This window comes from Lagenorhynchus albirostris, chromosome 2 (assembly GCF_949774975.1).
Source record: "Lagenorhynchus albirostris chromosome 2, mLagAlb1.1, whole genome shotgun sequence".
In the NCBI taxonomy this organism is placed as follows: domain Eukaryota; kingdom Metazoa; phylum Chordata; class Mammalia; order Artiodactyla; family Delphinidae; genus Lagenorhynchus; species Lagenorhynchus albirostris.
The window spans coordinates 168,869,906-169,014,084 of NC_083096.1; the positions used below are offsets into that span (position 1 = coordinate 168,869,906).

Genomic DNA, 144,179 nt, shown 5'->3' on the forward strand with positions numbered 1-144,179 from the left:
ACCCGCGGACACCACCGACCGCCGCCCGTGCGCACGCTCGCCCTCGCCCGCCCGTACCTTCGGGGGCGGCGCGCGCCCCACGTCTGCACGTGGACTCAGCCACCGCGCACCCAGCCACAGTTCGGACGCCACGCGACACCGGGACCCACGGACCCACCCGGGGAGGCCCCGCGTGGACACACGCGGGCACACTCTCTCTTACACACGTGACCCTCGGGCACACGAGCCCCCAGAAAGTGCCTCGTGGGGTGATGCATACACACTAGTTCACGGACAGAGGCTCAGAGGCAAACTCAGAAGCACTTTTACTTAAACGTTCTCTCCCCTCCCCCACCCCACTGACTGGGCACCCCGGGAGGCCTTAGAGTGCAGTGATCATGAGCTCAGGCTCAGGGACCAGACAGATGTTTCAATGCTGGCCTTGGGCAAGTTTCTTAACCTCCCTGAGTCTCAACTCTCATGTCTGTAAAACAGGGACAAGGGTGTCTATGTCCTAGGGTGGTTTTGAGAACTATTCAAGGACGCAGGTAAAGTGCCCGGCATACTGCCAGACACACAGCCAGTGGCCAGCTTGGATGATGGTGGCTACTATCCCCTGCTTTCCTCTCCCCTGACTTCATTCACTCCAATTCTGTTCCCAGGATTAGAGATCTCATCCTGGGGAGGCTGCAGGCTGTGGGGGAGGACGGTGTCGTGGGGCTCCCTCCTGAAGCCTGACCTACCAGCCTCCAGCCCGGTGAGCACCTGGTGGGCCAAGCTGTCCAGGAAGCAGATAAGAGATCTGCAGCTCCTGGGGACTGGCTGGCAAGTGTGTGCCCACTGGGGCAAGTCTCACCGCTGCTCTGCCTTTCAGCTGGTGCGGACCACTGCTCAGCCCCTCTGAATACACTTCCACTCCTGTGCTCACTGGGAAGAGTTAGACCAACGGCTGGAGGTTACATGGGATGATAATGGCCATTTGGGGAGTGTGTGCTGTGTACCAGATCCTGTTTTAGGCGCTTTATAAACTTGCGTTACTTTAAGCCTCACACAGCCCCGCAGGGGAGGTGCAGCTAAGGAGACTGAAGTGCAGAAAGGCCATCATTCGCCTTAGATCACACAGCTGGTTAAATGTTAGAGAGGTGCTCAGATCCAGATCCGCTGGACTCCAAAACCCACTTCTTTCCTGTGCGTCTTTCTTTGTTACAGAAAGGGGAAGAGAGCTCGTATTAGGAGCCCTTTTCTGACAGCTCAGACCAACTGCCTCAAAGATGTAGTAAGCCCCCTGTTAGCCGAAGCGTTCAAACCGACACTAGCTAGAGACTGTTCAGGGACGCTGTGAGGGGGGCTGGGGTTCAGGGGAGCAGATTGGATTAGACCCGGAGAGGCAAACTCAAATGCCCATGTGAGACAGGCAGGCAGGCTAATGAAACCTGCCAAGGGAAGTGTTCCCAGCTCCAGTCAACGTTGCCCTGGGGGTATGAGCCCAATTTTCTGCGTTTTCAAGGGAAGCTGTATATCTGGAATTTTTATGTGGTGTCTCTTAATATTTAAAGTTGGCAGCTAACGGAAACATTTTAATAACAAGTGTGTGCAAACCTGGAGAGAGGTGGCCACAGGCCTCTAGACCTTCCTTCTGAGCTTCTTTTAGACAGAAAAGTCCCTGGCTGGCACCTCGCTCCTGGGCCACTGGGGCAGTGGGCAAGGTAGGGCAGAAAGATGCAGACCGTGCAGTGTGCAGCACGGCACTCATGGGCATCCTGTACCCTGGCCAGGGCTCCCAGAAATATTTGCTGGTGGAGGAAGCTTTGTTGGGGGCTGGGGTTCTGCATCCCCAGGTTGAGGTGGAGCCAACCAAAACTGGGTTTTGTCCATTTTGCAGGTGAGGAATCTGGGGAATCCTCGAAGGACTTGGTGAGCATGAGGGTCTCTGTCAGGGGCCTGCTCCATGTTCTGAATCCTCTTTGACAAAATAAGAAATTCATTTCACCAAACGTTCTGCGGGCTAAGAGTGGTTTGCTTTCAGTTGTATCTCTGCCCCTATGATACTCCCAGGACACCCCAGCCCAGGTGCACCTTCTCCTGGGGTCTCTCCTCCCACCCCTTCCCCTTTGCTTGTCCGGGGTTTCCAAGTAGCAAGTTGCCAGCCTGCCAACGGGGAGGAAGAAGCCATTAGCACCCCCTGCCATCTTCACTTCACTTCACTTCACTCACTGTGCACCTCCCAGGCTGGACTCTGCATCCCTCTCTCATGGAATCCCTGCAACTTGGGGCTTTCATCCCATTTTTTTTTTTTTGCGTTATGTGGGCCTCTCACTGTTGTGGCCTCTCCCGTTGCGGAGCACAGGCTCTGGACGTGCAGGCTCAGCGGCCATGGCTCATAGGCCCAGCCGCTCCGCGGCATGTGGGATCTTTCCGGACCGGGGCACGAACCCGTGTCCCCTGCATCAGCAGGCGGGCTCTCAACCACTGCGCCACCAGGGAAGCCCTCACCCCATTTTAAAGACAAGGAGAGTGAGGTTTGTGAGGGCTGACTGACAGAGTGGGAAACTCTGTGAGGCGCACGAGCGGGATTCGTGATGGTTGTGGAATGTGTCTCCTCTCCGGACTGGGTTCTGAAAGCCCACGGCAGGGTCCCGGCTGGGTCCTGTTGCATCCTTCTGGTGCACAGTAGGTGCTCTGGGGACGTTTGCTGAATGACCCAGCAAATCATGAGCAGACGGGCAGAAGCCCGCACCCCGTTGACCCGGTGCTTGAGGCCGTCGCTGCTGGAAGGCGTTTCTGGTTACAGAACACCTTGCTTTCTGGAGTGCTGCACAGCTGTGCTAGCCGGATCTGCTACATGAGCTTGACCTCAACTCTCCAGGGGCTGAATCTGAACAGCGCTCACGCCCTCCCATTGGCACACTGGTGCCTTGGGACCTTACTCTATGGAGCAAGGTGGAGGTGGGGCGGAAAGGGCTGGACTTGACCAAGCAGGGAGGCCACTGAGCCAGTCCTTTCCCACCTGAGGGCCCCTCCCTGACCCTTATCTTTTCCTTCTGGGAGTTGGAAGGGGGCTTGCAGGAACGTCTGACAAGCCCATTACACTCTCCGTTTCCTGGGATAAATACTCTCCCAAGAGTATTTCTTCTCACTGTACCTTTCTGAGCCTCAGTTTCTCCAGCTATGTGAGAATAACGAGAATAATGCATAATGACGATATGCCACCAACTCAGAGGGTTGCTGTGAGGCTCATATGAGTTCACAGGTGCAAATGTGCTTGGATACCTAGAAAGACAGCTAGGATCGGAAGGCATTCTGTACTTTAAAGGAGGGGGCTGGAGCCTGGCTGTCCTGCACTCTGAGGGATGAGCTATGCAGGGCGTCACTTTGGGCACAGGTAGAAGAGGTGTCTGGCAGGAGGTGGGTGTGCGTGAGTGTGTGGGGTTGGGTTCAGTGGCCAGTGGTTAAACCCCGCTCATCCTTGAGCCACCCTAGCCCCTGCCCTGGATGTCTTATTGCCTCAAACTGTCCACTCAGGGCCTAGACTCCTGCAGAGAAACACCACTCCGCTGCCCCGCCTCACCCTCCACCTGGCTCACTCTGTGAGGGGACCCGAGGGGGCGGGCATTCCTCACATTTGCATAGAAACCTCTTCTTCTCCCCCAGGCCTGGACGAGCCATTGGAGATCTTAGCCGGCTTCCTAACAGGAAACCCATGTTGCTTCCCCACTTAGGGCCTCAGTTTTCCCATCTGTGACGTGCCTGCTCTACCCATTTTCCCGAGTTGCAACGGGCATGAAGGGAGTGTGGAGCTGGCCCTCCACTGGGCTGGTGCTGGGGTTTCCAGGTCATAAGATAGTACCCTGCATGTGATGTGCTCCCAGGCTGGAGGGGAGGCAGCACCCCAGGAACTAGTGAGGAAGTAGCTTACATTACATAGGAGAGATTCACCCGGACGACGGGGAAGGTGTTTAAACTTTGTACTTCTAGAGCCAGGGCAGGAGTGCCTAAGACAGCCCTGTCAGATAGAAATATAGCGTGCGCCACATATGTAACTTAATTTTTTTCTAGTAGCTATATTAAAAAGTAAAAACAGGTGGAATTAAGTGTAATAATATATTTGTTGAGTGCAATTGCTCAGTATGTAATATTAATTTTGTTAATCAATTCAGTAATTCAACAGCTATGTACTGAGCCCCTCCTGCAGGGCTGTGTCAGATGCTGGGGATAAGATGGGGGTGCCCCCCCGCACAGAGTGTCCGTCTAACGGGAGAGCAGGTCATTAAATAGGCAATTACAAAACCCCCCTCCACATAAGGGACTATTTCAGGAACTGTAGGCACCAAAACTTAAAATAAAATTTACAATTTAAAATATTTCAAAAAAAAAGTCCTCTTGAAGCAGAAAATACCGAATGTAATTCAGCCCTTTCTCAGGGGCTCAGAGTCATTGCTGTGAACACAGAATCATTGAATCTCCATGTGGAAAAGGACCTAGAGATGAGTTAGTCAAGCCACTGCTTGCGGGACAGTAGGAGACAGAGGTGCCTTCAGGGCCACAGAGGTGGGTGGACCTATTTTCCCTTGTCCAATAAATGAGCCCGGGCTTCTCTGCTTAATGGCATTTCTGTCTCCTCCCTCACTCTCAGGGTGTCAGCTGCCTCTGCTCTCTGCCGTAGCGCTCCCACCTCTGAGAGTTGCCAACTGCCCCCTAAATTACTGCTTCGAATCTATTGTGGACTTTAAAAAAATGAATATTTATTAGCATTGCATGTAAAGTAAGAGTCAACGGGTTCTAAGTGAGGGACTTTCGCGTGAGTAAAGAATATATGAGATTGGTGTCAATGGTTGGGGCTGTTCAGAGGTCTCTTCCGCTTATTCCTGGCTGGTTTCTGGATGTTTATTCTCGGGTTGGAGGGTAAATGAGGTGTTGTTATAAATACATAAGAGGCTTATTAATGACCAGGCATGCACGGACTAATTGCTTCCTCCTGTTTGCATATAATCAATCACTTCCACAGTTTGGAACCACTGGCCAGCAGCAGAATGGAGCAGGAAGATGACAAGATTGGGACGGGCCTCAAAGGTCTGGGCTGCTCAATCCTTCATGCTCAAGTCTTTCCTGTCCTGAAAAAACAGGACCAACCCTTCCTTTATCCCTCATCCCCCTTGCCCATCCCTCTCTCCTCCCCTTCCCAGCAAACTTCTTGAAGGAATCATCTGTCCTCACGGACCTATTTTTTTCCTCTCTGTTTCTCTTTGTCCGTTATCACCTCCACGGTCCCCCAAACACCCCCTGCCCAGATCCACACTCCGTGATTCTCTGTCCCACGCCTGGTCCTTGTCCGACACCACCATCCACCCAGTTGTACGTGTCAGGAACCTGAGCTTCATCCGCCTTCCTCCTTCTCCATCAGCTGTGTACCCAGGACACCCCCGAGTCCTCTGATTTTACCACTCAAATGTATCTCGACTCCATCTGCCCCTCACTATGGCCAACAGCCAGGCCTGAACCCCATCAGCTCCAACCGCAACAACTGTGGGGGCCACATCGCTGGCCCCCGTGCACACTCTCTAAGCCCCTTCAGTCGTGCACCACACTGCAGCCAGAAAGACTGGTCTGTGCAAAATATCATGGCCGGGCCCTGCCCCGTGCCCTCCCCTCCCCTGATTAGAACCTTTCCAGAGCCTTCCACTACTCTGCTAGATAAAGACCCCAATCCTTACCATGCCTGCAAGGCCCTGTCCAGGTGGTCTGGACTCTGTCACCTCTCCAGGCACCACCGCCTCCCTGTCTGCACTTCCTCGAATGTGCGGTGGTGGCGCACCCTCCCATGCACAGCCTTTGCCTCTGCAACTCGGTCTTTATGACGCCCCCCTCGCCACCTCAAGTACCCCCTGCTCGTCCTCAGGGAAGCCATTCCTGAGCCCTGGCCCAAGTCAGCTCTCTTGCAGAACCTCCACACCCTGGCTCAGTTAGGAAACTCACCTGCAGCTTCCTGTGAGAGCAGGGACCACCTCTGCTCTTGCTGGACTCCAAATCCTCAATATCCAGTATGTGACCACCTCCGTACGGATTTTTGCCTTTGTCCTGGCACCTTTTGGGGGCCTGGCCCAGACCTGGAAGGGGGGCTGGATTCTCTTTGCCACTACCTGCCTGTGTGACTCCAGGCAAATGACGTTACCTCTCTGGGGCGCTGCTCAGCGTGGGGGAGGCCTCCAGGGCCTCTCGACATCTAGGATGATGTGGCAGAGTATTCACTATTCTTATTAATCTTAATAACAGCCCTTGAAATAGTTCTATTATTATCTACACTTTATAAATGAGGAGAATCAGGTGGGGGTGGCGGGGACATGATTTGTCCACGATGCCCCAGCTACAAAGCGGCAGACCCAGGATTCAAACCCAGATCTGTGGTTGCAGAGCCCGCGGGCTTCATCTCGAGGCAGCTGGGAGAGGGGAGAGAGGGGGTACTCAGATGAGTGGGAGGTCCAGACTCGGGGTTGGTTGGCAGCGAGGGAGAGCAGATGCCGTACTGGGCAACAATTTGTGGGTTATCCCTGGGGGCGTGCTGGCCCTTCCCTGAGCTGTGTGTCTTTGGGAGGTCACTTCACCCCTCTGAGCCTCAGGTCCTGGTCTGGAAAATGGGACACCACCGCCTGCTCTTTAAGGGGTATGGTGACTAAAAGGGTGCCTGGCACACAGGAGGCCCTCAGGCATCACAGCCCTTTACCCACTGTTCTCCGCCCGGCCCAGGACCTTCCTCAGGGAGGAGGAGGGATCGGGCTGTGGCTCATCATCAGAAAGAGGAGCATTAATATCCCCGATATTAAAAAATAACCTTATCATCATTCTGCCTGTCGGGAGGAGATGAGCCCACATCAGCGCTCTGACAGATGGGAGCAGCTCTCTGTGTTTGCGGGTGTTTGCGGGAGAGAGTCAGACAGAGAAGGAGGGAAGGAGAGAGACGCAGAGAGACACAGAGAGACACACACACACAGAGACCCTGTGTGTGTGTGTGTGTGTGTGTGTGTGTGTGTGTGTGTGTGTGTGTAGGAGAATGAGAGTGTCTGGGTGACATGACTTGCCGGGGGTGGGTGTGAGTGTGGGGCTAGGGGTGGGTGGGTAGTGACGGCCCCTCTCCAGAGCAGGGAATAGCTTTAGGAGGGGGACTTGGTAATACCCAATATTGAATGTATTGAAATGCTAAGCAGCTCTAAAGATCTGTGTCTGATTTTCATTAAGGCTGCTGAGGCAGAGGGTGTGACGGGAGGGGCAGGGGCTCCCTCACTGCCTGGGAAGGTCTGATTACAGGAGGCCGAGCCAGGGTCGTGACCAGCCCCGAGGCCACTCTCACCCGCACCACGGCTGCCACCTTCCCAGCTGCCACCACCACTGCCTTCACCACCGTCACCGCAGCACAGGGGCAGCCCTGGCCCTAGGTTGCTTGGCCACTGAGCAGCCTCATCGCTGCCCCTCCAAACTGAAGGGTGCCCCGCAGAGCTGCACCAGGCCTCCTTCCTGGGCCCACGTGCTCCTCTGTCATGCGGGCAAGGAACCTGGTGCACTTTCATCCCATTCTCTCCACCCAATTTTCTGAGGCCCAGAAGTGTTAGGATGGGGAGTGCTGTGCTGCATGCTGGAGGGGGGTGCACACCAATGGGGCTGCGGGAACTGATTGTCTGCCAGTACAGAGAGACCTAGAATAGATCCTTTCGTGGCCACGGTGGCAACACCGACAAGTTACTGAAGAGCCCAAAGGAGGGAGAGCTAAACAGGGTGGTAATGATGTGCATGTGGGGAGGAGGCGGGGAGGCGTCACAGGCCCAGAGAAGGCAAATGATTTCCCCAAGGTCACACAGCCAGCAGCAAATCTGGGACCAGAACCCAATCTCCTGGCTCTTTGTCCAGTGCTATGGCCCTCACAGGAGGCCATCTCACCACAGAGCAGCCAGGACATGGAGAGGGGACCAGGCCATGGGTTTGCTCACATGCCAGCCTCAGGGAGAGGTGGGGTGGATCTCTGTGCTGCTTCCCAGTGGCAGGGAAACGAGCAGCCAGAAGGGGTCGCCATCTACGCGGTGCCAGCTGGGGGCTGGATGCTTTGCAGTCCCCTCTCCAGTCGCCCCACACCGAGCGTGCAGGGGTATCATACCATTTACTTTAGGCTCCCTGGAGGCTCGGAGAGGGAGAGCAAGCTGTCCAAGCTCACCCAGCCAGGAAGTAGCCGAAATGAGATGTGAACCCAAGGATATCTGACGCTCAAACCAGTGTATGTCACTCTCAGCCAGATGACTCCCTGGGGCGGGGTTCTTGGGAAGGAGACAGAGTGTAACTCGGAAGCTGGAGACCCATCTGTGTCTGGGGTCACTTAGAAGGAGCTCCCAAGAGTCCAGTTTAGTTTGTAGTTGTCCCAGATGCAGATTTACTCCCTGGGATGTGACTGGAAGAGGGGGTAAGAGCCCAGGGCTGCCGGAGGCCCAGGCTGTTTGAATTCTGGCCAAGCTGTTCCCGACCCTGGCCCAAGGTCATTTGTTCCGGGAAGAAAGACAGCTTCTCAGCCCTGTGCGCCCTGCCCTCCCTGCTCTGAGCTGGGAGCTGGGGGACGCTGAAGGACAATGTTCCTGGCGAAAGCAGATTACCCAGTGAGGGGCCGGCTGGGCGGGATGGCACTGTGGTGACAGGTCCATCAGGGCCTCTCCAGGGGGATATTTCCTGGGGCTGCCGGTAACAGGCCTGGGCTGCGGAGGGAGTGCTGATGAGGGGGAGACAGCCTGGCCCCTCGCCTGGAGACAGCGATGGGCAGGGGCTCAGCCTCTCTGAGCCTCCTCCCCAGACGCCCAAGGAATCGCCCAGCCACCATCCCTGTTCTGGTTTGGGACCACCCAGTGAATCCATCCCCCTCTTTAACTCCATCACCTCCCTCTCTCCTTGCCACTCCTCCAGTCCCGCTTCCACCTGCAGGCGGGGTAATCTTTCTAAAGTGCGCCACTCCCCTGCTTACCGCTTGCAGCCATCCCACTGCCCCAGGAGAAAGCCCTGGCTCCTTGGGCTGAGCAGCGAAGCCCTTCACGGCCTGGCTTCTGCTCTTTGTGGCCACACCCTGCACTCTTCTCCTATCTGCACTGGGCCTTGCACACGCCTCTGTCTCCTAAGACCCACCCCTCGCCCTGCCACTTCCCCAGGGGCCTAATTCTTCTTCTCCAAGTAGGTCTCAGCTTGGACATCGCCTCCTTCTTGAAGCCTTCTCTGAACTGAAGCCCAGAAGTCTGCGTTAGGTGCCCCCCTCCCAGTGCCCCTGGCACTCACCCCTTAATCATCCTCGTCATCCTACCAGCTCACTGGGGTAAATTCTCAAGCTGTGCAGGGTGTGCGCTAAGTGTTGTGTCCATGTTGCCTCATTCCATCCTGGCACCCAGCAGAGTGTGGTAGATGCCTGTTTGTCTGTCTCATCCACCTTATGGTCACCCACTTTGTAAAGGAGGAAATGGGGGCTCCAGGTGGGAATGATGTGCTCAAAGGTACCAGCTGGTAAGTGGCTGCTGTGAGCCAAGAATTCAAGGATCCTGATCACCTACGTTCTATCCCACAACCTACCCTCGGTATCTGGGCTTCTGGGGGCTGGTCCCGAGCTCTAGCTGGAAGTAGCCCTGGTAAGTCAGACTGTAGCCAGGGCCACCCCTCCCAGCAGCCCTGGGCTTCTGGGCCCTGACAGATCTGAGCAGCTTCTAGCTGGCGGCAGGAAGGGGCCGCTCTTCCCAGTGTGGCGGGGAGTTCACAGCCCGCTCCTCGGACTCTCTCAGCTCCATTTCTGCAACCCCTCAGCTAACTCTGGAGTTCCTGACCTCACCCAGCTGTGACCTCCTGGCTTCCAGATCGGATCTCGTCTCCCGCTTGGCCCGGATCCCCATCTCCACACTCAGAGCTGCCTCTGGCCCAGCCCACCTCCAGCCTGCTGGCTCTGCGCCAGCAGCTGGGGGTCCCACCCAAGGCCCTGCCCCGCCACTGCTGTCAGTCTGGCTTTGAACCCCAACGTGGGAGCTCAGCGCTCTGACCCCACCTCCTCTCCCCACCACTGCCAAGGGGCTGGGGTGCTGCAGATGATGAAGTCGTCTCCGAAGGAGGAAGCTAAAGGTGTCACGAGCCCGTGAAATCCCGGATGACAGCCGTGACCACTGTGGCCGTTAAACACAGAGCTTTAACGCCCCCGAAATACACCTGGGGCACTTGTCAGCAGCTGCTGCTCGTCACACGTGCACATGCGAGCCGTGCACACGTGTGCAAATGCGTGCACGCACACAGGCTCAGCGAGCAGCCCAGAAGGGTAGGATAGGGAACCCCGGCAGATGGTTTCAGCAGTCCCCTTGCCTCAGGATGGGGAGAAAGGGGTGCAGGGTGGGTCCCAGGCATCTTTCCATAGTCTGCATCCCTCGTGGTCTCTTCCTCTTTCAGATAGCACTTTATATTTGCATAGCACTCCCTCATCCCCTGCATCCTTCTGAAACGGCTTTGATGTGGGTCAGATGCAATCTAATATCCCCCCCTCCCCCCGCTTGTCCCACAGCACAGCCTCCGAACGCGCAGCACAGTGCCCGGCACACGGCAGGCACCGGGAGATGTGTGTTGGCTGAATGCATTCAGTTGCTGCAGCCATCAGGGAGATTCCTAACCGAGACCCTATTGCGCTTGGTCTGAGGCTCATTTGGTTGAGTTGAAAGCCCTGGATGGGGAGTCTGGGCTCTGAGTTCTGGCCTTGACACTAACTCCTGTGTGACCTTGGCTTCTTGTATGACCAAGGCGCCCCCTTTTTGGTGTCAGTTTCCTTATCTGAAAAGTCCTTGTCCTGCCCTGGTCATCGGAGCATCCGTGATGGTTGTCTGAATCACGTGGTGAATACTGGCTGGCCTGTGGCCCCTGCAGCCTGGCCTCAGGGCCGAGGAGGCTCTTTGAGGGGGTTTCCTCTGTTCACAATCATCTTTGTTCACGTAGTGCTAAGTACACTGCACGTAGTAGATACTCAGGGAAGTCTGGCTAGTCTGAACTCAGCCACCAACTCCTGTAAGAGTGAATTTTTAAGAAGCGTTCAGAAATCCCTTCTTCTGTGTCAATTCCCCACACAGAGAGTTCTGTGGCCTGGCTCTTGCTTACCTCTTCAGCCGCAGGTCTCACCACTCCGCTGTCCCCACACTAAGCAATAACCACACCGAACTTCAGTTTCCGCAGTCTGCCGTGGCTCCCCTCCGCCAGTCCCTCGGCTGGCGCACTCCTCTTCCCCTGCCCTATCCCTTCGCCTGGTGAACTCAACTTCAAACTACTCAAACTTCAGGTGTCCAAAACGCCTTCCCTGGTTCCCCGCCCTGGGTGGGTACGTCCTCAGGCTGCTCAGCCTCCTGAACTTCTGCCATCACAGAACTCACCTCTGTGACATGTCCGTGCTGGGCGCCTTCTCCAGCCACCTTGAACTTGGGAGAGCTGGGGTGGTGTCCTCTCCAAGGGAAACTCAGGGTTGGGGGGGGTTCTGGCATACACCCATGTCCCCCCACTGGTTCCCACTGCATGATTTGAGTGCCCTCCTGGCTCTTCAGGCAGCCGAGGGCCTGCCACATGTGGCCATTTCTGGGGCCAAGACCCCTCCATGGGACTGCTTGCCCAGTGGGCTCCACCCCTATGCCAGAGCCACACACAGCTGGGGACTGTCCTTCTACAGTGCCAGGCACAGGGCCGGTGCCCAATTGTCAGCCATGCCCTCCTGGGTGCCTTTTCCAAACACAGCGCGTCCCTCTCACTTCCCAAGGGCCTCTGGGCTCAATCTTCCCATCTCAGTCTCATGACTTTTGCCCTTTGCAGGGATCATCTTTCAGCCATAACGGGAAGAAGAGTCCAAGGACTTTTCAAGCTCCTGAGCAGAAAACTTCCTGTCCTTGCCGGTGGTATCTTGTGACAAGACCAAACTCAAAGGATTATCTGCAGTGGGAAAGGTCAGACTGGTGGGGGGACAGCAATGGTGGAAAAGCAGGCAGGCCCGGCGGGCAGGGAGGGCGCTCCAGGCAGGCGGCGGGAATAGCGAGGGGCCCGCAGACACCTCGCGTCACAAGGGCAGGTGGAAGGCTGCCGGGGAAACTGAAGTGCAGGCCACTGGCGAAGGGCAGGCTCGGGACAGAGCTCCAGATCCTGGGATTGTGGACGCAGGAGGGCCAGCAGAGGAGGGTGTGGGAGAGCCGCTGGCGAGGAGCCTGAGCTGCTTAACAACTCTGTAAAATGGGGATAATCCCAGCAGCTTCGTCCCAGGGTTGTTCTGAGGATGGAACGAGTGGACGTAGACACAGCTCTGAGAGGCAGGCCTGGTGCGTAGGTTGGTGAAGATGCTGGTTGACTACCCACGCTTTTGCTCTTACTGTTGAAGTGATGGTGGTTATTTATTGAGCAGTGGGCTGGCCCTAGTCACGTGATGGCTCATTTCATCCTTGCCACACCGTGTGGGTAAATACTTTCACCCCGGGCCGTGGAGGAAACCCCGAGGGGTGGAGTCAGCTGCCAGGGAGCAGCAGAGGGACGGGGCCCTGGAAGAAGAATCTGTGCAGAGCCCGCATCACACCTCCTCCCAGGGCCTCAGGATCTCCGTCCAGGACTCCTTCCTCTGTTTCTTGCTGCCTCTCCACAAGTCCATGGCAGGCTGATCCCCTGGGGAGAGGTGGGGAGCCTATGGGGCAGTGGGATCTCAGCCTGGTGAGGCTGGCGGCTGACCCAGGGAGCCCCCAGGGGGGACCATGTGACAGGGCATGTCTGGGGGTGGCCTGGCAGGGAGGGGCCCCCACTCCAGGCCCGGGGATGGTGGCCCTGCCCAAACCCTCTGCCCAGCCCTCATTTCCAACAGAGACTCATTTAAGAGCAATGACCAGCTTGCTAGGGGACTTCAAAGATAGTATTTGATGTGTTTTAGCAGCTTCAGCAAAACTCTAATTTGAATTTCAGGCGCTGGTGTGTGATTTCCTTGGTGACAGCTCCGAGGGAGGCTTGGGCTGGGCTGTCATCCAGCAGCGGGGCCTCTCGCTGGCTGCCGCTGCCGCCACCCACATTCCCGGGGAGGAGAAACAGGAGGCTGAGAGGAGCCGGGGCTCCACTGAAGCTCAGGGAGGAGAAGAATAAACAAGTGACAGGGAGAGAGGGGAAGGGGGCGGTGAGAGCAGTTTCAGAGGAGCAGAGACGGGGGAGGAGAAGGGGGGAGAGGAAGAGGAGGCTGGAGAGGATGAGGCTGAGGCCAGAGACCTCGGGAGAGACAGAGCCCCAGAGATCAACCCTGAAAGGAGGGGAAAGAGAGGAAGACCCAGAGGGAACAAGGCGAGAGAAGGAGAGAGGGAGAGTCAGAAAGGGGCAGAGAGACAGGCTGAGGGAGCCAGCGAGAGAGCCTCACACTGAGCCCAAGGACGGAGGTGGAGACAGAGATGCAAGGACAGGCGAGGGCAGGAAAGAGACAGGGAGGGCAGGATGAACAGACAGATGAGAGCGCTGGGACGATGCTCGTTCACGAAGCGCCCAGGGCCAGGCCCGGGGCCCTGGGGTCCCAGCAAACACGTGGGGTGCCGGATCCCGGGTGTGGGGAGGGGTGTAGCTCAGGGCACTGGGTGGGGCAGGAGAAGAAAGTTCTCCCTCCCCCTCACACCTTAGCTGAGCTGAGGGAGCTAGTCCTGTGTCTCCCGATCCCAGAGTACTGCTGTGAACCCATCCTCCCTCCACTGCCCCGACCCCCAGCAAAAGGGCAGCTTGCAAGCAGGAATGATCATGCCTAATGCCAAGGCAGTGTGTGTGTCCCAGGGAGATTGTAGTCCCCTCTACCCCAACAAACACAAACTCGCACATACGCATGATGGCCGGGAAGGAGAGGGAACAGGAGAGGCAGAATGAGAGAGGGTTCAAGGTGCAAGGAAAAGAGTCCCTTCATCTCTCTGAGCCTCAGTTTCCTCCTGTGGGAAAAATCAGGATCGGAATATCACACATCCCCCCGGGCTCTTGGGAGGGTAAATGCGATGATTCATGTAAAGGGTTTAGCCCAGCACCTGGCTCAATTGAAGGGACACACACTCAGAAATGGAACCCGTGTCCTGAGATCTATTTTCCCCATGACATCACCCCCTCCTGGGGACGAGGAAGGCAGTGCCCTTCTCCCCTCCGTCCTCTCTTCCCATGCTGGGCAGAGAGAAGCCTTACAGGGCTGCATGTACCTTCAAGCCCTCGTAGGACTCCCCCAGCCTCAGAGGGAGCTCTTGGTGTCATAGGCCCTATAGCTGCTGTCCAGACTGGCTCTCAGCAGGTGAGGAGGGATGGGGAGAGAGAAGGCAGCCCACAGACCCAGGCGGGGGCCACAGCTCTCCTGGATGCGTGAGAGCAGAGGCTGGGGGTCAGGACAAGGTGAGAACTCCAGCCCAGCACCGTCCAATATGGCAGCCACTAGTCCCACGTGGCTACTGATCACTTGAAAAGTAGATAGTCTGAACTGAGATGATTTAGTACGAAAAAAATGTCAAATATCTCATTAGTATTTTTATATTGATTACACATTAAGATGAAAATAATTCGGATGTATTGGGTTAAATAAAATATATTGTTAAATTAATTTCACCTGTTTTTTTCTTACCCTTTTCACATGGCTGATAGAAAATTTAAAATGACAATTGTGGCTTGTATCGTATTTCTATTGGTTTCAGAACATCTGAGCTGGAAGAACCACTAGACATCCTAGAAGGGAAGGGACTTGCTCCAGGTCACACAGCCAGAAAGGAGGGTCCAGAAGATGGAACTTAGGTCTCAGGGACAGAATTGGAAAGACAAACACTAGTCTCCTCTGGTGTTACCTGGGCCACTGGACGGGACGAGAAGGCAAAGCTTCCGAGAGTTCTAACAACTGCGAGCTGGATTAGCAGCTTGAAAATGCTCCTACTACGTCCATCAGAAGACCTTGACCTGAGGCTCTCACCAAGGATGGGGACTAGAGAATTAATGACGCCACAGCCACTGAAGGGTGTGCTCATTTAAAGAGGTGGGAAAAAAAGGCAAAGCTGAACTCTGGGCAATTGTGAAGGCTGCAGTCTTTACGTGCTTAATAAAAGGCAGAGTGGAGGTACTGCAAATAGGACCTGCTCTGGGCCTCAGGCCCCCAGGGACCCAGCAGAGGGCTGTGCAGAGAACAAAGCCAGTGTCTTCAGGCAGGAGACCGGGGCCAGTTCGTTAGCCTCTCTGGTGCCAGCTTCCTCATTTCTGGCCTAGTGTCCGAGAGTGCAGTCTTTGGAATCCCATGGACCTGGACACTGGCTACCCTATCAGAGGCCCTGAGCAAATTACTACTTAACGACTCTGAGGCCCCACTTCCTCTCTGAAAAAATGTGCCTAGCTCCTAACTTCAAGGATTGCTGGGAGGATGGGTGGGTGGCAGACGTGAAGGGCTCAGGCCCTCTGGGCAGATGGGCACGGGAAGTATTCATTCGCTCAGCAAGCGCTTTCTGGGCTCCTGCCGTGTCATAGGTGCTGGGAATCCAACAGTGAGCTACACAGGCCAGGTCCCTGCCCCTATGCTGCCTACAGTGTAGGTGAGGAGACAGACCAATGAGTAGAGACATTTATAAAAATGTAGATGGAGACAAGTGCGATGAAAACGACTAAAGGAGAGTGAAAGGATGGAGAGTGATATGGGACCGTTTTAGGCAGTGTGGACAGGGGAGGCTCTCTGGGAAGGTGACACTGAGCTACAATTAATATTATTAGAATCCGAGAACCCTGGTGCTGGGAAGGTCCACAAAGGCTACGGGGCTCCCCCTGCCCCCACCAGGAAGGAGTGCTCTTCCTGCACAGCTGAGATGGCAGCTCTGGCATTGGACTTCTGGGTTACAACCCCAGTTCCACCTCCTAGTAGCTGTGTGACCTTGGCTAAGTGTCTCCATTTCTTCCCCTGTGCAATGGGGATGATAACACAGAACGAGGCTGCGCTGGCCTCCTGTGAGAGCCAGCGAGGCAGTTGGTCCACCTGCAGATCCAGACTCTGGCCCGGCCCTGTCCGGCAAGGCAGACCCAGAGATAGCGGCCCCTGGGGTTAGGGAAAGGCTAGGTTGCAACAGAGGCATGAAGGAGGGCTTCCTGAAAAAGCTGCCACCTGAGTCACAGCTCAGAATGCCTTCCAGCGGAAGCAGGAGTCAGCCAGGGAAAGGGGAAGGACAGGCACTCTGGCCTTCGGGACAGCACAAGCAGAGGCTCAGGGAGCGGGGGGCCGCTCTTCCTTCTCGCCCCAGTAGCGGGGTCAGGCACAGTGCGTGTGGGGCTACTGGCAGTTTGAAAACGTGGAGAGTGAGGTTTGAGGCGGGGAATCGTGAGTGATGAGGCTGGAGAGGCTGGCCAAGGTCAGGTTGCAGAGAGCCCTGTCTGCCCAGCTGAGTCGCCAGGACTTCATCTTGGGCTCTCTGGGGGGTCGGAGCCAGGGCACGATGTGACCCCATCCGTGTCCTAAGCAGATCCCTCTGACAGTTGCAGGTCTGTGAAGACAGCTGTATGGCCCCGTGGGCCTTCCTTTTTCCAGCCTGGGATCTCCAGGGCCACCGGCTGCCCCAAGCCCACCTCTTCAGCGTGTGCTCTGCTTGTCAACGGCGCCCAGAGAGTGAGGGATCGTGGCTCTCAGAGGGACATCCCAGGGCCGCCCTGGCTGCGGATCCAGTGCATCTGCCTCCCTAAACCCACCCCTGTCTGTGTCTTCTCACACCCCACCCATGCCTGTTTTCAGCCAGTGGGTTCAAATCTTGGCTCCCCCACTAACTACCTGCGTGGCCTTGGCAAGTGACTAGCTTCTCTGTGCCTCAGTCTCCTCACCTGTAAAATGGGGAGGAATCTCCTCATCACCGGCGGGTGTGTGTGAGTAGATGAGCTCATGTGTCTGTAGGCTGAGACTGGCGGCTCCTGTGTGTTTTCCCATATCCATCGCCCTTGTGAAGTAGGCGGGGGAAGAGATTGTACTTATCTCCCGTTTTAGAGATAGAAGATGCTGACTCAGTACATCAGGGGCACTGCTGGGACCAAGAGTCAGGTATTTTGGCACCTGGTCTGGAATTCTTTCCACCATATCTGCTTGCCATCAAGAGCAGTATTTCAAGTTGAGGGATGGAGCTCTAGTGGGAGGATTCTAGGCATCTTCCAGTGGTGATGTTATTTTTGAGCTGAGGGTCTGAAAGAAGGAAATTCTCAGCCTCCCCTCAACCCACTCTTCACCCCGTTTACCCTGCTCACTCGGCATCTGCTCACTTGGCCCCTGGACGGGGAGCTGGGATCCAGCAGGCTGCCCTTGCCCAGAGCTACCTAGTCACCTGTCCAGTTCTGCTTGGCCCTGTCTTTGGAGCCTTCCTGATGCTACAGCCCCATCCCCACTCCTACTCCCGGCCCCAGCACGGCACTTGTCATTGGGTATAATGATTGCCTAGTTTCTTGCCTGTCCTACACTAGATTGTAGCTTAAGGGCAGTGTCTCTGAGCTTGGTCACCTCTGTCCCCAGCACCAGGACTGAGCCCTGTTATTGTGTGGCCAAATGAGTGTGTGCTCCAAGCCCTGACTCTCCCTCCCTCCCTCCCTCTCTTAACCAGTGTGAGGGGTACGCTGGTCTTTTGGCTGTGCCATGTGGCCTGTGGGACCTTAGTTCCCTGACTGGGGATTGAACGCAGGCCACGGCAGTGAAAGTGCTGTGTCCTAACCACTGAGCTGCCAGGGACCTCCCCTAACTCTTTTTTTCATTATTGCTCCCCAAGGAGCCTTTTTTTTTTTTTTTTTTTTTTGTGTGTGGGCCTCTCACTGTTGTGGCCTCTCCCGTTGCGGAGCACAGGCTCTGGACGCGCAGGCTCAGCGGCCATGGCTCACGGGCCCAGCCACTCCGCGGCATGTGGGATCATCCCGGAGCGGGGCACGAACCCACGTCCCCTGCATCGGCAGGCGGACTCTCAACCACTGTGCCACCAGGGAAGCCCCCAAGGAGCCTTTTAAGACATCCTCTCCCCTAATCTCCATGCTCATGAAATTTTAATACCACAGATACACTGTATCTGTAGATTTGTGTATGTAATTTTCACATATCTGCACTTTATACATAAAAAAGAGTAAGGTTTTTTTCACTCCCCAGTTGCCAATTATCATCCCCCTTAACCTTAACCCACGTCACTCGTGAGTCCTGTGGACTGCAAACCACACTGGCTAGGTTGACTTAATTGCTTCACCACAGTTAATCACTTCTTGGTGGAAGATGAACACAGCAAAATTTAGGTTAGGGCCCATTTGCTGGTCAGATGGGTGTTATGGGAACAGGAAGCCAATGTGGACCCCAACCCCAGCTCCATCCACCCCAGCTGTGGAGCCCAGCTCAGGGGAGGCCGAGGGAAAGTTGGCCTCATGAGTTTATGGGAGGTCTGAGTTGGTTGAGCGCTTCAAGATTGTCTGGTCTGAACTCATTTTACCAAAGGAGAGATTGAGGCCAAGGGAGGCATGGGGGAGTGGGAGGCCTGGAGAATTTATAACCAGACTGTGAGCCTGATGAGGGGGGGACACGTCTTCCTAATTCCTGTATCGCCAGCACCTGCCACCATGTCTGACACAGGTTAGATGTGCAGGGCGTGGTGGATAAACAGGTGAACGGGTGGACGGATGGATGGATGGATGAACGGGTGGATGGATGGATGCACGGATGGATGGATGGACGGACAGGTGGAGAGATGCACAAAGGAAGGGCAGATTGTGACACCTGGGTCTCTGGAAAGCTCTGGTGATGCCAGGTGCCACCTGGGCCTCAGGAAACAAAATAGGAACGCTGGACAAGGTGATCGCTAACGTCCCTGACTCCAGACCCATGTTTCAACAGCCTACTCTACAACTCTCCTTGGGTGTTTAACTGAAATCTCAAACTTAACATGTCCCCAAGTGAATTCCTTATTTTTCCTCCAAAACCTGCCCCTCACTCTTCTCCCCTCCACAGCATATGGCAACTTCATGCTCCCACTTTCAGACCCCAAATCTTGGGAATCATCCTTATGCCCTCTTTTTCTTCTCAGATCCCACGTCTAATCCATCAGCAAACCCTGTCTTCTCTACTTTCAGCATCTGACCACTCCTCACCAGCACCCTGGTCCAAGCCAACATCATTTTCCTTGCTTGGCTAACAAATGAGCCACTCAGAAACTTATTTAGGTTGCAGCCTCATTTTAATTTTTTATCTTTATGAAATTCTTCTGTGATGCAATATTGCAATAACCCCTAAGTCATCTCCCAGCACCCACCCTTTCTCCCTATGTTTATTCTCTACACAGCAGCCGCAGCACTCGATCAAACCCTCCACTGACCAAACCCTCACAATGCCCTAGAAGGTCCTGTGTAATCTGGGCCTGACTACTTTTCTAACGTGATCTCCTACTCCCTGGCCCACTCTGCTCCAGCCCACTGGCCTCCTCTGTACCCCTCACACTGGCCGCGTGCACTCGCCTCAGAGCCCTTGCATGGGCTGTTCCCACTGCTGGGGATGCTCTCCCCTAGACATTCACACGGCCAGGCTCTCAAAGCCATCAGGTCTCTGCTGGAATCATTTAATAAGTGAGGCCTTTCCCAGCCCCCCTATCTAAACCTCTGCCATGCCTCCTGCCCCGCTGCCAATTTAATTTTTCTCTTGGACGCTCAGCAATGCCCGGCAGACTATACATATACTCATCTATTGTCTGTCTCTTCTACTAAAATATGAGCTCCACGAGAGCAGGGATTTTATTCTGTTCTGTCCACTGTGGTGTCTCCAGCACCTAGAACCCTGTCTCAGCCACAGTGAGTGCTTAATAGATGCCTGTCATCGAGTGACTGAATTCTAGGAGGTTAGTGATGTGAGGGGCGTGGCAGGGGACCAGGCCTGTCTCAGGAAGCCTTAGGCATCACCTTTGTTCTTTTGCTCCTTCATTTGCCGCTTTTACTCAGTCGCTCAGTAGAGGCACAGGGCTCTATGGAGGGTTAAGACATGAACACAGACAGATGCTGCATAATTCCACTTCTGTGAGAAACTTAGACTAGCCAGAGTCAGAGACAGGAAGCAGAATAGAATGGTGGCTTCCAGGAGGAGTGGGGAATGGGGGGGGACGCTAACAGGAATGGGGCTTCCTTCAGGGGTGATGAAAATGTTCAATGGGGACACAGCTTCAGTATGAAATGATGAGAAAGTTCTGGAGATGGACAGTGGTGATGGTTGCACAACAATGTGAATGTAGTTCACACTGAACTTTACACTTAAAAATGGCTAAAATGGGGCTTCCCTGGTGGCGCAGTGGTTGAGAGTCCGCCTGCTGATGCAGGGGACACGGGTTCGTGCCCCGGTCCGGGAAGATCCCACATGCCGTGGAGCGGCTGGGCCCGTGAGCCATGGCCGCTGAGCCTGTGCGTCCGGAGCCTGTGCTCCACAACGGGAGAGGCTGCAACAGTGAGAGGCCCACGTACCGCCAAAAAAAAAAGGCTAAAATGATAAGTGTTATGTATATTTTTCCACAAAAAAAAAGTTAAAAAAAAAAAAGACATGAACACAAATTACCATATGATCAATATTGTGGGTCACACAGAAAAGTCCAGGGGAAGACAATTTTGGCTGAGGTAACTGAAGGAAACTTTCTGGAGTGAGAGACATTTGGGCTGGGCCTTGAAGGATAGGGAAAAGCTGGGTGGAAAAGGCTGGCAGGGCGCAGAGGTGGGTGATGGGGACAGCGTGGGCCAAGGCCTGGAGGTAAGCTTGCCCCTGAGTGTGTATGCTTGGCTGGGGCACACAGGGCTCCATGCCGGGAATCTTGGATCGCTGTCACTTCTCCCTTCCACCTGGCAGCCTGCTCATGAGCCCCCAGGAAGGCTTGTGGGGAAGCTTCTGACCAGAAGATGGGGGCAACCTGTGGAATCCAGGGGGTCCTATCTCCTCAGGCCTCCTTAGTGGTGGGTTGAGGAACCCCCCCATAAACCTGGGGTTCTGGTCTCGATTGCCCAGCCAGCCAGCCAGGCCTCTCCCTGTTAGTGCTAAGGTCACAGCCTAACTAAGGTCAGGGGTGGAACTCCTAGCAGGACTCCCTCCTCCTGTTACCCTGTGGGCATCAGAGTCCAGACTATGAAGCACAGTCTCCTCCTGCAACAGCTGGCCTTTCTGGGGTCGGGTCCAGGGAAGCTAATAATAACCACTTATGGAGTCCCTTCTCTGCCTGGCACATAAGGGCCTTCACGGGTGTAATTTTATAATCCTAAGAGGCAGGCAAGGACTATTATCCTTCCCATTTCATAGATAAGGACAGTAAGGCTCAGAGAGGTTAAGTGCTTTGCCCAGAGCCAGAGAGCTGGGCAGTGGCAGGGCTGACATTAGACCACACGACTCCACAGCCCTGACTCTCAGCCCTTGGGCTACCCCAGGCCCTAGGCTTGCTTCAGACCAGGGCTCGCAGGGCCACTGTGCTGATGGCCCTCTAATCCTGGGGCAGCTCCTCCCCACAAGCTCCAGGAAGCTTCCCTCTCCCAGGCCTAGATGCTTTTGTCGCCTGTCCCTCCAGCTCCTCCCCACTGTGCTGGCGGTCCCTCCTACGGTGAGGAGAGGCAGGGCTGTACCAGCTGGATGGTGCCACAGGAGGCTCTCTTTGGTATAGCTCTTGGCACCTGCGCCAGCGTCTTGGCCCAAAGAGGACACGTTCCCCTTCTTCCAACTTCTCTTCCTTGAGAGCAGGGTGACGAGGTACTGCTGGGTGTTGTGCGTGCAGCCCCGAAGCCCATCAGGGCCTTCCCTGCGCACTCGCCACGTGGCAGCCCCTTGCCCAGCTCAGGCCTCACGGCGCTGTGCGGGCAGCACCAGGACAGGTGAGGAACCAGAGGTTCAGAGGTAAGTCACACAATGTGAAAGCAGTAGGGTCAGGCCCAGATCCTGATTTCTCTACTACTTGTGGGAATCATAGGACACTGGAGAAGGGCGCTTAGAGGTCACCTAATCCACTCGCTGGGGTGGGTGGGGCTGAAGAGACCTGTCCAAGGTCACGCAGCTCGTGAGTGACAAGGAACTTAGTTTTCCCATGACTCTCGTTATAAACGTGCTGGCGCGTTGCCACATATCTTATTAGCTCCAAGAGAAACAAAACTTGCATTTAAGATTGTGGTAGGCTTTTAAAAAAATGTGTTTTGAGGCCAGTGCCTTCCACTACAATAGTTGTCAGAAAGCCACAGACACACAAAGGTGAGCCTGTCCCCCCAAAGCATGCGTGGCCCCTGGCGCCCCCCTCCTGTGTGGACAGTGGCTGGTGCCCAGGCAGCGTGCTCAGTGCAATGTCTTCTCAAGGACAGGACAGGGAGAGGGCTTCCTGGCTGCCTCCGTGGCACCTTCTAACTTCAGTTTAGCTCTGGTCTAGAGCTGGAGAGAAACAGGAGTAAGAACTGGGCATTCTGTATTTATTATACCAGCGTGACTCTTCCAGCAAGAGGTTACCCAGCTTGGACAAGTTTCTCAACCCTTTTGAGCATCAACGCGCTCGTCTGTGGAATGGGGTAACAGTGACGTCACTGTGGAGGAATTAGCAGCATCAGTCACGATGGAGTAGAGCCCCTGGTACAATACACGGTGGAGACGACGACGAGGATGAAGATGGGGGGGGCACAGAACAGCGATGGCACTAACCATATGAGTGTAAAGCAAGGGACAGTCTTATTGAACGAAACTAAGTGTTCTGAGCCCCGCAGCCAATGTCTACCACTCACTCACGTGCACCTCCCTCCTGACACGGCACTGGGGAAAGGTCATGGTTTTCGGAGTCTGACAGACCTGGGTTTGAATTTAGGCTCAGCCACTTGCCGTATGACGTTCATCCCTGGCCCTCCAGCTAGTTCTATGCCATCCAGACGATCACCACTAGCCACACGCGACTATTTAAATTAAAACGTAAAATTCGGCTTCTCAGTCACACTGGCCATGTTTCAAGTGCTCAAATCCACATCTGACTAGTGGCTCCCGCATGGCACGGTGCAGGGTAGACCGCTTCCCTCATCACAGGGAGTCCTCCTGGACAGTGCTCACCTGTGCCCTGAACGTGGACGTGGCGCCTGCATGGGGAATGCTGCACACATGGCCTGGCGGGGCAGAGGGCCACAAGGGGCGCTCAGCCCGTCCCTGCTGCGAGCACTCTGGCTGAGCCCTGAGTCTCCTCCCTCACCTGGCCTCAGTTGTGCTCTTTCTTGCAGCGTGGATGTAATGCTGGGCCCAGCTGCTCTGACTGCATTTCTGCTACTGACTTACCACGTGACCAAGTGACGTCACCTCCTGGAACTTCAATTTCTTCATTTGCAAACTAATAATCCATACCCCTCCAGTCTCAGAGCAATGGTGCCGGTCAAGCAAGTAAATGATTGCAAGTGCTCTGAAGTGTGCGGACTATAGAGTCGCAGGGACAGCACAGTGAGAAGGGGAAAGCCTCCATCTGGTGTCAAAACCAGACTGCAATCCCACCTATCACTAGCTGAGGACCCTTAAGTCTTCAGAGGAGGCCGCGTCTAAACGCCTTCACTGTAAAAGGGTAACAATGAAGATACTGTAAACTTTCACATTACTGAGAGGATCAATGATGTATCTGAAAGCAGCAGAGTGCTACTCAAGAGCAAGGCATTATGGGACCACTGCTCCTGTACAAAACGAGGGAGGCCCAGCTGAGCCAAGCACCTGCCACCTCCACTCCTCTCTGTGCTCCACTTGCCGGAGAGCCCTGCTCCCACCAGGTAAAACATCTCCTGCTCCAAGCCAAGAGACCAGGTTGGGACAGAAATGGGGGCACCAAGTGGGTCAAGAGAGCCTGTTCTGCTGATGCCAGAAAAAGACACCAAGCCCGCTTGGGCCACACGGCTAGGTCACATCTAGGAAGTCCGCTTCCATCTGTGACGTGTCCCTTGGGCTGCAGGATCTCGCTCCAGGTGGCTCCGAGGTCCCAGGCCTCCAGAGCCCAGCGCTGCTCCTGGGTTTGCTGCTCAGCAGTCATAAAGCAGGTGTTCCCTGGACACCAGACAGGCGCCAGACACCAAGGAAATGGGGGATGGAGAGACGGCTAATACCGGGCCCTGCCCTCCAGGGACCTGGCTGGCTGGCCCTCTTTTTCAGCTTCCACTCCCTCACAGAAGTCCACCCTACCTGAGCTTCAGAAGCACCCAGTGGGGTCTCTACACTGGGACAGGGACCACCTGAGGCTTTGGGTCCCTTGATAACATGAGTGGTATCATTTTTTTTTTGCGGTATGTGGGCCTCTCACTGTTGTGGCCTCTCCCGTTGCAGAGCACAGGCTCTGGACGCGCAGGCTCAGCGGCCATGGCTCACGGGCCCAGCCGCCCTGCGGCATGTGGGATCTTCCCGGACCGGGGCACGAACCCGTGTCCCCTGCATCGGCAGGCAGACTCTCAACCACTGTGCCACCAGGGAAGCCCGAGTGGTATCATTTTTATTGAGCACTTCCTACATGCTATGATCTACACCAGAGTCTTACACGTGTTCCTTTTAATTTCCACAATTCTTAGAGTTTTTATTACCTCCAATTTACAGATAAGAAAAAAAAAATCAAGGAAAAGTTAATGTGCCCAAAGCACACATCTAACAAGGGACAGAGCAGGGATTTGAACTCAGATCTGAATACTCTAAAACAGGACCCTGAACCACTGCATTTTATATTGTCTTCTGATCCTGCATTCTCCAATGAAATGATTGCTCTTCTAGAAAACGTTTTTTCCTTCAGGAGCCCAGGATAAGAGGAGAGACGGGGAAGGCAGAGAGGCCAAGATGCTTCCCTGAGCTGCCTGGTGGGGAACCACCCTCACCCACTTGGGCCAGGCCCAGTGCTGGGCTCAGTGGGAGCCGAGGCAGGACCTGTAGCTGTCCTCTGACTCTAAGGAAGAGCCCCGCCCGAGCCGTCAAGGGTCGACTGAGGATGGGTGACACTGTGAGGGGCAGTGGGGCCCCCAAAAGTGACAGTTCCCAGGCCACAAACAATCTAGTCCCCAAACAAGGCAAAGAACACGACTCTTGCTGCTACTGGACACATTTCCAGCTGAGAAAAGCAGAGTTTCAGGCCTGGTGGGCTGTCTCAGGCAGGATGGATAGAGGGGAAGAGGAAGGAGAGAGGAGGCTGGGAGACGTGGTAGGTCCATGACAACAGCCCAGGTGGCACAGACCCGTGGCTGAAGGACTGGGAAGTATGGCTGCCTAGGTATTTTCTGGCTACCTGGGTATTAAGCAAGAAATGCTTGAATGTAGCTTGGTGTTTAAGAGCAAGCTCTGGAGTCAGGCAGCCTGGATCACATCCCAGCTGTGCAGCTCACTGACCACTTAACTGTCAAGTGGCTTTTCTGGTGTAGGTTTCCTTGCCTGTAACGTGGGGTAACAGTACCTACATCATGGTGTTGGTGAAATAAAAATTACATAAAGCTCTTTGCCCAGTATCCAACACGTAGTAAGCACCTAATAACAGTAATTATTAATTATGAGACTGTTTCTCAAAAATATTAATCCTCCCCCCCCCAAAAAGACAAAAATAAAAAAGAAACACAGTATTTATAGGTATTTAGGTTGTACGTTTGGACTGGCATGGTGCTGTTTTTTTAGTATTTATTTATTTGGTTGTGCCAGGTCTTAGTTGCGTTAGGCAGGCTCCTTAGTTGCGGCACACGGGCTCCTTAGTTGTGGCGTGCGAACTCTTAGTTGTGGCTTGCATGTGGGATCTAGTTCCCTGACTAAGATTGAACCTGGGCCCCCTGCATTGGGAGCGCAGAGTCTTATCCATTGCGCCACCAGGGAAGTCCCTGGAATGGTGTTTTTGGTACTTGTTTCTCATAGACAACCCTTGCCTAGCCAACCAGGTTAACAGTCCCCTAGAAGCAGACATCACACACTATTTTAGCCCGATATGGCCCCAACCTCTACAGCATTGGGCATGGGTCCACGCACATAATAGGACCTCAGAGACTCCAGAACTTCAGGACTAAAAGACACCTTCTGTGCCGGGCTAACTGCGTGTGTGTGTGTGTGCGTGTGCGTGTGTGTATGCGTGTGTGTGTGTGTGTGTGTGTGTATGTGTGTGTGTGTGTATGTGTGTGTGTGTGTGTGTGTGTTAACTAAAAGGATAACGCGCGGTTCTTGCCCTTGAAAGGGTCACAGTTTAGCGAGGAAGGATCTTAAATCATCCTGTGACAATCTAATAATCCCATGCTCCCAGCCCCACACGCACTCTTACCTGACATCTCTCTCACCCCGCCAGAGTCATGCATGCATGCACATTTCCCCTCAGTTCCCTGGGCTCACAGGCAGCTCTAGCCCTGGCCTCTCTGGAAATGCTAGCTTTGGTCTGGACCCTGCGTGAAGCACAGAGGTTTCAACCTTAAATGGAGTGAAAAGCCGTTTGGCGCTGTGCCAGCCTCATGGGTCCCCTTCCCCACCCCCTGCACATTTTTATCACACCCTCCTGATGGCAGGTCTATGAAATCTCCCCTGGAGAGGGCTGTGGGTCCCTGGACTGATGTGTTTGACCAGCTGTTTCTGGTCTGCGCTGGGGGAACCAGTGCAAGAAGAGCCGGCAGGAGTGGTGTTTGATCAGAAAAGCTGGGAAGCTCTGGGCCCAGCTAGCTGCTGTTAGCCTTCTGCTACGCTCTCCTCAGAGCACAAAGAAAGGAGGATGTTCTGATGGACCAGCCCACAGGGAACCTGGGAACCTGCTCGCTGGCCAGGGTGAGAGGTGGAAGCTGGGCTCTAAGCGCATGAGGGCTGGCGGGAGCAGCACTGCCCGCTCCTGGCTGAACGGCAGCAACACCTGCCAAGCTCCCCAGGCTCACTGTCTGGTGCCAGGTATGTCAGGGAGACAAGCGTCTAGTGGACATGGGACCTCTGCTCTGGTAGCACTGTGTGACAGAGCAGAGGACGGGACAGATGCACAAGGAAAAGCCTGGAGAACATTCACCAGGAGGTGAGCGCAGCTTCCAAGCCCATGTCCTAGATCCTCTCTTCTCAGTGAAAGCTTGAGTCCTGCAGTGTTTCCCAACAAAGGTCTAGGACGAGTCCACATTGAGCCATAAGCTATTTCTCTTTTTTCACCCAAACACGTGCCCGAGTACCAGCTCATGGAGGGGAAGATAAACAATGAATCTGAAAGCTCCAGAGGCAAGGTAGGAAGGCCGGAAATCATCACAAACATAGTGCTTCCATTTCCCTGGCTCTCACTGGATGTGCTCCCGCCTGACATCCAGTCTGTGTTTTTCCTCGGACATGACCCCTCAGCTGTGGCACCAAGGAGCTCTGAGGGTCTGGCTCCAACCCAGGAGGTCCTGTCCCCCCTCTTATCACCATCCACCCTGGCCTGGGACAGAGGCTCTGGATTATTATATATAATGCAGCCTAGAGAGCTCCATCTGACCTTGGTCTGGGGCTCCCCTAGCCTCCACCCCAGGCCCTCTATCTTAGGATACATCAGGCATCCTCCTTTCCTGCCCTTCTCTGCCCTCTTCCCTCAGGTTCTTTTAAAGTGTTAGAAACACTAACACACACCATCTACAAAGCATCTATACTGTTAGCCATTTTACAAATGTTGCCTGTCCTCCTCACTGTCATCATTAGGGATGACTATCCCAAGGTCACAGTCTGTTTAGAGGGGGGGCTGGGAAGCTCCCCAGCCCGTGCACTTTGCACCACGCTGCTCTGCCTCTTGCAGCCAGCCCCCTGGCCCAGGCTTAAGGTAACTACACCACCAGGGAATCGCTCGGCCCATTTCCTACCTCTGCTCAATCACTCCTGACCCACAGCAGCACTTCACCTCTGTACACACACAGTTTCACGGCCGGAGCCCAGCTGCCTGGGACACTCAGGATTATTGCTCCAGATACGACACTCCAGCCCCTCTCCAAAGACATCACTTAGGCAGAAAGGCATACTTCCTAAAGGCCCTGTGGGCTCTGGGCAAGGGTTAGGACTGTCCCAGGAGAAGTGAGCAGAGTCACCCCCAGCCCTGCCTCAGGGCGGACCTGAGCTTAGGGGCTGCAGTATATGACGCCCCCGCCCCTGGCCTTACCTGCAGGACTCTTACTGCAGAAATTACGCACATCCTATCCGTGTGTCTGCCTCTCTTGTCTCTTTGTTGGCTGTCAGCAACATGACATTTTCAGCTGTTCACCATGAAAAGTTTCTGCTTATTTTACAGTTATCTGCTGAGCACTTTGTGCTTTGGGGGCAGTTGAGATTCAAGAGATAAACGAAAAGTGCTGTTATAAAGATCCCTAAGGATGCAGACAGAGAGAGGAAGATGAGAGACACGTAAAGGTATAGGAATGAACAAGACTCGTAAAGGTGCAGGAATGAACAATCTTCCCAGTGCTAGAAAGTGTAGGGAATGGCTGACCTGTATGTGAAGGACTTTATTAATTACAACTAAAATTTTCAACACCAAATTTCAAACACCAAACGTTAAATCTAGGCTTTTGATTAGTACTACAATTCTGTGGGGTAAATACAATAATTTCCTCCATTTGTGAACGGGAGCTGGAAGGAGGGAGCTCAGAGAGGATAAGTATCTCACCAAGGTCACACAGTCATAAAGTGGCATAGCTGGGATGTACCCAGGTTGGACACCAAAGCCTGTCTCTGAAACCCTGCACCACACTTGCTCCCTGGGAATGAGGGTTTAGAAAAATGAGGCTCCACACGACAGGAGAGTTTTTTGTCCTTCCCAGGCCATGCTAACAAGGCCCGCAGGTACACAATAGCCCCTAGGAAACCAGGCCTATCAAGCCTGGTCCCATCTGACAGCTGCCCAGAACCAAAGAGAAAACAGGTTTATAGCATCACAGTCCATTTGAAACTCAGACAGCATGATTTTTTTCAAAGTACATATTTTATTTACATAGAGTAGTGCAAGTTGAACACGAACAATGGTTTGTAATCCAATTTAAACAGCCATAGTGTGCTGGCTGACCTGGCCTGACATGTGCACCCTGTCCTGACCGTGGGTGGTAGCAGGTGTGACTGGCCTTTGTAAGGGAAATGATGCAACATTTCTATGATTTGGAAGCAATCTAAATTAGTTGATGGGATAATTTTTTTTTTTTTTTCCCCAACAATGTAATCCCCGAAGCACAGCAACTTCTCCCTTCCTTACAGGCCAAGTCACAGGTATAGCAAGTTTCTGAGTTCTGGCTGTGCTTCTGGCCCAAGTCCTACCAGCCCCAAGGTTTTCCATGGCGACAAAATACTCCCTTCAACCCCTAATTTTTCTTTCACTCCCACTTTCTCCCTACTTGCCAAGTATCCCTGCAATACACTAGGCCAAGTGGAGCAGGGCAGGGGCTGCTGAAGTCTTCCTTTGGGAGGACTGGTTAAAGCATCCCAGGATTTTCTCCACCACTGTCCAACTTCCTAGTCCCAATTTAATAGAAATATTGCTTGTTCCCTAGAACCATGCTAGGTAAGGCTTGCAGCTCCTCCAACCCTTAGTCAGTTCTTAGATCTCAGGCACATGAGAGTTAAATCCCCCGCCCCATATTATTAATAAGTAATCAGCCTATGGTGACCGCAACATCACCTGGGGTAGAGAAACTCTTTGGGTCCATCTCATCTTTCTCCTCGATTTACACCATGAGCAGAGAACAGGGCCCTTGTCTCCCCATTTACCCCTGTTTGACTGGATCTATTTCACCCTCAGTCCGCGACTCTCAGGGCTCTTCCCTGGGGGATGAAGCTGAAATACACTCCATGGCTGGTGGGAGGGGAGAGTCAGACAGCTTCCTCAGAGGACATGAATGACCAGGGAACCTGGCATTCACACAGTAGACTGCGGCACTTGCTGGACTCAGGCTTTATAAAATAAACAAGTCTCTGCCCCTTTGCTGCCCCTCAGGCTCTGCTCACACACTGCACAGTCCCATCTTCCCAGAGCGATCCTCGCTCTTGAGCCATCTATCTGCTGTCTGTCTCACTCACCAGGGACGGGCAAATGCCATTCCGTAAGTGATCCCCACGGAATCAGACTCCAGCTTGGAATCTGTCTGCCCTTTCCTCCTCACCAGGTGTTTCATAAGCTCTGGAGGCAGAGAAGAGTTGGGGTCTTACTGAATAAATATGCATTCCAAGCAGTCCACAGACTCCTCTACACCACTGCCAGTGCCCCCAGGGTTCAGCCCTGAGGCCACAAGGGCAGCACCACGGCAATAAGGCAGAGACTACCACTGCCACATGAGAGCAAGTGATGTGGACAAGGGGACCCCGGTAACATGTCCTCCGTGGCAGCAATGCAGAAGGTCTCTTGGGCAGAAGTGGGACAAAAGAATAAAGTGGCCAAGTAGGGCTAGAAAAAGTCTTCCTACGATAAAGTCCAGGCTTGGGCGTCTCTAGGCAGCAGCGCTGTGAAAGCGCCGTTGGCGCAGCAGCTTGCCGAGGCCCCTCGGAGCAGAGACGAAATTCGGGGCGGACCTTTCGCTCATGTTGACCAGAACCAGCACAGGCCTCGTGCTCCTGTTGGCTGTGCCACAGGGTGAGGGTGCAGCCGGCAGCATAGCCCACTGCTCTGTCTGCTCTTGGCAAAGTGAGTTGTGAGTCTGGTGATTCTGAAGAAAACGAGTGTCCTGCCACGATCTGGGTCTCCACCAGCAACCTGAGAAAGGGTGCCTCAGTACTTGAAAGGATCTGGAAGTTGGGTTTAAAGCTTATAGCTTTCTTTATTCAGAAGACTTTTTAAAAAGAAAAATCACTTTCCCCTACAGGTCCTCAGCAATTAATTTTTAAATTTATTTTGTTTTTTTTGGCTGGAAGAAGTTTTGATAACACTGCGATTCCCACCCACCCATGCACTCTTATCTGCCGGGCTTGGCCTCCGTGCCCTGTAAGCAGGGCTGCTCCACTCTTTCAATGGGTTTTATCTGGTGCTAAGGGGAGATTCGGTGCCATCTCATCACTTGCTGATCAAGAGCAATCCCGGTCCGACAGCTCACAGAACTGAAAACCCTTAAGACAGAGACGGCCTTGGCAGAAGCAGTGAGGGCCTCACAGGGAGGCAAAGTCTTAAAGGTTTGAGCACCATCTTCTGGTCAGTTATTGGCCTCTGAAAACTTCATTCACTTCAGAATGGGACGATCCCTGAGCCGACAAGCTCAAGTGATTTGCACATAAAATGAGCACACAACTGGAGGCGGGGTGAGCTGGCCCAGCTGCCTGCACAGAGCAGGATGGATGCCAGCAGACACACTGGCAGTGTTAAGGTCCCACCTTCTGCCCTTCCGGCAACGTGTGATGGCGACAGAAGTAGCGACCATGACCCAGATCGACCCCTCCCCTGCTGGTACCTGGTGATGTGAAATGTGCTTAGAAAGAAGGGGTGGCCTTGTCTTCTGCCACCCTGTATTTTGAGGGTGAGTGATCTACCTGGGCAGTACCTTCCACAGGGGGTCAACCACACAAGGTGGCAGGGAGCTGTGCTGGGTGTGTAAACACTGCCCTAGCAGACTTCAACCTTCTGCCATCAGGGAAAGGAAGATAAATGCTAGTCATTCCTTCCATCTAATTGCACTTCATAATGGATTCCATAAACCATTAATTATCAGATTATATTTTAGGAATTGAAGATGAAGAAGCTTTGTAAAATTCAGACTCCAAAGGATCACTGACCTGCAGTCACAGTGGCAGCTGGAAAGAGCTCAGACAACAGGCTACTCACAGGCAGGGAAGACCGTGGCAGGAGGAAGACTCAGGGGCCACTACGGGTGCTGCTCCACCTGGCGCTGGTTCACTGCTACGTTACATGTATCACGTGCTCCTCAGGGAGGGGACGAGGCCTCCAGGTTGGGTAGAAGCTTTAGGCTTTGATTAGGGAAAGGGGATTGAGGACACCACAGAAAAGCTATGGGAACCAGCCTCAGGTGCAGAATACCATGAAGAGTTTCCTGGTAAGGCAGAGACGGTTTGCAGCTAGATGGCCTCACACTGAACACTCCCAGAAGAAACACTCCAAAGGCTTTGTTTTGGGAATGGCTGACTATACTGACAAGGTGGGACTCAGCATGGAAATGAAGCCTTCCTGTGTCAGCATGCTGCTACCTGTCCTACTGCCACCATGAGAGGAGGCTGGAAGGATGACAGACGTGAGGAAGGTGCTGAGTGTGCTCAAGGCTGGGAATCCCCAGATGGTCTGATGGTGCTTTTCTTTCTCTTTTTTTTTTTTTTTTTTTTGCGGTATGTGGGCCTCTCACTGTTGTGGCCTCTCCCGTTGCGGGGCACAGGCTCCGGATGCGCAGGCTCAACGGCCATGGCTCACGGGCCCAGCCGCTCCGCGGCATGTGGGATCTTCCCAGACCGGGGCACGAACCCGTGTCCCCTGCATCGGCAGGCAGACTCTCAACCACAGGGAAGCCCCCTATTTTCTCTCATGTTTAAATGGCCAGAAGGCACTGGCAGCACCTGCAACCCCACTCTGTGGGCCACTGTCCTGCACTGAACTGCTGCTCTGCATGCTGAGGGCTGCCAGCACATCACACCGCTCTGGTTACTCTGGTCACCAGCTCCTATCCCACTGCTCTTTCAGGCTCTATTTCAGAAGCTATACTCCACTTGGGGATGGACAGTGTCAGAGAGGCCACAGCAGCAGGCCTGTGAGGAACAGGCCTGCCTGCTACGGAGGGCGGTCGCGTTGGTGTTGATGACTCAGACTTGGTTTTATGAGAACCATGATGCTTCTGTCCGTTTCCCAAGTGAGACCACTTAGGTTGGTGCTAAGCTAAGATGCTCAATACTCAGGACATCGAGGGAGGAAGGGCAAAAGGCAAGTGTGGAGCATTCTCTCTATTGCAAACGTAGGACCCTCCACGATGAGCAGCCACTCACTTGGCCTCCCCACAGATTAGGGTCACGGTACCGTCTAGCAAGTCCTCCACGGTCACTGCCACAAGCTCAGAGCTGGTCTGGGATGTCTGCGAATCTGGCAATGTCACAAACACCTGTGAACCAGCAAGCTGGGTCTCCTCCAAAGTGATCACCTGCTCCGTCTGGGCCACCGGCTCTGGGGTTTGGATCACCTGAAAGGGAAAGACCGTGAGGCTGCTCTGGGCAGTGTCCACAGTTGGCTCCCCAGAACTTACATGGTTTTCATCTCACGCTGTAATGATGATATTTATGTTTTCACCAGAGGAGAGCAGTTACATGTGCTTAATGGGAAGAGGCAAGTCTAACACACCAGTGATGCAAAAGAGAAGGCAGGCAAACAAGTTAAGTAACTCTGTGCCAAACTGCTATAATTTAGCTCCGTACGCGACCTCAGGGTGCCTGGACTCTGATTACACACCAGTGAACGCGGGCTCAGTTTCTCACACTGGGTTTTCCTGTCTTGAGGATTACACTGCAGAAGTAAGTGCCGTGTGAAAGGAATGCTACTGAATCAAAGTGGTTCGTGTCATGCTTGAACCACGGAAATGGGAGTGGTTTACCAGAAGCCTCGGGCTGCCAAAGGTGGCATGTCTGGACCTTGATCAGGCTAAGAGCCTTACTTGGAGGCTACGTGGCTACAGAGCTAATGGCTACAGGAAGAAGAACGGGTAGGCAAAATGTGGCTTCCGTCAGCTCCCTCACGCAGCTCACCAGGCTGGAGGGCACTGGCTTCTCTCCTCCACAGGCCACACACACCCCTTCCAAATCTGCAGCATCTGTTAAAGATGACTTTCCCATCTCAGGGAGAACTAGTCTGGTTAAGTACACCCAGTTCTTGCCTGAACCTCCGAGTTGATGTTTCTGAGCCATGGAGCTCGGAACAGCTGGATGTTTTCAATACAGAGCGCCCGCAGAGGGCACAGCAACCCTGGATCTTGAGAGCTGCCGAGAGCAGAAAGTGCTTTCCACTAGACCTGAGTGGGCAGAAATGGAGATGCCAAGCTCAGCCATGTCTCTGCTGTAGGAGTGAAGAGACCAATTGTGATGTTCAATAAAAAATCATCTAGGACAGCAGTTTTCAAACTGTTTTTCTTTTAGCAATGGAATATTTTTTTCGCCCCAAAGGACATCTTACCCAGAATCCTAATATATAAAAAAGATAATAGCAGCGCTGTTCTCATTGAAATGGCAGCAGGATTGGCACCCAGAGGCCTGGCCACCTGACTTGCTCTCTGCTCCCCACAGAGGCCTGTAAGAACACGGCTATAAGGGGCTGCTCTAAGGGACAGGACGGGGGGCGGCCCAGCCAGCTCACAGTTCCTCTCCCGTCCATTCACAAATTACTGTCAATCAACAGAATGGAGTTTCTTTTCCCTTCCTGCCCACCCTCTCTGGAGAAGACGGGAAGGCAGTAATAGAACTAGAGACACAAAGAGGGGCTGGAGCAAGCGTACCCTTGAAATATCAGAAGAGGGGGGGCTTTACACCCAGGTAAAGGTGAGAAGCCCAGACGTTCAAATGTGCCCTGTGCCCAGCCCAGAGGAGTTACCAAAGCATTTCAGCTGAAGGTGGTCTCAACAAAGAGCTCATCTACGCTCCTCCAAGGTTTCCTGCAACTCTCACCACATCCCATGGTGTTCTGCAGAAGGTGAGGGAGTGTGTGAATTGGGAGGAGAGGCCAATGTCATTCTGCTTTTGAAAATTCTTGTTCCAGCTTCCCTCTACTCAGGGGCCATTTCACATGTGGTCACCAGGAGGCTAGAATTTTCTGTTCTGTTTGGTAAGAGGTCCAGAGAGACTCTTCTGCAAGATCCTCTTGGTCATGAATGCATCACTCACCGGGCCCTTTGAGAGCCCCGGGGAGAAAGGCTAGGTGTCGTGATGGGACTGCCTCCAGAGAAGCCTCAGGGACCCCGTGTCAGCACCCTCATATCTGATGGCCCCAGAATCACCTGCACCATCTGTGAGGCGGCCACTTGGCTTTCAGTGCCCGTCACCTTTGGGTGTTCAGATTCCAAGTGACAGTCCAGCTGGGCCTGGGAGGTGAAGAGCTCCCCACAGAGCTCACAGGGGAAGGTGCTCTCCGACTGCTTGAAGTGCTCAGTGGTGACGTGGTGCTGCAGCGCCCCGGGAAAGCGGAAAGTGGCTGCACAGTACAGACACCGGAACGGCTGTGACCCTGGAGGAAGGGGACAGAGGGAGTGACTGAGGGAAACGAGAGGAGGGAGGGGAGAGGAAGGTGCAAGCGGGGGCGAGGAGCACAGGCAGGTCCAGAGGCAGCTCTTCAGCTCCTGTGGGGCCTGGAGCATGTACAATTTGGGGAGCCCTCTCTAGGAAGACTGATACAGAATTACACACACAGGATTAGGGGCAGATCTTTGGAAGGGTCCCATCAAGTGCAAGGCTCCAAGGCACAGCTTCATTAGCATCAGATTCAGGCTAAATCTGCCTCTGCCAAAGTCCATTATTCATTCAACTGTAATGATGCTGACAATGTTTATTTCGTCAATTCTAAGAAGCACCTTTTAACGTCTCTGAAATGGGATCAATGGCATCTTACTACTGTTACAGGCCATGGAGGTGGGTGTAATTGTCAACAAGTGCACTTGCACGGACATCTAAAGGGGCAGCATCAAGACTTGCAGAATGCATGTCCATAGCCTGAAAGAAAAGCCCTAAGACAGGAGCAGTGCATGTTTTAAACTCACAGGAAACAAACGGTTTAGAGGGAGGAGGTAAGGGTTGGATGTTCAGCTACATTCCCAAAGCAGGAATCAGAAGACTAGTTTTGCTAATGCTCGAGAGACCAAAACCACCTTACCGTGCTCTCCATCATCAATGCTCTTGACGGTGGAGGGCAACACCACGTGGAATAACACTCACGCCAACAATCTGAACTGAGAGCTACTCTGGGAAGCTGAATTCTTACGTTGATCAACTTATTTCTTACGTTTCCTTTTTTTATGTATGCATACAAGAGTGCATACAATCTACATCAAATTAAGTCCAAAGCAGCACTTAGGATAACCTGCAAACTCTAAGTGATAAGAAAGCATAGTTTAACTGGCAGCAGTTTTTCTTTCTTAATGGTTCATTAAAAATGGTGCCTCTTATAGAACTGGCATTTTAGATTTGATAAGGTATAGCAGGAACAATGATAATCATGGGTAACGCTTACGAGATGCTTACTGGTGCCAGGCCTTAAGTGTTTTCTGTGTATTAACATATTCAACTCTCACGGTTCCCCTATGACGTAGGTACTGCAACCGTCCCTGTTTTGTAGATGAAGAAACTGAGGCACAAGTTAGCTGCTACTTAGCCTGGGTCGCGCAGCTGTGGGTGGTGGAGACGAGACCCATCCCTGGGCAGTGCAGCTCAGGAGCATCTTGGAAGGGGCACTGACCTGAATGCTGGCACTTGATGTGAACCTGCAGCAAAGCTGGCGTGGGGAAGAGCTCCTTACACTGGCCACATTCATGGAACTTCATATCTGAGAAGCACACGAGGAAAGAAGTGGTGGGAGAGAACAAAAGGAAGATTCTCTGAGCCTGGGGAGTAACAGGGCTGAGGGCGGGGTGACGGCTCACACTTAGCGAGCATCTACGAAGTGCCAGGAACCTGATGCCTATGCTACATTAGTGCAATCTGTGGTAAAGAGCACCAGATCCGGATCCAAGTGCCCGGATGCAAAGAGGGTTGTTGTGAGAATTAAAGGAGAAAACACACGTGGGTGCTGAGCACAGTGCCGTGCACTCAGGAGACACTTCATAACTGCGAGCTGTTGTGATTATCCCCCAATTTATCTGTAACACAGGTGTGAATAATTGACTTTCTGAAGAAAAGGAAACAGGTTCAGAAAGAGATGTCATTTGCCAAGGTCACACAGCTAGAGTTAGGATTCCCACCCTGGCCTGTGTGCCACCCTTCCCACGTGCCACGACCAATCACCACCGAGGTGGCAGGAGTCACACTGCTCTAGGTCTCCAGTTGCAAGAACTACTGCTACTCAAGCTAGTGTTACTGATGGACTGACGTGGCACCTGCCGGTGTGCTGGGGAGGAAGAGGGTGTCACTGCAGCACACCACACTCTAGCACTAGAAGTCGGGATTTAGGGCTGGAACCCAGGATGCTACGTCACCAAGCCCCTTCCACTCCTCAGCCCCCACTCCCAGTCCAGGGCACCCCAATTCACCTGCGTGCTCTGCTTTGATGTGCTTCTTGTGTTCAATGGTGTTGGGAAAGGTTTTGTCACAGGAGCTGCACTGGAGTGACGAGAACTTGGAAGATCGATGGTTCTGAGCAGCAAACACGTCAGGGTGGTGGGTCCGATTGTGGTACCACAAACCAGACAATTGCTAAAAGGAATGTGGCAAATGTTAGGTCTTGGATGTTCCAGCAAGCTGGAGAGTTCACAAAGCCTCATGAGAGAAAAGTGCTCCCAGGGAAGCTTATGGACCTGGAGTCACACTCTTACCCACCACAGTGAGTGCTGACATGCGAGGGGACGCTGGTGCTCATGGGAACAAGGCACCTGTGTATCCACTGAGGTCACCACAGGGCAGGGCCGGGGCCTTCAGAAACCCATTCCTCACAAGCTTAGGAGGGAGGTGTTAGGCTCTTTCCAGTGACGTGGAAGCTGAGGCACAGAGGGGTGAAGTGACTTGCCCAAGGTCACATGATCAGTAAACAGGAGGACCAGGATTCACACCCTGGCCTTCTGAATGGAGAATCTGTGCTTCACCACCGAGCTGTCTTGCGGCCTGTCAGAGGGCCAGGGCGCAGCAGGGAAACCTGCTGGAGAGGGGCAGGTGCTACCCCTACTCCGTAAGCCAGTGCCCCCTTCTTCCCGGGTTCCAGAGCAGCGCTGCGACACTCTCAGTACAATTCCATGGTTTCCTAGAGACCAAGCCCAGGTTTTACCCAGCTCTGTAACCCTAACGTCACAGCACAAGGCTTGGAACAAAGTTAGCTCTCAATTTCTGTTGAGCTGAAATTAGCTGCTGGGTTTCTCTCTCTGTACCCAAATGCTATAGATGCCAGCGAGGGCCATTCTTTTCTCTGTGGTCTTAGAGTTTCTCAAAGAAGTGGTTTCTTTTCAGATCTGTATGGGGTTTCCCTTCAATTACATAGCAAATTCTAAGGTAAAAAAGCAGAGCTCTTCCCCAGGAGTTAAAAAATCCTCCAAAAAACACCAATAATTGTGCTAAACAAGATAATTCCAGGTAGTGTTACACACCCCAGTGTCATTCTCACATCCCTCAACACGTGGGATCAACAGGTCCTAAAGAATGTAAATATCCAGGGAAAATGCAGGATTCAGTTCAGGACGAGGCTGAAATCTAAGAGAAGACGTGCAGGAACTCTTGGCTCCAATTAAAGCTCCCCCACTGACCCCACTCTGACCAGGTCACCACAGAGGATCTGAATAACCTATCAGCCGCATTCTTCATGAGAACTGGCCAAATGGTCATATCCTGGAGACAAGAGGTGTTCTGCAAGCCACAAACACGGGGGCCAAGGGAGACCAAAGGGAGAGTGGATGAGGGCCCGGGAAAGGTGCCCGCAGAAGCTGAGCTCACCTGGTAGGCCTTGTTGCAGATCCCACAGCTGAAGGGCTTCCCTCCGACGTGGGTCACCATGTGCCGCTCCAGCATCGAAGGGGCGCTGAAGATCTTCCCACACGTGGGGCAGGGGTGGTACTCCTTGGAGTGCACCTCGTGGATGTGCTTTCGGTGATCCTGCAGAGTGGGGAAGCTCATCCTGCACTTCTTGCAGTCATATGGATCTTCTATGTCTGGTTCCATGAGGGGAGGGAGGGAGACACCACAGGCAACAATCAGTGACAAGTGGTTTTCTGTGTGCAGCTCCAGAAGCCAGACTGTTTAGAGGTCATGCAGGGTGACAGACTCGAAGGACCAGAAATCACTGCATCCATCACCTAACTACCTCCTACTTTCATCCTGGGAGGTGGGGTTCCTCTGAGGCTTCTGGATTAACCACCTCTGAGCATGAGTTTACCTCAATTCCTCATCTTACAAGTTAAATTCCATCTTACTACTTTCCAGGGAGTATCACCTTTGCTCTTCCCCTACCTGCAGTGGGTGTTTTGGGGTTTTCTAATTCTCTGTAGAGATTTCCCACACACTCCCCAAAGCATCACTATTTCCTTTTTTGTCAGTAGTACAATGCAGAGGATGAATGCTTCCTTGATCCCCACTTTAGATTCAACAACAAAAACATTTTCATAAGTAATGTTTATTAAGTGCTATATGACATGCGTGTTTTAAGTGCCTACATATATTAAATCACTTAAAACTTCCAATAACCCTACGTGTAGGTTCTACTACCAGTCCTATTTTATAGATTAGGAAAATCAAGGTTTAGAGAGTGCCCAATGGCACAAGTATGATATTGCTGAGCTGGGTAACAATCCCAGCTTTCACTCCCAAGGTCATGCTCTGAGCTGCATGCTGAATTGGACAAGGCAACTCCTCAGTGGGACCTCAAAAGTAAGAACTAGCACTGATGAAGAATACATTTGCCATCCCTGTGGCAGGAAAGTTCAGTCTTTTTCTGAAGGTAACAGAAAGTAAAACGTTTGAATAATAAAATCCTTTGCCCACAGAAAGGCCCAGCCCATCAGCCAATCTTATGTGTGTGCTGATCCAGGCTAATTCAGGGATTCTGACACGCAGCAGCACTCGGCATCATTAACTAGTATCCCTGTGGACGTGAGCTCTTGAGATCTCAGTTTCACACTATCTTTTAAGATACTCGGAAGGAATTCTCCGTAAGCAATGATGTGATCCTATGAAACAGGCAAGGAACAGTCAATGAGAGAGGGGCCTGGATGCTGGGCCTGCTTTGGGTGATCCGCTCCAAGTCATGGCAAAGTTTTTCGGGTCTTCTCTATTCTGAAAATTGATAATGTCTTCCCCTTTCCTGACTTCATGTGATGCTACTGGGAAAAGGAGACTAAAGCGGAATGTCGTTTAAAGAGATTGAGAGGACTTCAAAGTTGTGGCACTGGATCCAAGCCAAATCCCACTCACCTGGAAGTCTACTGCAACTGGATTTGCTGGACAACCTTGTAAACTCCTTGGGGGGAGTGGGGGGCAGCACTTTATGTTTTCCTGTATTGCCCAGTGCCCAGCCACATGCTGGGCACATACAAGCTCTGGCGAAGTGCCTTGTTGGCTGGCTGACAACAGACTTGAATGTGTTGACAGAAAGCACATGTTTGTGAGATACTGTATTTGCCAACAGTTAGAAACTGGTGTGTGGGAAACAAAGGTAGGGAGGGGAAAAGGGAAGAAGGGTATGCAAGGTGCATGGCATGAAAAAAAAGGCAGGCTCTTATGGTGACAAGTGGCCCTGGAGAAGGCTGCTCTCGTCACCAATACTCTCTAGCATTTACTGAGCATTCTCTATGTGGCAGGCATGGAGCTTCATGCTTTACGTGTGATATCTCTTTTATTCTCACAACAGCCCAATGTGGTAGTGTTACTATTTTCTCTACCTTACAGAAGGGGCATAAGAGGCTTAAAAAGGTAAAGAAATTTGTCTAAGGCCTAAAAGAAGTAAATGGCAGAGTAGTCAAGATTCAAGCCCAGGCCCGTGTGATTTCAGAGCCCAAGCTCTTAACCACCCTGCTGGGCTGTGCTGATCACATGACTACTACAACAAGAGCAGCTGAAGATGATGTGACGTGACCAGCGGATGCCTCCTTGGCGATTTCCTGATGATGTGATAAGGAATCACAAAATCTCCTCTTCGTCCCCTGTGTGTGTTGAAGGGAAGTGTGTTTTTGTCTGTATCAGTTCTAGTAGAAGGGGACAAAGATGGGGGCAGACCCTACTAACTGGGTAAATACAAGGCATTTGGAAGAGAATGCTGGGCAGAAGGCTTTTAAGGGAACATGACTAGGGACCACTCACAGTGGTACACATTAACTCAGAAAGCGTCCAGGCTGCTCCTATGGGGAAAGGCATGTTATGACCATAAGATGAGAGTGGGAGTAGGAAAACGAAGCTCAGCGGACAAATGGAAATATTCTGGTGCTCTGCGAGCCTGTCTGTTATAGAGATCCTTTCCTTCAAACATAATGGGCCTCTGTCAGCCAAAAAGAGCCAGGTGGGCTAAAACGGAAGACAAGGAAACAGCCTGGACAGAGAATCACACAATGACACGTTAAAATGGGATTCTTCTTGAAATAGGAATGAGGGACTCTGGCTTTTGCAGGAGAATAGGAGAGGGGAAGGCACTGAACGGGGCCCAGCTCTGGTGGAGTGATGACTTCTGTTATGACTGCTGCGTGCCTTCCCAGCGCCAGGCCTGGTGCTGAGTGCCTAATATCCACAATCGCAGTACATACTGTGAAAGGTGTGCAGGTGGATGGAGAGGCCATTGGCTTGCCGGAAGCCCTTGCCACAATCTCTGCAGACATATGGCTTGTCCCCGGTGTGGGTCCTCACGTGGCGGGACAGCTCAATGGACTGGGCAAACACAGCATCACAGTACTGGCACGCATACATTTTTCCTGGAAATATACATGAGTTTATTAGAGGCAGCACTAAACATTTAGGGCATTCATAAAAACAAAATCACATTCTAAGGCACACAGCAGGGAAATATAATCTGGGAGATGACAGTAAAACACGAGGCAATTTGTAATACACTGGGTGAGAGGTCTGAGCCATCCTATCAGATGGTACCTCACAAACACAGTTGATCACACAGGGAGGGTATCAGTGTCTCCCTACCCTGAGGGATAAGGACAGAGTTCTCATCACACAAGACTAGCCATCTGTTAATCTGGCCACTACAAGTATGTAAGAGCTCATTCCATTCCCAGGAAACAGATATATCCTTGAGCCCAGAAAGACGTGAGCCTGGATCCCTTAAAAAACATACAGGGCAGAAATGCAACTGCACATAAAAATGACAGACATGGACTCAGAAAAGAATGACAGCTTTCTGCCAGCGACTTGCTATAAAGATTCTCTTGGCTCCTCTATTTTCTCATGCACTAATGAAAATACAATGACCAGACTGCCAGAGAGCATTAGAAAATACCGGTAAAGAGCAAGTCTGGAAAATCAGCATTTGTAAAAAAATGCTAGACCAAATGTACCTTCAGTCTCCCTTATGGGCTAATAGAGAAATGGGAAAATCAATAAAGTGAGGGTCCAGACAGCCCAGATCCTAGGGGTGACTTCAACTAGGGCAATCCACCTCATTTTCATTTTTTATATTGTTACACTTTGGAATAAGATTTTGTTAAGAAAAAAAGGGTTTCTTACCATTTCCTCTAAGATCAGAACAAGACAAGGGTGCCCACTCTCACCACTATTATTCAACATAGTTTTGAAAGTTTTAGCCATGGCAATCAGAGAAGAAAAAGAAATAAGGAATCCAAATTGGAAAAGAAGTAAAACTGTCACTGTTTGCAGATGACATGATACAATACATAGAGAATCCTGAAGATGCTACCAGAAAACTACTAGAGCTAATCAATGAACTTGGTAAAGTATACAAAATTAACGCACAGAATTCTCTTGCATTCCTATACACTAACAACGAAAAATCTGAAGGAGAAATTAAGGAAACACTCCCATTTACCATTGCAACAAAGAGAATAAAATACCTAGGAATAGACCTACCTAAGGAGACAAAAGATCTGTATTCAGAAAACTATAAGACACTGATGAAAGAAATCAAAGATGATACAAACAGATGGAGAGATGTACCATGTTCTTGGATAGAAGAATCAACATTGTGAAAATGACTATACTACCCAAAGCAATCTACAGATTCAGTGCAATCCCTATCAAACTACCAATGGCATTTTTCACAGAACTAGAACAAAAAATTTTACAATTTGTATGGAAACACAAAATACCCCGAATAGCCGAAGCAACCCTGAGAAAGAAAAACGGAGCTGGAGGAATCAGGCTCCCTGACTTCAGACTATACTACAAAGCTACAGTTATCAAGACAGTATGGTACTGGCACAAAAACAGAAAGATAGATCAATGGAACAGGATAGAAAGCCCAGAGATAAACCCATGCACATATGGTCACCTTATCTTTGACAAAGGAGGCAGAAATGTACAGTGGAGAAAGGACAGCCTATTCAATAAGTGGTGCTGGGAAAACTGGACAGCTACATGTAAAAGTATGAGATTAGATCACTCCCTAACACCATACACAAAAATAAGCTCAAAATGGATTAAAGACCTAAATGTAAGGCCAGAAACTATCAAACTCTTAGAGGAAAACATAGGCAGAACACTCTATGACATAAATCACAGCAAGATCCTTTGTGACCCACCTTCTAGCGTAATGGAAATAAAAACAAAAATAAACAAATGGAACCTAATGAAACTTCAAAGCTTTTGCACAGCAAAGGAAACCACAAACAAGATGAAAAGACAACCCTCAGAATGGGAGAAAATATTTGCAAACGAAGCAACTGACAAAGGATTAATCTCCCAAATACACAAGCAGCTCATGCAGCTCAGTATCAAAAAAAACAAACAACCCACTCCAAAAACTGGCAGAAGACCTAAATAGACATTTCTCCAAAGAAGATATACAGATTGCCAACAAACACATGCAAGGATGCTCAACATCACTAATCATTAAAGAAATGCAAATCAAAACCGCAACAAGGTATCACCTCACACCAGTCAGAATGGCCATCATCAAAACATCTACAAACAAAAAATGCTGGAGAGGTTGTGGAGAAAAGGAAACCCTCTTGCACTGTTGGTGGGAATGTAAATTGATACAGCCACTATGGAGAACAGTATGGAGGTTCCTTCAAAAACTAAAAACAGAACTACCATATGCCCCAGCAATCCCACTATTGGGCATATACCCTGAGAAAACCATAGTTCAAAAAGAGTCATGTCCCACAGTGTTCATTGCAGCACTATTTACAATAGCCAGGACATGGAAGCAACCTAAGTTTCCATCAACAGATGAATGGATAAAGAAGATGTGGCACATATATACAATGGAATATTACTGAGCCATAAAAAGAAACAAAACTGAGTTATTTGTAGTGAGGTGGATGGACCTAGAGTCTGTCATACAGAGTGAAGTAAGTCAGAAGGAGAAAACAAATACCATATGGTAACACATATATATGGAATCTAAAAAAAAAATGGTTCTGATGAACCTAGGGGCAGGACAGGAATAAAGACACAGACGTAGAGAATGGACTTGAGGACACCAGGGGGCTGGGAGGGGAAGCTGGGACGAAGTGAGAGAGTGGCAATGGACATATATACACTACCAGATGTAAAATAGCTAGCTAGTGGGAAGCAGCCACATAGCATAGGGAGATCAGCTCAGTGCTCTCTGACTACCTAGAGGGGTGGGAAAGGGAGGGTGGGAGGGAGGGAGACGCAAGAGGGAGGGGATATGGGGATATATGTATACGTAGAGCTGATTCGCATTGTTATACAGCAGAAACTAACACAATATTGTAAAGCAATTATACTCTAAGATGTAAAAAATAAAGTAGCAGTACAGCAGGGAAAAAAAAAAAAGAAAAATAGGGTTTCTTGAATCAAGAGTTGAAATTATTGAGAAGCCCAGGACTCAGCCTTTGACCTTCTTCTCTGTCTCCACTTTCTAGATGATCTTATCTCAGAGCCTTACATTCTACCTGTACATTGCTAGCTCCCACATTCTCTCTAGCTCCCACATTTACTTCTCTATCTCCCAGCTGTCCCTAGAACTTCAGACTTATATCCACTGCCTATCAGCCTAGTTGTCCAGCTGGAGGTCCGAGTAGCTCAAATTTACCACCATGCCAAAACAGAGTTCCTGAGTCCACCGCCACCACCCCCACAACCCACCCACCTATAAATACACACACACACTCCAGTTTCCCCCGTTTCAGTAAATGGCAGCATCATTTACCTGGCTGCTCATGTCAAAACCCCCAAAGCCACCCTTAATTCCTCTCTTTCCCTCATATCCCACATCTAATCCATTATCAGTCCTGTCACTTCCACTTTCAACAACATATCCCCAAACTTGAACATTTTTTTACAACTCCTCCAACACAGCTTCGTAAGACCCATTCTGGATTTTTAACCTCCAAAGTGATGAGACAATACATTTGCGATGTTTTAAGCCACTGCTCCTGGTAATTTTTTACAGCAGCAATAGAAACGAACACACCTCACATAAAAACCAAAGTCCTTACCTTGGCTTAGAAGATCCTATAAGATCTGGCCTTTTGGTTTCTTTTTTTTTTTAAATAAATTTATTTATTTTTATTTATTTTTGGGTCTTTGTTGCTGAGCGCGGGCTTCCTCTAGTTGCGGCTTCCTCTACTCTTCATTGTGGTGCACGGGCTTCTCATTGCGGTGGCGTCTCTTGTTGCAGATGACTTCTCTTGTTGCAGAGCATGGGCTCTAGGCACGTGGGCTTCAGTAGTTGTGACTTGCGGGCTCTAGAGCGCAAGCTCAGTAGTTGTGGCACACGGGCTTAGTTGCCCCGCAGCGTGTGGGATCTTCCTGGACCAGGGCTCGAAGCCATGTCCCCTGCATTGGCAGGCGGATTCTTAACCACTGCGCCACCAGGGAAGTCCCAAGTTCTGCCCTTTGGTGACCTCTCTGACCTTATCTCTCAACACTTTTCCCTCACTTACTGTGCTTTAGCCCCTTCTACTTTTCTTCGGTCCCTCAAACAGGTAAGTCTCATTCGTTCCCACTTGGAGAGGGGGTGCTCTGCACTCGTGATGTTCTTCTCCTAGATCTTCCATTGGTTCTGTCTCTCATTGTGTTCAGGTTTCTACTCAAATCTCCTCTGCTCTCTCTGATGATACAAATATTAATAAATAGTTCCCAATCCCCACCCCTGCTGCTTATTCTGCTTTATTTTTCCTCATTGCAGTGACTACTATCTGAATTTATATTACACATATATATATGGTCTGTTTTACCCACTGGAATGTTAGCTCCGTGGGCTTGTGTATAGTTACACTATCCCTAGTGCCTGGAATAATGCTCAAGAAATTCATTCACTCAGTAAATGTTTATTGAGGACCTCCTATTGCTAAGTACTATTCTAAGTTCCACAGATACATCAGAGGGAAGGAAAAAAAAAGACTAAGAGCTTTACCCTCATGGAGCTTGTATTCTAACAGGGGGAGACTAACTATAAACAAAATAAATTAATACGCAGATGATAGATCCTATGATAAGTGAGAGGGAGAAAAATAATGCAGGGGAACTGGGGCTGGGGCACTGAGACTTTACACAGGGTGGTCAGGAAAGGCCTAAAGGAGAACGTGAGGTTTGTGTAAAGACTTGAAGGCGGTGAGGAAGTGAAGCCTCGAGGTGTCTGAAGGGAAAGCATTCCAAGCAGAGGTCAGAGGTCAGAGGCCTGCAGGTCAGAGGCCTTGCAAGGAAGCTGCAACGGGTAGAACAGGGCAAGTGAAGGGGAGAGCAGTAAGAGATAAGGTTGGAGAGGTATCGGGGACTTGATCACGCGGGGCCTGGCAGGCTACCCTTCAGATTTTACACTGAATGAAGTGAAAAGCTTTTGCAGGGTTTTGAGCAGAGAAGTGACCTAACGTGGTTTAGCTTTAGAAGGATCACTTGGGCCTGTGTACTGAGAACACTGTCCAGAGAAAGGGTGAGAGGAGGAGACCAGTTAGGAGGCTACAACAACAAGCCAGGCGAGATGATGGTGGCATTTGTACTCAAACATAAATGCTCCAAATGATGTACAGAATCCTCCGAGAAGCCTTCCCTGACAACACACCGCCCCCCACTCCAACTGGACTAGAAACCCCTACTTCATTCTTCCGTATCTCCCTGTAATGGTATTATTCCATATCACACCTCTGATGGATGACCCTGACCCTGCACGGTAACTGTCTCTATACTAGAGACACGCTGGACCGTCAGCTCTGTGATCCCAGGTATTCCAGGTAAGTCATTTAGTGTCTGCCATTGCCCAGTCCACAGCAGATGCTCAACCAAGGATTTTCTTATGCTTGAACTCCACCTCAAAGCCCAAAGGATTCCTGGCTTTATGTAAATTTTATAACTAGAAAGTCATAATATTATGTTAACCAGCTTCTCTTCAGAAACGCTCACCAAAAGCACTTTACATGTCTTTGCACATATGTATTTCCCAGCAACTGTGCACCTAGAGAGTCCATGTCTGTTTCTGTTTTTGATCTCTTTGAGATATATATCACGCCTATCCCAAATGGGTTTTTAGGCAGCTCACAGTGTTAAAGTTTGTAGGAAGAAATTCTCCAAGCCTTACCTTCTGAGTGCTTCTTCTTGGTGTGGTAGGCCAGGGCAGAGGCCTGGGTGAAGGTCATGAGGCAGTGCTTGCACATGAATGGACGGTCCCCAGTGTGAAGGCGAAGGTGGTTCTTCAGGGTAGAATTGGCCGCAAACTTTGCCCCACACTCCTCACAGGAGAACGGCTTCTCGTCAAAATGCTCCGTCAGTTTGTGGTACTGCATGCCTAGGGAAGCCATACCAGGGGCCAGAGATGCTAGTGATCAATGTTATGAACTCAGCAGGAGGATACACCCGAGCACTGTCTCAGGCCAGGCCTCGAGAGGAAGCACAGCGTGAGACACAGGACGCCAGGCCATGCTGCTCATCAGCCCACCACCCAGCGCTCCAAGCCACCTTGGTCCGTTCCTGGCTGGGTCAGGCATCAAGTGTTCTGGGTTTATCTTGTCTATCTCCTCTCTCTCTTAAATAGGACCCAGTCACCCAGAAAGAGTGAAACAAAACTCACTTTTCTGTTTCATTAGGTTTGGGGCAAGGGAAAACAATTCAAATTCTACATCCCCTGGTTTCTAGGACTTGTTTACTATCAAGAAACAAGTGATACATAGAAACCTAAGAGTCAGGTGTGAAATAGCTGACTATTATTATTAATAGGTATTATTATTATGAATAATCATAGCCACAATTTACTGAGTACTAACTCTATTGAAGGCACTGTACTAGGTGTTCAGCTATATTATCTTAAATCTTCACAGCAATTCAAAAAAGTAGGTGGTATCAGGGTGCCTACTTAACAGGGAGAAATTAAGGCTCAGGGAGCTGATTCCAAAGCTCATGCTCTTCTCAAAACATTACCCTGCCTCTGCTCTATTTTCTAAGCCTTTCCACAGCCCTTATCGCATACTGGAGGAAAGGCCTGGAATCCAAACTACAATATCTGAATTATCATCCTCTATTACTTCGCCTTCTTGAATGTACCTGAGGCATGAGCAAATTCTCTTCCACAGAGGTCACACGTCACTGGAAGCCTCTTCTTCTTCTTCTTGGGGACGTCAGGCTCTCCACCTGTACCATGGGCCTCCAGCTGATGTTTCTCCAGCTCTTTCTTAGAGTCCTTGGTCTCGTTACACTCCTTACACTGCACCTGTTTGCTCTTGGCCACCCGACAGCGCTTCATGTGCACCTTGAGGCGGCAGTAGAAATGGAAGCTCTTGTCGCAGGCCTTACAGACGAAGCTCTTCTTGGCAGAGTCTGGGGAGGCAGAAGTATCTTTCTCTTGTTGTTCTGGCAAGGAACCAGTCTCTCCTTGACCGTTCTGTTTCCCAGGCTGGCAGTTTTCTTCAGCTGGCTCAGCCGCCTTTTCATCTGCTTTGTCCTTGGCTTCAAGGTGAAATTTATTACTCACCATCCACCTTTCCTTCTCTCCCTTTTCCTCAGTAAGGAAACCTGCACAGGAGAGAGATCTGATGGCTCTGGGAATTTCCTATGTTTCTACTTTGCTTTCTAACTTTCCTTCTTAGGGGAGAATGGAGACTACTTGGAACTGTCATCTTTACTCTCTGATAAACACAGATAGCATCATTTTACATCTATGTCTATGACTTTTCTAAGTATTTGAGAGCATGTAAAATAAAGCAGCGATGGGTGAACTCCTAAATGAACTGCTGCCTCTTCTCTCCAATAAGGAAACAACCTGGGGGCCTAACAGGACCCCACCCACCCTGTTTCTTACCGGCATACGCCAACTCCTGCATGACAGGCTGCAGGCCTGGGAAAGATCTGTGGATGCTGCACAGGAGCTGACATATTTCAATGGCCGAGGTGGTTTTTTCCGTGGCTCTGCTCAGCAATGCTCTCAGGGAAGCTTCAGGGCTGGCTGTCTCAGAGGAAATGCTCAGAATCTAAATGAATACCATGAGACAAAGGTTTGCGGTTAATATCAGCAGATTTTCTCCATGGTTTTCAACGTAGAAAACAAAGCTAATTTCAGGGAGGCATTGCTCCATCTGTAACAAGTATACATTTCGTGCCATAAATATAGTGGAGAGCCCTCTTTCTCCAAGAATAGGGAAATTAACAAAATTTTAACAAGGAGGCACATATGAAGACAAATGTGCAAATATAAAGGTGCAAGCAAGGAAGCATTGAGGATTTTCTGTGAGAAGTATCTTCTCGGAAACCAGGAGTCTCCCAAAGAACTTTTCTAGAGCTTAGTATTATATGCTTGGAAAGCTATAGGACTTGGTTGTTGGCATTTCTGTCTTGATGATCAAGATAATTTTTCGTAATATATAACTGTTTCAATGTTGGGAAGTAATTCTGCACGATCAGTGGCTTCACGTTTTTAGATACTTAGGTGTACCCTTTTAAACATCATTTTCTTTCATAAAGAAACTCAGGTTTTTTTTTTTTTTTTTTTTTTTTTTGCGGTACGTGGGCCTCTCACTGCTGTGGCCTCTCCCCTTGCGGAGCACAGGCTCTGGACGCACAGGCTCAGTGGCCATGGCTCACGGGCCCAGCCGCTCTGCGGCATGTGGGATCTTCCTGGACTGGGGCACGAACCCGTGTCCCCTGCATCGGCAGGCAGACTCTCAACCACTGCGCACCAGGGAAGCCCAAAACTCAGGTTTTTTTTTTTTAAACAGATTTTTCTTTCTTCTTTTTTTTTTTTTTTAGTTTATTAATTAATTTTTGCTGTGTTGGGTCTTCGTTTCTGTGCGAGGGCTTTCTCTAGCTGTGGCAAGCAGGGGCCACTCTTCATCGCGGTGCGCGGGCCTCTCACTATCGCGGCCTCTGTTGGAGCACAGGCTCCAGACGCACAGGCTCAGTAGTTGTGGCTCACGGGCCTAGTTGCTTCGTGGCACGTGGGATTCTCCCAGACCAGGGCTCGAACCCATGTCCCCTGCATTAGCAGGCAGATTCTTAACCACTGTGCCACCAGGGAAGCCCGAAACTCAGGTTTTTAAAGAAGGTTCAAATAGGGGCTTTAAAGAAGCCAAGAAAATTATTTCAAAGCCATCCTCTCAGAATGTTACAGCTATCAGCAGAAAAGAGTCAGTACACTGAGAAAATAAAGCTAAACCATCCACAGATGGCCAAATGGAATTTTCATTTTGGAAGATATTTTATTTCTGCTCTTTTCAAGTCTATCTAAATAAACCTGATGTCCCTGGAGGCAGGCTTGAGACTAATTAGTGAGGCTAAAACTGATCAACGGCAGAAGCCCCATCTCTGAAGTGCGAGGCATGCTGGAGAGAGTCTAGCAGATGAATCTCTCCTCTGAAGCCCCACAAAAATGTGTGCCATCTTCTGCCCATCTGAGAGTCAGACCAAGGTGGGGCTGTCACCTGTGTAGACAGAGTTAGGACAGCCTTTCTACACACCTTCCATGCCTACTCGGATCAAAAAGCACGACAGGTGAATCTGTAATTTAATTTTATGCTCCTTTATAATTCTTTCCCACTCAAGATGCACATGATCCTGGGATGAACATCCGTGAATTCCCCCTGCAATCCCCACCTGGTTTTTCTGGGATGCTGGCCACACCGTGAGAAGCCTTAGAGAAAATGAGTTGGCACTATTTGTTATCCCATATGGGCAAAAGCTTTGTTCTTTCTATGTTTATTTTGGCTCTTTCTAGAAGCCAGAATAGAGCATGTAATAAGACCAATTTTACTTTTCTTCCTCTGAAAAAAGTTGCTTCTTACAACATGTGAGAGACCAGTATCATGGTTCCCTTTGAGTTTTCCTAGGTTTAAACAAATGGAATAAATCTGGGTTTGAGTCACTTGAACCTGAGTTCCAGTTCTGGCTGCTTCTATGACTAGCTGGTACATCCTAGAAACATCACTGACCTCTCAGAGCACGAGCTCCCTTATCTGTAAAATGTGGGTGGCATCACCTGTCACCCAGAGTTGGGAGGATTATAAGAGCAAAAGCATGACAAGTGTTGCTTAGCCTGGGCCTGCCCACAGCAGGTGCTCCAAGGAGCTGGTTCCTCCCTTAGGAGTGAAGACAGTCCCGGGCATCAATGCTGTAAAACTCCCCCAAACACTGTGTTGTTATCCCCACCACACCTCTTTCACAGTCTCTGCCAGGCGCTCTTCCTCTGAGGCCAAGCACTTGAGTTCAGCCCTTTGCTGGATGGCCTCTAGGATCAACCTGTGATGCCTCAGGATGGTTTCGAAGGCAGCACTTTCTGGGGTCATCACTGAACAAAGAGGGATTGAAAATTCATTAGTAAAACTATGAGCACCATTTTTCCCTTTCATCTTTTCTCAACTCAGTTCATCATAATGAGAATATACTTCATCTATCTCCCACCTGGAGTTGGGAGTGAAGAAGATGGCAAACATCACTGTAATCAGAGTATAATTAATATAAGCTTAGAAGAATTGCTGCACATTTTACTTTGAAAGGTTTACAGACTCCCATGTCCTTGAACAAAATTGCCAGTCCTTACTTCTACTGGTCAGGATGTGGAAGACTACCGTAAGAGAGCTGTTTCCTGCAAAGACTGACAATAATCTCTGGTGGGGGCAAAGCCAGCACAGAGGCCAGGCAACCTACCTGCCCGGAAGTAAGCGTCTGCGCCAGGCTCCCTTCGTATTTCCTCCGTGAGCAGGTTCAATGGGCAGGCCTTTGTCTCCTGAGCCACAAGCAGCAGTCGCCAAATGGCTGCTGCAGAGAGAGTCTGCTCTTCTAGAACTGCTGACATCAGAGCACTGAAACCACCTGAACCAGAGTCACGTTTCACAAGCTTCTCCATGACCTTCAAGATGCGGCACAAACATACACATAAGGGACTTTCTAGCCACTGGCCCAGCTGCAGAGCTGCAAGTCTGAGCACTGGGTCGTAGTGAACGTATTTCTGGGGAGGAGTTTTTCAACATCCTTCACTTCTTTCAACCTGAGAGATGTTTATACACGAGAAGGTTCTTCATTCCTCCTTTTGAATGCTTTTCCTTATCACTGCAGAAATTACAACTATCCTACTTGTCACTCTTAGAAATTGAATCACCTACTATCTCCTTCTCTGCTGACCCCTTAGCATTTCTCAACACGGCTGCATGTGTGTATGTTTATATAAAATAGAAATACATTAAAAATATATATATGTTAATCTTTTTTCCTTCTTTGTCAATTTTGCCCACGCTTCCTCCCTCTCTCTTACCTCTCTTTCTCCAGGGGCTAAACTCTTCACATGTGGGATCATTTTTTGTAACATCTGGTTGTCTGTGAAAATCTCTGAGAGGTTTTCGTGATACCGCCTCAATAGTTCAATCCCATAATCATCAGGGCTTGCTTGGACTGTAAGGATATTAGCACAACAACAAAACCTCCTTAACGCCTTTTCTACACGACATGAGGGGAGTTACAAATGCGGACAGAAGAACAGATTAGCACAGCAGCTCTGTCTCTTCTGGAGCATAAGTGCAGCTCGTGGCTTGGGGCCTCACACATGTATGCTCACGTCTCCTCTGGTCTACACTTAATCACTCAGTGTTGCAGGGTCACAAAACCACCAATACTTTGAAAGTTAGCGCCCAGTGGTAGAAGCTAGTGATTGCTCAACCGGGGGTAATTAGAAGGCTGCACTTGTAAGAGGTGCAGATGTAGAGATTCAAGGGATGTTATCTACCAGGCCTGAGGTAAAGGATCCATGCAGCGATCCAAAGTACAGGCAGGCACGAGTCAGGACGGCGGTAGCAAAGCTGACCCATTGTTCTTCTGTTTATATGCCCTCTCAGCCAATCTGTTAGTTATTCTCTTTTAAGAAAGGTTATATTTATTTGAAAGTAAAGAAAAATCAAAACTATCAGGCATTCCCATTAGCTTTGTAGATATTTAAAAATTTATTTTCCTCTCTGGCCCAGTAACTCCACTTCTGGGAATCTAGCCTTAAGAAATGATCTGAAGGCAAAAAAAAAAATCTGTGTACAAAGATATTTGCCACTGAGAAGCTTGTGATGATGATGATAACAACTAATATTTACTGAGTGCGTATTATATTATGTGCTGAGCACTGTGCTCCATGTTTACATATATCATCTCAAAGTAGCCACAAAAATGAAGGTGGAAGGTACCATTCTTACCACCATCTCACAGGGGAGACAATGAGGTGCAGAAGGGTTAAGTCACTTACTCAGGGTCACAGAGCTACCAAAGAAGTCAGGATGCAAATCCCAGTAATCTTGATAGTCTTAACCATTATGCTACATGTGCCCCTAGACATGGGCATCAGTAAGACAGCGTAAGTATACTTATGATAGAAACTACATAGCCTTAAAAAAAATAGAATTCTAGGGAGTGTTCTGAAATGTGGAGGAGAATGTTTATGTTATATTGATAAGTGGGGGAAATGGTAAAATATGGTAGAGTATCTCAACATTGTAAAAATAATGTGATAGATAAAATATGTCAATGTGTTTAATACTGAAATTATCACGTGGTGGGATTTGAAGTTTTCTTATTTTTTAAACTGTTCAAGTTTGTATAAGTATATATTATTCTTACAAGCTAGTTAGAAAGTTCTCTCATTTCCCAAATAGCCTTCTTCTGAAAACCATTTCATTCTCAAACGTTCTGGGACGGGGGATGATTGGCTAGAGTTGGGTTGTTTTTCAAAGGGATAGTCGCAAACTGGCTGGACACGAGGGGTGGTTAATTCTGGGCACTGCTGGGACCGAACAGCACTCCAGTGGGAGTGGGGACGTCAGGACCTGAGTTCCCGCTGCTCACACGTGTGAGTCCATCTGCTCCACAGGCGTTCACAGGTGGCACGTGACAGCCCCGGGAAAGCCACACTTCTAGACCCTGAACCACGGGAACATCACGGGGGAGCTTAATGGAGAAGAAATTCTTAGATTTCCGATCCTAACTCCAGAGATATCGAGAATCACTGATTTGTGACAGCTAGTTTCTCTTTCACAACGGCCTTTCTTAACATTGTCTTATCTCCCCCGCCAGCAAGGAGCCAAAAAGGTGTTTTAAGCTATAATTTTCTGTAGGAGTGGTTCCAGTCCACAGAGTCAATAATTAACTAATACCTGTGGTGCTCGGCAAAGCAGCTAATTTCTGCAAATTCTCCAGCAGAAGGCCCAAGTTTGGGAATGTCATCTTCACAGCCTGAAGGAGTTTTACCAAACTCTCAGCGCTCAGGGTCTTCTCTTCAGTCATTCTGTGCAACAAATTTTCTATTGTCTCCTTGGGTGTTCCACCCTCACAGCAATTCAGAATCACCTGCAGTGGCAAGCAATCAACCCGACACCAGTTACTGGAAATTCTAAGTGCATTTGACACACCACTGGAAAGACCAGCAAGACAGCATTACAAACCGCCCCGACTCCAGGTCCTCTTCTGCTTGTCTCTAGCGCTAGTTTTGTCATAGTCTCTTCCTTATTCTGTTTCAATAAAAATCCAAAACATTCTCCAAACAAACAGCTCCATGAAAATCTTTCTTTCTCAATTGCGGGTCTGTGCATATTCTTTGCCTCTGACAGTTTGCATTTTGTGAAAATATTCTTACGCTAGGCCTATATGATAGAGCAAGCAGCTTACATCTAAGCTTTAGATTGAGTTTGTTCAGACACTAAGATTGCAAAACTGACTGGCAATTAATAAATACAGTTACAGTGTTTTTCATCTCTGTTCAGTCAAGTACATGACAGTGGCAGAGGCTGCAAGTTCAGAGCAATTCTATTACTTTACTTCCTTTTACTTTATTTGCATTGCAATTTGAATACCCGGATACTTCATACATTTGTCTGTGGCCTCCAAAATAATAGATTTAAAGTGCACTTCAGGATAATTTTTCTAGCAGATTCCTCATTATCCAGCCCTCTCCTCCCCAGTGGCCACATGCACCAGCTCCAGTCACCATCCCACAGTTCTACCCACTTGTTCTTCCCTGGTATGCTAGAGGGTTTTCTGAGTCAAGAGGGCACAGGCCTCCAGCAAAAGGTTGAAAAATCAAACACCTGACAGTTATTTTAAAGATATTTTCCAGTCACAATAGAACTAGCCTTAATGGACTGCAATTAAATATGTATAACTTGGCTCTTGTGGATAATGCAGGGGATTATTTCAATACATGTAATCTACAGTAACTGAATTTTGAACTTTCCTTTGGGAAAATGCCAGCTCTCGGGAGAAAGAGTCAAGCAGATGGTCACAGTAGCATGCCAGAGGACGCTATTATCAAATTACTTCTGTTTTAAAATAATAAATTTAGCTATAAAACCAAATTGGTTTTATATATGTAAAAGAAATATCTATATTACATATATGAAAGGCATGTGTATATTATAAATTAAGTTGTCACATACCTTGTCCATACAGAATATAGTCTTTCTCTTTGTTTAAGGTCTAATATATATTAGATTTCTACTAAATGAGCTAAAATTTAAAACTTAAGGGCTTGTATCTAAAAATCATACTGATATTTGTGCTATGTCTTAGCTCGTAAACAATAACCTGATACAAAACGAGGCAGCCAGATACTGTAAAGAGTGGGTATGAACTTTAAAGCCGGACAGGCCTAGTTTGAAATCCAGTTCTAAAATGTATGGCCTGTGTGACCTTGGGCAATTAAGTCTTTAAACCTTATTCTTCTCATCTGCAAAAGAAGATAACAATACCAACTCTTGCACTGTCAGTATGACAATTCTCTAAAATGAAGTTGCCATTTGTAGAGCTGAGCAAAACTCCTAGGACATATGTGATTGTTAATAAATGATAGTGGTTATTGATATCATTAGGAAGCAGGATGCACAGTGGGTAAGAGATGTGCTTTGTTTAGAAGTCTGGGTTCCAATGCTGGCCCCAAGCAGCTGTGCCTTTGGGTACGCTGCTTACCATTCTTAGCTTCTGTTTCTTCATCTTTAAAGTTAGGGTATTAACCATAACTTCATAAAGTTGCTGCGGGGGTAGAATTTAGTAATGCTTTAAAGGTCCTCAGTACATTACTTGGCACACAGTAAACAATAAATAAATAAATAAATAAATGGCAGCTATAGCAATTACTATTCTTATATCTGTTTCCAATCCTGAAGTGAAAAAATGCCTATTTACCCCCAGAACCCAAGGTATGTTTACAGAAGGGCCATGGTACCTATGATTAGCATCATTCCATAAGAGAGAAAAAGTTCCAAAAGGCCTGAGAGCATGTTCCACATGGTGTAAAAACCCTGTGCCTATGCGATCAACATTCACCTTTACACTCCTGCTTTATTATTTTGCTTCAATTTTCATGAGAAAGAGTAGCCTAATGAAGCTCTGGTGGAACCCCAATCCTAAGAAGTGTTTTTGTGATTTACAACTAATTTAAGTTCTTCTGCTTCAGCCCTTTCTGTCAAGTAAACTGAAAGTGACAGAAGAAAATGACAGCATGGTCTGCCTGGCTGCAGGGAATGGGGCTGAGTTTGGGCTCTACCTATAAATGCTATTTTTATCAAGATAATGAAACAGTTCAAAGGACACATTAAATCTAGCTAATAAGGAAAAAGTTTGAATGAGTAATTGAATGAAATCGCTAAACGAGGAATGAGATATTTCTAGAGCTATAAGCAACTTACTTAAACTGAGTGCCTGAAATTAAACTTAATCTGAAGTCTAAGGAGAAAACAGGGGTTTAATCTTATTCTGTTCATATATTATCTTTCTCAAGAAGTGCAAAGGAGTTAAACTTTTAAAAACATAATCTGCAAAATACAATTTTGAGATTAAAGGTTTTCCCATTTTATATGAAAAAAAGAGCAATATAAGATCGAGAAGAAGAAAATCTAGGATCCAGTCCTCACTATCAATCCAGTACGCAGCCATCACACCAGTGGTTTCTAAACATTTTCTCTCCTGAACATTTAAGCCACTTCCCACAGTTTGATACCACAAAAGTTCTCTGTCCCTATTCCTTCCTTCCAGATATAAAAATATTTTTAGCACAAAGTTGAAATCATAACACCAACAAATACAGTTATCTAGTTGATTTGAGAAGTCATGCCAGCAGTTTTATGAGGATTTTAGCAGCTGGCTGGTGGGAGTGTAAATTGGTACAACCTTCCTGAAGGACAATTTGGCAATATATATCAAACACTTGAAAAATTTTACTCTCTATTCCAAAATCTCACTTCTTAGAAATTATCCTGAGAAAATAATCTGAGAAGTATGCAACAATTTGTGTGTAAAATGTTCCCCTGTAACATTATTTATAATAGCAAAATATTGAATAGCAAAAACTAAGAAACAAATGCCCCAAAATAATTAATGAATTATGGTATATCCATTAGACAATACAATGCAGCTACCAAAATCCTTATGTAGGTATGGAAATATATTCACAATATATTCAATTAAAAAATAAAGTCACAAAGCTATATGATAATCCCATCCCAGGATGATTCAAATGAGAAAAAGTGGGAGCACATGTTCCAAAATGTTAGTAGTGATCATCTCTGGGTGGTGAGATGGTGGAAGATTTGGACGTTTTTCTTTCTGCTTGTTTTCCCAATTTTCTAAAGATGAACAGTGTATCATTTCTGTAAAAAGTGTCATAACAATTAGAAATGTGCCTAAACACTTTAACTCTTGGGGCAAATGTTTTATATCAAAATCCCACGGAGTCAGAGCAGGAATATCCAACCATCCACACATCTAAAGATGTAATGTTTGACTATAGTATGCAAGGCACTCAGCAAGCTGGTGTAGCGGATACACGGAGGTATGAAGCAAGAACCTGAGCTTCAAGGTGCTTACTATGTAGTATGTGAAGAAATACTGCAAGGTAAAAAGTGCTCGGTGTCACAAAAGAGGTTTAAAACAAGTGCTGCAGAAAGGAGGAAGAGATACTCGACAGTTACCCTTTTCTCAGAGCCAGTCAGGAATTCCTCCTCGCCCGTTTCCAGGAACTCCAAAATAGGTCTCAGCTGTGTTACACACCGGATCAGGTCCTCTTTGTGTTCTAGTAACAGAACAGACAAGGTCTTTCCCTCCTCTGTGCTCCCTGGGGGAGAAAGAGCTAGAGACGAACAAGAGAAGCTCGTCAATTTGAAGAAAATGACAGCATGGTTTGTCAAGAGAGATCTAACAGAATAGTAAAGTGATTCTCAGCCAATTCTGAGCACCTGAATGCAGAATCTCCTTTTGGAGAGGAAAATGCTTTATTATTCTGTTTAAACTCTATGAAAGGAAAAATGTTTCACGTATCTGTCGAAACACAAAGCTGTAAAGCCAGCCAGAGGTTAACCTCTGGTTGGTAAGGCCACTGCTTTGTATCTAACCCAAACGAGAGAAACTTCAGCCTTTAAGTGCTGTCAGCAAACCAGTTCACTGTGGGCACTCAAAATACTGATTTGGATGTGTGGCTTTCTGAAGGGCAGGAGAACACTGATGGTATTCTCCAACTCCAAGGTGTCAGATTAGTTAACTAGGGGGTAGAAATGAAGACTCAAATTCAGTTTGTATATATTAACATGCAGTCTCTGGAACTACAGGTAGAATTTATGTGAAAATCACTTTAACAATAACTAAGCCATTGAAGAAATGTATCACTGGAGCAAGCTTTACAGCATCTGCCCAGAATAAAATTCAGTCACTCAGGTGGATAAGGTTTCTCGTACCTTTTGGCTGCACTGCTTCTACAGCCTCTGGCTGTCTGTCTAACAGTGTTGTCTTTACCGCAGGATTAGAATCTTGGAACAGCCTCAACAGGGACACGACAGTCTGAACATCCAGGCTCTCACTTCTTACTTTATCCAGGATTCTCTGGAATGCTGACTGTCCTTCTTCACCCACAAGACATCCCATTATGGTCTGTAGAACACAAGTGCCCAGAAAGACAGATTAGCCAGCCACAAGAACTCCATGCTCCTTGGATTTGGCAAGTGGGCCCTCAACAGTTTGATCCCCACCTACTTGACCTTTCTATGGCATTTGACGGTACTATCACCTCTACAGCACAATTCTCCTCTGACTTCTTGACACTGAAGCATTTTGGGTAAGAACTCACCTTTCTGACCACTCTTTTTCTGCCTTCCTCACTGGCTCTTCTTCCAAATCCATAAGGAAAAGCAGTACCTAAGACTGGTTTCAACTCTTTATTTTTTCTCACTTTATATACTCTCCTTTTGAAAAGCTCTCGCACATATAGCTTTAACTATCACCTTTATGAAGACAACCCTGAAAACCAGTGCACTAATCTTGAACTCTGTCTCAATCCAGAGCCACAGTGTCTGTTAGATGTGCCTTATCCTCCATGGGTCTCAGCACCATATGCCTAAAACCCAACTCCCTTCATGACTTTTCAAAACCTAGAGCATTAAAATATCAACAACTCCAGGGGTAAAATAAACAACATTAGCATTCCTTTCTTCGGTCTGACAGAGCATCTCTCACACAAATGGAAGGAATGCCAACTGGAAGGCAGAATTAATATCTCTATTTCAGCAATAATGAAAAATCTGGTAATTGAAACTTAATTTCATGAGTATAGTCTTATGTATAATCTTTATATTTCTACTTGGCAAAACTACAACTTACCTCTGATGTTTTTTAGTGTCGATACTATAAAAGAAAATATTTTCTCATGAGAGTCTATAGAGAGCAAAAAGGTTTTCTAGACACACACATGCACACACAGCCACATACACAACACAAAAGGATCTCTTGAACATGTACACTGGCAAAGTTCACCTAGACAGTTATTATATATTCTGACAGTAATTATATGTTTAAAATTGTTGTTTAGAGGAACTTTATCTCCTTCTCTCCTCCCAAATAAACAGGATTATAAATGAGTTAGACTTTGTATTTCTTGAGTTTGTTCTAGCTTGTTTCCTGATCAGAGAGCTAAGTTAAACTTAAAAAAAAGGTTCCTATGAATTTTGGTCATCTCCAAAAGTAAACATAGATAAAACACAATTTAATAATCCTTATTAAGTTTTTATTGGAATAAGTAACTTCCATGAACATAAGATAAACTCATTTTGTCTCTATTTTAAAAATAATAAACAAATGAGATAAAAATGTAAGTTGAATGCTTAATTCTCTTTGGTCGCATTTATTCATCCTTTCTTGCTTTTATTAGTTGGCCTAAAATCTCTTTAGAATGCCTCTTCCCTGACAGCAGTAGGGACCTGAGTAGGCAGCCTGGGGTTCCCAGTATGCCTCCAGGTTTTCATGCCCTTGAGCTGAACCTAATGACTTGCTTCTAAGGAAAAGAATATGGCAAAAGTAATGGGACACCACTTGTGAGGCTAGGTTACTGTGACTTCCATCTTGCCCATGTGTGGACTCCCTCAGTGTCTTTCCTCTATGGGATGCAAGCTGCCATGTTGAGAGGTACCCTATAGAGAGGCCCATGTGGCAAGAAACTCACATCCCCAGTCAACAGTCAGTGAGTGAGCTTAGAAAGAGACACTCCCCAGCTGAGCATCGACATGTCTGCAGCCCAGGCTGACACCCTGAGTACAGCCCTGTGACAGACCCTGAGCCAGGGACTCAGGTAAGCTATGCCTGGATTTCTGACCCACAGAAACTGTGAGGTCATAAACGTTTGTTCTTTTAAGCTGCTAAATTTTAAGACTAATTTGTTCAACACAGGAGTAGGTATCTTATAAAGACCCACTATTGCTAATGCCCTTAGTTTTAAACCTGTTTCTTCCTCTTTATTCTCCATTTCTATCCTCCCTCCCTCCCTCCCTCCCTCTTGTGCACTTAACTGATACAACATACAGCTATCTCATTCTATCCTAGGCCAGTTTTCTTCCCCCCGAAGCTCTCTGAATACCCCAGATCCACCTCTCTCAGTATCCAATTTGTCTGGCATTATCATTTGAGCCAGTGGGGAAGAGAAGCTTTCATCAATGGTGGCATCTGATGCGCTTCTCATTATCCTCTCTGCTGTTTCCTCCTCTGCAGAACTGCTCAGCAGTGAAATTAAAACATTTGTTAACTTCATTGCTCAGCAGTGACACCAGGGTGACCATCTGGGAAGAGAAGCGGGGGTAGGCTGATGAAAGGGCCAGAAGGGAGCAGACAGCTGCCTGGAAAGCCCTGCTCTCTGCTCTTTCTTCCAGTACCTACTGGGGACCTGCACCAGAGCCAGTGCTGTAGCTTACTCTACCAGCCCCCTAAGCTGCCTGGGGTTCCACAGTGGAGTGAGCCCTTTTCTGAAATAGGGGATCTGACTGAACAGAAGGGTGTCACATATTGCAATAGGCTGGAATTCACTGATTGCTATCACATAACAGAACTCTAAGAAATGGACCAAAACAGAGTTTTATTCTTTAACCAGACATTTGGAACTCCTTTGATTCTTAGAGTTAAAGGTACTTCAATAAATTTGTATCAATTCATGGTCACAGAAGTACTCAAAGTACTTTTATCTATGAGTGAAATATAGGTCAATATGTTTAAAGATGGGACAGTTTTCTTTCCCTCTGTTATATGTGAAAAAACCATTTAATCTTTCCCTTACACTCAGATCTTTTAATTGAATTTACTTATTTTCCCAACCATTTGCCTACTGCCTTCGGATTTGTCTTTGTTACACTATATTCTTGTTCGCTCATGCCTTCCTGAATGCTGAGGGCCAGGCAATGGCAATAATGAGACAGACCACAACAGCTCAATACCATCCCAGATACCGTGCATACTTGCCATCTACTTTACTACTTACATCAGATCCTGGAGGCATTACTACGACTACTTAAAGGAGAGTCAGAGAGGTGAAGTAACTTGCCCCAGTTGGCATGGCTAGTGAGCAGAATACCCTGATGAAACACTGAGCTCATTCCAATGATCTGGCACACCTTCCACCCAGTTCCATCTCCCAAACTTCGAGTGTAACCAAATCCATTTCACTGGATTTTATTGGACTTACTAGAATCAACATCACTTGAACACTGGGTAGCATCTAGACAATCTGTACCATTCCTCCTGGTCTCACTGATTAGTGAAGAGACTGGTATACAATAGGTGATTAATAAACGTTTGTTTAACTGAATGAAATTCCCTTCCCATAAGACCACTAACCCTTCTAGCTATAGCTGCATATCTTAGATTTAATAATTAGCAGAGAGGAGATCTGAAAAAAACAACTTAAGTTCATCTCTCATAGACCTGTAAAGTGAACCCTATCCACTCACTTCTCAAGAAGGTTACCCTATACTGTGTCAGTGAACACAGTCCACAAAACACAGACCTACAGGTCTTGACAAACCTCTGAAGTAGTAACACAGATGAAAACATCAGATTCACATAAGAGCCTTCACTGTTGTTTGCCTTTGAAACAAAGTTGAAGGAAAAAAGGATGCTACCAGGTCTTCAGCTTTGGGAGTCTTTCTAGAACTTTAGGTGAAAAGTGGATCAAACAGCAAGGAAATCAATAGTAGAAAAAGTTATCTCCTTATTCTAGTCAAACACTCACCTTGCTATCTACACAATTAATTAAAAGCAGAGACACGGCTAGGAATAAAGCAAGTAGACAATTAAAAGTTCTAACATAAAAGGTGTAAAAAAGTATAAGTTTGCCTTTAAATACAGGTTTTACTCAGCTCAGCCAGAAAGCCTCTTAGGTCAGTATCAGCTTTTTCTAATGGTAAGAGATACTACACTGAGATAGAGACAAGGGGAAGCCACTTTCCCATCCTGGCACCCAAGAGATTTCTCCTTAATCAGTTTTGGCTTTGGTTTCACGCAATTCAAGCTGCCCAGATTCTTCTCATATTGCTGCAATCACTGCTCAGGGAATGGCTTTGCCACCTTTCATCATTTATCTCAGGAAATAAAATAATCAGGACACTGGTTCATGATGTCCTCCCTTAACGCAATCCAGGTCAGGTACATACCTCATATCTGTTTTTAAGAAAAGGAACAGGCTGGTCCATCTCAATCAGAACATCACTCACAAGCCTTAACAGGCCTCAAAATTACACACCTAAGTGTAGATTATAGTTAACGTTGAGCCATCTTTTTAATTTATGATGATGAACCAAATAACAGCCAACAACAACAAAAAACATTCAAAGCTCTCTGGGAGCTAAAGATGTATAAACAGAACAGTGACAAACAAAACCCCCAAACAACCTTTACAACTGTAGCTAAAATGCAGAATGATGTTCCAAGTGAACAGTTCTAATAAGTACGTTCGACACTGAAGTCTTTTGGGGATTCCTGTAGTTGGGTGACTTCTGTATACACTTCTCAAAAAATTACATACGTGGCAGGATTTCTTTGCTGTCAAGACATTCTGTAAGGATAGGGATCCAGTCTTATTTATGTTTGTTTATTTTCCTAGCAACCAGCTCAATGCCTGGCACATACCAGTTGCTCAGTAAATATTTGCTGAATCAAGGAGAAAGCAAAGAATAACACTTGGGAAATGCGTATTCAGCAGCTACTCAAAACACTGAGAGCTGTCAGCATAGACACTGTGACATCTGCCATCATACATTAAGGATTTTGTTAAGCCATTAACTTCTCCAGCAATGCTTCTCAAAATGTAGTCTAGAGATACCAAAAAAGCAGTCCATGGGGAACTTGTTAAAGATGGAGATTCCCAAGCTCTACCACAACGTAAGAATCAGACTCTGGAAGTGCGGTCTGGAGGTGTACATTTTAAACAAATCCACCATTTTAACAAGTGCATCATTTTTATATATACTGAACTGCTGTTCTAGAGACTGATGGCTTTGTATGAGACACTACACCTGCAGTTCAGGAAGCTACTTCCAAGGGTAATGGTATCTATCTGAAAGCATGACTTAAGCAAACTAAGCTTAAAACATCAACAGCAAACCATCTCATGTCAGAGTAAGTGACCACGGCACTAGGATATTATAAGGCATTAAGTGAAAAAGGAGTTTCAAGACTGACTGAGTCTAAAAATGACTTTTTTTTAAATGACTTTTTAATTTTTAATATTTTTTTAAATTTTAATCACTTTATTTTATTATTTTTTTCTTTCTCTCTTTTCTCCCTTTTCTTCTGAGCCGTGTGGCTGACAGGGTCTTGGTGCTCCAGCCGGGTGTCAGGCCCGAGCCTCTTAGGTGGGAGAGCTGAGTTCAGGATATTGGACCACCAGAGACCTCCTGGCCCCACGTAATAGCAAACGGCAAAAGTTCCCCCAGAGATCTCCATCACAATGCTAAGACGCAGCTCCACTCAACGACCAGCAAGCTACAGTGCTGGACACCCTATGCCAAACAACTAGCAAGACAGGAACACAACCCCGCCCATTAGCAGAGAGGCTGCCTAAAATCATAATACAGTCACAGACACCCCAAAACACATCACCAGACACAGTCCTGCCCACCAGAAAGATCCAGCTTCATCCACCAGAACACAGGCACTAGTCCCCTCCCCCAGGAAGCCTACACAACCCACTGAACCAACCTTAGCCACTGGGGACAGACACCAAAAACAACGGGAACCACAAATCTGCAGCCTGCGACAAGGAGACCCCAAACACAGTAAGTCAATCAAAATGAGAAGACAGAGAAACACACAGCAGATGAAGGAGCAAGGTAAAAACCCACCAGACCAAACAAATGAAGAGGAAATAGGCAGTCTACCTGAAAAAGAATTCAGAGTAATGATAGTAAAGATGATCCAAAATCTTGGAAATACAATGGAGAAAATACAAGAAACGTTTAACAAGGACCTAGAAGAACTAAAGAGCATAAAACAATGATGAACAACACAATAAATGAAATTAAAAATTCTCTACAAGGAATCAATAGCAGAATAACTGAGGCAGAAGAACAGGTAAGTGACATGGAAGATAAAACAGTGGAAATAACTACCACAGAGCAGAATAAAGAAAAAAGATTGAAAAGAATTGAGGACAGTCTCAGAGACCTCTGGGGCAACATTAAATGCACCAACATTTGAATTATAGGGGTCCCAGAAGAAGAAGAGAAAAAGAAAGGGACTGAGAAAATATTTCACAAGATTATAGTTGAAAACTTCCCTAATATGGGAAAGGAAATAGTTAATCAAGTCCAGGAAGCATAGAGAGTCCCATACAGGACAAATCCCAGGAGAAACATGCTGAGACACATATTCATCAAACTATCAAAAATTAAATACAAATAAAAAATATTAAAAGCAGCAAGGGAAAAGCAACAAATAACATACAAAGGAATACCCATAAGGTTAACAGCTGATCTTTCAGCAGAAACTCTGCAAGCCAGAAGGGAGTGGCAAGACATATTTAAAGTGATGAAAGGGAAAAACCTACAACCAAGATTACTCTACCCAGCAAGGATCTCATTCAGATTTGACGGAGAAATTAAAACCTTTACAGACAAGCAAAAATTAAGAGAATTCAGCACCACCAAATCAGCTTTACAACAAATGCTAAAGGAACTTCTCTAGACAGGAAACACAAGAGAAGGAAAAGACCTACAATAACAAACCCAAAACATTTAAGAAAATGGTAATAGGAACATACATATCAATAATTACCTTAAATGTAAATGGATTAAATGCTCCAACCAAAAGACACAGACTGGCTGAATGGATACAAAAACAAGACCCGTATATATGTTGTCTACAAGAGACCCACTTCAGGCCTAGGGACACATACAGACTGAAAGTGAGGGGATGGAAAAAGATATTCCATGCAAATGGAAATCAAAAGAAAGCTGGAGTAGCAATCCTCTTACCAGACAAAATAGACTTTAAAACAAAGACCAGGGCTTCCCTGGTGGCGCAGTGGTTGAGAGTCTGCCTGCTGATGTAGAGGACATGGGTTCGTGCCCCGGTCCGGGAAGATCCCACAAGCCGCGGAGCGGCTGGGTCCGTGAGCCATGGCCGCTGAGCCTGCGCGTCCGGAGTCTGTGCTCCACAACAGGAGAGGCCACAACAGTTAGAGGCCCGCGTACCGCAAAAAAACAAAAAACAAAAACAAAGACCATTACAAGAGACAAAGAAGGACACACATAATGATCAAGGGATCAATCCAAGAAGAAGATACAACAATTGTAAATATTTATGTACCCAACATAGGAGCACCTCAATACATAAGGCAAATGCTAACAGCCATAAAAGGGGAAATCGAAAGTAACACAACAATAGTAACACCCTACTTTCACCAATGGACAGATCATCCAAAATGAAAATAAATAAGGAAACAGAAGCTTTAAATGACATATTCAACAAGATGGACTTAATTGATATTTATAGGACATTCCAGCCAAAAACAACAGAATACACTTTCTTCTCAAGTGCTCATGGAACATTCTCCAGGATAGATCATATCTTGGGTCACAAATCAAGCCTTGGTAAAATTAAGAAAACTGAAATTGTATCAAGTATCTTTTCTGACCACAGTGCTATGAGACTAGATATCAATTACAGGGAAAAATCTGTAAAAAATACAAACACATGGAGGCTAAACAGTACACTACTAAATAACCAAGAGATCACTGAAAAAGTCAAAGAGGAAATCAAAAAATACCTAGAAACAAATGACAATGAAAACACGATGACCCAAAACCTATGGGATGCAGCAAAAGCAGTTCTAAGAGGGAAATTTATAGCAATACAATCCTACCGCAAGAAACAAGAAACATCTCAAATAAACAACCTAACCTTACACCTAAAGCAACTAGAGAAAGAAGAACAAAAAACCCCCAAAGTTAGCAGAAGGAAAGAAATCATAAAGATCAGATCAGAAATAAATGAAAAAGAAATGAAGGAAATGATAGCAAAGACCAATAAAACTAAAAGCTGGTTTTTTGAGAAGATGAACAAAATTGATAAACCATTAGCCAGACTCATCAAGAAAAAAAGGGAGAAGTCTCAAATCAACAGAATTAGAAATGAAAATGGAGAAGTAACAACTGACAGTGCAGAAAAACAAAGGATCATGAGAGATTACTACAAGCAACTATATGCCAATAAAATGGACAACCTGGAAGAAATGGACAAATTCTTAGAAAAGCACAACCTTCAGAGACTGAAACAGGAAGAAACAGAAAATACAAACAGATGAATCACAAGCACTGAAATTGAAACTGTGATTAAAAATCTTCCAACAAACAAAAGCCCAGGACCAGATGGCTTCACAGGTGAATTCTATCAAACATTTAGGGAAGAGCTAACACCTATCCTTCTCAAACTCTTCCAAAATAAAGCAGAGTGAGGAACACTCCCAAACTCATTCTAGGAGGCCACCATCACCTTCATACCAAAACCAGACAAAGATGTCACCAAAAAAAGAAAACTACAGGCTAATATCACTGATGAACATAGATGCAAAAATCCTCAACAAAATACTAGCAAACAGAATCCAACAGCACATTAAAAGGATCATACACCATGATCAAGTGGGGTTTATCTCAGGAATGCAAGGATTCTTCAATATACGCAAATCAATCAATGTGATAAGCCATATTAACAGAGTGAAAGATAAAAATCATATGATCATCTCAACAGATGCAGAGAAAGCTTTTGACAAAATTCAACACCCATTTATGATAAAAACCCTCCAGAAAGTAGGCATAGAGGGAACTTACATCAACATAATAAAGGCCACATATGACAAACCCACAGCCAGCATCATTCTCAATGATGAAAACCTGAAAACATTTCCACGAAGATCAGGAACAAGACAAGGTTGTCCACGCTCACCACTATTATTCAACATAGTTTTGGAAGTTTTAGCCACAGCAATCAGAGAAGAAAAAGAAATAAAAGGAATCCAAATTGGAAAAGAAGAAGTAAAGCTGTCACTGTTTGCAGATGACATGATACTATACATAGAGAATCCTAAAGATGCTGCCAGAAAACTACTAGAGCTAATCAATGAATCTGGTAAAGTAGCAGGATACAAAATTAATGCACAGAAATCTCTTGCATGCCTATACACTAATGATGAAAAATCTGAAAGAGAAATTAAGGGAACACTCCCATTTACCAATGCAACAAAAAGAATAAAATACCTAGGAATAAATCTATCTAAGGAGACAAAAGACCTATATGCAGAAAACTATAAGACACTGATGAAAGAAATTAAAGATGATATAAACAGATGGAGAGATATACCATGTTCTTGGATTGGAAGAATCAACATTGTGAAAATGACTATACTACCCAAAGCAATCTACAGATTCAATGCAATCTCTATCAAACAAACTACCAATGGCATTTTTCACAGAACTAGAACAAAAAATTTCACAATTTGTATGGAAACACAAAAGACCCCGAATCGCCAAAGCAACCTTGAGAAAGAAAAATGGAGCTGGAGGAATCAGGCTCCCTGACTTCAGACTATACTACAAAGCTACAGTAATCAAGACAGTATGGTACTGGCACAAAAACAGAAATATAGATCAATGGAACAGACAGAAAGCCCAGAGATAAACCCACGCACATATGGTCACCTTATCTTTGATAAAGGAGGCAAGAATATACAATGGAGAAAAGATAGCCTTTCGATAAGTGGTGCTGGGAAAACTGGACAGCTACATGTAGAAGAATGAAATTAGAACACTCCCTAACACCATACACAAAAATAAACTCAAAATGGATAAAAGACCTAAATGTAAGGCCAGACACTATAAAACTCTTAGAGGAAAACATAGGTAGAACACTCTATGACATAAATCACAGCAAAATCCTTTTTGATCCACCTCCTAGAGTAATGGAAATAAAAACAAAAATAAATAAATGGGACCTAATGAAACTTAAAAGCTTTTGCACAGCAAAGGAAACCATAAACAAGACGAAAAGACAATCCTCAGAATGGGAGAAAATATTTGCCAACGAAGGAACTGACAAAGGATTAATCTCTGCAATATACAAGCAGCTCATACAGCTCAATATCAAAGAAACAAATAACCCAATCCAAAAATGGGCAGAAGACCTAAACAGACATTTCTCCAAAGGAGATATACAGATTGCCAACAAACACATGAAAGGATGCTCAACATCACTAATCATTAGAGAAATGTAAATCAAAACTACAATGAGGTATCACCCCACACCAGTCAGAATGGCCATCATCAAAAAAATCTACAAACAATAAATGCTGGAGAGGGTGTGGAGAAAAGGAAACCCTCTTGCACTGTTGGTGGGAACGTAAATTGATACAGCCACTATGGAGAACAGCATGGAGGTTCCTTCAAAAACTAAAATCAGAACTACCATATGACCCAGCAATCCCACTACTGGGCATATACCCTGAGAAAACCATAATTCAAAAAGAGACATGTACCACAATGTTCATTGCAACTCTATTTACAATAGTCAGGACATGGAAGCAACCTAAATGTCCATTGACAGATGAATGGATAAAGAAGATATGGCACATATATACAATGGAATATTACTCCGCCATAAAAAGAAGCAAAATTGAGTTATTTGTAGTGAGGTGGATGGACTTAGAGACTGTCATGCAGAGTGAAGTAAGTCCAAAAGAGAAAAACAAATACCGTATGGTAACACATAGATATGGAATCTAAAAAAAAATGGTTCTGAAGAACTTACAGGCAAGACAGGAATAAAGATGCAGGCATAGAGAATGGACTTGAGGACACAGGGAGGGGGAAGGGTAGGCTGGGATGAAGTAAGAGAGTGGCATGGACATATATACACTACCAAATGTAAAATAGATAGCTAGTGGGAAGCAGCCACATAGCACAGGGAGATCACCTCAGTGCTCTGTGACCACCTAGAGGGGTGGGATAGGGAGGGTGGGAGGGAGACGCAAGAGGGAGGGGATATGGGGATATATGTATACATATAGCTGATTCACCTTGTTATAAAGCAGAAACTAACACACCATTGTAAAGCAATTATACTCCAACAAAGATGTTAAAAATAAATAAATAAAAAATTTTTTAAAAATATTGAGTTAATGTATCAGCAAACAAAAGCAGTCGTCACCTACTGAGCTCCTTCTATGTGCCTGCCGTTTTAGTGTGAGTTTTACATAAATCTTAATTAATTTCACAATGACCCTATGATGTAGGTGATAACACTACCAAATTTTACAAATTAGGAAATTAAGGCTTTCAGGTATTAAGCTGCTGAAGCTAACAATACTAGTAAATGGTAGAGCTGGATAAATAAATGGTATGTCCATACAATGGGACCCTGCTCAGCAATAAAAAGGAATGAACATGCAACAACTTGGGTGAACCTCAAAATAGTTATGCTGAATGCAAGAAGCCAGACCAAAAGGAATACAGATTATATGATTCCATTTATAAAATACTCTAGAAAATGCACATTCATCTAGAGAGAGAGAAAGCAGACAAGTGTTACCTGGGAAATAGCAAGTGGAAAGGGGCAGGATGGACGGATTGCAAAGGGATGTGACAAGATTTTTAGGGGTGATGGATATGTTCACTATCTTGATTGTGATGATGATTTCAGGTTTCAAAACTTAGCAAACTATAACCTTTAAATATGTACAATTTGCTGTACATCAATCATACCTCAAGCTATCTAAAATAAAGTGAGAGAGAAAGAGAGAAGTACAGGGCCTACATACAAAGCAGTACCTCCCCAACTCTATATTTAATTTAATCTTACGTTCTTAAAGTATTTTTCCTTTTTTCTTTCTGTAGCTGAACAATTTATTATAGAATAAAACAGAATCAGTTTTAAATATAGCTACCAAGTGATTTGTAGTGCTCTTACTCTGACCTCTAAAACCGAGGAAGAAATAACATAAGCCTATAATGATCACCAACAGTGAATCAGTGTTATTGCAAAGTACTATTAACGTTATTGCCATCAAATGATTAGGACAAGCAGTGGGGGGGAAATGTTGAATGAATCCCTGTACAGCAAACATTTCTTGAACACCTGTATGTGCCAGACACTTTTAGGTACACGTGTTGGGAAAAAAATGCATAACACACAGTTTAAGTTAGTACAGAGGTGACACTAATAATTTGAGTATTGCTGATCTAAGGAATGATGTTGCTCCTCTGTAACCAAAGTTAAGTGGAGAGGAAGTCTTAAGAGAGAAAATGAAGAGGTGTGTCTATAAGCTATCGAGGTAACAAACTAGTGACAAAATGATGGATTGAACAGCTAAGAGAACATCCAAGTGCAAAAATACAAAACCATAATGTCCTTCAGCATAATCAGTACAAAGAGTACCCAAGGATTTACCACTTGAAACCTCCCCTAAGAGAGTCATCAGGGTCAGCCCAGTCTTGTAAACAGCTTATCTCTCAAAAAAACAATTTAGAGCCAACTGTCGATAAACCATGGTTAAAGTAAATACTTGATCCTGAATTTGTTTTTTAAAAAGTAACTTGCTATGAATCAGGGAACTATTTAAATAGTAGAAGGCATTTATTGCTTGGATTAATAGTAAATAACAGGGCTCCCCTGGTGGTGCAGTGGTTGAGAGTCTGCCTGCCAATGCAGGGGACATGGGTTCGAGCCCTGGTCTGGGAAGATCCCACGTGCTGCGGAGCAACTGAGCCCGCGAGCCACAATTACTGAGCCTGCGCGTCTAGAGCCTGTGCTCTGCAACAAGCGAGGCCACGATAGTGAGAGGCCCGCGCACTGCAATGAAGAGTGGCCCCCGCTTGCCACAACTAGAGGAAGCCCTCGCACAGAAACGAAGACCCAACACAGCCATAAATAAATAATAAAAAAATTAAAATTGCAACCTCCCTTTAAAAAAAAAAAAGTAACTAACAGACACTAAGTTGTCTACAGCAACATGGGAGGCCTCCCCACACTAACCCCTCAGTCAGATGAGCAAGCCTACAGGGGCAGTGCCCGCTCACTCTGCCAGCACCTCTCAGAATGGGAAGCATGGCCGGAAGAAAGGGGAAGCAAGGGAGTCCTAAAGTGGCAGTGCAGTCAACCCTACAGCATCAGGTGTGAGGAACTGGGTAGTGAGGGAGCCCACAGGTGGGGATGCACCTCACTGAGATAATGAAAAAACAGAAAACGTCAGCTAAGAAATAGAGCATGATAACCATTTGACAGTTTTCTGTCAGGTGATGCCTATGTACCTTTATACATACATGACATACACGCATCATTTTTATCCCTTTGGGAGGCAGTAACTCAATGTGTAAGAGGAGAGCTCTAAAGTCAGAATGCTTAGGTTTGAATTCTTGTTCAGAGCTTAGTTTTATGAGCTCTGCAAACTTGGACGAGTTACATCACCTCTTTGAGACAGTTCTCATCCATAAAACAGTGATAAAAAATAATAAAATAGTATCCACCTCAATGATTTTTGTGAGGATTAGATGAGATAACATATGTATTGATACCAAGTGTATCAAGGTAAGAATTCAATAAATGTTCACCATTATTGTTTTTATGTCTGAAAATGACCACTGTATTCCTAAACACGATGCAATTTACTGTGTAAGTCCGTATTAAATCCTTTTCGTACCATGTTTTGAGTATTTATTGTTGTTTGGTTTTTTGTTTTTATTACTTCATCTCTGATTTGGGGTTATCCATAACTACCTGCTGCCCCATTTTATTCCTGATTAATCAGGAGGAAATGGTAAGCTCAGTTAAGTATCCTGGATCAAAACCGGTTGTAAGCTGGGATCCACCTAGTGATCAAAATATAACTTCGTTTTGAAAGTCTCTTGCCTAGCACTTTTGCATGACTGTCCTTTAGGGGATAAATGTCAAAAAAAAAAATTTAACGTTTGAAAAAAATTGAGATCCTGATAACTGATCTGCTATCCTGAGAACACTAAACCAGCAAACAAATAAAACTCATGGTACCTACCTCCTTCTGTGCACCTTTAATTTCTGAACATTCTTCTAGTCTTTTTAAAACATTCTGGGTAATCAAGAGTGCATCTGAGAAGATTTTTTCATTTTCTAGAAGAAAATTCAGCTGGTAATGCTTCCCCTCATACTCTGAATGTAAAACAAAACAAAATTTAAAAAATCAGTGATTGATTACTTGAAATAATTTTTAAAAGTTTAAGCTGTCTGAGAACCTTTAGGTCATGTACTGCATTTGTAAACAAAACAGCTAATGTATCAGTTATGAGTAATAGCAAACAGCATCTCTAATAGCTTCCTCCTTTGTGCCATCATCATCCTAGTTAAAATAACGGGTAAGAATCAAAGATGGTACATGGTTATTTCAATACTGCTTTTCTGCTCTGTGGTTCATCTTCAGGCTTGCAACACTCAAAACCACAGACACTTTTAAAAGAAGAATACCCTAGTACAAGTATTGCATTGGATTTTGGTTTCCAATCTAACAGTGATCTTTGATAAATTTATCAATGAAACAAACAAACAAACAAAAAAATCATAAAGATCACTGAATCTAGTAACTGACACAGAAGGACAGATTACAAAACAACTATTAAATGAATATTACCTGATTCTGGGCTTGCTTCCTTTGCCTCACTAAAGGTTTGTACAACAGAAGAAGGGGAAAAATCTTCAGCTGTCAGAGGAGTCTCCACTGGGGTGTCTGCATTCCCCTGAATCCCCTGGGCAGCGGAAGGATCCACACTCATCTCTTGCACAACCGTCTGGATCACTTCCCCTACCTCGGCTTTCACAGGGCCCCCTGGAGGGGTGGAAACATCCAGGGAAGAATGAAGCTCTCCAGCACCCTCGGAGGAAAGGATTTCTACTTCAGGCTTCTCCAACTCCTTCCTGGATGACTCTGAGGATGGTGTGGAGACATCCCTCACCACCTGACCCTGAACAGAGCAGTTTACAAGGCTAGCTAGAAGATTTTTACAACTAACAGCCACATCAAACATCTGTAGGCTGTCGGCTAAGGAGATGATTTTGGAGAAGTTGTGTTTGCCCACAGGTAGTTTGCCAGTGTACATCATTTCTAACAAGAGGGCAAACTCCTCAGGGCTCACGACAGATGCATCGATGGAGATGGTGTCTGTGTTGTCCAGCAGGGTTTTGAACAGGAGGCTGGCAGCAGCCAGGACAAGTTTGTGGGCCCTGAAGTAAATGGTACCAATGGAAATGGTGCAGTCACAGAACTGCTGCTCCTTGCACAGCATGTAGAGCTGCTGCAGCAGCTGCCGGCTATAGTTGGGAAGCTCCATCGTATCAGCTCTGTCTGAGGACTTCCTTTCCTCTCTTCTTCCAGAATCACTTTGTGAGGATCAGCACTAGATCCTGGAAAAACCCCAAAAATGCCATGTTAATACTTCATAAGCACACAGGGAAATGCCCTGAATGAAATATGAAAATGAACAGGCAATTCACTGGTTCATTCAGCAAATGCTGCTGAACAGGAAGGGGTACTGTGCCAGGTATACTGAATTAATCATGATAATAACTGGCATGGGTTTAACTGCATGAACAGGACTATGCTTAGTGTGTCATCTGGATGATCTCATTTGATCCTCACAAAAACTCACTGGAAAAGTACTGTATCCTCCCCATTTTATACATAAGACTGAAGCTCAAAGAGACTGAGAGAACCAGCTTAAGGAAAAACAGCCATTAAGTGGCATACCCATGTCTCACTGATTTCAAAGCTGTAAGTAACTATATTGCTAAATGCATTCTGCTCTCAAGTTCTCAGCCAAATGAAGGAGACATATATATATATAAACAGATTTATAATACAATGTCCTCATATTACTTGACCTATCTGCAGCCCTGAATACAGGTCGTCATTCCCTCCCCTTTAAAATGCATTTTTCACTTGATCCTGCGCTCTCTGGTTCCTTTGCTGGGTTCCCTGCATCACTTTGGCCTCTAAAGTTTGCTGTGCTCCAGGACTGTCATCTCACTTCTTCTCTCTCATCTGATTCCATACCTTTGAAATAGCTAAATGTTGAGAGCTTTTAGATTTATTTCCAGCTCAGCTCTTTCCTCTGAACTGCAGATGCACACTTCCAACTACCTATTGAACATCTCTAATTGGAGGCCTGTTAGGTTTCTTAAACTTAAATCCAAACTCCCCTGCCATCTTCCCCACTTCACAGCAATTCTGTCCCTTCTAGTTGTTCAGACCAAAAACCTAGAAATCATCCTTAACTCCTGTTTTTTCTCATATCCCTTACCCAATCCTTTATAAATCCTGTTGGCTCTACCTTCAAAATATATCCAAAATCCAATCACTTATTACTACCTCCACTGGTTCTACTCTGGTCAGCCCAAGCCACCATCACCTTTTATTTGGATATTGCAACAATGTCCTAACTGGTCCCCCATGCCTCCACCCCTTCCTAGCCCTACCCCTACCCTACTCTATCTTCAACCCAGTAGTCAGAGAGATCTTTTTAGAACATAGCCATATATGTCACTTTGCACAAAAGCCTCCATGGTTCCTGGTCTCAGAGTAAAAGCCAAAAGCCAAAATTCTTACTCTGGCTGTCCTTAGCTCTAAAACCTCATCTTCTGCCTCGCTCCCCCTCACCCATTCTGCTGTAAGCACCACGCCTTCCTTGCTGATTGTGGAACACCCTAAGCATATTCACCCGTAGGTTTCTTCACATGTGTGCATGGCCCACTCTCTCACTCCCATCAGGACTCTGCTCAATGGCCACATGATCAACGAGGTCTTCCCTGACCATGTTCTTTATTTTATTTATTTTTTAATGATTTAGAACATTTAATCAAATCTGACCATGTTCTTTAAATAGCAACCTCCTCTCCAACCACAGAACATTCCATCCCTCTTACTCTATTTTTTATCATAGCCTACTGACACATATTTTTACTTACTTATCATGTACCCCCCTTCACTAGAATATAAACTCCATTAGGGAAGGAACTTTTTTTTTTCATCATCTGCTGCATCCCAGTGCTTAAAATTCTGCCTAACACAAACACTGTTGGTTAGTTGGTGGAATGAATAAATGAATGGCAGGAAATGTAATGATAGAGATTTGTACTTAGAAGCCCAGTTTGGGGAATAGGGATATCCAAGAGTTACAGTAAGGTTTTTGTGGAGGAGCTAACAGCTAACCTGCCTTAATAAGTGAGCAGGCACTGATGAGGTGAAAAGAGTGGGAGAAAAAGGCACTCCAAGCAGGGAAGCCTGCGTGAGGCACACAAATAAGAAAACATCACATGGCAGGAAGGAGGTTTAGGAGGGGATTATAAGGAGTTCAGTGATACTGAACATATAGAAAGGGACAGGGAGTGTCAGGAGATGAATCTGGAGAGGCAGGCAGAGGTTCTGGCCACAGAAAGATACATGGGCCATGCTTAGGAGCTTGGATTTATCCTAAAGACAATGAGGAGTCAATGAAGGGTTTGAAGGGCTTTAAGCAGGAAAGTCACATGGTCTTTGACATTTGTCAAAATAACATTGGTTGCCTTTGTTACCTTTCCACTCCACCACTATTCCTTATTTTCCCACATTTGAAACTGACAAATAAAAATAAAAATAAAAATGAAAATATTTCCAAGTTCTGGTTTCCAGGTTTCTGGTCTGGCATGGAAGGAGCTTAAAAGTCACCATTCTAACTTGGCAGGTAAAAAGGCAAACAGACAGAAAAATCAACAACTCTTCTTAGCTCTGTCAGAGAAGTGAGGTCACAGGGCAAAACTACTGCTCCCAAAATTGGAGAGACTGGCAGAGAATCACAACTTCTCAGAGCAGAAACCCACCAAGAGAAATCCATGGGAAGCAGTGCCAGAATAGGAAAACTAAACCTAAGTTAACGAACTGATGGAGGCACAGGGTGGACAAGTCTGAGAGTTAAAAACTCCAGAGGGACAGAGTCATAATTTTGTGAGTTTTAACTCCAGGAGCTCTACTGGGTACTCAAGTGAATACTGGGGGAAAATTCCCTTCTGCTTCTGGCAGGAGGAAGGAGAAAGTAACCATTTTAAAATACGACAGAGGATTCTGTTCTTCTCAACAAGGCCTAGTATCAGAAGAAACTATTTTACCAGAGTCTAACCTAACTGGAGGAAAGGAAATACCCAACGTCAGCCCACTCTAGCCATCCTGTACCACTTAAGGAGGTGGGGAGGGGGAGACTGAAAAGTATTAGTGAAGTTCACAGTCCAGGGGCACAGACTTACCAAAAGACTGAGACCTAATGATAGGTCTATAAAACACACTTCCTCCCTTCACATCTTACCACCCCATCACTATAGTTATACTTATCACAGTTCCTTTTACCCAGTACTTTATGTCTCCCTTTCAAGAAAAAACTACCAGGCATACTAAAAGGCAAAAAACACACTTCAAAGAGACTGAACAAGCATCAGAACCACAGTCAGATATGTCAGGAATTATCAGACAAGGAATTAAAAAAAAATGATTAATAAGGGATTTAAAGGAAAAAGTAGACAACATGCAAAAACAGATGGCAATGTAAGCAGAGAGATGGAAATTCTAAGAAAGAATGAAAAAGAAAAGCTAGAGGTTAAAAATACTGTAACAGAAATAAAGAATGCCTTTGATGCACTTACTAGTAGACTAGATGTGGTTGAGTAAAGAATCTCTGACCTTGAGGATATAACAATAAGAAACTTCCAAAACTGAAAAGCAAAGTGAAAAAGGTCTGAAAAAAACAGAACCAATATCCAAGAACTGTGAGACAACCACAAGAGGTAAAACATATGTGCAATGGGAATATCTGAAGGAGAAGAGAAAAAGAAACAGAAGCAATATTTGAAGCAATAATGACTAAGAATTTCCCCAAATTAATGTTAGACACCAAACCACAGATCTAAGAAGCTCAGAACCCCAAGCAGGATAAATGCTCTTAATAACTATACTTAAGCACATCATATTCAAACTATAGAAAAATCAAAGTTTAAAAAACAAATCTCGAAAAAAGCCAGAGGAAAAAGGACCTTTCCTTCAGAGAAGCAGATAGGAATTACATCTAATTTCTCCTCAAACAACCATGCAGGCAAGAGAAGAGTGGAGTGAAATATTTAAAATGTTGAGAGAAGAAAACAAACTACCAACCTAGAATTCTACCCTGAAATTTTTTCCTTTAACAGTGAATGTAAAATACTTTCTCAGACCAGCAAGGTTGAGGGACTTGCCTGCCAGTAGACCTGCCTTCCAAGTAATGTTAAAGAAGTTATTCAGAGAGAAGGAAATGATAAAGTACAGAAATATGGATCTACATAAACTAATGAATAGCACTGAAGAATGAATAGGTGAAGGTAAAACAAAAATTGACATAGATAGCAGTTTTATTTTTTATTCTTAACTGACATAGATAGCAGTTTTATTTTTTATTCTTAACTGACATAGATAGCAGTCTGTTCAAAATAATGACAGCAACAATGTATTTGATTATGCATGCTTATGTTTATACAGGTAACCCTTGAACAACACAGGTTTGAGCTGTGAAGATCCACTTACTAAATTTTTTTTTTCAACACTAAATACTACAGTACCACGTAATCTGCACGCGGATTTTTTCAACACTAAATACTACAGTACCACGTAATCTGCAGTTGGTTGAATCCACAGATACAGAGGGCTCACTACAAAGTTATATGCAGATTTTTGCCTGTGCCAGAGGTCAGTGTCCCTAACCCCTGCATTGTCCAAGGGTCAATTCTATATGCTTATGTATAAATGAAATGAATGACAGCAATAATACAAGGGAGAGAAGGGAAGGATTAAGATTATGTTATTATTATTATAAGGTACTTATAATACATGTGAAGTGGTACAGTGTCATTTGAAAGTGGATTTAGATTAGTTGTAAATCTATTGCAAACTATAGGACACCACTAAAATAAGTTTTAAAAAGAAGTATAACTGATATGGTAAAAAGAAGTGAAAATGGAATCACGTCAAATGCTCAATTAAAACTACAAAAGAATGAAAAAGTATGTTAGACAAAAGTAGGAACAAAGAACAAGGGCAACATACAGACAACATTAACAAATATGGTAGATCAATGCTCTAAATATACTAATTAAAAGACAGATTGTCAGAGTGGATCAAAAAACAAGACCCACTCTGATGCTGTCTACAAGAAACTCTCTTAAAGATGCATATAGATTAAAAATAAATGCATGGAGAATGATATACCATGTTAACAGTAATCAAAAGAAAGCAGGGGAGCTATATTAATTTCAGACAGAGCAAACTTCAAGTAAGGAAAGATATTAGGGATAAAGGGGAGTTACTTAATGAAAAAGGGGTCAATACTCTAACAAGACATAATAATCCTTATTGTGTAGGCAACTAACAAAAGAGCATCAAAACATGTAAGGTAAGCTGAAAGAAATACAAAAAGAAATAGGTGCATCACTATTATAGTTGGAGAATTTAAACACCTCTCTATCAGAAATGGATAGAGCCTGAAGGCAGAAAATCAGTAAGGACATCGGTGAAGTTAATGGCTCCATCAATCAATTGACTATAGACTACTTCATCTACAGCATATTACATATTCTTCTTAATATCACATGGAACATTCAACAAGATAGCCCACATTCTGGGCCATAATTTACCTTTCACAAATTGAAAGAATAGAAACCATACACTCTGTTCTCAGACCACGATGGAATTAAACTAGAAATCAATGACAAAAAGACAGCTGGAAAAATCTCCAAATACTTGGAGATTAAACAACACACTTCTAAATAACACATAAGAAGAAATCTTAAGAGAAATTCAAAAATATTCTAAACTAAATGAAAATGTAAATACAACTTATCAAAATTTATAGGATGGAGCAAAAGCAGTGCTTAGAGGGAAACTTATAGCACTGAATGCATACATTAGAAAAGAAGAAAGATCTAAAACCAATAATTTAAGCCTCCACTTTGGGATACTAAAACAAGAAGAACAAAGTAAATCCAAAGTAAGCAGGAGAAAAAGAAAATAGTGGACAAATAAATGAAACTGAGAAAAGGAAATCAAGAGGAAAAAAAAACAAACCTAAAAGCTGGCTCTTTGAAAAGATCAATAAAACAATAAGCCTCTACCAGGCTAACTAAGAAAAAAGAGAGAACACAGATTCCTAATATCAGAAATGAAAGAGGGGACATCAGTACAGATCCCATGCACAATAAAAGGATAAAAAAGGAATAATATAATAATATGCCCACAAATTTGATAACTTTAATGAAATGGATCAATTACTTGAAAGACACAATCTGCCAAGACTCACGCAAGGAGAACTAGACATCTGAATAGGCCTAATCTATCAAAGATACTGAGTCAATAATTAATAATTTTCCAACACTTGAAGCAGCAGGCCCAGATAGGTTCACTGGTAAATTCTGCGAAACAGTTTAGGAAGAAATTATATCAAATATCCACAATCTCTTCCAGAAAATAGAAACAGAGGGAATACTTCCTAACTCATTCTATGAGCCTAGCATTACACTAACAGCAAAACCAGACAAAGACATTATAAGAAAAACAAAGACCAAAATCTTCAACAAAATATTAGGAAATCAAATTCAACAATAATAAAAATAATTTAACACCATGACCAAGTGGGATTTATCCCAGGTATTCAAGGCTGGTTCAACCTTTGAAAATCAGTAAATGTAATCCATTATAACAACAGGCTAAAAAAGAAAAATCGCATGTTCATATCAATAGATGCAGAAAAAGCATTTGAAAAAATCCTCAAAACTCATGATAAAAACTCTCAGCTAACTAGGAATAGAGGGGAACCTCCTCAACCTGATAAAGAACAGCTACAAAAACCAACAGCTAACATTAGAGTCGAAGCTTTCTGCCTAAGATCAGGAACAAGGCAGGGATGTCTCATTTCACCACTGCTTTTCAATATCATTCTGGAATTCCCAGCTAAAAGGTATACAGACTGGGAAGGAAGGTGCAAAACAGTCTTTGTTCACAGATGATATGACTGTGATGAGGTATGTAGAAAATCCAAAAGAACTGACAAAAAATTTAATAATAATAATAACAAGCAATAGCAGCAAGGCTGCAGGATACAAGGTAAATATAAAAAACTTAATCACTCTCCTGTCTATCAGCAATGAACATGTCAAATTTGAAATGAAAACATTACCATTTAATTGGCAACCCCAAAAAAGAAATTAAAAATGTGAAGATACTTGAGGATAAGTCTAACAAAATACATACAAGATGTATATGAGAAAAACTACAAAACTCTAATGAAAGATATCAAAGAAAAAATAAGTAAATGGAGGGATATTCCATGTTCATGGATAGGAAGACTCTGTAGTGTCAAAATTTCAGTTCTCCCCAAATTGATCTATAAGTTCAACACAATCCTAATCAAAATCCCAGCAAGTTATTTTGTGGATACTGACAAACTGATTCTAAAGTTTATATGGAGAGGCAAAAGATCCAGAATAGCCAACTCAATATCAGGGTAGAGGAACGAAGTAGGAAGACTGACACTACTCAATACTCAACTTCAATACTTACCTACAAAGCTACAGTAACTAAAACCGTGTGGTACTGGTGAAAGAATAGATAAATAGACCCACAAAAGTACAGTCAACTGATCTTTGATAATGGAGCAAAGACAGTATTTTCAACAAATGGTGCTGGAACAACTGAACATCCACATGTAGAAAAATGAATCTAGATGCAGACCTCATAGCCTTCACAAATTTAGCCCAAATTGGATCACAGACTTAAATGTAAAAACACAACACTATAAAACCTCTAGAAAATACAAAGAAGAAAACCTAGGTGACCTTGGATATAGCAATGACTTTTTAGATACACCTCCAAAGGCATGATCCCTGAAAGAAATAATGGATAAGCTGGACTTCATTAAACTTAAAGAACTTCTGCTCTATGAATGATAATGTCAAGAGACTGAGAAGACAAGTCATAGACTGGGAGAAAATATTTGCAAGAGACATATCTGTTAAATGACTATTATCTAAAACATACAAGGAATTCTTGAAACTCAACAATAAGAAAACAACCTGATTAAAAAATGGACCAAAGACCTTAACAGACATCCCACCAAGGAAGAGATGCAGATAGCAAGTAAGCATACAAAAAGATGTTCAACGTCATATGTCATATGGGAATTACAAATAAAACCTATTAGAAATGACAAAACCCAAATCACTAACAACACCAAATGCAGGTGAGGATGTATAGCAACAGGAACTGCTATTCATTGCTGGTGAGAATGCAAAATGGTACAGCACTTTGTAAGACAGATTAGGAGTTTATTATAAAACTAAGCATATCCTTATCATATGATCCTGCAATTGCACTCCTTGATATTTACCTAAAAAAACTGAAAACTTACGTCCACACAAAAACCTGCAGGCAGATGTTTACAGCAGCTCTATTCGTAATTGCCAAAATGTCTTTCACCAGATAAATGGATAAACAAACTGTGGTACATCCAGACAATAGAATATTATTTAGTGCAAAAAGAAATGAGCTATCAAGCAATGGGAAGACATGGAGGACACTTAAGTGCATATTAGTAAGTGAAAGAATCCAATATAAAAAGTCTCTATATTATATGAATACAACCATATGACATTCTGGAAAAGGCAAAACGATGGAGATAGTCAAAAGATCAGTGGTTGCCAGTGGTTGGGAGTAAGGAGGGATGAATAGGTTTAACACGGAGGATCTTTAGGGCAGTGAAATTATTGTGTATAAAACTACAATGGTGAATTCATGTATCATATACATGTCAAGTTCCAGAGAATGTATGAAACCAAAAGTGTACCTTAATGAAAACTATGGACTTTGGGTGACAATTACGTATCCATGTAGGTTCGCTGATTGTAACAAATGTATCACTGTGTTGTGGGACAGTGGGTGAGGTTGTGTGGGGACAGGATTATATGGGAACTCTGCACTTTACTCTCAATTTTGCAGTGAACCTAAAACTGCTCTAAAGAATAAAGTTCATCTATTAAGAAATTTTTCCTTTTAGGAATGTAAATTTTCAGTACTAATCACCCCAAACCCTATCTATACTATCGTATAGATTGTAGAACATTCATGAATTCATATAATTTTTTTAAAGCTTACTCAAAGAGTAGCTTTGAGAACATCTAACCTTACTGTTTCACTACAGCTTGTTTTAATATCTGTGTTATAAAAATGCATACTTTTTAAAGATAAACTGTGGCCTAGGAGCTAACTGACTTGTTGCTGAAATAGTAGTAGCAACAGGAGCAGGATTGGAATATCTCCCAGTTCTTGTGGAAAACAGAAAAAAAAGTTCTGTAAGATTTAAAACAGACAAAAGTAGGAGCTATCTTTAGGAAAAAAGGAGGTAAGTCTGAAAATTTGTAAATTAACTTATTTTAATATCTGAGAAAAAAATCAGAACAAGAATTCAATTTGCAAATAACACAAAACGACTAAACAGGCACTGATGTGGTTTTTCTAAAGAACAAATGATATCAGGAGAATATGATTTTCTTCCTAAGACAAGACATAGGCTCTATGGATTACAGTAAATCAAAAGACTTACCTGGACATAAATCTTTTCAAACAATCCTATTAATAAGGAACACATTATTGGGATTATATTTTTAGGACAAACTAAAACTTACTTAAAATGTTGCTTTGGGGTCATTTCTGGTCAGTCTTTCATCAGATTAAAAAATACGAAGAGCCACCAATGATCCAGAGGGAGGTACTTTGAGCATTAACTACAGGATTGTGGTCAGAGCTATTTCACATTTTTGTTGACAACTAAATTAGATAAGAAAATAATAGAATAACTGTAACAGAATAAGCAACTGAGCAAGGTTAAAAAAAACTGAACAAAATTATGTGGTTTACCAATATATAGATACTAAAAACATGGTTATAAACTTGAGCAATAAAAGGAGAATGGGGATAGTTAAGGCAGAATAAATTCAAAGGTTACTTAATGAATGTAAGCTGGTAAAGTTGAAAGTTGAAATTTTACTGAGATTAATAGGAATACTAATTAAAGGAAAGACTTTTAGCAAAATGGCACACTGAGCTGATGTAAATGGACCTTTTCCTCCCACTTCACACACAGAAACACTGGATAAAATGTAACAAAAATGCTTTAAAAATATATATTCAAGCTAGGGCTTCCCTGGTGGCACAGTGGTTAAGAAGAATCCGCCTGCCAATGCGAGGGACATGGGTTCGAGCCCTGGTCTGAGAAGATCCCACATGCTGCGGAGCAACTAAGCCCATGCGCCACAACTACTAAGCCTGTGCTCTAGAGCCCGCGAGCCACAACTACTGAAGCCCACACGCCTAGAGCCCGTGCTCTGCAATGAGAGAAGCCACTGCAATGAGAAGCCTGAGCACCACAACGAAGAGTCACTCGCCACAACTAGAGAAAGCCCGCAGGCAGCAACAAAGACCTAACGCAGCCAAAAATAAATAAAATAAATTAAAAAAAAAATATATATATAGTCAAGCAAAAAAAAAAAAAAAGGAAATTCCCAGGTACCTGAAATGGAAGTGACATCAAAATCAAAGCTGAAACAGTAAAGTGGGAGTTGAGACCATGATGGCCCAAAGGGGTTTCAAACTCTAATACAGGCCCTAGGCTTGGAGGAGAAAGCATTAATGCTCACATGGAGACTGGAAATATAGCTTCAGGCAGGTAGAAGGTGGGGGAGTTGGAACTGAGACCCTTGCACAAAGCACAGAGCCTCAAACAACTATCCCTCCTTTATATGCAGTCTGAAAAATCTCTGCTCACTGGCTCAGGGAAACAGAATAAAAGTTGCTAATTATCTGGGCCTTGAGTAGAAGAAATGGCACCCACAAGAAATCTAAAATGTAGGCCTATGACATACAGAGGTGAAGGATCCAAATTTATATATTATATCGTATAAGAATCTTGGGCTGAGAAATTAACATAAAAATTGGTCTTTGACATGCAAGAGAAAAAAAACAGAGTACTTTCAAAACCCAAGGCACAGAGACTCTCACAGGAAAAAAGAAAAACATAGAGAGAAATGAGCTCACTATTACAAACCATATGAGGAAGACCTGAATGTGAAAGGTAAATTTATAAAAGTTAACAGTAGAAAATGTCAGAGGGTATCTTTGAAGCAGGTGTTGGGAAACTTCTTAAACATTGCCCCAAAAGCTTAAAAAAAGAAAAGATGAATATGATTATACTGATATTAAAGGTTTCTGTCAAAGAACTCTATAGTCTATAGATATGATTAATAGACAATGGACAAATGGTAGAACCAGGAGATATTTATACAGTTTAAAGACAACAAGGAGTTAATATCTAGAATACAGAAGAAATTCCTGGAAACCTTAGGGAAAAAAAATCCAATGGGGAGAAAAATGGGCAAATGACGTAACATGGCAATTCAGAAAAGGAGAAGTTCACTTAACTGGCTAACAAGTAAGAGTAGTTGTTACAATAGCAGTAAAAGCAGCTAACATTTATTATATATTCAGGAAGTGCTTATTATATTCAGGAATATGCTTTACATATATTAATTCATTTCATTCTCTTAACAACCTGATGATGCAGATGCTGTTATTATTCCCTTTTACTGATAGGGAGACTAAGGCCCAGAGAGGTTAAGTAATTTCTCTAAGGTCTTACAGTAACATGTGGTAGAACATAAATTTGAATCTAGAGTAAAACTGGTGGTATATAAATTCATATAGCTATTCTGGAAAAACACTCTGGTAATATTTAGTGAAATTTTCTGTGCATATATGCCTTGTGGCCCAAGAATCATATTTCTGAGTACATTTCCCAGAAAAGTTCTCACATAGGTTCATAAGGACACATGGCCAGAAAGATCACTGGGCCATTGTTTTCTGTAGCAGGGAAATGAGAGGTCATTTAGATGTCAGTCACAAAAAGAATTTAAGTAAATATGCAAAATGTATCCTATGGAATATAGTGCATTAGAAAGAAGCAACAACTGACTATTCAGACAGAAACAGATCTTAAATACCCAATTGAATGAAACAATAACAACCAGAATGAGATCTAGAGCATAATTCCATTTATGTAAGTTAAAAACACAAAAACAAAACAATGAATAACAGTAAGGTAAAGTTACATTGTAGCAAAAGACATTTTATCAAATACATTAGAGTAAGTGCTATAAAGGGGAGGGAAATAGGAGTAGGGGTAGGAGGTGAAGGAGGAAAAAAAATCAAACGAGAAGGGCCTTGCCAAGATAGATGCTAGAGTGTCTCAGATGAGGAGGATTCCTGTGCCACCCCCAAAAGGCAAACAGTAAGAACAAAAAGTCACATGAGGAAATGAATCACCACAACGGAAAGACATTAGATGCAAGAAAGAGTACAAATAGCATCTCCAAGAATTGAAAACCCTAAAAATTATAGAATACTATGAAAAAATGCTACAAATTAATTGTTTCATTTTAATAAACAGGCAAAATGAAGGGAAGCCATAATGGAAGAAAAAGATAATATGAAAAAAGAATAGGCAGATGTGAAAAAGAACCAAAAGAACTTCTAGGAATAAAAGTTAAGTCACTGAAATTCATCTATCAATGAATTAAACAGATTAGATACAACTAAAGAGAAAATGAGTAATTAGGAAAAGAAGTCTGAGAAAATTACTCAGAAGGTAGCAGAGAGGTAAAAAACAAAACAAAACAAAAAAAACCCAAAAACAGACATATGAAAGAGAGGTTAAAGGATATGGAAAACAGAATATGAAGGTTTCACATGCATCTGAATAGGTGTTCCGGATAGAGATAATGAAGAACATGTGGCAGAAGCAATTTGAAGATATAATATCTGAGAATGTTCTAGGACTAAAGTCAGACATGAGTCTTCAGAATAAAAACTTTGAAGTATCAACAACACTGAGAAAAAGAAATTGTAAGCAAACCAAAAGAAAAGATTATTACTTAATCAAAGAAGACGGTTTGACTGGTACAGACTTCTCATTAATAACAATAGATATAAGAAAATGGAGTAACAGTTTTCAAATATTAAGGAAAATAACAATCAACCATGTATCTATATACAAGTTGAAACAAAATCACCTTCAAACAAAGATAAGAGGCTCAGAGACTGTCACTGAAAGACTTACTACAAGAAGCAAACTGAACCAGAAAGAAAGGATAGAATGTAAGAAAAAATAGCAAGTAGCAAGCAAAGAAACTGCTAAACGTATCCACTAGAAAAGTTAAAATCAGAAAAACTGATAATACCAAATGTTGATGAGGATGCAGAATGACTAGAACTTGCATACATTACTGCGGAAAGTGCAAAATGGTACAACTACTTTGAAGAACTGTGTGGAGGTTTCTTATAATAAAAGATTAACCATTGATACAAGCAACAACATGGATAAACCCTAAAACAGTATGTTAGGTCAAAGAAGCTGGGCACAAAAGAGTACATATGTATGACTAAATCTACAGGAAAGAGACATACAGAAAAAACTAATCTACAGTGATAGCGACCAGATACTGTAGTGGTTGTGGAGGTTGTGGGGTGGTGTGGGGGAAGGGAATTAAACAGGAGGAGACACAAGGAAACCTTCTCGGGGAATGGAAATGTTCTGTACCTTATTTTGGATGGTGGTTGAAGAGTAGATATTTGTCAAAACTCTTCAAATAGAATTCATTGAACTGTATGTTAATTATATCTTAATAAAAAAGAAATTAAGAAATGTGTTTTAAAATGCACTGGCTATTTTAAAATGGATATGGGAAGGGGAGGTTAAAAACAAAGTAGAATAATGACAACCATAGTAGCTACCACTTATTTAATGCTTACTATGTGCCAGGGACTGTTCTAAATGCTTTGCATCTATTAACTCATTTAATCTTTTCAACAACCCTGTGAAGTAGGTACTCTTATCATCCCCATTTTACATATAAGAAAATGTGGCACAGAGAGGTTATACAACTTACCTAAGGTCACACAACTAGTGTGTGGCAGACCTGGGCTCCAAACTCAGGCAGTCTGGCTCTGAGGTCTATATTCTTAAAAATCCACTGCCTCTCTGAAATTAAAAATCAACAAGAACATGGAAGATGAGAGAAGGAGCACTAGAGTTAGGATGTTCTAAGAGTCAAGGGGATGACAAAAATAATGATTAACTTTAGCTTTTAGCCTAAGTAAAGTATGTATTTTAACAGGTAAGGATACAAGGGAACAAACTGAACAAATATTTGCAAACAAGAAGTACAAAAGGGAATTAAGAAAATGTGATTAATACAATAGCAAGTGGAAAAGGGGAAAAAGAAAGGCAAAGAAGGTAAAGGCAAAGGTAAATAGAAAAAAACTTAAGACAGTAGAAATAAATAAGTCCAAATGTATTAGTAATCACAATAAAGAAGCAGATTAAACGTTCCTGTTAAATGGCAGAGATTCTTTGATTGGATTCTTAAAAAACAGCCATATGCTACTTATAAGAGAATTAATGTGTAGGTGTGTTTACACTTAAAACAGTGCCCAGCACGTAGTAAATACTATATGTGTTAGCTGTATTATTATTACCAAGAAAGACTGAATTTTCCTCATTAAATAGTTTTGAAACTAGCCATCTGACATGACAGCTAAAGTACCTACCTGTAAATAAACAGTTAAACTATATAATCTTTGTAGACCACTTTCAGGTACAGAATACTGTTATTAAATAAATCTAATATATAATCATGAGGGATACATTAGTGACTTGGGGGCTACTGAAATGTACTATAGAGGCTAAACTACACTTTGTTGATCACACAACTAAAATGTAAATGCCTCTAACATATATTTTACTATTTCCCCCTAACTCCCTTTGCAAGGAAGTTAAATGGAGGGGAGAGAATATAGCGCTAAATATAATGGCACGAAAGCATGCTTTTCAGAGCTAAGAAACTATAGTGGAACACAGCATGTTGGAATCTTTAAGTCCTGTAGATTCCTGTATAGAGGCAACCTAAACTATGTTATTAAGCACTTAACTGAAATCACTAGGCTTGGGAAAATTGTCAAAGGTCCCAAGGGAAGAACATTTAAGCAACAAAAGAGCACCAGAAGGATGCATGTTCCTCAAAGCAACAATATTAAAGCCTCAAGAAAAGACTATACTGATATAGAATAAAGATACTTAGAAAAAACTTAATTGGCTGAACCTAGTGCTGCATAATGACCCAAAACACAAATGGGAATTCAACACAAAGTGGAAACTAGGCCAGCTTTCTAAAAGAAGCACAAAGATTTTATTTATTTAAATTTTTATTTTGTCTACTTCCAAAAAGAATCTGAAAGTTTGAGGATTCTTTAAGCTACAAACAAACAACAGTTACACACAGGGGGGAAAAAAACCCCAAAAAACCAGGAAAAGCACAAGTGAGAACTTAAGTCAGAGCTGGTAAGAAATATGGAATCCCTTTGATGAACAAGAAGGAAAGTAACACTAAAGACTTACAGTCTCTTATATACATCAGTTAATTAAATAAAGTAGATGTTCTGAAATCCACAACTGCTGGCAATGTCCTCAGCAAGACACTCAAATAAAAGACTTTGCTGCCACTGATGAAGGGTGAGAGACTCTTTTCTGGGCCTCAGGAACTGGACCTGCCATTCCCCAATTTACTGTACTTATTTCCCCATAAGTCTTCAGCCAGCAATACACATATGTCAACTAACAACTATTTATGGGTCAATTGCCTACCAATTACTCAGCCCACTGCTAGGTGCTGTGTGGGAGCCAAGTGAAATATAAAACAAGGTCCTTGTTCACAGAGAGCCTGTAATAAAGTTGATTCAACTTATTTCAACTGGAATGACTGAAAACAGAAGTCTTAAAAGGACTCAAGAGACAAGAAGAGGGAAAGGAAGAAGAGAGAAAGGAAAAAACAGATTGATCCCAGTGAGTGGAAAGGAAAAGGGTAGGACTGGAGTTGGTAAATGCAAGTTAGGTACAATTTCAACAGGTAAGGGTGAAGAGGGAGAGTGCTCTGGAATCATGTATGTGCACAGGCAGTTAGCACTGGACCCATTGGAAAGGCATTGGAAAGCCCTCCAGTAAGTTGTTGCCATCATTATTATGGACACTGGGCTGGCTAGGGTGGGTCTCCAAAAATACCCACTTAAGAGGAAATGTGGAACACTAGGCTGCCTAGGTTAGGGAGGCCAGAAAATGAGCAGAGGAACTTAACCTGCTTTGAGGGAGGAGCTTCTGAAATACAGCACAATTAAAGCAGAGCTATTCCAGTGACAGATGGCATGGTCTAATACGGAAAAGTGACTAGCAATGGGAAGGAAGAACAAGCAACCTATATATATTGTCTAATAATAAATATAGCTCCGTAGGAGCAGAAGTTGGACACACATCTGCCTAGATTTCTATAGCCCAATACCCAAGAAAGAAAAGCCATCCTAATACTTGATCAAGGGCCCTCCATTCCAGTTCTCCTAATAATTCTGCACTCTCCTTTGGGCACATCTATCTCATAGTCTGAGACATCTCTCATATGGCCTGGCTCAATGCAACCTTATCTGCTTAAAGTTTGTTTTGTTTTTACTGTTGCTATTGATAATCCCTATCTCCAGAATATAATCTTTAGTTCTGTCTTGATTTCTGGATTCTGCTGGAACCAGAGAGCTGGAAGGGACCTTGGAGAGCCCTATTCATTGCTTTCAGCAAACAGACGTTCATTACTTTATTACTTTATTCTATCACGTACTCTTGTCCAATGACCAAATGACCTTAGTCCAATCCCTCCCCTTTTTAACAGAGGAAACTGAGGTCCTGAGAGGCTGAGTTGCTCTTTGATCCGAGTCAGCTTTAACCCCATGGCTATTTAGTATCTCACAAACAACCAGAATCAGGTGAAATAACAGGCACTCTCAACATAATTAGAGCAAAGATCACACACTCAGAGACAAGAAATGGGGCATCTGCTACACACAAAAAGATGATTTAAAATGTAATGTATCTAAGGAATCAGCTAAGTTAAAAGAGAACCACTAGCAATTATTTCTGAGAATGCAAGGAGGATTGGTGAGGTTAGAAAAGGGTGACCGTAGCTTTTAGCAGGCCCACATTGCTCAAGTTCAAAAGCAGCTGTCATTTGGTTTCTTCTCTTACACTGCCAGCCTGAAAGGCAGCAATATATAGTGTAAGGGATGGAGATTTTTGTATTTGATAGTCCTGGGTTCATGGTAGTACCTTTTTATATGTATTGTCATTGTTGTTTCTAATATTATTATCATCACTATCATCATCATTCCATCCCAAATACTAGTCTACTACTGTTCCAATCTTTGAGATTTGTAGCAATACCTGAACGGCCTGTGTGATTTCCTAAGGTACGTTCTGGTCATTGGGAAATCCAGGTAGCCAGAACAGCTCTGAAGAATATCAGTACTGAAGATTCTAAAAGCAGCTGAATTGGCCTAAGAGTCACCTTTGGGGATTCGGGAGGCTGTCTACCGAGCTCTATGGTACATATCAAGTAGGGATAATACCTTGCTATATTCTGGGATTTACACCTCATCCTTCCATTTACCTTTGTTTTACAGATGAAGACTAAGGCTCAGGGATGTTAAATGGCTTGTTAAGGGCCACAGAACTAACAAGGGGCATAAGTGAGCCCATGTCTCAATTCTCAAGCCATAGTTCTTTTCTCCATAATATGAAGGCCTCACTGGAGTCCAAGACTTAGCTACCACTTCTGCAGATTATTCTCCCTTCCAAGGGCTCAGCAGCCATTAAAGAGTATAGCTGTCAACTCTTGGTTACTTAACGTACACTTACGGTCTCACCCTGAGGGGAACTGTTTAGTGAGTCAACCACATCCACTGACCCATCGGCTCAGGAGACTGTACTTTTTTCAATTACCAATTCATGTCTCGTGAACAGTTAGCCGTAATGGTATCCTGCTCTCTCTTTTCATATTCTATCAAGGATATTATTTATCAAATAATCACAAATAAGAGCTACTAATAAGCACATTTTACATGTTACCCCCTTTAATACTAATAACCCAGCAAGATAGTTAAACCCAATTTATAATTAAGTCCCAATAGTGGAGAGGTTAAGGAACAGGCCCAAGATCACATACACAATCCAGTCTGAGCCTTTCAAAGCTCATGCCCTTCTACCCACTAGAACAGTTTCTCGTACTTTAGTGTGCGTGAAAATCACCTGGGGATCTTGTCAAAGAAAAGATTCTGATCCAGAAGGTGTGCAGTGGGATCTGAATTCTGCATTTCTAATAAGCTCTGGGTTGACTCAGATGTTGATAGTCCAAGGAATCCTGTCTGAATAGCAAAGCACTATACAACATTGCCTGTTCTCAAATCACATTTTTTCACATCTAATTATTATCAAATATGTTTTAAGCAACGCTTCACCTCTAAAAAGTTCCAAGTCATCCTCAAAACCTTCCCTTTTGCACCTGCCCTTGCTCCAGTCAGAACAGCTTTAAGAATAAAACCTACAAAATACGGAGGATTCTAATAACCAGGCCTTAGGTGAATAGCTCTGTGGCCTGGCACCAACCAAAACTCCTTTAGAATGCATTCCAGCAACCCGGACTTCCAGGGCTAGACAAGCTTCCCTGGCTGCTACTAAAGTAAATGGAGGTCAAACTGTTCCTGATCTAGAGTAAACTGGTCACCTGAACCTGGTTAAGCCCTGGCAGGTTCTAGGATGGTACAGCCAATCAATAAATGTACGCTGAACTGGACACAGTGAAGAGATCTGGGCTCATGGCACCATACATGACCTACTGTGACATTTCCATTCTAACTACTATGCTCATCTGTCTTCTCCCACAGAGAACAGGACAACTCTGCTTGTCTTCCATAGCCTTCCATACCCAGATTCCCTAAAAGCCATATCGAACAGCATTTCAAGGCCTATATTCTCTTTTGTGGTATAAAGTCTAAAGATTAAGGCTTAATAGTATGTGCTGCCTTGACAGCTGGTAAAATCAAGAAGGCCTCAAATGTCCTAACCACAAATTCCAGTACCCACTCTGCTCCCGTGGACAAGGTCCCCTAGTCAAACAATCCTCCTTATCAGAGGGGCCAGGCACTGTTCCTGTTTATTCCTGGGTAGTGGGTTTCAGTTCCCTGCCAGCCCCCAAAATTATTCAAACAAGCCAATCACATCCTCTGGCATAAACCAGAAAGCACCCACCTTCTTGATACTGCAAGCCTGCCTCCCACAGCCCCTGGTTGTTAACTCTGCTCCTGAGTACACCCTCTGTGTCCTCCTCTGGGGCTGTGAGTATAAACTGCTTTCAGTCTCATCTGCCAGTGTCCAGTGTTGTGTGCTTAGCCATCCCCACAACCCTAGGGTAGGAATCCCTCCCTCATCAACGAGGTGAAGAGGAGGTGATTAAAACATCGTTTTTTGCCCAATCCACTGATCTCTGCTCTTTTTCCTATCCTTGAATCTCCTGAATGCCTTTGGCAAGGTCATTAACTACTCTATGATGGTAATGATGTCCAGCATTTGTTCTAAGCTCTGTCCATACATTTTCCCACTTAATTCCCCAAACATCCCTATGAGGTAGACACCATTATTATCCCTAATACACAGATGAGGAAACTAATGTCCAACAAGATTATGCAACTTGCCCAAGACCATACAGGTATTAAGTTAGAGCAAAGCTCAAATGCAGATCTACCTGGCTCCCTGTTCTTAATTACTACCTTAGTCTTGAGAGGATTTCGGGGCTCAGTGCTATCATTCCTCAACTCCTCTCACAGACAGAGATGTGCGGCTAGATGCCCTGACAGGATCACCTGCATTTGAGATGCCATGTCTTTTGCTGGTCTCTGCTAAAAGATGGATGGAAATGTGTCTATTGGAACAGGCCAGCTGGCTTGCCAGGAAGAGACTGGCAAGAGACTTCCCTCAACGGCTTGAACTTAATTTACCAAAGGTCTAGTTTGGTTATCAACCTCATAGATACAAACACCCTATCCTGTAAAAGTCTCAAAATTAATCAGACTTGGGGCGTTTGGATAGTACTGTCTAAACTAATTGTTTAAGAGAAGAAATATAAATCAGAAAGTCAATTTATTAGTTCATTTATTAGTGAAATGTGCCTACTCTCTGCAGTCATCTGTGAAAAAATTCCAGCAGCAAGGTCAAGTATGATCAGAAAGCCTTTTAGGAATCACAGAAGAGACTACATCTCTCAACATTCAGTGGTGGCCTGGTGCATCTGTCTTTGACACTGTACAGTGCTGATGGGAGTGTACACTGGTAAAAATCATTCAGGGAAGTAATCTAGTAAGTAATCTGCTCATGTAGAGCTATAAAAAATGTCCTTGGAGAGGGACATGAGAATTTGGGGGGATTGAGGAGGATATACTTTACGTGCCCCGTTTGAATGTTTTACCAGGATGTGTTTTACAGAATGTATCTGTAATATATATCAGTTGTATAATTACAAATTAAAAAAAGAATGAGAATCCTATGATATTAGAAGTAAAAAATTGTTAATGTTTATTCCTTTAGACCCACTTCTAAGTATCTATCTATAAAGAGATAATAGTTAGAGATATAATAAAATATTTATGCACACTGTATTCAGAGCAATAGATTTAATGGTAAAAAACTGGAAACTTAGATGTATAATATGAGATTTTTAAAGTAAACATGGTATACGGACATATTATAGAATATCATGTAGCCATTAAAAATCAGGCTCTCTATATGGTACCTACAGCACAAATAACCAAAGGAAAAAAAAAATAAGTTGGACTTCATCAAATTTAAAAACTTCTGTGTATCAAGGGACACTATCATGAAAGTAAAAAGACAATCCACAAAATGGATACAAATATTCACAAATCATATATCTGATAAGGGTCTGGTATCCAGAATATGTAAAACACAGTGTATCAGAATATAAGGTATTCAGAACTCTTACAACTCAACAATAAAAGGACAAATATGCCCATTTTAAAATGGGCAAAGGATCTGCACAGATATCTCTCCAAAGAAGATATAAAAAATGGCAAATAAGCACATGAAAAATGCTCAACATCAGTAGTCACTGGGGAAATGCAGATCAAAACCACAATGAGATATCACTCCACACCTACTAGGATGCTATAATAAAACAAACAAACAAACAAAAAATACAAGCATTGCTGAGGATGTGGAGAAACTGGAAATCCTATACGTCACTGGTGGGAATGTAAAATGGTAGCCCCACTGTGAAAAATAGTTTGTCAGTTCCTCAAAAAGTTCAATACAGACCCAGCAATTCCCCTCCTAGGTATATACCCAAGAGAAATGAAAACATATGTCTACACAAAAACTTGTACACTAATGTTCACTGCAGCATTATACATAACAGCCAAAAAGTGGAAACAACTCAAGCAGCCATCAACTGATAAATGGACAAGTAAAATTGTGTTTATCCATACAATGGAATATTATTCAGTCATAAAAAGGAATGGAATAATGATAGTGCTACAAACACGGGTATACCTTGAAAACATGCTAAGTTGAAGCCAGACACAAAAGGCCACATAGGGTATGATCCCCTTTATATAAAATGTCTAGAATAGGCAAATCCATAGAGACAGAAAGCTTAGTGATTGCTAGAGGTTGGGAGGAGGACTGGCGAGTGAATGCTAATGAGTATGGGGTATTTTTTTGGAGTGATGCAAATGATCTAGAATTAGAAAGTGGTGATAGTTACACAGACTTTGAATTGTACACTTTAAAACAGTAAATTGTATAGTATGTGAATTATATCTAAATAAAAAATTTTTAATTAGGCTCTTGAAGATTTTTAATAATGTGGTGAAATGCTCTCAACATACTAAAAGAAAAAAAACACAGGATGCAACTGTATATATAATTCCAACTTGGTTTAAAAATATATGTACATGCATATATACATTTGCATTGAAAAAGACAGAAAATATATTAAAATGCTAATAGTGGTTATCCCTAAGTAGTATCACTATGGGGGACTTATTTTCTTCTTCATATATTTCAAATTTTTTCTACAGTAAACATGCATTATTTTTATGACCTGCAAATTAAAAAACCCAGGTAGGTTTGTCTGGCTTCAAAGCTAGTGTCATTTCCAACATACTATACACTCATAAGACATTTATTTAGCTCCTACCAAGCAAAGTTAAATAAGATATAATCTCTGCCCACAAGGAATTTACATAACTCTAGGGTGGGGTCTGAACCCAAGTCCATGGACTGGGAAGGGGAAGAGGCATCTATAATGCTCTTTAAATTACTGGACACACAGTGTTATTCAACTGCACACTTTCTGGGAGACAGGTCATGAGCAGCAGTGTAGCTCAGTGGTTAAAGGCCGGAGCTAGAGCCAGACTACCTGAGTGTGAAGTTTGAATGCCCAATCACAAAGTGTGACCTTGGAAAAAATCGCCTAAACTCCATGGGGCATAGTTTCCTCATCTACAAAATAGGGGTAATAACAGTACCTCTCTCACTGGGTTGTTGGAAGATTAAATGAATTAACACAGCTAAAGCACCAGCATTATATGCTGGGGACATAGCAAGTGCTCAATAAACTGATTATCTGCTAGCTGCCAGCATCAGCATCAGCGTCATCGTCATCATGATCATCACTACCACCCCCTCACCACCATATTCTCAAGGAGGTAGAGACAGGAGATTAAGGACCACTAGAAAGGTTGTTTTTCACGTCTCAAAACTGGCAGCTAGCATCTGATTCTTGATAAGCCTATAATAACTATTACATTCAACAAATTTCTTTTTCCAGATTCTCTCAATCTCTAACGAAACTCTTCTTTTGAGGTGTTCAAAACAATGAGGCAAAACATCAAACTGTTTGGCATAACAAACTGCTTGTGTCCTCTTATCTTTTGTCTAATTCATAGAAACAAGCAATTTTTCAAGGCTATTATAATGGAAGGAGGCTTTGAGAGACTTATCTGCCTTTCCCCTGCCTTTCCGGGCCATGCTGCTCTGATCCAGTAGTTCATCAACGATGACTCTTCACAGGCCAAACTGCAAAATCTCCTGAACAACATATTCATCTAATTAGTGGCTGGGGATTGTGACTGCATTACACCTAATGCCGACTCTTCCATCCTGCAGTCAAGACTCTCAACAAGCAATCATCACTTCAGTGCTTTCACATTCAACCTCTTAGGTGTTACAAAAGACCCTTGGCTTCATCACTGACACTTTTGTCCTGACCTGAAAATGTGGATGAGTTCTGCGTTTTCACCAATCTGATTATGATAATACACTTTTCTTCACGGGGGAATAAATCTCAACCACACAGTAGCAAATTCCAAAATCAAAGATACCCATCTAATGTAAAAGTAAAGAGCTCAAGCAACTGAAGAATACCAAAACAGGCCTTGTGACTCCGGAGGCTGTGTGTTTAACAGTAAAGGTTTAGGGCACAGGCTGTAGAGACAGCTCGCCCGCGGGTAAATCACAGCTCTGCCTCTCTTACCAGCTATACAACTTGAGGCAAGTTGCTTAACTCTCTGGGCCTCAGTTTCCTAATATGTAAAATGGGGATAATATTAGTTTTATCTCATGGGGTAGCTGTAAGCATTAATAAGCCTCTGTTAGTAAGTCAATGCACATGAAGGGCATTTCCTATAACATTGTAAATATTCATTAAATGTTAAAAGGAAGCATAAAAATACACCTGCCAAAATACTTGTTTTTACAGTTTTGGGCTGGTCATCAGTTCACAGATATACTGTTTTTCGTTTTTTAAAATATTTATTTATTTATGGCTGTGTCGGGTCTTCGTTGCTGCACATAGACTTTCTCTAGTTGCAGCGAGCGGGGACTACTTTTTGTTGCGGTGCGCAGGCTTCTCATTGCAGCGGCTTCTCATTGTGGAGCACGGGCTCTAGGTGCGTGGCCTTCAGTAGTTGTGGCACACGGGCTCGCGGGCTCTAGAGCACAGGCTCAGTAGTTGTGGCACACAGGCTTAGCTGCTCTGCAGCATGTGGGATCTTCCTGGATCAGGGATCGAACCCGTGTTCCCTGCATTGGCAGGCGGATTCTTAACCACTGACCACCAGGGAAGTCCGATATACTTGTTTTTAATCACTCTGCCTCATCACTTATATAAGTTACATATATATCTTCTATATACTGTATGTCAAATATTGTATAATTTTTTAAAAAGAATTTATAGACAATCACATTGCAAGTTTCACAGCTGAGTCAAGCTAGGAAAGGGAGAGGGTTAGGCCTCTCATAACAGCATGTTGGATTATATAATCTGAGAGATTTCACACAAAGCCTTTAACTCACTGAAATTAATAGGAGATACAAAGAACTTTCGAAATCACCTGCTCCAATTCCCTTATTTGTAGATGAAGAAACTGAGGCCCTGAGAAGTGTTTTAAGATCTTCCAGTTCACTAATAACAGAAATCAGACTCTTCTGTTAACTATGACTCAGATATATATTTTTTAAGTGGAAAGCAATGAGGAAGACATTATGGCAAGGGGGAAAAGAAAGACATAGTTTGGAAGAGTTACGGTAGCAACCTAACAATGGGAGCTAACATTTTATGAAGATTTATTATATCCCCGACACTGTGACAAGCATTTTGCATGGGTGCTCTTATATAATTTTTGCAAAACCTGGGAGGTAGTTACTATTATTAACTCCACTTTAACTGAGAAAGTGGAGACCTAGAGAGATTAAATGACTTGCCCCAAATCATAAAGCCAGTGAGCAGTAGAGTCAGTAAATGAACCCATGCTGTCTGACTCTGGAGCCGGACCTTTACCACTGGATATTGCCCAAGCTTAAGAATTTAAAAAGCAGTGAAGCGCTTGATCCTTGAGTCTTTCTCCTACTTTTTTGGTAACTTCTCTGTTCAGAGGCAGTGCAAAGATACACAGTAAATGAAGTAGTTTTAAAGGAAGAACATGACCTTGATTTAGAGCCTACTTATTCCCCGCTATATGAGGCACCATACACACATTACTCTGGCCCCCTGACTTGTCCAAGGCCATACAGCTGGTAATAGTGCCACTGGGGGATGTGGAGCCCATGCCGTCCCAGCAAACCTCCAAGACCCATTTCCCAGCCTAGTCAGTGGACAGTGTATGCTTGTCTGTCCAGCAGATCTTTACTGAGTTCAGCCAAATGGCCTTAACTGGCTTGGAACTACACAGAGAAGAAATCAGCATACTCCCTGCTCTCAAGGAGTTTATGGCACAGCTGGGAAGAAGAGACCACTTTCAGCTTAAAATCCTTCTTTTCTTCTACATTGTAGTTAAGCAGCAGAAGCACTGAAGAGTCTATGGAGCCCCAACTTCCTGTGAGACTGTCCTATTACCCTACTCAGATCACCCAGCCTTCAGGACACTTCTGTGTATACTTCCATGAACTCCATTCTCCTCTCCCCTTAGTACTGTAAGCTTTTTCTCTTGCCTTTGAAGAAGTGGGAATTATTTTCATCTCTATCTTTCTCCCATCCATCACCAGGGATTATGACAAGAGGGTTAACTTAAGGAACTAACATCCAAAAAAAAAAAGCAAAAGAGGATAACTTCTCTATTGTCTTTAACGTTTGGAAAGAGCCTATGGGGCTCCATAGTATTTGCTCAAAAATGTTCAAAGAAATACATGGAAAACTTCATTTTCTGCTGCCCAGGAAAAAAAAAATCCGGAACTCTAGGGGCCAATTATTCTGCTGTCTTGGACTTTGACCTTAGAAAGTCTCCCTCTGGTTTAAATCTGACTGGAACTGAGGGCAGTTGACAGCAGAGTACCAGCTATAAGAGCAGCTTGTGTCTAGGTGGTCAAATTTAATGACTGCCAGGGCTTCTGAGCGTCATTCAGAAGTTATAGTACCGTACCAAACCTACGGGCTAAATGAATAAGAGCAGCAAGTTCCACTGTTGTTTAAATTTATAAGTTCTTACTACGTTCCCAACATCATGTTAGGAGCTGGGTACTCAAAACAGTGACAGGCCTTGAAAAATGAACTAAGATCAGATTGCACTAACAAAACTCTAAGATAAAGAGAAGGCAGAGCAAAAGCAGAGGACATAAGAGAAGCAATAAAGAGGGAGAGAGAGGAGGGCTTACTGTTTGCAAACAGTAGAAGTGAGGGAAATATTTGTGACGTGAATTAGAAGGGAAGACTAATATAATACTACTACCAGTTACAGTTTAGAAGAGTAGCTCTTGACCATCTCCCTTGCTTCTGCTTTTCCCTGGCCAGCTGGAGTTTAAAATTTTAAAAACAATCTTAATAAGGAGCTAAAAAGAGTTGGGTTCTACACCTGACTTTAGCTCTGTAACCTTGAGTTACTTAATCTTTCAAAACCTGTTTTCTCAAGTGCAAAATGAGTGAACATGTATATGGGAGCTCATAATGCTATTCTCACTTTTATGTTTGAAATTTCCATAACAATTTTTTAAATGGGGATAATAGTATCTATTGCTTAGTTGCTGTGAGGATTACAAGAAATTGTGTAAAACACTTAGTACAGTGCGTGGCACTTTTTAGGTGTTCATTAAATGCTAACTATTATTATCAACATGGTATTTTTTTAAGTTCTGGGATGGGGATAAGGAGGAGAGCAAAATGCTATGAACCAGTGAATTAAGGCTACAGACTTCAAACTGAGGAACAACTGTGCAAGGAAAACCTTCCCAAATATACTCTTATAGGTTTCTCACTCTTTTATTCACTTTTTCCCCTTACTGCTTTATTCATTCCATTCAACAAATATGTACTGACTGCCTACAGTATGCAGGACACAGAGCTAGGTATTGAGAATTGGAAAGAGAGGAAGACAGACAACAGAAGGGGTTTTGAGGGGACAATATAATGGGATGGGCTTTTGGAGGAGGGTATCTATGAACCACCAGAAACGATATGCAAAAATTTTTGAGTACGTGGGTGTATATAACTTCTCTGAGAAGTTCTGGAGGGATTCTTAAAGGAATTATTTATTTTTTAAAAAAGTTAAGAATGAAAGTCTAATAAACTGAGCAAGAAGCAAACAAACTTTATATAAGGAAAAACACAAAATACTCTTGAAAAATCACAAAAGTAGCCTTGAGCAAATGGAAAGACAGACCATGATCTTGGATAGAAATATTCAACATCATAAAGATGTCAGTTCTCCCTAAGCTAATTTATAAATTTAGCATAATCTCAATAAAAATACCATCAAGTTGTTTCATCCGGAAATTAGACAAATTTATTACAAAGCTCATATGGCAGAATAAACAAGCAAAACAGTGAGGAAAACTCTGAAAAGGAGCAATATGAAAAAACTAGCCCCTCCAGACAGTAAAACAAATTACAAAGCCTCTAAAATTAAGATAGTTTTGCAATGGCATATGAATTGACAATCAATGGAACAAAACAAAATCCAGTAGGAAACCCAAATGCACGTAAGAGTTTAGTATCTGCTAAAGACAGCATCTCAAATCAGTGGAGCAAAGATAAGAGCTTTTAATAAGTAGTGCTGGGACACCTGGCTGGCCATTCATTGGAAAAAAGATAAAATTGGATCCTTCCTCAAACCAAATGCCAAGATAAATTCCAAATGGATCTGAGTCTTAGATACTAAAAAAAAAGAAAAAAAAAGTGAAACCATATATGTACTAGAAGAAAACATTAATGAATTCCTCATAAATTGAGAGTGGCACAAACTTCCTAACTCTGACTCAAAATCTAAAGCAATACACTGAAAGACTGATCATTATGACTATGTAAAGATGTAAAACTTTTGTATAGCAATAACACTACATATGTAAAGTCAGACATGTGACAAACTGGAAAAAATATTTTTGTAACTTATACCACAGACATTGGGCAGATATTCTGTAACTCATAAAAGGAGAAAACAAAATTAAACTATACTGAAATATTATTTCTTACCTAACAGACTGACAAAACTCCAAAACTCTAGCATCAAGACTCAAGAGAAACAGAAAAGAAGGGTCAGGCATGAAATAAAAACTTCTATGAATATACCTTGCTGTATAGTTTTGATTTTGGAACCATGTAAATGGTTTTCATAGTTAAAAAAACAAAATTAGATTTTTATAATCAGTTCTTAAGTTTTAAAACAAATGGGTCTGTTTATCAAGTTGGTGGCATACCACATAGAGAAAATAATTACATGAAGTGACTTTTAGGACAATGTTTGACTATACAACTCAAATAGCATATATTCTAAGGACAAAAGGAACCACAAAGAAAACTAAAACAACATTCAGTAATCTAATGGTCAGGACAGACAGCAGCATTGCTACTTGCCGGGTTAATAACATGGCCAGGGAAATCCAGAGAGAAGGAACAGCCCGAAAGCCCCAGAGCATGGCCCACAGTCCAGGAAGGGTGAAGTTCCATGTTGCCCATTGAGTGTTAATGACTGACGCTCAAGTAGAAGGGTAAGAGGGAGTGGAGAAAGCGCTAAGAGTTGAGGCTTGAGGTGGGCACAGCCAGGGCTTGAGGGCAGCCCAAGCCATGCCAAGGAACCACACAGAGGGCAGGCAAGCCATCTTGGAGTTTTAGACTGGAGAGTAACGTGTTCCGATCTGTGCTTTACAAAGATCACTGGCAACAGTGTACAAAATAGATTGGATTGGAACAAAGGTGGAAAGCTGGCTGGCCAGCTACAGACTGCTGCCGCAGTAATCCAAGACAAGAGATTACAGCGGCTTTAGCCCAAAGAGAAAGGGGACATCAACAGGCTTGCAGTCTAAAAAATGTGTGCCATTTGTGGGTGGGGAGTGGAAGGGGGTGGAGAGTTGAGAGAAGGGGAAGAACACTGGATGACTCCTGGGTTTCTGCCTCTGGCAGCTCCGTGGTGCCATCCACTGAGACCAGGAACCCAAGAGAAGTACCATATGGAAGAAAACTGCTAAGTTCACTGCTGCCAGAGCCCCTCGTGGGGGCAGGGAGCCAAGGGAGTCAAGAAGGAAGACCCAACTGTCAGGCCACAGTCCTAGAAAGCTGAGAAACAGATGAAACTGCAGAGTTAGATTACCTCTTGTAAAATTTTTCAAAGTCAGAAACAGAATCATATACTGTTCATTTTTGTTTTTTATATTAAAAAAATAAGTCAACTAACCAGTACTTGTAACAGTAACAGTACTTGGAGCCTCAAAAGCTATTATTCACACTTATAATCCTTTGTTTCTAACCTCCCTCAACCTAGTTGGGCCCTTTCCTTCATAAAACATGCCCTATTGTATGTCCCAGAACCAGATTCTAGAGCTTATAGCAGAAGTCACTCATGCAAACACCTTCAGGGGTCTGACAGATGTAAAATGTTTAAATGTAAGCAACTAATTGGTAAACACAACACGGGCCAAACTCTGGCCTAAGCCATTTTCTACTGAGGTCCCATTTTCACAAAATATTCTAACATGAAGATTTAAAAGATACTTCCTTCCTTTTTTTTTTTTTTTTCCTTTCGGGTACTAATAAAACCAGAAATTACATCACGAACTGACTTTTTCAGAGGTCCTAATATTAGACAAGTTCTGAGATAAGTTTGGTTTCAAAATAGCAGCTCTACTGTCACAGATACAGAGGGTCTCCAGGACAAATGCAGGGGAAGCATCCTTGCCTCCTGTCTCTGCTTCCTTGAATCTATCCCTCTCCTCCTCTCTCCCTTTTAACCCTACTTTCCTAACCCTGAGGAACTGACTCCACCTGCAAAAAGTTGATGCCTAGAGCCAAAGTACTGGGCTTCTACTACTCTTCCTTTCACCTGTCAGAAGAAACAAATACGTTCATCTGCTAACCAGGTTGTCGAGACAACACGTCCCCATTTCACCAGTCTCATGTAAAATAATGACAATGATCTCTAAGGTATCCCTGAAGCACCTCATTGGGTGAATGCCTATATTGTACACAAACATTCAACTATGTTTGACCAGTTTAGACAGGAAACAAAGCAAGAAAAGACACTTTTACTTTACATCTTTGAGGTCAAAGTCCCAGAACAATAGAAAGTACTAATTTTAGGGGGATTCTCCTCACTGTTTCGGTTCAGTGGTGTTACATGTTCATTGTTGGCTCAGTACCTTTTGAAGGGTCAAGGACCCCTCTGAGACCTGACTACAGTACAAGCACACCTCATTTTATTGTGCTTTGAAGATAGTGCACAGTTTTTACAAATTAAAGGTTTGTGGCAACCATGCATTGTCAGATGATGGTTAGCATTTTTTAGCAATAAAGTATTTTCTATGTGACTCGCTTTATTACAATACTCACTTTACTGCAGTGGTCTGGAACTGAACCCGCCATATCTCCAAGCTATGCCTGTAATGGGCTCTCTTCCCAGAAAAAAAAATGGCATTCACACAAATCTGCAGGCAAATTCAAAGGATTCATGGATCCCTTGCAACTTGACCATTTACCCCAGATTAACAAGCTAATGTGGATCAGCAATAACATATTTACTTTATCTATGGAAATGAAATACTTGATGTCATGATTTTGAGGATATGGAGTTAAATAACAACATTAGGGAAATGTAAGGAAAGATAGCTTTCTTTCCCTACCTTTCTCTCCCTTGAGAGCTGTAGGAGTCTTACAACTGCACACTCTCTGCAAATGAAATACCGCACCCTCTGCATGACTTAAAGAAAGTGACAACCTCATCTCTGAATTTAAATGCCCTTAATATTTAATTCTTTCCTCTATAGGTTATAGCTTGCTTTCTCCACATTATCAAGATGATGGCTTTAGAAGGCAGGCTATTGGAGATCCAGAAAACAATATATCCCAATCCAGTTTCCTTGTGAAAATCAAAGAGCTCACTCTCTTGAAGAGTTGAAAGAGGCTGAAGGGTCACCGCTTCCCCCCAGGGTGCTGGTACAGGCAGTACTCCAGAAGGGTAATGTAAATACTCAGTATGAGGCAACAGGGCACACCAATTTGTTTTTCAATCTGTTTTATTTCAGTTCAAAGCACCTTTGCAGATAGACAGTACAGGAAAATAAGCCACACTTTGGTTATACCCAGTCTTCCTCAATCTCCAAAAGCAGGTGAGTATTGCCAAAGTGTGGCTTGTTTCCCTGTGCTGCCTGTCTGCAATGATGCTTTGAACTGAAATAAAACAGACTGAAAAACAAATTGGTATGCCCTGGCTCTTCCTGCAGTTTTATATTATCCTTCAAAGCTAGTGTTACCACCTACTGGAATCCAACAGACCCAAATCACAGAGTAAAACTGCAATACTTTAAATGTGAAGGCCCCACCCAAACCTAAAATAGCAATTTAATTCAGGGCTTGTTGGTTAACATTGCATTAACATGCCACTCTCCATCCAGTTCCTTGCTCCATTTGCTGGGCTGGATTACATCTTCTGATGACACGTGCAATATGGTTACTGGATACAGTTTAAAACAAAACTTGACATTGCTGATCTTCCTATATGGTTTGCTCAATTTATTACTGCCTCTGTAATTTTTCATGTTCATGAACCCAAACATCATCATTTATTTTTACCTATTCAAAAAGTCTACCAGCTTTAAAGCATTCAACATTCTGCTTAAAGTATGCAACATTATTTTGAAAACTTTTAGAGAAAACCCCAAATCATTTGCAAACCAATTCTAAAATTACTACCAACTAGAAGAAGCCTATCATTTTCTTAGAATGAAGGAATGCAAATAGTTTCAAGCTTAAAACACTAAAATGATGAAAAACGCTCTCCACAGACAGTTGTATAATTTTGTTTAAAAAATTAAATCCTAATTGGAAAAGATCCTCTCTTAACAAAACATAAAGAAAAAAAATAAGATCTGTTCTCCTCCCCCCAAAGACAGAAACACACACACACATACCCATGCACACACACACCCCCACACACACCCTCATCTGTAACATACTTCTGAATTTTTGTTATTATTTATCACTTTAAGTAAGTTTCCATTTGGGGTCAAATTTGGTTAGTTTTCTCTAATTGGAATGAAGCAATATGTGTGTAACAAAAAGAAAACACACAACAATACTTTGAGAAGGTAACATTACCCACATTTGACAACTTAGACAATAACCTGTAACTGGCCCAAGACCATGCAGCTCTATCAGCAGTAAAGCTGGGTACAGGGCCGGGACTCAGAGCACAAGACTGTGAAACACAACACATTCACTGGCTTCTTTCTTCTGTAACTCTCCAAGTTCTTGCCATCTCACAGTCTCTGAACCTACCGAAAAGTTCTTCCTCTCTAATTCTCTCCCCTTTCCCTTCCTTTGGACTGGATCCTGGTCACTCAACAAGTTTCAGCTTAAACTACCCAGAAGAGAGGTCTTTGGGGACTATCCTGGTAATAATAGGTGGTCTCCCAGGTCAACACTGTTTTGTTTGCTTTATAGCAGTTGCCACAATCTGGAGTAACTTTGGTACCTCTTTACTGTGTTAAGACACTCGGTTTTGGGTCCATGTTTCACCCTGATAATCATAGCCACAGTGGTGCCTGGTAAATAGCAGACACTCAAATATTTGTTCAGTGAATGGCCTGGATTTATTTACTATTTACCAAATACCAGGGTGTGGGCACTGGCTAGCAGCTGATACAAGAAGAGGTGAAGTGTGGTCCCTGCCCTTCAAGACCTCCCAAGTTAGCAGGAAAGATAACAAACAGATGGAATAATTCAGGGTGGTTAGTGTGATCAGTTTAGGTTCAGATCGCAGCTTCCTTATGCACTAGCTATGACCAAGGTCATCTCTCCTGACTCTGTTTCCTCATCTTTAAAATGGGAATATTAATACTACCTATGTCATAGTGTTGGTGTGAGGATTAAAAGATAAGCCATGGAAATAACGCACATAGTGAAGTCCTTAGCACACAGGAATCACTCAATAAATATTAACTACTGATTTTATTATGATGCAATGACAGCTATATATGAAATTATCTTTGTTTACCCGTATGCCACCTGTCCAAGCCCCTACAGAATTTAAATTCCATGGAAGGGCAGAGATTACGTTGATCTTGTTCACCACTGTATTTTCAGGGATTTGAATCATTGCTAGTATGTTCTAGGTGCTCGACAAATACTGAAAGATTAACAAATGTATGAAGGCAAGCATGGGTGTTCTGAATCTATTTGTTAGTTAAACTAGTGACAAATAGTTAGGTTTGGGAACAACTCTTATAAAAGAACAATGTCTACTAAATAGACATGTCTCCGAAGAAGATATACAGATTGCCAACAAACACATGAAAGGATGCTCAACATCATTAATCATTAGAGAAATGCAAATCAAAACTACAATGAGGTATCACCTCACACCAGTCAGAATGGCCATCATCAAAACATCTACAAACAATAAATGCTGGAGAGGGTGTGGAGAAAAGGGAACCCTCTTGCACTGTTGGTGGGAATGTAAATTGATACAGCCACTATGGAGAACCGTATGGAGGTTTCTTAAAAAATTAAAAACAGAACTACCATATGACCCAGCAATCCCACTGCTGGGCATATACCCTGAGAAAACCATAATTCAAAACACTGTGGTCATGTACCACAATGTTCATTGCAGCACTATTTACAATAACCAGGACATGGAAGCAACCTAAGTGTCCACAGACAGATGAATGGATAAAAAAGATATGGCACATATATACAATGGAATATTACTCAGCCATAAAAAGAAATGAAATTGAACTATTTGTAGTGAGGTGGATGGACCTAGAGTCTGTCATACAGAGTGAAGTAAGTCAGAAAGAGAAAAACAAATACCGTATGCTAACCCATATATATGGAATGTAAAAAAAAAAAATGGTTCTGAAGAACCTAGGGGCAGGACAGGAATAAAGATGCAGATGTAGAGAACAGACTTGAGGACACCGGAGGGGGAAGGGTAAGCTGGGACGAAGTGAGAGAGTGGCATGGACATATATACACTACCAAATGTAAAATAGACAGCTAGTGGGAAGCAGCCACATAGCACAGGGAGACCAGCTCGGTGCTTTGTGACCACCTAGAGGGGTGGGAGGGAGATGCAAGAGGGAGGAGATATGGGGACATATGTATACGTAGAGCTGATTCACTTTGTGATACAGCAGAAACTAACACACCATTGTAAAGCAATTATACTCCAATAAAGATGTTAAAAATAAAAAATAAAAACGTCTAAATTAGGAAGTGGGGTGTGGCAGAAGTTTGATGATTTAGCCAAGTAGAGAAAATTTTCAGTTGAGGCTGTAATTAAATCTCCACAAGCCATACAAAGATTTGGATTCGATTCCAAGGAAGAACCAATAGTCCCAGTTTGAGAGATGTGAAAGAATGAAGTCCAAGCAGAACGACATGGGTCCCCAGGCAGGGCGCTCCCAGGGAAGAGCTCAATTTGCCAGACCTATAATCTATTACAGTCTTAGACAGCTTAACCTCTCAGAACCTGGGCTTCCTCCTCTTACGCAAAACAGACACGGACACTTCTAAAAAGTTATTGGTACAAAAAAGCTGTGTATGAATATAAATAAGCAACTGGCTTACCGTAGGCGCTCGGTAGAATGGTATTATTGTTATTCAAAGTAGAAGAAACAATTCCATTTTGAATAATACACCAATAAGACCAGAAAAGGTAATGGAAGCCAGAGTGGTTGGTCAAATAAAGAGCTCTGGGTGCATAGGGCAGTTGTAACTCGAGTTTCCCACTCCGTGAGAAGGGACCTGAGGAATCCCTGAAGGACAACACTGACCCGGTCTATTTGTGTCTAGAGCTGGGGCCGCCACAGTTTTTCTGTGAAAGGCCAAAAGCATTTTCGGCTTCGTGAGCCAAGGGATCAAAGCCATCAGATATCTGTTGCAACTACTCAACTTTGCTCTTGTAGAAGGAAAACAGCCATAGGCAATACGTAAACCATGAACACGGCTGTGTTCCAATAAAACTTCATTTACGGACATGAGAATCTGATTTCATACAACTGTCACAAATTATGTGAAATATTCTTCACAGCTATTTAAAAAAATGTAAAACCTTCTTAGCTCCCGGCTGACAAAAACGGGGGAGGGTGAGGGGCGGATTTAGCCCAAGACCCTAACTTGCTGGGGCCCGGCGTCGGGATTTGGCGGGACGGGAGGAGGGGTGAGAGTGCGAGAAGCAGCTGCGAGGAGTGGCCTCCGATCGCGCCGAGTAGCAGGCGACGAGGGTTGAGGGCAGGTCCCAGGCGGAGAACAGGCCCCAAGCGGGGAGTAGGCCCGGCCGAGCGTCCCGGCCGGGACCCCGTGGCCTCTCCCCGCCACAGACGACAGCGGAGCCTGCGCTCGGGGTGTAGGCCGCCCCGGGGCTCCACGTCCCGGGGCGGGGAGAGACGGCCGGGACTTGGCAGAGCGCAGCGGACTGCGCCACGCCGAGGGGTCTCTGTTCGCCCCTCATTCGGGGCGCCTCTTAGGCCACAGCTGCAAAAGGGGTCTCCACGCTGAGTCCCAGCCCCGTTTCTATGGTTACCTGTTCAGCACCGATTCAAACTGCGGTTCTTTATTGACAGCGCCATAAAGGACACGAACACTCCTGCCCGAAGGGAACAATAAAGCTTTCTCCATTCAACAGCGCCAGAGACGCCAGCAGGCGGCCATTTTAAGGCCGGAGCGGAAGAGATATAAGCAAGGAGGCGGCGGCCCGGCCTGCCCCGCGCGCCACAGTCACGTGCTGGGGGCGGGCCTCACGGGGGCGGGACGCGCGCTCTCCACCAATGCTAGCACGCTGGGACAAACCCGTTGCTAACCGCTTCTCTGACCTCTGACCCTTGACCACTCCTTCTCCTCCCCACACTCCCCTAGGAAAGTTCTAATGGGTTTCTACCACCCCTCACCCGGGCAGCACTAAAGTTGAGATCTTATCTCAAACAACGGCAGAGAATTAGGCACAAAAGATTTCTTCCCATTTTTCCAAAACAAGTTCACGTGCAAGGCGGAGACGTGACGTGAGCCGCGCCCCAGACGCATTCTCATTGGTGGAGAGGCTTGGCTCGGACGTAATAGGCTAACAGACCCGTATCAACCAATCGTGGCGTCTTGAAGGCATTTTGGTCCCGCCTCTCCTTCCTCCCCATTTTGGGCTGTAGAGGCTTGTGGGTAAAAGCGTTAGTTAGTTTTGCTTGTGCTTCGTTTTTCTGTCACGCACTGTCTCACCCTATACGTTCCATGTTGGAATTCCTCTCGCCACCTTCACACAGCCAAATAAATGAAGTTATATCCATACAGTATCAAATTAAGTCACATCGGCTCTGGCCCACTGAGCCTCACAATGTATGGCTGTCCCTGACACGCAATTTTTCTGTCACTAACAGTCATGCCGCCCAAATCCAGTTGTCTCAGTACAAAGACAAGTTCCCTCTTTGGTAACAGCTGTTGCATCCACAGGGTCGATAGTGAGTCGTTCTGAGGGATGTCATTGTCGGACTGACTCCCATCACCGTTTTAATCACAAATTCAATCTACGGGGCAAAACTGTCATTTGCATTGTTGCTGTCATCCAGTTCATCTTTTTTTTTTTACTGTCACTGTCCAGTATGCGACCCCTCTCCATAACCACAAACTTCAAACAGTTCTGTACAATATAGCAGTTGGAATGTGTGCACAGCTGTCACCCTTTCCGTTGTTTTCACCATCATTATCACTCAACTACTTTCACTGCCACAAAATCAAGTCAATATTAGTAGACCCTAACAGGGTAAACAGCTGTCCTTGTTACTGACCATTTAGTCACTTTCACTATTATACTCACATGTCACTGTCACATTCAGGGTCAAATTTCCTGTCCACAACAGTCACTTATGTAGTCACTAGAGTCACACCTACAGCTATTGTGTCTCCTAATCACTCATTTCCACCATCTCTGCATTCTCCTTTAGTGGGAGCCCTCAATACCGGCTTGACACATTTAACAAACAAACAAACACATAGAATGGTGCTTGGCACATAGTAGGTGCTCAGGAAATATTTATCCAATCAGTGGATTTTTGAAAAGCAGTATTATTGCCAATGTACTATATGGGAATGTGGATGGCTTGATGCTTATCATTCTTAACAGGAATAAGTGCAGACACAATCTGTCCTCCCTATGTAACTTAACAAGACTCTGCATCTTATAGGGACAAGAAGGAGAAAGCAGGAGAAATGTGGATATGCTGAATTCCTGGGACCATGGTTATAAAGAATTGGATGGTTTTTTAAAGTTTTCATTTCTTACTTTAAAAGGAATATATGTTTGTTGTAGAGTATTTAGAAAATATAGGAAGGACTCTTTCCTTCTAAAGGATTGTTTTTTTTTTAAATTTTATTGAAGTGTAGTTGATTTACAATGTTGTGTTAATTTCTTCTGTACAGCAAAGAGATTCAGTTATATATATATTCTTTTTCATATTCTTTTCCATTATGGTTTATTACAGGATATTGAATATAGTTTCCTGTGCTATACAGTAGGACCTTGTTGTTTATCCATTCTACACATAATAGTTTGCATCTGGTAATCCCAAACTCCCAATCCGTCCCTCCACTACCCCCACCCCACCCCTTGGCAACCACATACCTGTTCTCTACATCTGTGAGTCTGTTTCTGTTTTGTACATAAGTTCATTTGTGTCATATTTTAGATTCCACATATAAGTGATCTCATATGGTATTTGTCTTTCTCTTTCTGACTTACTCCACTTAGTATGCTAATCTCTAGTTCCATCCATGTTGCTGCAAATGGCATTATTTCATTCTTTTTTATGGCTGAGTAGTATTCCATTTTATATATATATATATATATATATATATATATATATATATGCCACATCTTCTTTATCCATTCATCTGTCGATGAACAGTTAGGTTGCTTCCATGTCCTGGCTATTGTAAATAGTACTGCTATGAACATAAGGGTCCATGTATCTTTTCAAATTATTGTTTTTTCTAGATATATGCCCATAAGTGGGGTTGCTGGATTATATGGCAACTCTATTTTTAGTTTTTTGAGGAACCTCCATCCTGTTTTCCATAGTGGCTGCACCAATTTATTCAATACATTCCCACCAACAGTGTAGGAGGGTCCCCTTTTCTCCACACCCTCTCCAGCATTTATTATTTGTAGACTTTTTAATGATGGCCATTCTGACCGGTGTGAGGTGATAACTCATTATAGTTTTGATTTGCATTTCTCTAATAATTAGTGATGATGAGCAAGCATCTCATGTGCCTATTAGTTATCTGTATGTTGAGGGATTGTTTTAGACATAACAAAGAATGTCATTCCCCAACACACTCACACACATTCAGTGGAAAATGGCTGCAGTTCCCTTGTAACTGTTCACCTGAGGTTTTACATTATTAGAAATTCTCATGGAAATGACTTGCCTACAGTCCATGAAGAACAGTATAAGGTGATGGAGAGCAATGGCCTTGGCTTCTGGCTAGCCATCGTATGGAAGAGTAAGAAACCAATGGTGAGGCGCAAGAGGGAGGAGATATGGGGATATATGTATATGTATAGCTGATTCACTTCGTTATAAAGCAGAAACTAACACACCATTGTAAAGCAATTATACTCCAATAAAGATGTTTAAAAAAATCGAAGGAAAAAAAAAAGAAACCAATGATGGACCCTCTAAGGACCTCATCTCTTGGGAGAGTCTCAAGAGTTTTGGAGAAATAACTTCTGTTTCCCAATCACCAAAAGGAAGGACCCAACCCTTGACCATGAGGGGGAAGGTGCTTGAGGTCTTTTCACTCTTTTTTCTACCTTGACAAAGAATGTTCCCAGGCTGATGCCTGAGGTGGCCCCAGCTAAACTACCAACTGTTTCCAGAGTGACTACTACATTCCAAGAACACTGAAGTAAATAGAACATGATCCTTGCCCAAGAAGGAAATAACACAGCCAGGACCACTTCTACTGCCAGTAGTAACAGTCATTATTTATCTCACTCTTACTCTCTGCTAGGTACCATGCCAAGCTCTACCTAGATTATCTCATTTAATTCCCATAACCACCAAATGAGGTAAGTAACATTATTACCCCCTTCTATACAGGAGAAAACAGACTCAGAGGAGGTAAATAATGTGCTCAGGGTCACACAGCTATTAATCAGTGGAGTTGGGGTTGAAACCTAGGAAGTCTGACTCCAGAGCCTTCACTTTTTCCCCCCGGAATAATGACTTGTGGTTTTTACAAAATATTTGTGTTCATTATAAAGAATTCAAGGATTACAGAAAAATACAAAGAAGAGAGTTAAAAACATACTCACTATAAATCCAACCACTTAGCAGTAACATATCATTATAGATGAGCATTTCTCCATCTCTGGGTAAATATATGTAGGTAGGTAGATTGGGAGATAATGATGGTAATAATGACAGTTTCCCTTCAAGAAGCACTATGAGCTGGACACTGTTCCAAGTGCTTTCTATGAATTAACACATTTAATTTACTCAGAGAGAGATGGTTAGACCTATTTTTATTAAAATGAACTCATTTAACATATTCAGTGTTCATATCGGCAGCCAACCACCTGGTGATGTTTTTCCCCAAATCTGGTTCTTTCCTCAGTCTTTGCTGTCTTCACTCTGCCTTCCAATCAAATCCTAAGCCTGGAGTCCTTGGGCTGCAAAAGCTGAGTCTTTAAATAGCACTCTCTGCACAGCTGCTGCCTGGTCAAATGTCTCTGCTGTTCCCCAAGGCGGTGGTGTTATTTGTAGAAGTGAAGTTTGCTAGAGGCTCAGCATATGCTTTTCATCTGCTAGAGTAGGTATCTGGGCCTTAGCATTCTTTTTCCTGGCTTTCTAAGTGTTAGACTTTCCCTACCCTTTTCTCCAATCCAAATGAAGCTTGGTCTTCAGATCTTGCCCAGTGGAGGCCAGAGAGTCTCAGATGAGGGTGCTGTTAGAATTTGCCAAATGACTCAGAAAGGTCAGCTTGCTCATCCATCTGAGATGGCAAAAGACCAGGAGAAGGGAGAGACTGCCTCGCTCCAAAGGGGCTCCCAGCCAATGAGAGTCTCGGGTACTTCCCTGGGGTCTGGTCCTACCAATATCTTGTACTGTGAATGAATCTCTTGCCCCAATTTCCCCTGAGACAAAAGGCTCTGCTGCATTCAGAATGACAAAATCAACATCTTTGGAGATGGCTCACAGCCCATCATAACCATCTAATCCAAAACAGAAGCTGTAATTTTCCAGCCAAACCTGCTCCTCCCCTCCAGCTCCTCAGTTCAGAGAGGACAGCCCACCCACCACTCTGCCTGATTGCTGCAGTTACACAGCTGGGAGTTGTCCTTGACACTTCTGTCACTCGCCCTCGACTAGTCACCAAGTCTTGTTGATTTTACCTCTAAATATACTCTCTCTATTTCCACAGCCAAAGTGCAAATGACTTTTATCTCTCACCTACCGTATATGCTCCTCCTGCAGTCTCTTTAATTATCCTTTACTTTGTTCTGCAGACAACAGGCCAGTGTAATCTTTCACCTCATTTAGAATCAACTTTATTAAATATAATTTACATAAAAGAAAATGTACTAATTTAAAGTGCATTTTGGCAAATTCATACACCCATGTAACCACCACCATAGCAAGATATAGAATATTTTAACTTTTTAGGGCAGTTTTAGGTTCACAGCAAAATTGAGAGGAAGGTACATAGATTTCCTGTGTTCCCCTGCCCCAGCGGTCCCCACCAGAATGGTACATTTGTTACAATTGATATACCTACATTCACAGATCCTTATCACCCAAAGTCCAGAGTTTATATTAGGGTTCACTCTTGGTGTTGTACCTTCTGTGGGTTTGGTCAAATGTGCAATATGTATCCATCACTATAGCATTATACAAAGTAGTTTCACTGCTCTAAAAACCCTTTGCTGTACACCTGAAACGAACACAACATTGTTAATCACCTATACTCCAATGTAAAATAAAAAGTTAAAAGAACCCACAAATATATGTACTGTTAATAGGATTTTCTTCAAGGGAAGGGGATTTAATTGCTGGAAACAGGGAAGGAAAGAGACAATTTTTCCTATAAATGAAAAATTATAAACCCATCAAACGCTTAACATGCTATATATAAGGCAGAGAATGAGATTTGGGGATGGCTTTTCACTTTTCTGCTATATATTTGGTGATATTTGAATTTTTCTAACAAATGTGTTCACATGCTATGTTTATAATTTAAAATTAAAGCTAAAAAAAATCACTTGAAAAAATAAATAAATAAAAATCCCCTGTGTTCTGCCTATTCATCCTCCCTACACCCAAATCCCTGGAGGTCACTGACCTTTTGACTGTCTCCATAGTTTTGCCTTTTCCAGAATGTCACATAGTTGGAGTCATACACTATGTAGCCTTTTGAGATTGGCTTATTTCACTTAGTAATATGCATTTATTTCTTCCTGGTCTTTTCATGGCTTGGTAGCTCATTTCTTTTTAGCACTGAATAACATTCCATCCTCTGAATATACCACAGTTTATTCATCCATTCACTTACTGAAAAACATCTTAGTTGCTTCCAAGTTTTGGAAATTATGAATAGAAGTGCTATAAACATCTGTATGCAGGCTTTTGTGTAGGCATAGCTTTTCAATTTGTTTGGGTAAATACCAAGGAGCACAATTACTGGAGCATATGGTAAGAGTATGTTTAGTTTTGTAAGAAACTGCTAAACTATTTTCCAAAGTAGCTGTACCATTTTGCATTCCCAGCAGCAACGCAAGAGAGTCCCTGTGGCTTCACATCCTCACCAGCATTTGGTGTTGCCAGTGTTCTGGATTTTGGCCATTCTAATAGGTGTATATCAGTATCTTATTATTTTAATATGCATTTCCCTGATGATGTATGGTGTGGAGCATATTTTGGTATGCTTACTTGCCATCTGTATATCCTCTTTGGTGAGGTGTCTGTTAAGGTCTTTGGCCCATTTTAAAATTAGGTTGTTTTCTTATTGTTGAGTTTTAAGAATTCTTTGTATAATTTGGATAATAGTCCTTTATCAGATATGTCTCATGCAAATGTTTTCTCCCAGTTTGTGACTTGTCTTCTCATTCTCCTGACTTTGTGTTTTGCAGAGCAGAAAAGTTTAATTTTAATGAGCCCAGCTTATTGATTCTTTCTTTCGGGGATTCTGCATTTGGTGTTGTATCTAAAAAGTCACCACCGTGCCCAAGGGCATCTAGATTTTCTACTATGTTTTGCATTTTACATTTGGGTCTGTGATCCATTTTGAATTAATTTTGTGAAGAGTAAGGTCTGTGTCTAGATTCATTTATTTGCATGTGAATGTCCAGTTGTTCCAGCATCATTTGTTGAAGCTATCTTTACTCCATTGTATTGCCTTTGCTACTTTAGTCAAATATCAGTCGACTTTATGTGGGTTTATTTCTGGGCTCTTTATTCTGTTCTATTGATCTATTCTTTTGCCAATACCATAGTCTTAATTACTGTAGCTTTATGGTAAGTCTTGAAGTTGGGTAGTATCAGTCCTCCTACTTTGTTCTTCTCCTTCAATATTGCATTGGCTATTTGGTCTTTTGCCTCTCCATAAAAACTTTAGAATCAGTTTGTCAAAATCCACAAAATTATTTGCTGGGATTTTCATTGGGATTACATAGAACATATAGATAAGTTGGGAAGAACTGATATCTTGACAATATTAAATCTTCATATCCATGAACATGGGATATCCCACCATTTATTTAGTTTTTACTTTTTTATTCACTATTAGTGGGTGATTTTATTTTTTTTTTCATTTTTATTGGAGTATAATTGCTTTACAATGTTGTGTAGTTTCCACTGTATAGCAAAGTGAATCAGCTATACATATACATATATCCCCTCTTTTTTGGATTTCCTTCCCATTCAGGTCACCACGGAACATTGAGTAGAGTTCCCTGTGCTATATAGTAGGTTCTCATTAGTTATCTATTTTATACATAGTATCAATAGTTTATATATGTAAATCCAAATCTCGCAATTCATCCCACCCCTCCCCTTCCCCCTTGATATCCATACATTTGTTCTTTACATCTGCGTCTCTATTTCTGCTTTGTAAATAAGATCATATATTTATTTAGTTTTATGATTTCTTTTACCAGAGTCATGTAATTTTCTTCATATAGATCTTATACATATTCTGTTAGGTTTATATTTAAGTATTTCATTTTGTGGGGTGTTAAGATAAATAATATTGCATTTTTAATTTCAAAATTTACTTGTCATTGATAGCATATTGAAAAGTATTGACATTTTTGTATTAATTTTGTATCCTGCAACCTTAATATAATTGCTTATTAGTTCTAGGAGTTTTTTTGTTTGTTTGTTTGCTTGTTTTGCAGTACGCGGGCCTCTCACTGTTGTGGCCTCTCCCATTGCAGAGCACAGGCTCCAGACGCGCAGGCTCAGCAGCCATGGCTCACGGGTCTAGCTGCTCCGTGGCATGTGGGATCTTCCCGGACCGGGGCACGAACCCATGTCCCCTGCATCGGCAGGCGGACTCTCAACCACTGTGCCACCAGGGAAGCCCCTAAGAGGTTTTTATTGGTTGATTCTTTCAGAGTTTCTGAATAGACAATCATGCCATCTTTAAACAAAGACAGCTATATTTCTTCCTTCCTGATCACTATACCTTATATGCCCTTTTCTTGTCTTATTGCATAGCTAGAATCTCCAGTATGATGTTGAAAAGCATTGGTGAGAGGGGAAATCCTTGCTTTGTTCCTGATCTTAGTGGGAAATCTTCAAGTTTCTCACCATTAATTATGATGTTAGCTGTAGGATTTTTGTTGATGTTCTTTATCAAGTTGAAGAAGTTCCCCTCTGTTCCTAGTTTGCTGAGAGTTTTTATCATAAATGGATGTTAGATTTCGTCAAATGCTTTTCCTGCATCTATTTTAATAAGCTTTTTTTAAAATTTATTTATCTTTGGCTGTGTTGGGTCTTTGTGGCTGCGTGCAGGCTTTCTCTGGTTGCAGCGAGCAGGGGCTACTCTTCATTACAGTGCACTGGTTTCTCATTGTGGTGGCTTCTGTTGTTGCAGAGCACGGCCTTTAGGCACACAGGCTTCAGTAGTTGTGGCACATGGGCTTAGTTGCTCCGCAGCATGTGGGATCTTCCTGGACCAGGGCTCGAACCTATGTCCCCTATATAGGCAGGCGGATTCTTAACCACTGTGCCACCAGGGAAGCCCTCCTGCATCTATTGATGTGATCATGTGATTTTTCTTCTTTAACCTGTTGACGTGATGGATTACATTGATTGATTTTCAAATATTGAACCAGCCCTGCATACCTGGGATAAATCCCCCTTGGTTATGGTGTATAATTATTTTTATTCATTGTTTTATTTCATTTGCTAATATTTTAGTAAGGACTTTTACATTTATGTTCATGAGAGATATTGATCTGTAGCTTTCTTTTCTTGTAATGTCTTTGTTTTTGGTATTAATGTAATGCTGGTCTTAAAGAACAAATTAGGGAGTATTCCCTCTGCTTCTATCTTTGGAAGAGATTGTAGATACTTGGTATAATTTCTTCCTTAGATGTCTGGTAGAATTCATGAGTGAAACCATCTGGGTCTGGTGCTTTCTGTTTTGGAAGGTTCCTAAGTATTGATTCAATTTCTCTAATTGATACAGACCTATTCATTTTGTCTATTTCTTCTTGTTTGGGTTTTGGTAGATTGTGTCTTTCAAGGAACTGACCCATTTCACTTAAGTTATCAAATTTTTGTGCATAGAGTTGTTCATAATATTCCTTTATTATCCTTTTATTGTCCGTGAGACCTGTAGTGATCGTTTTCATTTTTGATATTAGAAATTTGTGTCCTCTCTCTTTCTGTCTTAGCCTGGCTCGAAGCTTATCAATTTTATTGAAGTTTTTCCCAAAGAACCAGCTTTTGGTTTTGTTAATTTTCTCTATTGATTTCCTCTTTTCAGGTGCATTGGTTACTACTCTAATTTTTATTATTTCATTTCTCCTGCTTACTTTGGAATTAATTTATTCTTCTTCTTCTAATTTTCCAAGGTGGAAGCTTATATTATTGGTTTTTAGCTCATTCTTCTTTTCTAATATATGCATTCAATGCTATACATTTCCTTCTAAGCCCTGCTTTTGCTGCATCCCCAAATTTTTGATAAGTTGTATTTACATTTTCATTTCCTTTAAAACGTCTTTACATTTCTCTAGAGATTTCTTCCTTGGCCTATGCGTTATTTAGAAGTGTGTTGTTTAATCTCCTAGTATTGGGGGATTTTCCAGCTATCTTTTTTTTCTTGTCATTGATTTCTTTTTCGATTCCATTGTTATCTGAGAGGAGAGATTGTATGATTTCTTTCCTTTTCAATTTGTTAGGGTCTGTTTTATGACCCAGAAATGTGGTCTACCTTGGTGAATGTTCCATGTAAACTTGGGAAGAATGTGTCATCTGCTGCTGTTGGATGAAGTAGTCTATAGATGTCCATTATATCCAGTTGACTGATGGTGCTGTTGATTTCAACTATGTCCCTACTGATTTTCTGCCTGCTGGATCTGTTCATTTCTGATAGAGGGGTGCTTAAAATCTCCGACTATAATAATAAATTCATCTATTTCTCTTTGCATTTCTTTCAGTTTGCCTTACATATTTTGATGCTCTGTTGTTAGGTGCGCACACATTTAGGATGATTATGTCTTCTTGGAGTATTGACCCTTTTTTCATTATGTAATGCCTCTCTTTATCACTGATAATTTTCCTTACTTTGAAGTCTGCTCTGTCTGAAATTAATATAGCTTCCTCTGCATACTTTTAACTAGTGTTAGCATGGTATATCTTTCTCCATCCATTTACTTTGATTTATATGTGTCTATATTTAAAGTGGGTTTTTTGCAGGCAACATAGTCATGCCTTGTCTTTTGATACACTCTGAGAATCTGTTTTTAAGAAAAACCACTTATTTGAGGTATGGTTGACACAAAAACTGTGCATATTTAATGTATATGATTTGATGAGTTTGGAGATAAGTATACAGCTGTGAAACCATCACCAAAGTCAATGCCATACACACATTCATCACTAACAAAAGTTTTCTTCTACACTCTTTTATTATTATTGTTGTTATTATTATTTTGTGATAAGAATACTTAACATAAGAGCTATCCTCTTAGTGAATTTTTAAGAATACAATACAATATTGTTAACTATAGTATAACTACTATGCTGTACAGTAGGTCTCTAGGAGTTATTAATCTTGCATAACTGAAATTTTGTACCTTTTGACCAATCCTCCCTTATTTCCTTTTCCTCCAGTCCCTGGCAACCACCACTCTACTCTCTGCTTCTGAGTTTGGCTATTTAGATTCCCCATATAAGTGCAATCATATGTCATTTGTCTTTTTGCATCCAGCTTATTTCGCTTACCTTATATCCTCTAGGTTCATCCATGTTGCTTCAAATGGCAGAATTTCTTTCTTTTTAAAGGCTGAATAACATTTCATCGTATGTATATACCACATTTTGTATCAAATTAAATGTTTGATACAAATATTTACCTGTTTATGGACATTTGCTCTACTTCCACGTCTTGGCTATTGTGAATAATGATATAATGTACAGAGGAATGCAGGTATCTCTTCAGAATCCTGATTTCAATTCCTTTGGATATAAACCCAGAGTGGGATTACTGGATCATATGGTAGTTCTATTTAATTTTTTGAGGAACCTCCCTACTGTTTTCCATAGCAGCTGCACCAATTTACATTCCTCCCAAGAATGCACAGGGGTTTCGTTTTCTTCACATCCTTACCAACACTTGCTATCTCTTGGTTTTGTTTTGTTTTGGTTTTGGTTTATAATAGCTATCCCAAGAGGTGTGAGGTGATATTTCATTGTGGAGTTGAGCACCTTTTTCATGTATCAGTTGGGCATTTTTATATCTTCTTTGGAGAAATGTCTGTTCATTTCCTTTGCGCATTTTAAAATCAGATGATGATGATGACTACTACTACCACCACTATTACTATTATTATTGTTGTTGTTATTTTACTATTGAGTTGTAGGAGTTCCTTACATATTTTAGATATTAAGCCCTTATCAGATATATAGTTTGCAAATATTTTCTCATTTTACAATTACGTTATTATTTTGCTATTGAGTTGTAGGAGTTCCTTATATGTTTTACATATTAACCCTTTATTAGATATATGGTTTGTAAATGTTTTCTCCCATTCTGTAGGTTGTCTTTCACTCTGTTAATTTTTCTTTTGCTCTACAGAGCTTTTTAGTTTGATGCAGTCCCACATGTGTACCTTCACTTTTGTTGTCTGTGCTTTTGGTGTTGTATCCAAGAAATCATTGCTAAGACCAATTTCAAGTAGATTTTTTTCCCTATGTTTTTCTTTTTTTCTAGGAGCTTCATGGTTTCAGGTCTTGTATGTAAGTCTTGAATTCACTTTGAGTTGGTTTTTGTGTAAGGTGTAAGACGGGATTCAATTTCATTCTTTTGCATGTGAATATGCAGTTTGTCCAAAATCATTTATTGAAGAGACTCTCATTTCTGTGCTCTCAATTCTGTTTCATTTGTCTATATGTCTTTTTTTATGCCAGTACCATACTGTTTGGTTACTGTAGCTTTGTAATATATTTTGAAATCAGGACATGTGATGCCTCCAGTTTTGTTCTTTTTGCTCAAAATTGCTTTGGGTCTTTGAGGACTTTTGTGGTTTCACATGAATTTTAGGATTGTTTTTCTGTTTCTGAAAAAAATGCCAGCGGGATTTTATAGGGGTTACATTGAACCTATAGATTGTCTTGAATAGTATGGACATTTTAACAATATTAATTCTTCCAATCCATGAACACAAGATGTCTTTCCATTTATTTGTGTCTGCTTTAATTTCTTTCATCAGTGTTTTATAGTTTTCAGTGTATATGTTTTTTCCTTCTTGAATAAGTTTATTTCTAAGCATTTTATTCTTTTTGATGCTGTTGTAAATGAGATTGTTTTCTTAATTTCCTTTTTGAATAGTTTCTTGTTAGTGTTTAGAAACACAACTAATTTTTGTATGTTGTTTTGATCTCTTTTAGTTGGTGCATTTAAATCATTGATATTCAAAGTGATTATTATGTAGTGGGATTAATATGTTTCATATCTGTTACTGTTTTCTATTTGTTGTCATTTTTCTTTTTTCTTAACTTTGTCTTCTACACCTTTTCATTCTTTTGTTGTTTTAACTGAGCATTTTATATTATTCCATTTTCTTTTATTTTTTGGCATATCAGTCATGCTTCTTTTTTTTTTTTTTTTTTTTTTTTTTGCGATACACGGGCGTCTCACTGTTGTGGCCTCTCCTGTTGTGGAGCACAGGCTCCGGACGCACAGGCTCAGCGGCCATGGCTCAACAGGCCCAGCCGCTCCGCAGCATGTGGGATCTTCCCGGACCAGGGCACGAACCCGTGTACCCTGCATCGGCAGGCAGACTCTCAACCACTGCGCCACCAGGGAAACCCTCAGTTATACTTCTTATTGTACTTTTGTTAGTGGTTGCCTTAGGTTTGTAATATACGTTTATAACTAATCCAAGTTCATTTTCAAATAACACTATACCACTTCACAGGTAGTGTCAGTACCTTATAATAACAAAATAATCTTAATTCCTCCTTCCTATTCTTTGTATCATTGCAGTCATCAATTTCATTTATACATAAGCATACATAAATATATATGTACTTATATATATTTATATATATTATATACTTATATAATCAAACACATTGTTGACATTATTATTGTGAACAAACCATTATCTGTTAACTCAGTATGAATAAGAAAAATAAAAGTTTTTATTTTACCTTCACTTATTTCTTCTTTGATGCTCTTTGTTTTTTCATGTATATCCAGTTTTCTGACCTATATAATTTTCCTCCTTTCTAAAGAACTTTTAACATTTCTTGCAAGGCAGGTCTACTGGCAACCAATTCCTTAAATTTTTGCTTGTCTGAGAAAGTCTTTATTTCTTCTTCACTTATTTCTTCTTCACTTCTTCACTTCACTTCTTCTTCACTTTATTTCTTCTTCACTTCACTTTATTTCTTCTTCACTTCAAGTTTTCAGGTACATAATTCTAGCTTGGTGGGTTTCTTCTGTCAACACTTTAAATATTTCACTCCACTCTCTTTTTGCTTGCATGGTTTCTGAGAAGTTTGATGAAATTCTTATCTTTGCTCCTCTATAAGTAAGGTGGGGTTTTTTCCCCTCTTACTTCTTTCAAGACTTTTTTCTTTATATTTAATTTTTTGAAGTTTCAATATAATATACCTAGTGTTTTTTGTTTTTGTTTTTTTTTTTTAGTATTTATCATGCTTGGCATTCTTTTAGATTCCTGGATCTGTGGTTTGTTATTTGTCATTAATTAGGGGACGTTCTCTCATTATAGCTTCAAATATTGCTTTTGTTACTTTCTCTGTTTCTTCTCCTTCTGGTATTTCTATTATATATCTGTTACCCCTTTTGTGGTTGTCCCACAGTTCTTAGATATTCTGACTATTTTTTTCTCTTTGCTTTTCAGTTCTGGAGGTTTCTATTGAGATAGCCTCAAGCTCAGAAATTCTTTCCTCAGCCATGTCCAGTCAACTAATATGCCCATATAAAAGGCATTAGTCATTTCTGTTACATTGTTTATGATCTCTAGCATTTTGGACATTCTTTCTTATAATTTCCATCTCTCTGTTTGCATTGCTGATCTGTTCTTGCATGCTGTCTACTTTATTCATTGAGCCCTTAGCATGTTAGTCATAGTTGTTTCAAATTCTCAGTCTGATAATTCCAATGTCTTTGGTGTATCTAACTCTGTTTTTGATGCTTGCTTATCTCTTCAAACTGTGGTTTTGCTTTTTATTATGCCTTGTAATTTTTTTTTGAAAGGTGGACATGATGTACTAGGTAAAGGAGTTGTTGCAAATAGGCCTTTACTGATGGGGTGGGAAGGTATAGGGGGAGGGAAAGTGTTTTGTAGTCCTATGATTAGGTCTCAGATTTTTGATGAGCCTGTGTCTTTGGACTATGAACTTCACCAGTGCTTCTCATCCCCTAAACACCTTAGGTGGAACAGGATGGCTAGAGTGGGCTGGAGTTGGGTATTTACCTTCCCCCATGTCAATTAGGCTCTGACAAAATGCCAGCAGGATAGACTCTGGTTAAATGGTTTCCTGTGAAGGAAGACCTTATTCTTAAAAAGAATAGAATGCTCTGGTGTATTACAGAATGGTTCCTTTCCTCCTCCCCTTGCCAGAAGCACTAGGGGATTTTTCTCTGTTATTCACTGTGAGAACCTAGTAGAGCTCCAGGAGATAAAACTCACAAAAGTGTGGTGTTTCCCCCTTTACCACCCACCCCCTATAACTCGGTCCCTCTGGAGTTTTTAACTCTCAGACTTGTCCACACTAAGCCTCTAGCAATGCATCTATTTCAGTTTAGCTTTCCTATTCTGGTACTGGTTCCCATGGAGGTTTCTGTTGGTGGGTTTCTACTTAGGTGAGTTGTGATTCTCTGTATGAGCCTATCTGTCTCTTCAATTTTGGGAGCAGCAGTTTGACCTGTGACCTCACTTCTCTGATGGATCTAAGAAGAGTTATTGATCTTTCAGTTTGTTCAGCCTTTTACTTCTTGTTAGAATGGAGTGGTGACCTCCAAGTTTCTTACGTGGCAGACTAGAAACCAGAAGTTCTAGAACATGTTCATCACCTGAAAAAGTTCCCTTGTGCCCCTTCCCAGTTCAACTCCCCTTCTCCCCCTCCCAGTCCCCCAGCAACCACTGATCTACTTTCTGTTAGTATAGATGACTTTTTATCTGTTCAAGAATTTCATATATTGGAATTATGTAATAGGTAATATTTTGTGCCTGGCTTCTTTCACTTAGCATAATGTAGTAGAGTTTCATCCATGTTGTTGCATTTATCAGTACTTTATCCCTTTTCATTGCTGGGCCCATGGTTATAGATATACTACAATTTGTGTGTTAATTCACCTGTTAGTTTGGATATTTTTAGTTTTAGGATATCAGGAATAATGTTGCTATAGATATTTGTGTGCAAGTCTTTGTTTGGACATATGCTTTCATTTCTCTTAGGAATGCAACAGCTGGGTCACGTGGTGGCTATTTACATACCTTTATAAGAAACTGCCAAACAGTTCTCCGAAGTGGTTGTACCACTGACGCTCCCAACGTCAGTGAATGAGAGTTGTAGCTGCTCTACATTCTCAATATTTGGTATTGTCAGTTATTTTATCCTTTTTTTTTTTTTTGCGGTACGCGGGCCTCTCACTGTTGTGGCCTCTCCCGTTGCGGAGCACAGGCTCCGGACGCGCAGGCTCAGCGGCCATGGCTCACGGGCCCAGCCGCTCCGCCGCATGTGGGATCTTCCCGGACCGGGGCACGAACCCGTGTCCCCCGCATCGGCAGGCGGACTCTCAACCACTGTGCCACCAGGGAAGCCCATGTCAGTTATTTTAAATGTAGTCACTTTAATAAGTGTGAAGTGGTATCTTAATTTGATTTTCTTTTGCGTTTCCCTTTGCATGTTTATTGACCATTAATATTTTGGGAGAGGGAGAAGTTTCTGAATATTTTACCATTGCTTTTGGTTGAGTTGGTTTTCTTCTTATTATTGAGTTATAAAAATTTTTAAATATATTTTGGATACAAGTCCTGTATCAGATATATGTATTATGAATTGTGGGAAACGGTCAGCCTTGAGAGCAAGCTGCGGACATGCCAGGCATGCCGCCTCTGCTCGAAGGGACTGTGCCTACTTGTTCCCCTCCTTGTTTCATTCCATGGGAGATAAATGACCAGGGCCCAGAGACCAGAAAGAATGGAAACTGAGACAAGCAAAGCTGTCTCCCCCCTGCACATGCAGGTTATTTTTGATGCTTCTGGGTTTATGGGTTTTCTCCCAGGGATGTTAACCTTGAGCCGAGACAGTCTGTAGATAATGTAAACCATCAATTGGCAACCTTCCTTTTTCTAGTCTATATAATCTGCAACTGTAGCATAATAAAATTTGCCTTGCAACCATCAGTTGTCTTGGTCTTTCTGACCCCATTCGTTGGTGCTACTTCAGTTCCTTACCCCTTCCCTTCTGACCCTGGGCGGTGAAATCCTCTTTCTCCAGCTGGTCCTCGGCAATGAATATTTCAATCGATGGCTTGCCTTTTCGTTTTCTTGGTGGTGTCATTCAAAGAGCAGAAGTTTTGAATTTTATGAAATCCAATTTATTGGTTTTTAAGAGGAAAACTATTAGCATGGTGCATCTATTAAACAGGGAAACCCTGATACATTCCTTCTAAAAGTTAGGAACAACACAATCATGGCCGCTTCACCACTATTTTTTTTAAACATTAAATTAGATATATTACTCAACACAATAAGATAAGAGAAAAGAGAGATAATAGAATTATATACCTGGAAAACCCTAAAGATTTGATTGAATAACCTATTAGGAGAGAAAGAAGAGAGAGAAGGATGGTGGGGAGAGGGAGGAGAAGGTGGTAAAGCAAGGTGGTGCCAGGGAATTAAACAAATATACAGGAAGCAGTTAGAATAGAAAGGCCCCAGGACTTGGGCTGGGAGATCCAGCTCAACTCCCCCAGTTCTCATGTCTTTGGATTCAGACTGAATTATACCATCGACTTTCCTGGTTCTTCAGCTTACAGATCGCAGATCATGGCAGATCTGTATCTATAATTGCAAGCACAAATTCCCATAATAAACCTTTTTTGTAGCTATATGTATCCTTTTGGTTCTGTTTCTCTGGAGAACTTGAGTAATACACCAATGTATAAACTTTATACAGAAACTGGGTAGAGGAGATAATGGAAGAAAAGACCATATATACAATAGCAACAAAAAATAATCAATAAATTTTAAGTATAAACTTAAAATATTGGTGAAGAACACAACAGAAAACTTGAGTGGAAAGATATATCATTTCTTAAATATCAAGAAAACTAAACATCATAAAAATGTTAATTCTCAGCAAACACACTAACAGAATTTTTTCTGCAACTGGAGAAGCTGATTTGTAAAGTTCAAATGGAAAAATAAACAACAAAGAATACGGAGAACCAGACCTATCAGATATTAAACTGTATTCTAAAACCTCAACAATTAAAATAGTGAGTAATTAGCACATAAACAGACAAACCAATGGAATGAAATAGAAAGCCCAAGAATAGACCAAAATTCATACAGAAATTTAATATATTCTAAAGGTGTGAGAGTAAAGATAAACTTTATAATTAATGGTTTGGGGATAACTGGGTAATCAGTTGAAAAAGGAGTTTTATCTATACCTCACATGTTATGCTGGGATAAACTAAAAATAGATCAAAGATCTAAAGCTAAAAAACTGTAGACATTAAAGCACTAGGAAAAAATGAGCAAATTTCTTTATAACCTTGAGGTGGTGAAGGACTTTCTAATTGACTCAAAATCTAAAACCAAAAAAGAAAAGATTGATCAATTTAACCACATTTAAAACCCATAAACAAAGTTTAAATACAAATGGCAACCTGGGAGGATTTATTTGCCACACATATTATAGACAAAGGACTAATTTCCCTAATACATGAAAAGCTTCTAGAAATTAATAAGAACAAGACCAAAAGTCTTCTGAAAATCAAAGAAAAAAGAGCAAAGACATGAAGAGGCAGTTCACACACACATAAAAAGGCATGAAAGGACTTCCCCGGTGGTCCAGTGGTTAAAACTCTGCCTTCCATTACAGGAGGCATGGGTTCAATCCCTGGTTGGGGAACCAAGATCCCACATGCCGTGGGGTGCGGCCAGAAACTTAAAAAAAAAAAAGACATGAAGATGACCTGTAAACACACAAAAATATGCTCAATCCATTCATGATATGAGCAGTGTGAATTAAAACTACTCTGAAATATCTTTTCTTCAACCTATCAAATTTCGAAAAATTTTGGAAGTTTGACAATGAGATGGGAAACAGGCACTCCATTGCTTATTGGAATGTAAATTAGTACAATCCCTATGTAGATTAACAATTTTTATCAAAATTTAAAAATGCTTTTTCCCTTTGATCAATAATTTCACTTCCAGGTATTTATTTTGTATATATACCTGCAGGTGTACAAAATGGTACATATACAAGGTTATTCACTGAAATAATCCTTGAAATAGGAAAAAAAATGGAATTTAAACCAAAGGAACAAACTTAAGTATATTGTGATGTGTCCATTCAATGGAATATTATACAGCTTCAAAAAAAAAAGCAGAATGAGGAAGTGCTAACATTCTTATAGGGAAAGAACTCCTATATATATTGCTAAATTTAAAAAGCAAGATATAAAACAGGGATCAACAAATGTTTTTTTGTAAAGGACCAGACAGTAAGTATTTTCAGCTTTGCAAGCCATGCAGTCTCTGTTGCAACTGCTTGACTTTCACCTTGCCATTGTAGCATGAAAGCAATCAGACAGCATATGGGTGTGGACAGATTTAGCTATATTTGGTCTGCTAGCAGTAGTTAGTCAAACTTCTGCTCTGTATACATAGTTTGCTATTTTTGTGTAAATAAGTGTGTGTGTTGTGGCGGGGGCAGGGGTGTAGAAATAAGAATATATATTTGTATTTGCTTATACTTGCATAAAAACATTGGAAAGATACGTATGAAAAATGGAATGTGTGTCATTTACAGGTCAATCAGGAGACAGAAACCATGGAAATTAGAATAGGAAATAATATAAAGAATTATTAACTAGTAATGTAACTAGTATATTAATTTATACAATGTAAAGAATTATTAACTAATAAAGGAGACTAAATCCTAAGAGAAATAGAGAGGCTGCCAAAGCAGCACTGTCCAATAGAACATTCTGCAGTGATGGACATATTCTACATCTGCACTGTCCAATGCAGTAGTCACTAGCCACATGTGCCTACTGAACACTTGAAATGTAGCTAGAATGACTGAGGAACTGAATTTTAAAACTGACTTTATTAATTTATATTTGAATCTAAGTAGCCACATTTGTAGAGTGTCTACCACATAGGACACAGAAGTAGGGAGTAGCTGCTACCTCTAAGGCTGAGGAAGTATACTCAAGGAAGAACAAACTTTGAAGAGTCCCTCACCCCAAAGCTGAGATTCACACTTCACTGGAGAAGGTATGGCTATAGGCCATGGGATGCTGGAATGTGTGTACCACTGGGTTTCCTGCACATCTTTGACAGAGAAGCCACCTGCTAGCAAGGAAGCCATCTGCTGGCAACCACACTATAGAAGCCAGAAAGAAAAGCACCAGAATCAAAAGATTAGCCCCTTCCTCTTGCAGCTTCCTTCAGCCCCCTCTACTTGTCAAGGTCTAGTATTATACCATCTGCCAAAGGAGAAATGTTGACAGGGTCTAGTTCCAGTATCACAAAGCAACATAAAGAGGGTGAATTTAGAGCTGGGAGGTGATAAATTGATGACGGGCATACAGTGGATGGAAACTGGGTAGGAGCACAACTTTTCACTGTATACCTTTACACATCATTTCAAGTTTGAGTCATGTAAACGTACTTTTGAACAATTAATGAACTTAAGCTAATATATATATATATATATACACACACACACACACACACACACATATATATACATACACACACACACACATATATATATACACACACAAAGCCAGAATACAATTCTCGAAATCACATGAAATGTGGAAAAATGTATTATATATAACACTAAGCTACAATGATTAATAAATTCCTAAGGACGGATATCATATTGAACAGTTATCTAAGTCAAATGCAATAGAAGCAGAAATCAATAACAAAACAGAGAACTGAAATATTTCTGAAAATTAAAAATCATATCTCTGAATAACCCTTGGGGTAAAGATGATATGACAAGGAAAATTAAGAAATATTTAATATTAAAGACAAAGATATATAAAATCAGTGAGCTGATACTAAAACATTTCTTATAGAGAAAATTATAGCTTTGAATACATTTCTTAGAAAACAAAGAAGTGCAAATAAAATGAGGTAAATATTAAAGAAGCTGAAAAATGAAAACAGCAAAGTAAATCTCCCTGAAGAATAAAGGTAGTAGTATGTATAAGAGCAAATATCAATGTGATGAGGGGAGGACGGGGGCAATTAACAAAACCAAAGTTGGTTTTTGAGGGAAAAAAATCCCTAAAACTAAAATAGACAAATACTTGGGAAGGACAGAACAGATGAACAAAATACATAATAAAAAAGAATAAATTAGTATAGCCACAGCAGAAATAGAAACTTTAATTTTAAAGCTATTAAAATAAAACCAAAGAACTACCCAAAAAACTGTTGATGATTTTTGTTGTATCAGGATGCTTTGGGCTGCAATTAATAAAAAAGAAATCTATCTAAACTGATTTTAAGAATAAGAAATTTATTACTTGATATAACAAGAAGGCCCAAAGTAGGATAATTCAGGGATGGGTTAACTGCACCTTCATTAAGTCATCAAAGTCAAGTTTCTTTCTATCTTTCTACTTTTCCATCCTGAGTGCATCAGACTCATGCATAGACGAGCTCCCTTCCTGGACACAAGATAGCTGTAGCAGCTCCAGGTTTCACACTGTCACAACTACATTCATAGGCAGAATGTTTCTTTCTATGTTTCCCATTCTGTCAGAGAAAAAAAATATTTCCCCATATACCTTCATCCCTTACTATGTACTCTTCTGCCCCATTACATTATAATCTCATATCTAAGCAAATCACTGACAAAGAAAAGGGGACCACAATGTTTGGCATAGGCTAAACCTGGGTCAATGTCCAAGTCACTCTCTAAGGCTGAGGTGGACTGTACTTTCCTGAAGTATATGACCGAGTGGAGAAAAATGGAGGAGTAGGGAAATGACTACTGGGGAGGTGGTCAATAGTGTCTGCTCTTGTTATGAACAACTTTATGCCAAAAAACTGAAAACCTAAGCAAAATGTTCTTGGAAAAATAAGAAATGCCCAAAATGGTATAAGAAGAAGAAAAATATTTAAATAAAATATTCATTTATCCAATTAATAATTGTGGAGTGCCTATTAAGTGCTAGGCACTGTTGAAAAATATGATAGTAAGTGCCACTACCACTCCCCCTCCCCCACCCCAATTCCCACATCCAATAAGAAAAATCACCAGACCAGGATGGTTTTGCAGGTAAATACTATCAAACTTTTAGAGAACAGCTAGTTTATATACTAAGTTATATTATATCAAGTTTTCTCAGAGAAGAGGGGAGGGAAAATTGCCCAACCAGTTAAGGAATCTAGTTAAACCTTGATATTATAACCAGATGTGAACACTATGAGAAAAAATAATTACAGGCCAGTTTTACTTATAATTATAGATGCAAAATTCCTAATTCAAAAAAACCCAAGTAGGATTTAGTTTAGGAATGTAGAGATGGCTTAGCATCAGATGAGTCTGTCAAGGTGTTTCAGATTAAAGGAAAATAATCAATATTTCAATAGATACAGGAAAAGCATCTATTTGTGATTAAAGTAGCTTTCTTAACCTGATAAAAATTCTCTAACAAAAACTTATAGCAGACACTATATTTAATGAAAAAACCCATAGATATCCAGTTAATATGGAAACCACACATATATGTCCCAATACCACTATTGTTCAATGTAGTACTGGGAACCTGGTATACAATGGAGATGGTATCACAACACAGTGAGGAAAGAATGAATTACTGTTTAATAAGTGGTGGTGAGAGAATTGACTCATAATATAAAGAAAGTGAAGGTACCCTCCTAAAAAATGTCAGAATACCTCCTGATGGATTAAAAACGTGAGAAAGCAAACCTATAAAAAGTATTAGAAGAAAAGTGTATGCAAATATCACTGTGACTTTGGAATCAGCAAGAATTTCTTAAAGGAGAAAACAGATGGATTTGACTAATGAGACTTTTGCTTATATCAGTTAGATTTAAGTTTAGCTCTGAGAGAAGTAAGCAGTCTAGAAGTAAGAAGTCCAGGGCTGCATCAGGGACCCAGTCCTTCTATCATGGTTTTCCCATCCTTAGCACATGGCTCCCAACTCATGATCCAATACTCCAAATGGTGAGAAGGAGAAAAAGAAAGAATGAAGCTCTTACTCTTTAAGAATATTTTCTGCAAATTTCCCATAGTACTTTCTCTTATATCCTATTGGCCGAATTTAGTCATATGGCCACACCTGCAAGGTGTGCTGGGAAATGTAGTCTTTATGCCAGGAAGCCTTGTGTCCAGTTAAAAAGAGAGTTTGTTTGTTTAAATTAAGAAAGGAAAGTTGAGCACAGAGACTGAGTTAATGCAATTAACAGACTGGAAGAATATGTTTTTAACATATATGACTGATATTAATATCTGAAATGTATAACCTAGGAAAAAAAAAAGGAGGAGGAGAATTTTATATAAAAATGTGAAAAGGAGAGGGTATGGGCAAGCAATTCACAGAAGAGGAAACCAGAGAACAGAATGGCTAATAAACAGATAAAGAGATGTTTAACCTTATTAATGATCAGAGAAATTCAAAATAAAGCTATAAATAGAAACTACTTTACAGCCAAAGAAAAAACATGGGCTAATATCAAAGTGCCAAAGATGTGGGGAAAATGTAACTTTTATACATTGTTGGGAGAGTGAAAATTGGTGCAGTCATTTAGGAGAGCAATTTGAGGGTATTTAGTGATATGGACAAAATGCATATTACTTTATGCTGCACATCCCGTCTTGTGTATAAATCCCAGAGAAATTCTTGATTAAGTGCACAAAGGGCTATATATGTTCAAGGATGTTTATTGCAGCATTAGTTTATAATAACAGAATTAGAAATAAATTTCATGTTTTGCCTTTTAAAACATTTTTATTTTATATTGGAGTATTGTTGATTAACAATGTTGTGTTAGTTTCAAGCATACAGCAAAGTGATTCAGTTATACATATATATGTATCTATTCTTTTTCAAATTCTTTTCCCATTTAGGTTATTACAGAATACTGAGCAGAGTTCCCTGCTATACCATAGGTCCTTGATGGTTAAATACAGCAGCATGTATATGTTAATCTCAAACTCCCATATAAGGAATTACTAAATAAAATATGTGTAAATGATGGAATATAATGCAACAGGCAAAAAGTAGAGGACTAGATCTGCATTAATCAGCATGAATAGATCTCAAAGAAGCAGAATGAGATATATAGCAATATATCACTTATGTACATTAAATATGCAAACATAGCAATATCATATCTTGTTTATATAAATGAATTTATAAATATAAATAAAATGGACAGAGAACCTGAGAACAGTGGCTATGGGGAAATGGGAATGGACTAGAAATGGAAGAAAAAATTAAATTGAAAAATAAAAATAATAATAAATAAAATTAAAATAAATAATAAAAATGTGCCAACCTGGGGCAAGATTAAAGCTCCGTAAGCTAGATCTGGGTTCAACTAATCTTTCAAGCCACAAAACAATCACTCAGTTTTACAAATAATTGGATATTCCATAATGTTTCTTGAGTGAATGGATGACTATTTCCCAAACAGAAAATTGCTGAGTCTGATGTGCTACAACATGGGATTTGCGTAATGATTCATATGAATATCTTCCTTTTGGGAGCTTGCATCATTTGCCTCCAACTGTTTAAGCTTATCAAGCAGCACACCCACAATTTCAAGTTATTTCTTGTGAGGCCATTATCATTGCTGGGTTTTTTTTGTTTTGTTTTTCATTTGGAATTGTGTTTCTAAAGCATCTATTTCCCTGCAGGTTTTGAGCCATCTGTGATAAAGGAGGTACTTAAGATTTCAATAACAATGAAAACAGATTAACTAAAGGTTTGCCTTTCATGTGGAGTAGTTTCTGTTCAACTTTCAGGCGATGCACTACAAAGAGTCTTTATTTTGTTTCAGTAGATTGAAAATGAGGCCTAGGTACTGGATGAAATGCATTTGTTCTCTTTTCAACTATTTCCAAGTGTGGAAAGCTCTTCCCTCAGATATCCACATGGCATCACTCATGTGTCTGCTCAAATGTCATTTTTTGGAAAGGCTTTCACTATTTATAACAGCATCTCCATTACTCCCTAAATTCTTTCTTCTGCTTTATTTTTCTTCATGGCTCTTATTACTATATCATATTATATGTTTATTCATTTATTATCTGTCTCCCCACACTTGAATGTGAGCTCCATGAGAAAGGAGATCCTGTCTCCTTTGTTCATTGCTCTGACCCAACACCGGGAACAGTGCCTGGAACAGAGAGAGCCCTCATTAATTGTCCACTGACTGTACAAATGAGGAATTTTCTCAAGAGTTTTGTAAAAACTTCTCTATTATGCTCCTATTGAGTCCAGTATATTTTTTATAATGAATCCAATAAGTATTTTTCCCTTCTGGTGTTCATCTTTCCACCCTGTCTATATAGTCATTCTTCCAAAATTTATTGAGCTCTTACTATGTGCCAGGTACTGTGCCAGGTGCTGAGGGATTCTGTGGCAAATGACACAGACTATGCCCCATCGTTTTTGGGTTTTGCTTTCAATGATGACAGTGACCTCAATCAGAATTCACTTACTAAAAGTTTACTCCATGCCAAGCACAGAGTGAACTTCGTTACATCCATTATTTTTTTCAAACGTCACAACAATCCTATGAAGTTGATATTATTAGTGTGTCTCAAAATTTCTTTCCCCTAAGCATGCAGTTTATAAGCAATAAATGAAACAACAGAATTATCTTGCCCCAGGTAGAAGTTTCCAGAGAGTGGCATACAAGGCACCACTACAAGAGACAGATGCCGAGCTCCTGCAGAGACCCCCCACTTCTAGTCCCCCCCCCGACCTGATCCCCAGGGGCACTTGATGCTCTTTGCACATCAAGCACTTGTTCCCTTCAACCTCACAGATTTATTTAGTGACTATCTTATCACTCTAGGATTTTATCCAAAAGAAACGTAGACAAGCATGGTCAGGAGGGCTCTAAGACATATTTGAAAGTGATGTCAAACATGTTTATATGAATTGCCTTTTCCATCCCATGCTCAGCACTGCCCCTTCATGAGAAAGGACTTTTGAGACACCTTAATATTTTTTACATCATTTTAGAGACAAAGAAATTGATGGTCAGAGAGGTTAAGAAACTGATTCAAGGTGAGTAAGTGGTCAATTCAGGATTCATACCCAGGTCTGTCTCCCAAACGCATGTTCTCATCCACTGAACTGTGCCCAGTCCAGTGGGACCATTTTTACCCAATGAGGGCTCTGCCAGCTTCCCTTTCATATTTCCCACTAACCTGGAAGACAAGAGATCTAGATTCTAGTTCTGACTCTGCCCCTAATTTACTCTGTGACCTTGGGCTGTGTGTCTTCCCCTCACTGAGCTTCATTTTCCTTATCTGCAAAATGAGAGGGGAAAGATGAGCACTTTTCATATTAAAAAAAAAAAAAAGCTCCTTTCTTCCAATGAAATCACGTGTAGAAATACAATATGCAAATATGTAAAATAGGTGAACATGGAGCTTCTCTAGTTGAATCTGGAGTTGGGGGTTCCAAGCTCTGTTCACTGGGGAGAGTTGTGGATGTTCTTCAGGGAATCTGTGAACATCCAAATTTGTGGGCTGAGTTGTGTGTGTACATGTGCACATTTTCATCCATCTCAAAGGAATCCTGATCCCCATTAAAAAGTGATGGTATGATGGTCCCAGGCATAGCTGACATGCACAGGGGCCATGCTAAAGCATGTTATAGGCATTAACTCATTTCATCTTTACAACAGCCTTATGAGTAGGTATTAATGATAGAATCTCCATTTTATAGATGATAAAACAGAAAGAGTGGCTAAGTCAGCTGAGGAAGGTTATATAGCTAATGAAAACTTTTCTAAACATCTCCTAGGTTTTTGCAAGGATGACCTACCTACTCTCTTTGGCAAAGTTTTATACACTCAGAAAATGTTATACTGTTTCCTATGGGATATTGTTTTTCATTAACTATGATATTTTGCACTCAAGTTGTTGCTCTTTTTAACCAGACTTTACCCAGGACACATCTCATGTAGCTCTGAGCCCCTACTTCACTCAGGTCTCTATTCAAACATCCCTCAGAGAGGCCTTCCTGACCATCCTAGAGAAAATGGCCATTTTCTCCATCAATCTCTATCTCCTTCTCTGCTTTATTTTTCTTCCTAGCACTTACCACTACTTGACGTCTATCACATGTTTACTTGTATATTTCTCGGTATACATGCACTAGAAGGTAAATGCTATGAAGGCAGGGCCTTTGTCTTGACATACTCCAAATGATATAATAAATAATGTTTGGCCTGTGGTGGACTAAATATTATTTACTGAAGAAGTGAATAACTGACTGAGTGAATGAATGAAAGACTGGGAGGGTTTTAAGCAGGAGGATGCTATTCTAATATCAGAATCGTCACTCTAGTCGTAGAACTGCAAATAGATCACTACGGGATAGGACTGGAGGCCATCGGGCAGGCTGCTGGGTGGCTAAGATGGTGCCCAGGCTTGGGACGATGGTGGCTTTGAGCAGAGTGGTAGTGAGTGGTGGTGGAGAAAGTGGGCAGAGAGAGGTTTGGAAGGGAAGTAGCTCCAAGACTTGATGGCCAGGGGGCGCTGAGGGACAGGTAGGAGTCAAAGATGGCCCCCATAGTTTTGACTTGGACAACTGGCTGGCTGTGACTCCATTTACAACTTGTGGCTAAAACCCGCCTCCAGCCGCAGATGAAACCGCAAGCCCACTGGAATGGTGCTGGGGTCGCCCTGGTGACTCCAGAAGACACTGACTAAGTAAAGACTGATTCCACATTCAAATCCATCTCCTTCTCTCCTAGGGAGCGGAGGTGGGGATGACTCCCAGTAGCAGAGGGGAGAGCACCTGCAGGGGAGGGAGCTGCTCGGCATAGATTATGGGCAATGGTTTTAGCAATGCAGGCATTTCAGACTTCCTGGCATTCACACAATTGAGGCTCCCTTAGGACCCTGGAAGAAATATCATCCAATAACCAGCAAATACCCCTGGCCCCTCAGGGATGCAATGCTGCCAATGACCTTGGTGGTAATGACATTCAGAGGAAGGTCCAAGTTAGCACAAAGCCATTTGGAGGAAACTCTGCGACCCCGGGGGCCGTAGCCACACCGACTTCAAAGTGCCAAGCTGCCCGCTTCTCTGACCTGATAGCAATTAGAATATTTCTTCTGCATCGAGCATGTCAAGATGAAGTAACTAGAGATTTGCTGAAGATCTGCCTTCAGCTGACACCCAGCTTTTATTCTGATGACTGTTTGGATGTGATGTGATACCTGGCCTCCATCCCAGGTTCTTTTACCCAAGGGGGGATGAATTCATATTCAAAACAGCACAAAGGGCAAACCCAAGCCCATCTCCAAGACAGAGTCTCTCCTTAAGGGCCATTGCTTTGGGTCCTGCTTAGCAGTTTGGGTGAGCAGTGGTTTCTTTATGACATGAGAACATCTTTGGCTTTTGTTGCTTCTTCACCATGGAGCAGCCATCCCAGTGGAGGGAGCTTGTTACACTGCCTGGTCAGCTTGTTACGCTCCCCTGGTCAGTGTGGGGAGCGTTTGCTTCACTTGGATATAACTCCAGTCTCCTTGTCATGGGTCACGCAGAGGATGGCATGTTTGGGGGTCTGGTCTCTAGGCTTTGGCATAGGCTGTTCCTTCACCCTGGAAGGGCTTTCCTGCCCCTTCTTTACCTGGCCAACCACCTTTGTACTGAAGGGTCCAGATCAACTATCACTTGTCTCTCCGTCACTCCCACCTGCTGGCCAGGTGGCCCTCCTCTGACCTCCACAGGCCTTGGGCTCCCCGCTCCTGGTGCTAATCACACCAGTGTCTCTTGGTATCTCTTTGCTTTTCTATCCTGTGTGCCTAACACAGGGACTGGCATGTGGCAGCCACTCACTCAATGTTTGTGGAGGGAATGAAATGAATTTACACTATTGTATTGGAGAAAAAGAACCAGAAGATTTAAATTGTGTGAATGACCTCAGAAACAGTAGGATTCCTTTGTACCAACTGTCATGGGAGAAACTAGGATTGGAAGATCTAGTGCCTGATTTGAGTGCCTGTTGCTGGCACTCTTGGAACCGGGCTCTTCCCTACCACCTGATGCCGATTCCTCTCTTCCCTTCTTTGGAGGCGGACATCACCACCTTCAGTGTGGAGACCTGGCATTGAGGCTCAGCTTGGCCACTCACCTGCTGTGTGGCCCTGAGCAAGGCATCTTCCTCTCTGCGCTTCGGTGGTGTCCTTCATGAAGTAAAGTGGGTGGACTACATACACAGAGCTGATGTATATATTTTTTGGGTGCTTGCAAGTGCCCAGCAATGTTCTAAGTGCTGTACGTGTATCACCTCATTTAATCCTTATAACAACCCTAGTATTTCCTCATATTCTTAATGAGGAAACCAAAGCAAAGAAAAGTTAAATCACTTACCCGTGGGGACTTTGCTGGCGGCACGGTGGTTAGGAATCCACCTGCCAATGCAGGGGACACGGGTTGGAGCCCTGGTCCGGGAAGATCCCACATGCCGCGGAGCAAGTAAGCCCATGCGCTGCAACTACTGAGCCTACACTCTAGACCCTGCGGGCCACAACTACTGAGCCCGCGTGCCACAACTATTGAAGCCCACGCGCCTAGAGCCTGTGCTCTGCAACAAGAGAATCCACTGCAATGAGAAGCCCGCGCACTGCAACAAAGACCAACCCCTGCTCGCCGCAACTAGAGAAAGCCAGGGCGCAGCACCGAAGACCCAATGCAGCTAAAAAATAAATAAATAAATTTATTTTAAAAAAATCATTTTCCCAAAGTCTTCCAGCAAGTGACGAATGGAGCTGGGCTTTTACCCAACAGTGTGTTTCCAAAGACCACACTTTAGCCCCAAAGCTCAACTGCCTCTCAGGTGGATGATTTATTCGACCCTTTCTCGTTTTTACAATGGAAACTCTATTATTCTCACATTGAGGATATTCACATTTGGTGCCTTCAGAGACCACTTTAACTGGCCACTTCCCCCATAGAACACAGGAATTCAGTCTTTTTTTCCCTCTGTCCCTTGTGTTGATTAGAGAGGAAACTGGTGAGGGTGCAGGTTCAGGCGCTGGGCAGAAGCTGGATTGGAATTACAGCCCCTCTGCTCACCTGCTGTGCAATGTGGGCAAGTTCCTTCACTTCTTGGAACCTTGGTTACAATGCAGGTTAAAGTGAAGATGGTTGCAGAATTTTCCTCCTCAGGGGCTGTAAGGATGAAATAATACAGATTAGGGTTGCCAGATTTGGCAAATAGAAATACAGGATGCTCAATTAAATCAGAATTCCAGGAAAGCAAGGAATAATTTTTTAGTATATGTCCCATACAGTAAATTAGAGATACTTATCCTAATAAATTATTCCTTGTTTATCTGGAATTCAAGTTTAACTGGGTGTCCTGCATTTTATCTGACAACCTTACACACAGAGGAAGCACTTAGCATCGTGCCTGTCCCTTTGGAAGTGCTCAGTAAACTTTAGAAAGATCTCTGCTGAAACCCACTGCCTTGCACTTCCGGGGCCTCATTTAGGATGCCTGGACTGTGGTTAGAATCTGCATTCACCAATGTTTGGATGCACTGGACTGCTTGTAAGTGTGCACCCCTGATTAAGCGTGTGGCTCGATTGTCTGTGGATTTGAGTGGACTTGCCTAAGATTTCAGTAGAGGAGACTTGGAAGAGCCTCTCTGAAAGACAGCCCTTCTTCACCAGAGGCTGGGTGGAAACTGCCAGTCACCTTGTCTGCTGTCCTGCCGGTCCCCAGCCTGCTCCCCCCACCACTCCAGTCAGCTCCCTAACCAAGGGCGCCATCTTGTGGCAGCATCTGGATCGCCAGCCTGGCATGCAGCTCTGAGCAGAGGCTGGGACAGGGGGAGGGGTCCAGAGGGGCCTGGACTGTCTCGTCCTGTTCTGTCTTGTCCTGATGCCACAGCGCAGGACAGAGCCTCCCTTCTGAGCTCCCAATTCGTCCTACTTTCTCTCTTCCCATCCTCCTCTGCCGACACTCCCATCAACCTACTAAACAATACTCCCGCGACACAACACAGGGTCTCAGAGAGGCTGCAGGTACGCGAGAAACAGCACAGATCAGAAGTCAGAAAAAGGTAGGTTGGGACCCAGGATCACTTCCTAGCTATATGACCTTGGGGGTATTCGCCTAACTCCTCCGAAGCTATTTGCTTTGTAAGGTTGTGATAATAACCCCTGCCTTGCATATCTTGAAGGACTTTGGTGAGGAAAAATTGGTTGTGCATGCAAAAGGGCTCTGAAAACTATAATGTGGCAGGACAATGTAAGTAATTTTATAGTATATTCTTACATAGCATCAATAATAATAGAGCATGTTATGAATAACAGTAATAACAGCAACATTTCCTGGGCACCCTAATACCCTGGTTCTGAATGCCTGGAGGCATTTGTGCCTCCTTGCCTCTATTGCTTTCAACTTTCAGACCCAAGATTCCCCCTTTGGGGTTTGTCCATCTGGGCTGCATTAGGTACCACCAGCATCTGGGGGACAGAACGGCTTATGCAGTAGTAAAGAGCCGGGCATCTGCTGGTAGTTACCCAAACTCCCTATGCCTCAGTTTCCTCATCTATATAATGGGGATGATAGACAGCAGCCTCCCTCCTTGTGAGGATTAAATGAGATAATAACTGAAGCACCTGACAACTTTAGCAAACTCTAAATAAATGCAGTTATTATTTTCTTCGGGGGCTGGCTGTTATTCTGACCTGCCCCCTCTTAGGGAGCATTGTGGAGAAGTGGAAATTACATGGGGTTTGTAGCCAGAGAGAAGTGACTCGGAATATCGCCTATGTCACCAGCATCAGCGTGTGTCTTTACCTCTCTAAGCCATCTTCCCCTCCTATGAACTGTGGAGATAGAATCTGTCTCCATGGTTGGGGTGAGGATTAAATGACATCACTTTTTAAAGTGCTCTGCCTGTTTCTATCACTGCCTAATTACCAGATAAATGGCAGCTCTTACATATTTTTTCCTCCTTTTTCAGTCACATCCATTCATCCTTCCATTTGAAAAAAATCTATTGAACTTCTGCTACGGGTCAGATCCCATGCTAGTTGCTGGGGATACAAAGATAAATAAGACATGAGTCTTGGCCTCTAGGAACTTGCGTCTTGTGGGGGGTGGTATTAAAAAGAATCACTTCCATTTCTTGAGTAACTACTATGCAGTAGACACTATGGGAGGGCTTTACACCCATCCTTTCAGTGAAGACTCACAGAGACCCAGGACTTAAGCCCAGGTCAAATGACATGACCCTAGGGGCCTTGGACTCAACCAGCGTTCTCTCCTGTGTTCTGGGATTGACTGGTCGGGTGAGAAAGGCCATCACAGAGCTCTGAGAGAGGCCAGGGGGGCCCAGAGGAGGGAGTGCTCGAGTCCATGAGGGGAGAGCTGGGGAGGTGGGGGCAGTTGGAGGGCTTGCAGAGGAGGTTTTAGAGGGAGATGCTCTGCGTGGTTGGGGCAGTGGGCAGAGGCTTAGAGGTACAAAGTAGCAGGATGTTTTCAGGGGACCTGAGTGCTTTGGGATGGCTGGAGCAAGGGAGTGGGGGCGTGGGAGGAATGATGCTGGGGAGGTGGGTAGGGGTCTCTCCGATCCTGGGGGGCCTTGGGTGTCCCGGCTCTGCTGAGCGGGGACGCCACGCTGCAGGGGCATGTGGGTTACAGAGTGAGCATGGGAATGGAGAGGAGGCGATGTAACCACCACGGCGGCAGTGCAGGAGGTGGAAGGAGGAACGACCATAACCTAATCCCGGATCAAGAGCAGTGGCCGAAGAGGGTGGACAGGGTCAGCCCGGCAAGGAAGGCGTGATGAGCTGACACAGAGTCGGAGGATATGGGCCCCATCTCCCTGGATCGCTGGGTGGATGCTGCCACCTACCAGGACAGGAATCCAAGAGGAAGAGCAAACTTGGGGGTGAGGGAAATTATGAATTTATTCTAAGTTGCTGTTCAATAAACAAGTCGAAGTACCACATTCCATGTACTGCACTGTGCACTTTATTCCAAATCCAAACAGCTCTGTACAATCCTGTCATCATCCACACTTTACAGATGAGGAAACTGAGGTTCAGAGATGTCAAGCCTCTTCCCAACATCACACAGCTCGTGAGTGGCAGGGCCGGGATTTGAATGCCCATCTGCCTGGCTCCAAGTCCGTTGGGAAGGAAAAATTGGAGAGGGATTTTCAAGGCCCCATCATGAAACCGGAGCCTGCTGGTGTCCAATTGTTAAAGCTGGGTCCTCAGAATCATTCCAGAAGCTCTGGAAGGTATTGCTCGGGCTCCTTAACCTGTTCTCCTCTTGGCCCCAGAGAAACCCTCTGGGGTTTCAGCCCCTCTCTGAGACTCAGCCAGGCTCACCCGAGGCCAGAGTGGCCTGCTGACTCGCTAGGGGCAGTGTCCAGGTTGCCCAGTTCCTGACCAGGCCACCTCCTCTGTAGGGCCTCACATGGGAGAGACATGAGGTACTGGGGATTCCTTTGCCACTTTGGGGTTTGGTGAAAAGAAATGAATGAGAGAAGGGAGGAGGAGAGATGTGCTTGGGAGAGCTTGTAGCCCCTCAGCAGTGAGCCAGTGTGTTAAGGGCACCAGATAAATAATAATAAAAATTGTAGCAGGGGTTACATGTTTGGGGCTGATTACTACTTACCAGGTATTGTGCCACAGACCTTTTCTACTTGACACCTTATTTGTTCCTCACAGCAGCCCTGTGACATAAGTGCCATTATTTCCTCATTTCACAGAGGAGGAAACTGGGGCACAGAGAGGTTAAGTAACCTGCACAAGGTCACACAGCCATCAAGAGTTTGAGTGCCTGTTGCTGGCACTCTGCCTCTTCAACCTGTCCCACTCTACCTGGTGTGTCTGGCAGCCCTGGGGGTGTTGGGCTGGCAAAGGGGAGAAAGGGGGTGGGCGGGGGCAGGTGCAGGGTTGGTGGATCCAGCCTCCCTGAGCTTCCTGCTGGGGCTGGAGGAGAGGACAGACGATCCAAGCTCTGGTCTCCACTCTGCCCCGACTCCCTGTGTGAACTTGGTTGTACTGTCTCCATTCTGGGTTCAGTAATTTCCTCTGTGCAAAGAAAGGGTTTGTTTAGGTGGTGTTTAAGTTTCTTCCAGATTAAAATGATGGAATTCTAAGAGCCTTGGGACAGAGGGAATATTGGGTGTCAAGAAGCCAGTGACCCTGGCACTCAGCTGGGCAGGTGAGGGCGGGCATGGGACTGTGCCCCTGATCTGGGCTGCAGCCCTTGTGAAATTGAGGTTCCCTGGCTTCAGCTTCCCTCACTGCTGCACAGAAGCCACTGGAGGGCGCTGTGTCCTCACAGTTCTCTATGAGCTTCCCTCCGATGGCCCAGAAGGTTCACTTGAGGTTGGAGAGAACTTGGGAGGCCTGGGACTAGTACTTGGGGGCCCTCTGAACACAGCTGGGCCCACTCAGGTCACATGGGGCCGGTAGGACCTGCCCTGTGAGAGGATGCGCCAGAGCACTGGCCAGGAGGCCGCTGACTCACGGTGAGCTCTGGACAAATCGCTTCACCTCTTTGAGCCTCCGTTTCAGCAGCTGTAAAATGGGGACAGTGGTGTCTGCCTTATGGGCCTATTGTAAGACATGCTGTAATGAGAGAGCACGTATGAGTGCTTCCCAGAACTCGGATGTTCTCTATGCCTGAGTAAATGTCTATCATTTTTACCCTCAAAAAATCGTTCAACAACACTTCTCACAGGAAGAGAATAATGTTTAATAAGGCCTATATGAACTCAGAACTGGCTTGGGCCCTTCCCCTAGACTACTTCCCCTAAATTCTCATAACGGCCCCATAAGGGACGAATTATAATCCTCTCCATTTCACAGTTGGCAAAGCCCAGGCCCAGAGGGGTAACTTGTCCTGCATGGGGTGGCCTTAGTGACTCCTTAGTGGAACTCAAACGCAGGTCTATCCAGCTCCAAGCACTGCCCGAACCCACCTGCCTCGTGCCCAGCAGGATGGGGCTCCACACGTCTTCCTAAAGTGCCTCAGGCTGAGGTTTCAGATGATGGCCCTCTATCTGTCCTTTGGAGGTGTGTGCTCCCCTCCTAAGGGCTTTCCCACGAAACACTATGTCAGTGGACAGGGACCCTGAATTGA

General features: G+C 43.6%; 1 protein-coding gene across 1 annotated transcript; it reads right to left on the bottom strand.

The window, feature by feature from the left end:
- Positions 1-14,571: 14,571 nt before the first annotated feature.
- ZBTB40 (zinc finger and BTB domain containing 40) lies at positions 14,572-109,542 on the bottom strand. Its single transcript, XM_060141164.1, has 21 exons — positions 109,407-109,542; positions 87,908-87,999; positions 83,594-83,735; positions 73,503-74,272; positions 72,894-73,027; positions 58,780-58,972; positions 58,021-58,178; positions 54,214-54,406; positions 52,338-52,474; positions 51,734-51,935; positions 51,241-51,374; positions 48,897-49,065; positions 48,143-48,610; positions 47,184-47,390; positions 41,257-41,421; positions 38,462-38,676; positions 37,075-37,237; positions 36,285-36,371; positions 34,834-35,060; positions 32,843-33,033; positions 14,572-17,164 (listed from the first exon to the last, which is right to left on the bottom strand). The coding sequence occupies exons 4-21, from the start codon at positions 74,197-74,199 to the stop codon at positions 17,146-17,148; spliced, it is 3,759 nt and encodes a 1,252-aa protein (XP_059997147.1). The 5' UTR covers positions 74,200-74,272; positions 83,594-83,735; positions 87,908-87,999; positions 109,407-109,542; the 3' UTR covers positions 14,572-17,145.
- Positions 109,543-144,179: the final 34,637 nt, after the last annotated feature.

Bases quoted from the DNA above. Each gene is read 5' to 3' on its own strand.
- ZBTB40 (XM_060141164.1), bottom strand. From the start codon at position 74,199: ATGGAGCTTCCCAACTATAGCCGGCAGCTGCTGCAGCAGCTCTACATG. The intron at 54,407-58,020 runs GTAACTGTCGAG...TTGCCACTGCAG, and splicing joins TGACTGGCTCTGAGAAAAGG to GTGATTCTGAATTGCTGTGA. The intron at 48,611-48,896 runs GTAAGAAACAGG...TCTCCTGTGCAG, and splicing joins GCAGGAGTTGGCGTATGCCG to GTTTCCTTACTGAGGAAAAG.